This window comes from Prunus avium, chromosome 3 (assembly GCF_965620075.1).
Source record: "Prunus avium chromosome 3, drPruAviu1.hap1.1, whole genome shotgun sequence".
Classification (NCBI taxonomy): domain Eukaryota; kingdom Viridiplantae; phylum Streptophyta; class Magnoliopsida; order Rosales; family Rosaceae; genus Prunus; species Prunus avium.
The window spans coordinates 34,728,932-34,871,422 of NC_142286.1; the positions used below are offsets into that span (position 1 = coordinate 34,728,932).

General features: G+C 39.4%; 8 protein-coding genes, 1 non-coding gene and 6 pseudogenes across 15 annotated transcripts; all 15 read right to left on the reverse strand.

Moving 5' to 3' along the window:
* Positions 1–3,963: 3,963 nt before the first annotated feature.
* Positions 3,964–7,881, reverse strand: LOC148296015 (G-type lectin S-receptor-like serine/threonine-protein kinase At4g27290). The gene is made up of 7 exons (XM_088250876.1): positions 6,069–7,881; positions 5,850–5,967; positions 5,577–5,742; positions 5,213–5,423; positions 4,777–5,014; positions 4,526–4,676; positions 3,964–4,418 (listed from the first exon to the last, which is right to left on the reverse strand). Exons 1-7 carry the CDS (start codon positions 7,378–7,380, stop codon positions 4,107–4,109), a joined length of 2,508 nt encoding a protein of 835 aa, XP_088107002.1. The 5' UTR covers positions 7,381–7,881; the 3' UTR covers positions 3,964–4,106.
* Positions 7,882–9,884: 2,003 nt separating this feature from the next.
* On the reverse strand, positions 9,885–10,746 carry LOC148296016 (secreted RxLR effector protein 161 pseudogene; annotated as a pseudogene).
* Positions 10,747–12,235: 1,489 nt separating this feature from the next.
* LOC110754434 (G-type lectin S-receptor-like serine/threonine-protein kinase At1g11330) lies at positions 12,236–15,955 on the reverse strand (annotated as a pseudogene). Its single transcript, XR_015834616.1, has 10 exons — positions 15,761–15,955; positions 15,606–15,638; positions 14,433–14,951; positions 14,234–14,345; positions 14,084–14,131; positions 13,823–13,988; positions 13,495–13,705; positions 13,075–13,312; positions 12,832–12,982; positions 12,236–12,705 (listed from the first exon to the last, which is right to left on the reverse strand). The product of XR_015834616.1 is annotated as a G-type lectin S-receptor-like serine/threonine-protein kinase At1g11330 (transcript).
* Positions 15,956–21,294: 5,339 nt separating this feature from the next.
* On the reverse strand, positions 21,295–29,604 carry LOC110758112 (G-type lectin S-receptor-like serine/threonine-protein kinase B120). 2 transcript variants are annotated; one of them, XM_088250882.1, is made up of 6 exons: positions 28,431–29,604; positions 28,036–28,310; positions 27,731–27,941; positions 21,984–22,221; positions 21,727–21,877; positions 21,295–21,612 (listed from the first exon to the last, which is right to left on the reverse strand). In XM_088250882.1, the coding sequence occupies exons 1-6, from the start codon at positions 29,602–29,604 to the stop codon at positions 21,295–21,297; spliced, it is 2,367 nt and encodes a 788-aa protein (XP_088107008.1). The 2 variants fall into 2 exon arrangements, with proteins under 2 accessions (XP_088107008.1, XP_088107009.1); XM_088250883.1 differs by having other exon boundaries at positions 28,036–28,269; positions 28,402–29,604.
* Positions 29,605–30,521: 917 nt separating this feature from the next.
* On the reverse strand, positions 30,522–34,809 carry LOC110758109 (G-type lectin S-receptor-like serine/threonine-protein kinase RKS1). 4 transcript variants are annotated; one of them, XM_088249978.1, is made up of 8 exons: positions 34,590–34,809; positions 32,730–33,878; positions 32,532–32,648; positions 32,272–32,438; positions 31,955–32,204; positions 31,564–31,801; positions 31,309–31,459; positions 30,522–31,191 (listed from the first exon to the last, which is right to left on the reverse strand). In XM_088249978.1, the coding sequence occupies exons 1-8, from the start codon at positions 34,621–34,623 to the stop codon at positions 30,886–30,888; spliced, it is 2,412 nt and encodes an 803-aa protein (XP_088106104.1). In that variant the 5' UTR covers positions 34,624–34,809; the 3' UTR covers positions 30,522–30,885. The 4 variants fall into 4 exon arrangements, with proteins under 4 accessions (XP_088106104.1, XP_088106105.1, XP_088106103.1 ...); XM_088249979.1 differs by having other exon boundaries at positions 32,730–33,940; XM_088249977.1 differs by lacking the exon at positions 34,590–34,809 and having other exon boundaries at positions 32,730–34,197.
* Positions 34,810–42,512: 7,703 nt separating this feature from the next.
* LOC110758110 (G-type lectin S-receptor-like serine/threonine-protein kinase At4g27290) lies at positions 42,513–46,670 on the reverse strand. Its single transcript, XM_088249976.1, has 9 exons — positions 46,521–46,670; positions 46,235–46,320; positions 44,676–46,150; positions 44,420–44,539; positions 44,147–44,313; positions 43,794–44,004; positions 43,391–43,628; positions 43,123–43,273; positions 42,513–43,014 (listed from the first exon to the last, which is right to left on the reverse strand). The coding sequence occupies exons 3-9, from the start codon at positions 45,988–45,990 to the stop codon at positions 42,697–42,699; spliced, it is 2,520 nt and encodes an 839-aa protein (XP_088106102.1). The 5' UTR covers positions 45,991–46,150; positions 46,235–46,320; positions 46,521–46,670; the 3' UTR covers positions 42,513–42,696.
* A 2,341-nt stretch (positions 46,671–49,011) lies between these two features.
* On the reverse strand, positions 49,012–51,138 carry LOC110758111 (cysteine-rich receptor-like protein kinase 10; annotated as a pseudogene).
* Positions 51,139–59,926: 8,788 nt separating this feature from the next.
* On the reverse strand, positions 59,927–61,998 carry LOC110758119 (G-type lectin S-receptor-like serine/threonine-protein kinase At4g03230). The gene is made up of 6 exons (XM_088249980.1): positions 61,882–61,998; positions 61,595–61,760; positions 61,230–61,440; positions 60,868–61,105; positions 60,629–60,779; positions 59,927–60,510 (listed from the first exon to the last, which is right to left on the reverse strand). Exons 1-6 carry the CDS (start codon positions 61,926–61,928, stop codon positions 60,205–60,207), a joined length of 1,119 nt encoding a protein of 372 aa, XP_088106106.1. The 5' UTR covers positions 61,929–61,998; the 3' UTR covers positions 59,927–60,204.
* A 26-nt stretch (positions 61,999–62,024) lies between these two features.
* On the reverse strand, positions 62,025–62,741 carry LOC148296017 (G-type lectin S-receptor-like serine/threonine-protein kinase At2g19130 pseudogene; annotated as a pseudogene).
* Positions 62,742–63,492: 751 nt separating this feature from the next.
* LOC148296018 (G-type lectin S-receptor-like serine/threonine-protein kinase At2g19130 pseudogene) lies at positions 63,493–64,130 on the reverse strand (annotated as a pseudogene).
* A 2,076-nt stretch (positions 64,131–66,206) lies between these two features.
* LOC110770186 (G-type lectin S-receptor-like serine/threonine-protein kinase At4g27290) lies at positions 66,207–74,345 on the reverse strand (annotated as a pseudogene).
* A 327-nt stretch (positions 74,346–74,672) lies between these two features.
* LOC110770181 (G-type lectin S-receptor-like Serine/Threonine-kinase) lies at positions 74,673–79,298 on the reverse strand. The gene is made up of 8 exons (XM_021974267.2): positions 77,793–79,298; positions 76,995–77,489; positions 76,568–76,720; positions 76,261–76,472; positions 75,966–76,176; positions 75,615–75,852; positions 75,325–75,475; positions 74,673–75,247 (listed from the first exon to the last, which is right to left on the reverse strand). Exons 1-8 carry the CDS (start codon positions 79,129–79,131, stop codon positions 74,933–74,935), a joined length of 3,114 nt encoding a protein of 1,037 aa, XP_021829959.1. The 5' UTR covers positions 79,132–79,298; the 3' UTR covers positions 74,673–74,932.
* Positions 79,299–97,928: 18,630 nt separating this feature from the next.
* LOC110770182 (G-type lectin S-receptor-like serine/threonine-protein kinase At4g03230) lies at positions 97,929–102,302 on the reverse strand. 2 transcript variants are annotated; one of them, XM_021974269.2, is made up of 8 exons: positions 100,928–102,299; positions 100,182–100,688; positions 99,763–99,921; positions 99,473–99,663; positions 99,107–99,317; positions 98,764–99,001; positions 98,465–98,615; positions 97,929–98,372 (listed from the first exon to the last, which is right to left on the reverse strand). In XM_021974269.2, exons 1-8 carry the CDS (start codon positions 102,252–102,254, stop codon positions 98,070–98,072), a joined length of 3,087 nt encoding a protein of 1,028 aa, XP_021829961.1. In that variant the 5' UTR covers positions 102,255–102,299; the 3' UTR covers positions 97,929–98,069. The 2 variants fall into 2 exon arrangements, with proteins under 2 accessions (XP_021829961.1, XP_088106101.1); XM_088249975.1 differs by lacking the exon at positions 97,929–98,372 and having other exon boundaries at positions 98,488–98,598; positions 100,928–102,302.
* Positions 102,303–113,567: 11,265 nt separating this feature from the next.
* On the reverse strand, positions 113,568–113,674 carry LOC148296019 (small nucleolar RNA R71). The gene has a single exon (XR_015834876.1). It is a non-coding gene; the product is annotated as a small nucleolar RNA R71 (small nucleolar RNA).
* Positions 113,675–136,640: 22,966 nt separating this feature from the next.
* Positions 136,641–141,491, reverse strand: LOC110770183 (G-type lectin S-receptor-like serine/threonine-protein kinase At4g03230). The gene is made up of 8 exons (XM_021974270.2): positions 139,682–141,491; positions 139,038–139,535; positions 138,366–138,524; positions 138,086–138,270; positions 137,731–137,941; positions 137,372–137,609; positions 137,083–137,233; positions 136,641–137,005 (listed from the first exon to the last, which is right to left on the reverse strand). The coding sequence occupies exons 1-8, from the start codon at positions 141,144–141,146 to the stop codon at positions 136,895–136,897; spliced, it is 3,018 nt and encodes a 1,005-aa protein (XP_021829962.1). The 5' UTR covers positions 141,147–141,491; the 3' UTR covers positions 136,641–136,894.
* Positions 141,492–142,491: the final 1,000 nt, after the last annotated feature.

Consider the following 142,491-nt stretch of genomic DNA (forward strand, 5'->3'; position numbering starts at 1 on the left):
TGCCAAACTTCTTGAAAAACCAAGGGATAAGAGGAAGGTGCTGATACGATTAAACCATGCACGCGGAGCCTTGTTTGAGGCCATAAAGAGACTTGTGAAGTTTACAGACATGAGTGGGATGAGCAGGGTTCACAAAACTAGGAGGCTGAACCATATATACGTCTTCTTGAAGGAAACCATGAAGGAAGGCATTCTTGACATCAGGTTGCCATAAGGACCACCGGCGAGAAACCACAAGACTGAGAACAATGCGAATTGTTGTTGGTTTGACAACAGGACTGAAGGTCTCAAAGTAGTCAATGCCAGGTATAGGGTTGGTTTTACACAAATTATGACAAGTTTTTAACCCTTAGATTAATGGTTTAGATTAACCAAATTAGTGGATCAGTTTTAAATAATTATATTAGTTTTTCCTCCTTATTTCTCTCTCCTCAATAATGTTTTTTACATCTTCCTGTTTTCCAGTGTCGCTCACCTAAGGACTTAAAAATGAGGTCATGTTGGTCCTTTTTAATAAAGACCATTGAATTAATCCAACAACACATATAATTACTAGTTTAAACCCTCTCTCATGCTCCTTGTTTCACCCAAACAATTCTTTTAATTATTATAACCAGCAAAAACAAATAAAACTAAAAACAAAGAAAGTAGGGTTACACGTTGTCTTCATCCCAGCCACCATCTACCCCTCATCCCCAGAGCCGGCCTTGGCCCAAGGCTACCAGGGCTACAGCCCGGGTCCCAAAGCTGAGGAGGGGCCCAATTTTTTTTTTTAAGCCTATGTATATGTGTATATAAAAAACAAAATAATAATAAAAGAAATGAAAAGGAGAATCCAAACCGTACCTGTACCAAAGAGGAAGCCAAATCAATCTTCAATCACTTTTAATATTCTCAATCGCAAGAAACGTATTGCAGAGGAAGTAAAGTAAATTATTATTTATTAATTATATAATATAATATAAAACAAGGATCGAAAAAACATGGGGGAATCAAGTAATCAACAGACCTTCTTAGCCATAAAAAGAAGAAGAAAAAACCCAGCCAAGAAGTTCATAACGCAAGCAAATTTTTTTTTTTTTCTGGTGATTCTCGTCTTCTCTAATACAAAGTTAGAAAACAAATCATCCACAAGCTAGACCAAGTGCCTTTCTTTGAAGATAATTTTTTTTATTTATATAATATATAGAATCTAGATGTAAATTTTTTGTAAATTGTAATACATATTTTTATTAACTTTTTGTTTTAAATTATTTGATTCAACAGAAAACTTGGCTGGGATTCTTGTTCTTTATAATTGGAAGTTTCAAGTTGGAGAAAATATGCTCAAAATCCAGGTTTTATTGTTCTTCGTTAATTAGTTTTATTATTTTTTATTGTGTTGTGTTTATTATAAAAATTAAAAAATGTTTCCTAATAAACAATTTTCTGGAAATCTCAAGAGACAAAGAAAGAAAAAAGAAGAAGAATTGCTCAAAATTTAAGAGGATCTTTGAATAAATATTTTGTTAAACAATCCAATGCTTCACTTGAAATCTTTGAGTAAATTCTTATAATTTTAATAAAAATAATTAGTTGATAAATATATATATATTTTTTAATTTTAGGGTTTAATTTGTATAAAAGGGCACACTTTAGAAAATTTGCCTTGGGCCTTAGAAAACCCAGGACCGGCTCTGCTCATCCCCTTTCTCTCTTCCTCTTCCTCATTCTTCCCCCTCGGTCATCTTCATCCCCTCATCTTCTCCATAGTACTTGAAATCAAGGATGAGTGTTAAAATCATTCGCCTTTATAAATCAAGGAAAGTTTAATCTCATTGGGACATTACTGTTAGATTTACAATTATGTTAGTTTAATCTCACGAGTCACATTCTAATCCAGTTTTCGTTTTCAAACAACATCGATTAAACTCAACCCATACGTAAGATCGAATTACAAATATACTTAAATTTCTTTCACTTAATTTTTTTCTCCTCATCCTTTACTTCATATACTATGGAGAAGGTGAGAGTGGAGAAGATGAGGGGATGAAGACCGTTAGGTGCTTGTTTAGTTGTATTCATGTCATTGGCTCATTTGGCAAGAGAAGAGTGGTCCACGTGGCAGCCTTCTCACCTTTCAATTGTTATTCAGTTGTGGGGTTGTTAGATTAGTAGTTAATTCCGCGGTTTAGGCGCGAATTTTAGTTACAGTTGCTAACCCAGTTTATAAGCTGGTTTTGTAAGGCTTTTAGTTGTGAATTGTTTTGTAAATGTTTTGAGCCAATAAAGTTACTTATTTTGCTTACACGAGTCAAGGTTGAGACAATTGGGTTCCTATCAGAGGGGGAAGAATGAGGAAGAGGAAGAGAGAGAGGGGATGAGGGGGAGATGGTGGCTGGGATGAAGGAAAACATATTCAACGAGTAACCCTAATTTTTATTTTTATTTTAATTTTTTTGCTAGGTAGAATAATTAAAATAGTTGTTTGAGTAAAACAAGGCCATGAGTGAGGGTTTAAACTAGTAATTATATGTGCCATTAGATTAATCCAATGATTTTTATTAGGTCATTAGGTGAGCGGGACTGCCCTATTTTCTTGGTTTTCCTTTGCCTTCTTGGTCAATTAATCCCTCCTCCTTTCCCCCTCCTCCCTCCTCCCTCCTCCCTCCTCCCTCCTCATCCTCCTCTTACATCTCCATATTTGAAGGGGTTGATCAAGAAATCTATCCAATATTATGAAGGAAATTTGAAACAAATTGAAATCTATCCAAAAAATCACTTGAATCCGATATCATTTTATCATTCAATTAAATTATCACTACAAAAAATGAAAGCAATAGTCACATTTTTTTAAGTAACTAATTATTTTGGTGACAATTATGGTTGGTCAATGCTCTTAACCAAATTAGTCACCATTATTTGTATCTAATGATTTAAATATAATAAATTTTGTTGTAGCTGACACATGAATAGTAATAATGTAATAAAATATAAGAGGATAATCTTTCCCAGAATAAAATATTTACAATGGCAATTTAATAAAAATATGTAGATGGAATCTTTCTAACTAACCAAGGCTCTTTTCCCTTCCCTCTGTATAATTAGTACTCTAAATAATAAATATTATAAAATAAAAAAAGTGAGAGCATTGCATTTGCATTCAGATGCGCCCATATTTATGTATGGGCTGTCATTTTGTCTTTTTAGATTTTTCGTTTGTTAATTAAGTTATGGATTATACTTGTGTTTGATTTGGATTATGCTTTGGTTTTTCTGTTTTAGATGATGAAGATGATGAAGATGATGAGGACCGACAACACTCAAGATGCCATAAGACTAAATTGTAATTAATCAATTAGAGAATTGTAATGAATTTTTTTGGTTGAAAATTGTAATGGAATTGCAATCAAATGATATAATTATTGAATTGTTTCTTTGCTTTTTTTGGTCTGGGAATTGTTTCTTTGTGTATTGAATGGTAGTGATTGTACGTATATATATACTATTCAACTACTGTATATTTATTAGTCAATTATTGAAAAATGAAAAGGAAGAGATACACCAAATAAAAAAGAAAAAGAAATATATCAAATAGAAATTTAATACACAAAAAAATATTTAAGTAAAACTTTAGATATATTAAAATATAAGGCTAAAGTTGATTTGACGGGTTGTGGGCCCCATGCACTTCAGAGGCAGTTGACAGTAAACTAAAATTTGTCACGAAGCTGTTGAATTCGTGACAAAACACCTTTAGTTACGGCTTCACGAAGCAATTGGTAACTATTGCTGACTTTTTTTGTAGTGTATTGAAATTTAAACACTTTCTTGAAGCATCGTGTTCATTGATTTTGTTGGTCTCAATTAGATGCCTTAATGATTTTCAATTTGTCTGATTTTTTTGCAAGGATGATCTATGAATGAAGACTTGAAAAATAAATTATTTGGATCGTTGAAAAAAAAATTGTAGAGTACTTTGAAGGGTGTCCCTCAATGGAAGTGGACTATATATATATAAACAAAAATAGTATTGCTGAGTTCTAGCAATTGTCACAACGTTTTGCTTTTTAGTTTATATACCTAACATTAAATGTGTTGAGGGACGGAAACAAATATTGGAACCCCTATCGACCTGCTGGCAAACTGATGGTGACTCCATTGTTGGAAAAAACGGCAGGTAATTGAGAAGAACCAACAACAGGTACGGAATTCCTGTTAGTTGAAAAGGCAGGTTCCTTGGAGGGTGGAAGTGATGTGGCTTCATTGCTCTGCAACATACGAATTACAGAAGCCATTGTTGGTCGATCAGCTGGAGCTTCTTGAACACACAAAAACCCTACATGGATACACTTCAAAGCTTCATCAGGGGGGCACGTTTCCCTTACTGATGCATCAATCACCTCCATTCCTCTACCTTCTTTCCACAATTCCCATGCCTAATTAAGATTTAACATACTTAAACTTGTATTTTACAGTTAATCGCAAATTTACTGGGCATAAAAACAGAAAGGAGAGTATATAGTTCAGAATTATTAATACTTACCCATCCAGCAAGAGTTGGTGAATGTTCAAAGCGATAAAAAGCAGCATTCCTCTTTCCACTTACAATCTCCAACAACAACACTCCAAAACTAAACACATCTACTTTCTCAGAGAAATGGCCATATCTTGCATACTCTGGAGACATGTATCCGCTGCATGAATTGATGGTAAAGAAGTAAGCAATACCAGTGATTGCATAAGGTTTAGCAGAACTGAATGAAAAACATGCCCTATATATATATAAATACTTACTATGTGCCAACAACCCTGTTGGTATTTGCTTCAGTTTGATTTGTCTCAAAAATCTTAGCCATCCCAAAGTCTGATATTTTTGGGTGCATTGCTCCATCCAACAGAACATTACTTGCTTTCAGGTCCCTGTGTATGATTTTCAATCTAGAGTACTTGTGGATATAAAGTACTCCCTGAGCAATACCCTCTATAATTCGAAAGCGTTTTCCCCAATCTAATTCTGCATTTTCAGATGGATCTGATAGGATAAACCATGAAGAAAATTGAGCCAAGTGTTTTTCTTTTTATTTTAGATGAAATGCTGGACAAATGGAAAAAGATCTTGCATTACACAACTTTTGCGCATTGAAAAGGATCTTGCTAAAAGGTAATCAAATTTGAGGTCCCAGAAATCAACAATATCAAAGAATCAATCTTAGGAGGAATGAGGATATACCAAACAAAAGTTTGTCCAAACTTCGATTGGGCATGAACTCATAGATCAAGATCAGTTCCTCCTCCTCAATACAGCAACCTAAGAGCCTAACAAGATTGGTATGCTGGAGCTTGGCTATAAGATTTAACTCATTCATGAACTCCTCATGTCCTTGCCCTGACATTTTTGACAGTCTTTTTATGGCTACTTCTTGATTTTCAGGCAAAATCCCCTGCAGTGGAAGGAAAATCAAACACAAAGTGAACCACAATTCCACCAACCAAACTTAATTAGGAAAAAGGTTATTCAGAGAACCAAAAAGTATAAATATTTATGTAAGAACAACTAATATACTTTAATTACCAATACAAAGTGGAAGAGTCACCTTATAAACAGGGCCAAATCCTCCCTCTCCCAGTTTATTAGCTTCAGAGAAGTTGTTTGTTGCATCTAATATACTCTTTAAACCGAAGAGTGGTAGTTCTGTATCATTCTTTCCACCTCCGGCACCATAATTTATTTTAGTCACACCATACTTCCTCCCCTGCTTCCTGTTTCAGTCTTTGTTAGAGCATGGATCATTTGTTTAGAGAATCCGTGTGAATGCACGAGTGCATGTGTGTGTGAGAGAGAAAGAGAGACAGAGTGGTTGCAACACCTTTGCTTCCCCAATCTTTTCTTCCATAGGAAGTAGCAAAAAATTATCGTAAGCAACTCTGCTGCTGCTGAGACCATTGCAATTTTAAGGGAGAGCTTATCCGCATCACCCTTGCCATCTGCAAAAAATAAAATAAAATAAAATTAAATGTTCAGGTTGACCAATTAAAAGGATGGCTATGATCTTTCATAACAACACCAACAATCATTCCCTTATTACTTTTAAGATACATAAGCTCAGAAGCTGCAAGTCTGATGTATAAAGTTCTTCCACCAGCGTCATCTGCCGCAAGTTCTTGCACACCCAGGAGATCTCCAATCCAAATTGAACATGTGGTACTGCTTTCATAAGCATAAGCAGTGCAAGCGCAGTTATTTAAGCAGATTGATTCACATTTCTTAGCACTCCCAACCTTAATATGCAGTTCATTTTCAGGCATTGACATGCTATGCATTTCTAGAAACTGGTCTTTCGTCCCAATAACACTAGTTGAATTCCCACACTGCAAATTGGTTTTTCTTTGACACCCACCAGAGTAATCCTGCAAAACCCAATCCCGTGGCGACTTCTGCTCAAAACCCATCAAACAATTACACAAGACCCCGGATTTTTCATTGCAGCTCCCGAATGCCCCGCAAATCGCATGAACAGCACATTGCTGTCTTGGTCGAGACGTTAACAATTTCGGTGGCAGGGAAGGCGTAAACCAAATTAGTTGCTGAATCTGCCCCGATGCTGACATCATGAATGGAGATACTTTCTTTGGATCATAAAGCGAATAGGTGAAATAACTTCCGTTTTCAATTGAAACAAAGCTGTAGTTGTAGACGTAATTAAGCCTCATCTCAGGAAACAAGCTGAAAATATTTGAACTTGCATTCCATGATCCACTGGTCCAATACTGTTTAGACCTATTCCACTGTAAGATATATGAATTGCTTCCATTCGGGTCTAGCTTACAAGAGTAAAGACCTGGTGCAGGATCCCGTGAGTTCTTCCATGAAGTGAGAATTTGGGTTTGTTTGGTAATATTGTTGAATCCAATCTTGGCTCCTGGTAGCCATGCATGGGTTGGATGATCAAAGCTTTGCCATAAAAACTCAGATGAACTAGAATGAGCTCTTAAGACAAGATTTCCACTATCTAAAAGAACTGCTTGCACAGAAGCAGAGGTGGTGGAGGAGGTCAACTGTGTGGACCAAACTGGAGTTTTGGCCTCATTAAAGAGAACTAAATTGCCATCTGAGATATTCAACACTGATGAAAATCTATCAGAGATTGGTTTTTCCCTATTTGCCACCCAAACTATGGTACTCGCAGATACCACTCGGTAGGAACACCAGGTACCTATGTAGTGGCGGCCATCTAATTCGAAGAACCCCAGTTCAAAATCCCCGGAGACGATTGTCTGGTCACCGGAGAGAGATTGGTTTGCAGTGATGGTGTCAGCTGCAAAGGAGATACGGGACTCGCGAAATAGGCACAATAAAACAACTATAAACACCAACATTGGGTTGGTTTTGGTATCCATGGCTCCACTAAGAATTTGCACACAAGAAAGATAATGTCTTGCTACTTAATCCAAATCAACCATTGAAGGGTCAAGTCATGCGTGCTGCATATTTTATTGATAGCATTGCTTTCAAACTTTTTATAAATTTGTCACTATACTTTCGTGAATGCCAATTACTTTGAATTTCTTATCATTTATGTTTTTTGTGAATTTGTGGTGGGTGTCTCTGGAAGTAAAATAATTTATTTTTTTGTCATACATGTAACTTTTCAAAGAAAATCTTCTTCCATCTAGGGGATACTCAGTTCAAATACTTCACGTATTAGCTCTACTTGGAGGACGGTCTCAAAAACTCTATTTGAGGGGGTGGAAAGGTAAATCCAATTTAAGAATATTCAACTATTTGGTTCTATTTCAATGGGTGTAGGTCTCGTAACTTCTCTAATAAAGGTGGAGCCCATCAATAAAATGTAATGGAAACATGGGTTTTGACATACAAGCATAACAAAAGAACTGAAAGTAAAAGCACCAACCTTTGTTTGGTTCTGGTATCCATGGCTGCACAAAACATATTTGCAGACAAATTTACTAGAAGCACACTGCTCACTCAACGTCTTCATCGTTGTTTATCACTTTCCTTACTGAGTTCCAGTTGGAGGAGACGGTCCTCTTCGTTTTTCGTTTTCATCTCCCTCCTCCTCTGTCAATCCTGTGAGCTGAAATCTGAGCCAATTAAGAAAAATCATTGCTTTGGTTCTATTTAAATGGGTTTCATCAGTTGAAAGGATTTGCAGAAATGAGAAAATGTGAGAGGATACAACTTTGTATGAGAGGCTGATGAGATGAGATAATAGTTTTTGTTTTGTTTCTTTTACAAGTTTTAATAATTTATTAATATTTATAATTGAGCTAATAAAAATACTCTTGAAAATGCATTCATGTGTCCAATAATTTTGCCAATAATAATATTCTTGAAAAAGTGAGTTAAATTAAAATTCAGGACACAAGTAAAAATTAAAAGAGAAGAAGCGATATTTTTCTTAAATGAGAAGAAGCATTATTGGACCACATTTCTTTCTTTTTCTTCTTTTTCTTAGGATGTGACAACTGAACCAAAAGAACAACAAATCTCTATGAGTTTCCACAACAAACTCAAATGCTGGGATCTGGACGTCAAAAAATTATTGAAGCAGATTTGAGTTGTATCCATTTTGGCCTTAACTGAACATCCAGTTTTGCATGCAATGTAAATGTAATTGAAATATAAATTTAGATATTTATAAAAATACTCAATCCTAGACATGTATTTATAAAAATACTCAAGCACTATTTAAACATAGAAACATACCCAAAATGGGTTTTGGGTATGTGTGTAATGATTGGTTTTGGGTATGTTTATAAATGGGTTTTGAGTGTGTGTAATGATGAGTTTTGGGTATGTTTATAAAGTGTTTTGGGTGTTGAGTATTTTTATAATTTCAGCCCCCATTTTGGGTATTTTAGTGAAACTCCCATATAAATTTAGGAGAATATGTTAAATAAGTTTCATTTTTAGTTTGAAGAAAACGAGTTCGAAAATCCCACCTGCAGAGGCAAAGGCAATGGTCTGATCACCAAATAGAGACAATGGTTTGCAGTGAGGTCCAAGGCTGCACAAAAAATAAAATTAAGACAAAAAACAAAACAAAAATTTGCTCACTATAGCAAAGATAAAGTTCAATTTAAGAAACCCACCACATAAGTCAAGAACTAGATTTTGAGTTGATGGGATTTGAAGAAAATGATACGAGATCCCCAATTTCGGAGGAGTGAGTTTATTGCATTTTTTTTCTTTTCCAAGTTTTATTCATGAATTAATATTTGTGATTTCTAATAAATATACTCTTAAAAATGATAAGTATAGTAATATGATGGGACTATTCCATTCCCAATTTGTTTTTTTTAAAGCCACTTAAACTACAACTCGCCAATGCGTGCATGTGTGTGAGAAACCCCCCTCCTCCTTATAGTTTAGACTATCTGTAAGAGTTTGAATTCAAGTTGTATTCCTTTGTGTAAATATTACAATATTTATAATTGCACAATAAAGATATAAACGGTAAAAGCCTTGAATAGCAGTAAATACAAAATATTTGGAGAGCAAGTCAACTATTGTGATTAAGAAGAATCCGTTTCAGATTCTTCTTCCTTGATGAGTGCGTGTGGTTTAACACCCCCCCGCAAATTGAGCTGCCTTGGACGAACAAGTTTGGAACATAAGAGATGGTGTTGTAGCTTGTGAAGTGGCTTAGTGAGAAGATTCGCAGGTTGATCAACATAGGGGATGAAGCAGACTTGATGACTCCCAAGGGCCACCTTCTCGCGAATAAAGTGGTAGTTAAGTTCAATGTGACGAGTACGAGCATGGAATACCAAGTTTGCCGCCATATAATTGTGCTGAGATTGTCACAATGCATGAGAACCAGAAAAGGCAGACGAACGCCCAGTTCATGTAACAGAGAATAGAGCCAAGAAGATTCGGCTCAAGCATGAGCAAGAGAACAGTACTCAGATTCCGCATTGGAGAGCGAAACTGTTGGCTGCTTTTTGGAGCACCAGGAAATAAGATTGGAGCTCAAGTAGATGAGGTAGCCAGTCGTCGAACGGCGGGAGTCTGGGCACCTAGCCCAATCGGCATTTGAGTAAACGGTGAGATGAGTGGAAGGACCTTGGGGTGTAAAATGGAGGCCAAAGTCAATGGTGCCCTTAACATAGCGGAGAATCCTTTTGACGGCAACCATGTGAGGAGAACGAGGAGAGCTCATAAACTGGGCCACAGTGTTGACGGCAAAGGAAATATCTGGGCGGGTAAGGGTGAGGTATTGAAGACTCCCCACAAGTTCACGGTATTTTGTGGGAGAAGCGAGCAAGTCACCATCACTGGCAGTTAGAACAGACTTGGCTGCAAGATGAGTGGAAGCGGGCTTGGCATGTAGGACATTACCCTTGTGTAACAAATCATGAACATACTTAAGTTGATTGAGATGAAGGGCACCATCATGAGAGACAACCTATAAACCTAAGAAGTAACTAAGAGGACCAAGGTCCTTGATGTCAAATTGGTGGCTTAAAGGAGATATAAAAATCTGTAAAAGAGAGGAATCACTGCCAGTAATCACAATGTCGTCAACATACAGGAGGAGAAAGATGGTGTGGGATCCCTGCTGAAAGATAAAAAGTACGTGAAGAGTTTGCCAAACTTCTTGAAAAACCAAGGGATAAGAGGAAGGTGATGATACGATTAAACCATGCACGCGGAGCCTGTTTGAGGCCATAAAGAGACTTGTGAAGTTTATAGACATGAGTGGGATGAGCAGGGTTCACAAAACCAGGAGGCTGAACCATATATACATCCTCTTGAAGGAAGGCATTCTTGACATCAAGTTGCCGCAAGGACCACCAGCGAGAAACCACAAGACTAAGAACAGTGCGAATTATGGTTGGTTTGACAACAGGGCTGAAGGTCTCAAAGTAGTCAATGCCAGGTAGGGTTGGTTTTACACAAATTATGACAAGTTTTTAACCCTTAGATTAATGGTTTAGATTAACCAAATTAGTGGATCAGTTTTAAATAATAGATTATTATAAATAAACTCAATCCTAGACATGTATTTATAAAAAAACCCACGCACTATTTAAACATAGAAACACACCCAAAATCAACCCCAAAATCAACAATTGTATATTTTTTGGGTGTGTTTATAAATGGGTTTTGAGTGCGTGTAATGATGGATTTTGGGTGTGTTTATAAAGTGTTTTGGGTGTTGGGTATTTTTATAATTTCAGCCCCCATTTTGGGTGTTTTAGTGAAACTCCCTTTAAATAATTATATTAGTTTTTCCTCCTTATTTCTCTCTCCTCAATAATGTTTTTAACGTCTCCCTGTTTTCTAGTATCGCTCACCTAAGGACTTAAAAATGAGGTCATGTAAGGTCCTTTTTAAGAAAAACCATTGGATGAATCCAACAGCACATATAATTACTAGTTTAAACACCCTCTCATGCCCCTTGTTTCACCCAAACAATTCTTTTAATTATTATAACCAGCAAAAACAAATAAAACTAAAAACAAAGAAAGTAGGGTTACACGTTGTCTTCATACCAGCCACCATCTACCCCTTCATCCCCTTTCTCTCTTCCTCTTCCTCGTTCTTCCCCCTCAGTCATCTTCATCCCCTCATCTTCTCCGTAGTACATGAAATTAAAGGATGAGTTAAAATCATTCGCCTTTATAAAGCAAGGAAAGTTTAATCTCATTCGGACATTACCGTTAGATTTACAATTATGCTATAACATTCCCATACCTTCCTCACATTCTAATCCAGTTTTCGTTTTCAAACAACATTGATTGAAAAACTCAACCTTTTCACTCTATAATTTAATTTAATTTTTTTCTCCTCATCCTTTACTTCATATACTATGGAGAAGATGAGGGTGGAGAAGATGAGGGGATGAAGATGACCAAGGGTGATAGGTGCTGGTTTAGTTGTATTCATGTCATTGGCCCATTTGGCGGTTTAGGCGCGAATATTAGTTTATAAGGCTTTTAGTTGAATACCAGCTGAACATTCCAAGTCAACAAAGTCAACTATTGAAGGGTCTACGCTCCGTTTCTCTCTTTAGTTTGAGAGTCCTTGGCTCTGTAACTCTGCCCGTTTAACCTTGCATGCGGCATTGTTTTAAGCATTCATAGACCAAACTTGCCTTTCTAAATGTTATAACTTTTTAGGTATACAGTTCTGTTCATGTTCATTGCTCTGCAATGCGTAAAGATCTAGGAATATTTGTTCAGTGAGGCTTCTTTTTAAGTTTCTCACACCTGAACCAGACCAATATAAGTTGTGAAGCACTTTTGTTTACTTAAGTAATAAAAAAGAGTCTTGGACATTGCCAAAGTCTTGCACACTTGATTGTGAGTACTCTTGTCACAGTGTTTTCATTTTTCGTTTATATATCCAACAATAAATGTGTATAGGAAAGGTAACATTTTTGAGCTTCTATCGACCTTCTGGCAAACTAATGGTTACTGCATTATTGGAAATAATGGGAGTTGTTTGAGGAGAAGAACTAACAGCAACGGAATTCCTATGTGTTGAGAAAGCAGGTTCTTTGGAGGATGGAAGAGGTGTAGCTTCATTGGCCAGCATAAGAATTACAGAAGACATTGTTGGCCGATCAGCTGGATCTTCTTGAACACACAAAAATCCTATCTGTATACACTTCAAAGCTTCATCAGGCTGCATGTTTCCCTCACTGATGCATCGATAACCTCCATTCCTCTACCTTCTCTCCATAAGTCCCATGCCTAATTAAGATTCAACATGTAATCCCATTAGTCTTGCATGACTGTTCACATACTTATATTATTTCACGTTTATAGTTAATTATGAATATTTCAGGCTTAGGATACATTAGAATTTTTAATACTCACCCATCCAGCAAGAGTTAGTGAATGCTCAAAGCGATGAAAAGCAGCATTCTTCTTTCCACTAACAATCTCCAGCAGCAACACTCCAAAACTAAACACATCCAGTTTCTCAGAGAAATGGCCATATCTTGCATACTCAGGTGACATGTAGCCGCTGCATAAATTGACGGTAGAGAAGTAAGCAAAAGCAATGATTGCATAAGATTTCAATGATTGAAAACATGTGCCATATATATATATACTTACTATGTGCCAACAACTCTGTTAGTATTTGCTTCAGTTTGATTTATCTCAAAAATCTTTGCCATTCCAAAGTCTGAAATTTTGGGGTTCATTGCTCCATCCAACAGAACATTACTTGCTTTCAGGTCCCTGTGAATGATTTTCAATCTGGAATACTTGTGGATATAAAGTATTCCTTGAGCAATACCTTCTATAATTCGGAAACGTTTTCCCCAATCTAGCTCTAATTTTTCAGATGGATCTGATTGGACAAACCATGGAGAAAAATTAGCTTAATTAGTGATTTTGATTTACTTTAGAAAAAATGTTAAGACACATTGAAGAAGATCTTGCATTACATGGGTTTGCAAAAACGTAATCAAATTTGAAGTCCCAGAAATCAGCAATATGAAAGAAATAATCTTAGAAGTGCTGAGAACATACCAAACAAAAACTTGTCCAGGCTTCGATTGGGCATGAACTCGTAGATCAAAATCAGTTCCTCCTCTTCAGTACAGCAACCCAAGAGCCTAACAAGATTGGTGTGTTGGAGTTTGGCTATAAGCTTTAACTCATTCATGAACTCCTGATGTCCTTGCCCTGACTTCTTCAACAGCCTTTTTATGGCCACTTCTTGATTTCCAGGCAAAATCCCCTGTAGTGGAAGGAAAATCCCACACACATAAAGAGAAGTTAGAGAACCACCTCATTATAAGAAATGTATAAATGAAACTATGAGATTTATAGGTCGGTGGTACTATGAAAGTGTTACCTTATAAACAGGGCCAAACCCTCCTTCTCCCACCTTATTAGCTTCAGAGAAGTTGTTAGTAGCAGCTAATACACTCCTTAAACTGAAGAGTGGTAGCTCTGTATCATTCATTCCACCTCCATCACCAACATTACTTAAAATTTCATCATATCTCTTCCTATGCTTCCTATTTCAGTATTATTTAGTCAGATCATCATTTGTTAGGATTACAAGAATCAGTGTGCGAGCAAGCGAGAGAGAGAGAGAGAGTGGTAGCAGTACCTTTCCTTTTCCAATGTTTTAGTCTCACCATTCTTCCTCCTACGCTCCCTGTTTCATTCTTATTGTTAGAGTATCTTTTTTTGGATTACAAGAATCAGTGTGCCTGCAAATGAGTGCGTGTGTGTTTTCTTCCAAAAGAAATAGCCGTACCTTTCCTTTCCCCATGTTTTCTTCCATAAGAAATAGCCAAAAGTTATTGTAAGCAATCCTGCTGTTCCTGAGACTAGTGCAATCACAAGGGATCGTTTATTTGCATTAACACCTGCAAAGAAAACAAAAGAGAAAGATCAAATTTATTTTAATTAACACACTAACACAATGGCTCGCCAAGTAATCATTTCCTCATTACTTTCAAGCAGTGGAAGAGCAGATCCAAGTCTGATGTATAAAGTTGTTCCACTCCTGTCACCTGTTGCCAGTTGCTGCAAATCCAATAGGTCTCCAGTCAAAATTGAGCATCTAGTGCTGCTATCATAAGCATAAGCCGTGCAAGAGCAGTTGTTTAAGCAGATTGAACCACATTCAGAAATATTCCCAACCACCACAGACTGTTTATTTTGTGGCAATGACATGTTATGGATTTCTTGAAACCCGTCTGGCGCCCTATGTTTAGCACTAGTACTAACAGCAATCCCACAGTACTGCAGGTTGGTTATTCTTGAACACCCACCAGAATAAGCCTGCAAATCCCACTCACTCTGCGACTTTGGCTCAAAACCCATCAAACAATTGCATAGCTGCAAGGATTCCTCATTGCAAATTCCGAATTCCCCACATGAAGCATAAACTTGGCAATATTTTCTTGGTTTAGCCCAAAACAAATTCCACTGGCTGGAAATCTCCAACCATGAGAGTTGCTGAATCTGCCCTGAGGTATGGATCATGAATCGAGATATTATCTTGGTATCATAAAGAGAATAGGTGAAATAACTTTCATTTTTGTTTGTAACATAGCTGTAATTGTAGATATAGTTAAGATTCATCTCAGGAACCAAGTTGAATATACGTGAACTTTCATCCCATGATCCACTGGTCCAATATTGTCTAGACCTATTCCAAAGTAAGAAATATGCATTACTTCCATTGGGGTCAAGCTCAACAGAGAAAAGACCTGGTGCAGGATCCTCTGGACTCTTCCATGATGTGAGAATTTGGGTTCGATTAGTGACAGTGTTGAATCCAAGTCTACCTCCTGGTAGCCATGTATGAGCTGGATGATCAAAGCTTTGCCACAAAGGCTCTGATGTACTAGCATTAGACCCATCAGCTCTCAAGACAAGGTTTCCACTATCTAAAAGAACTGCTTGTGCAGAACCTGAGGTGGTGGTGGAGACTAAATTTGTGGACCAAACTAGAGTTTCCGACTCACTGAAGAGAACTAGATTACCATCTGAGATCCCCAAGACTGAAGAAAATCTATCAGAGACTGGTGTTTTCCTATTTGCCACCCAAACTATGGTCCTCACAGATACTAGTTTCTTAGAGTACCAGATGATGCCTATGTAGTATTTTGAAGAATTACCTGGTTTGAAGAAACCCAACTCAAAAACCCCACCTGCAGAGACAATGGTTTGATCACTAGAGAGAGATTGGTTTTCACTGATGGTGTCAGCTGCAAGGGAAACATGGGTTTTGACATACAGGCATAACAAAAGAACTGAAAGTGGATGCACCAACCTTTGCTTGGTTCTTGTGTCAGCTGCAAGGGATATATGGGACTTGAGAAATAGCCATAATAAAAGAATGTTGAACACGAATTTTGGGTTACTTTTGGTATCCATGGATGCACAAAATTTTTGCAGACAACCAAGATGCTGTATGGTACTAGAATTGAACATTTATGGAAAAATATAGCAATACTTGAAAAGCCAGCTGATCATTCCAAGTCAACTGTTGAAGGGTCAAGTAACACGTCTACAGTTGAGTCGTTTAGCTTCGGTTAGTCCTGCCCTGCATTTGTGGACGAAGGTCCTCCACTGTGCGTTATTTATTTAGTTTGCAGCCTGCCTTTTTCGGCGTTTAGTCATTGGACACCTACTTTTAAGCCTGGAATTAAAAATGTTTTTCATGAGAACTAGCAAGCACCTGCAATTTATAAAATTACACATCTTTGCCAAAATTAAATTTGCTTTGTTTGGGAGACGAACGAATCTAGTCAACAAGACTTGTGGACATGACCATATTCTATTCTCAATGCTAACATAACATTTTTTTTAAATCCAAGTCTAGAATTATTTTTTGTGACAACTAGTTGGCACTGGAATTTATAAAACCAAACCACCTACCAAAAATGAAATTTTATTTATTTATTTATATTAAGAAGGGCAATTTGAACATGAGAATGGCTATCTATAGCAGTATAAATGTCATAGCTTTTTGAACAACCTTAGGTATACAGTTCATGTTGCTCTGCAATGTAAAGATCTACAGAATATTTGTTCGGCCATTTCTTGATTTTCAGGCAAAATCCCCTGTAGTGGAAGAAAAATCCCACACACATAAAGAGAACAACCTCCTTAAATATAAAGAAATGTATAAAAGAATTTCTTAGATTTATAGCTCAGTAGTACTATGAAACTATTACCTTATAAACCGGGCCAAACCCTCCCTCTCCCACCTTAACCCTCCCTCTCCCACCTTAATAGCTTCAGAGAAGTTGTTAGTAGCAGCTAATATACTCCTTAAACTGAAGAGCGGTAGCTCTGTATCATTCTTTCCTAGTCATGGTCATCCACCACAACACCAAATAATCATTTCCTTATTACTTTTAAGCAGTGGAAGAGCAGATCCAAGTCTAATGTATAGAGCTGTTCCATTCCTGTCACCTGCTGCCAGTTGCTGCAAATCCAAGAGATCTCCAGTCAAAATTGAGCATCTAGTGCTGCTATCATAAGCATAAGCAGTGCATGAGCATTTGTTTTAGCAGATTGATCCACATTCAGAAATATTCCAAACCACTACAGACTGTTTATTTTCAGGCAATGACATGTTATGGATTTCTTGAAACCCGTCCCCCGCCCTATAATTAGCACTACTAACAGCAGTTCCACAGTACTGCAGACTGGTTATTCTTGAACACCCACCAGATATGCATTGCTTCCATTTGGATCTAGCTCAAGAGAGAAGAGACCTGGTGCAGGATCCTCTAAACTCTTCCATGAAGTGAGAATTTGGGTTAGTTTGGTAACATTGTTGAATCCAAGTCTACTTCCTGGTAGCCATGTATGTGTTAGATGATCAAAACTTTGCCATAAAGGCTCAGATGAAGTACTAGTACTAGAACCACCTCTTAATAGGACAAGGTTTCCATTAACCAAAAGAAGTGCTTGAACAGAACCAGAAGTGGTGGTGGAGTTCAAATTTGTTGACCAAATTGGAGCTTTGGACTCACTAAAGAAAACCAAATTACCATCTGAGATCCTCAGCTCTGAAGAAAATCTATCAGAGACTGGTTGTTCCCTATATGCCACCCACCCAAACTATGGTCTTAACAGATACTTTCTTGTACCACATGCCTATGTAGTAGTAGTTTGAGACATTACCTGGTTTGAAGAAACCCAGCTCAAAAACCCCACCTGCAGGGACAATGGTTTGATCACCAGAGAGATTGGTTTTTACCGATGGTGTCAGCTGCAAGGGAAACATGGGTTTTGACATATAGGCATAACAAAAGAACTGAAAGTGAAAGCACCAACCTTTGCTTGGTTCTGGTATCCATGGCTGCACAAAACAAATTTGCAGACAAATTTACAAGAAGCACATTGCTCACTCAACTTCTTCATCGTTGTTTATCACTTTCCTTACTGAGTTCCAGTTGGAGGAGACGGCCCTCTTCGTTTTTCGTTTTCATCTCCCTCCTCCTCTGTCAATCCTGTGAGCTGAAATCTCAGCCAATTAAGAAAAATAATTGTTTTGGTTCTATTTAAATGGGTTTCATCAGTTGAAAGGATTTGCAGAAATGAGAAAATGTGAGAGGATACAACTTTGTATGAGAGGCTGATGAGATGAGATAATAGTTTTTGTTTTGTTTCTTTTACAAGTTTTAATAATTTATTAATATTTATAATTGAGCTAATAAAAAGACTCTTGAAAATGCATTCATGTGTCCAATTATTTTGCCAATAATAATATTCTTGAAAAGTGAGTTAAATTAAAATTCAGGACACAAGTAAAAATTAAAAGAGAAGAAGCGATATTTTTCTTAAGAGTAATGCTATTTGGACACACAACATTGACACACTCAGTGACACCCGCTGATGTGTCAATGTATCATTTGGTCTTCTTTTCTCCTCATTTTCTATTCAGTGAATGATATATTGACACATCAGCAGGTGTCAACTAAGTGTGTCAATGTTGTATGTCCAAATAGCATTACTCATTTCTTAAATGGGAGGACCCAGGATCAAGTTGCCAACCATGCATTATTGGACCACATTTCTTTCTTTTTCTTCTTTTTCTTAAGATATGACAAAATAACCATGCCCCATGGTCCTATGAGAGCAAATTTAATGCAATATGTAGCTTTGTCTCCTGCAAAGGACCAGGTCTAATAAATTTATCTTGCTTTTTCTTCTTATCACGCATTTTGTCATAGCATTGGGCCAAGCCGAACCCAAAAAAACCCCAAAGCCGGCCAGTCCTACCCATTCACAAGAAAAAAAGCCGTTTCTTGACCCAGAAAACAGGGCTGGGCTAGGTCCCTTTAAGCTAAGAAAGACATGCATTGTTGATTAAAGGCAGCTTTGAGGTGGATTTGTTGTGCCCTAACCTGAACATCCAGTTTTTTTGCAAGTGCAAATTCCATTGTAAGTGAAATTTAAAATTAGGATCATAGATAGAATACGTGAAATAAGTTTCGTTTTTAGTTTGAACAATTAATGCTGGTTTGAAGAAAACTAGTTCGAAAACCAAAGAGATAGAGAATGGTTTGCAGTGAGGTCCATGTTTGGACAACAAGAAAAATAAAATAAAAAACCAAAAAAATTGCTCACTATAGCAAAGATAAACTTCAATTTAAGAAACCCACCACATAAGTCAAGAACTAGATTTTGAGTTGATGGGATTTGAAGAAAATGATAGGAGATCCCCAACTCCGGAAGGAGAGAGTTTATTGCTTTCCTTTTTCTTTTTCAAACACAAATAAAAAAGTAGCAATAATCACCATTATTTGGTGGCAACAGTCATCATCGTCTGGTGAAGTTTTATTCATGAGTTAATATTTATACTCTTAAAAATGAAAAGCATAATAATATGATGGGACTGTTCCGTTACCGAAAGAATTTCAAGTATTAAAACATCCTATACAACTCAAGAATTAAAAGCAAGACATGATTCAACAAAAACAAATATTACATTTTATGTTTTAACTAGACGGTACATGTATGTAGTTTGTCATGTGAAACATCTCAACTTCTATATTTAATACAGAGAGAGAGAGGGGAGGTTGGGTAAGACTTGGCGAGGGAGGAAGTAGACGTCCAGAGAGTCATCCTCATGTTCATTCATTAGCGACTAAAAGTAAAATGGAGACTTAAAATTCAAAGTTTCAGCCGATATTATGGAATGGGATTTGTCAATCGATAGCTAGAGAGACTTGGTCCCCTGAAGGGAGGGAGGCTGTACGTGTAAGTCGCCTAACTAACAACGTCTGAAACAAAATATTACAAACAAGAATTTTCTTTCTTGTATTTCATGCATTGGATTCATGGAAACATTTATGCTATTTTTCATTTTAAAGTTATCAGGTTCATTTTATCATTGCATACATTCAATGATGCACAGCTGGCAAATATAGAACTCAGTTAGTTCGACCAAAAAAAACTCAGTTGGAGTTGGGGGAACATAATATAGTACCCAGGATCTACTGCATCAGTTTAATGATGTACAGTTGGCACATATGACACTTTACACGTTGGTACTGCACGCCTCGCACTTTCAATTCAATTATAAGTTGGCACATTTATACGTTTCACACGTTGGCACAAAAATATTCTTGACAGTTGGCACAGCTATATATTTTACACGTTGGTGTATACGTGTGTAAGTCGCCGCGTATGACTGCCCTCATTTGCCACATAATACTTCACACATGGGCCAACAGTTGATGAGTACAGTTGATAGTTTTGTGCATACTTTCTCCCACGTTTGTATGCAGAAACACGTGCATTAATTGCTTTGCTGGAAATTGTTTTTGGGCCTAAACCCCCCAGCCCGAGCTGCTGGAACTGCTCTAAGGTATGAAATTCTTGCCCTATTGATATAGCACTTGCAAGCATTTTTTTCCTTTGGAAATTTGGAAAACCAGTCTCTATTTAATAGGGGCTAAAGACCAAATCTTAGCCTTATTTTAACACCGTAAAGGCTATTAACGGTTATGATTTAGAAATATATTGACTTCATCAGTGTTCTAATCAAAGAGAAATTTTTGCATGTTACGGATGGTTAAAACAAAAAGTTAAAAGTACTTAATATTTCAAAATTTAGCTATTTTTCATAATGTTATTTTCTTTATTTTTATAATTTTGTGGGGAAATAAACTACAACTATTCACATCCTCAAGCAAACAAGTTGAGTTGTTGAACAGGTTTCATATAAACACCACAGGTAAGAAAAATTAATCATGCTTTGAAGTATCTGCACCAATCTCTTTTCTTCTTTACAAAATAAGGTTGAGATTCCTAGAGAATAATTTTTAATTTTTTTTAAATAAAACCATGGAGTTAAATTAGATTTTGATTTTAATATCCTTCGGTTAGTACATTATCACGTTACGTAAGTAATACTTTACAATGTATCTACGAATAATATACTTACAATTATGTATATATTCATAATAATGCACCTAATATTTAAATGATCAAAAAAATGTAATCTAACACCAGGGTTTAATAACAGAAGTAATACTTTGTAAGGATGAAAATCGTAAACATGATTGTCAAATTCTTGAACATTTGATTCCCACTAGCCGTCAATGTGTTTCCTTTTCGTTTAAATATTAGATATGAGAAAAATCTATAATCGTTTAATCCCAAAGTATAATTGGATTTCACAAAAGATGAGAAAAATCTCAACTTCTAGAAGAAGCTCCAAAAATACTTAAACCAAACGAAATTCACTAAAACCTTAGAAGGCTATTTTCACCTAACATAATCCACTGCTAGAAGTAGCTCAAACATGTTTTTGTTGGCTTGCGCTTGTCAATCTGCTGAACTCTATCTGCCTGCTACTACCAAACTAATGGTTATTACATTGTTGGAAAAAATGGGAGATGTTTGAGGAGAAGAAGAAATAGCAATGGAATTCCTATGAGCTGATGAAAAAGCAGGTTCTTTGGAGGGTGGAAGTGATGCAGCTTCGTTGCCCTGCAGCATACTAATCACAGAAGACATTGTTGGCCTATCGGCTGGAGCTTCTTGAACACACAAAAACCCTACATGGATACACCTTAGAGCTTCATGAGGGTCACATGCTTCCCTTACTGATTCATCAATCACCTCCATTCCTCTGCCTTCTTTCCACAATTCCCATGCCTAATTAAGATTTCATTAGGACCATTCACTTCAATTGCAAACTTGAAAGGATTAAAAACAGAAGGACGACATATACATACTAGCTAGAATAATTTCTAGTTTATATATACTTACCCAACCAGCAAGCGTTAGCGTAGGATCAAAACGATGAAAAGAAGAATTCCTCTTTCCACTTATAATCTCCAAAATCAACACTCCAAAGCTGAACACATCCGATTTCTCAGAAAAATTGCCCAAGAGTGCATACTCAGGTGACATGTAGCCGCTGTGCATGAATTATAATGGTAGACAAAGCAACAACAATTAATGACTAATATTTTGCATCATCAGGTTAAATAATGCAAAAGCATGTGCTATATACTTCTACTTACTATGTCCCAACAACCCTGTCGGTATTTGCTTCAGTTTGGTTCATCCCAAAAATCCTTGCCATTCCAAAATCTGAAATTTTTGGGTTCATTTCTCCATCCAACAGTATATTACTTGCTTTTAGGTCCCTGTGAATGATCCTCAATCTGGAATACTTGTGGATATAAAGTACTCCTTGAGCAATGCCTTCTATGATTCGAAACCGTTTACCCCAATCCAATTTTATCTTTTCATATGGATCTGAATAAACAATTCATTTAAAGAGATGTTGCAAAAATTAGCTAATCACATTTGATATCCAGGAAATCAACAACAATGAAGAATATCTCAAAGGTGATGAACATGTATATACTGTCAAATATAGTGTAATTGAGAGAGTAAAGAGTGAGGAATAATAGATGTTTTGCAGAGAATTCTCCCTTATATCTTTGTATTGCTATCATGGAGATATTTATACACAATGTAGAAAGGGTAACTATTAGTTACAAACAAGTATACAAAACCATGGAGCATTTCCAGGATTTGTGTCTCCCTAAAACATGGAAAATGTAAACATACCTAACTAAGACTTGCCTAACTATGACTTGCCTAATTATGACTTGCCTAACTTACTTGCCTAACTTACTTGCCTAACTCTTATGACTTGACTAACACTCCCCCTCAAGTTGGTGCAAAGATATCACGCATGCCCAACTTGTCAAGTGAGGCATAGAAAACTTTACTTGATACGGCCTTTGTCAGAATGTCGGCAAGTTGGTTTTCCGAGTTTACAAACGGAAACTTAATTATACCACTTTCAAGCTTTTCTTTGATGAAGTGTCGGTCGACTTCCACATGTTTGGTACGGTCGTGTTGTACTGGGTTATGTGCTATCTCGATAGCAGCTTTATTGTCACAGTACAAGTTTGTAGCTTTTAAGGGTTTAACTCCAAGATCCTTCAGTAATCTCCGTAACCAGAGCAATTCACACACTCCTTGAGCCATTCCCCTGAATTCTGCTTCAGCACTTGATCTAGCCACAACTTTTTGTTTCTTACTTCTCCAAGTGACTAAGTTGCCACCCACAAATGTAAAGTATCCAGATGTAGACCGTCTATCTGTGATGGATCCTGCCCAATCAGCATCTGTGTATCCTTCCGGGTACATATGTGTATGTTTGGAGAACATTAATCCTTTTGCAGGGGCAGCCTTCAAGTACCTCAGAATCCGAGTTACTCCATTCATGTGTGTCTCACTCGGTTGATGCATAAACTGACTCACCATACTTACAGCATAAGCTATGTCGGGGCGTGTGTGTGACAGATAGATCAGTCGCCCAACTAACCTTTGATACCTTTCTTTGTCAGTGGGTACTTGATCTGGATACATCCCTAACTTGTGGTTCTGCTCAATAGGTGTGTCAGCTGGCTTGCAATCAAGCATTCCAGTTTCTGTTAGCAAATCTAACACATATTTTCGTTGGGATAGAAATATGCCATGTTTTGATCTAGCAACTTCTATGCCAAGGAAATATTGTAACTCACCCAAGTCCTTCATCTCAAATTCACTAGCAAGGAGCTTCTGCAGATTCTTCATTTCTTCATTGTTATTACCGGTAACCACCATATCATCAACATAGATGATGAGGGCCGTCAGTTTGTTACCACGACGCTTTAAGAATAAAGTGTGATCCGAGTGACTCTGAGAGTATCCAAAACGCTTCATGGAATCAGTGAATCTTCCAAACCAAGCTCGTGGCGACTGCTTGAGCCCATATAGTGATTTTTTCAGCTTGCAAACGGTGTTGGGACCGAATGTCGTAGAGATCCCTGGTGGTGGTTCCATATACACTTCTTCTTGCAAGTCCCCGTGAAGGAACGCATTCTTTACATCATACTGCAGTAGTGGCCAATCAAGATTTGCAGCCAATGACATTAGAACACGAACAGTGTTGATCTTGGCAACAGGTGCAAATGTCTCATGGTAGTCAATTCCATATGTTTGTGTATACCCTTTGGCTACTAATCGAGCTTTGTATCTGTCTATGGATCCATCAGCTTTGTATTTAACAGTGTATATCCACCGACATCCAACTGGTTTCATCCCTTGTGGTAACTGAACCATCTCCCATGTAGAATTCTTTTCCAGAGCTTCCATTTCAATTGCCATTGCTTCAGCCCATCTGGAATCTGTTATAGCATCCTGCCACTTATTTGGAACACATACAGTAGATAATTGATTGACAAATGATGCATATGACTTTGACAATCTATGAGTTGAAACATGGTTATTAATGGGATATTTAGACTTGGCAGCAAGGTCAGGACAATATTGAGGTTTGGGTTTTCCTCTAGTGGTCCTAGGTGGGAGAGTGTATGGTATAGGATTAGGTGGTTCGGGAATTACCTCGAGTGTTTCTTCATCACGAGACGATTGGTCCGATGGTTGAGAAGAAGGGGTTGTATTTTGTAGTTGATCACAGCAAACATTTGGATTGTCATCTCCGGGATCTTCACCAAATAAGAACGATAATGTTTCTGTACCTTCATTGCTGTCCAGATATCCAGTTTCAAGTCTCGGCGACCGGTCGCTGGCTTCTGGGCGACCGGTCGTTTCTGAATCTGTACAAAAGCGACCGGTCGTTTCTGGAAGGCGACCGGTCGTTTCCGGCATTTTTGACTCTGTGAAAAAGCGACCGGTCGTTTCTGGAAGGCGACCGGTCGTTTCCGGCATTTTTGACTCTGTGAAAAAGCGACCGGTCGTTTCTGGGAGGCGACCGGTCGTTTCAGGACGATTTTCAGTGTTGTTGGAGCACGACGACCGGTCGCTGAGGTCCGGGCGACCGGTCGCTTTTGAACAGACTTGATTTTCTTCTTGAGCCTTGTTTTCCTTCTCTTCATTCCTCCTCTCCCCCTGAAGAGAAGGGGGCGTAACAGTTTTAAAGTATGATAAATCTTCATGGAATGTGGCATCCATAGTGACAAAGAGCTTGCGAGTAGGAGGATGGTAACACTTGTATCCTTTTTGATTTGATCCATACCCAACGAACGCACAACGAATGGCACAAGGGTCCAGTTTACTTCTTTGATGAGATGGAACATGAGCATATACAACACAACCAAATATGCGAGGAGGCAACTTGAGGACTGTAGGAAGAGAGACGTGACGAGCCAAGGTGTTCAGTGGAGTTTCAAACTTCAAAACACTACTAGGCACTCGATTAATGACATAGACTGCAGAAAGGAGGGCATGTCCCCATAAGTAGTGAGGGACCGATTGATCCAGCATGTATGCACGAGCAACCTCAAGTAATTGTCGATTCTTTCGCTCTGCGACACCATTTTGTTGTGGAGTAAAAGGTGTGGAGGTTTGATGAATGATGCCGTGGTCTCGAAAAAATTGTTCCAAGACCTTGTTCACATATTCCCCACCATTATCAGACCGGAATACTTTGATGGAGGCTTGGAATTGTGTGGTAATCATAGCATGAAATTCACGGATTGCAGCGGAAACATCACTTTTATGAGCAAGTAAGTATACCCAAGTCATGCGAGTGCAATCGTCAATAAATGTAACAAACCATCTTTTGCCATTGGAAGAGACTTTAGCAGGACCCCAAACATCAGAGTGAACCAAATCAAAAGGAAATTCTGTCTTATTATCACTTAAGGGAAAAACAGTTCGATGGCTTTTGGCCAATACACAGGTTTCACACTGAAACTGGTGATTATCTAAGCCACGAAACAAAGACGGAAACAAACGTTGAAGATAGCCAAATGATGGATGCCCTAGACGACGATGCCAGAGCCAAATCTGGTGTTGATTTCGAGCTTGTGAGCTGGAACTATGAGTATGAGCTGCCCTTGGTGGTGGAGATACCGTCAAGGAATACAACCCCCCTCTTCGTTTACCATGCCCAATCGTCGCGTGAGTCGTGAGGTCCTGAAAAATACAATGGGAAGGATAGAATGTGGCATAACAATTATGTGAGTCAAGTAATTTTCCAACAGACAGCAAATTGCAATTGATGGAGGGAACAAGTAGTGTATGAGATAAAGATAAGGAAGGGGAAAGTGATATAGTTCCTTCACCAGCAACATTAGAAGGAACTCCATTGGCACTAGTAATGTATGGATGACAAGACTTAGAAGATAATGTGGAAAACATAGTAGAGTCAAAAGTCATATGATCAGTGGCACCTGTATCAATTATCCATGTAGTGGGTCGTGTACCTGATTCGGAGTCAGAAAGTAGAGTGGAAGATGGAGAAGCATCGGTAGTTATAACACATGCTGCCTTGGGAGTTTTGTTGCGGGACTTGAGAGCATCCCACCACTCAGGATAACCATGAAGCTTAAAGCACTTCTCAACAAGATGATTACCACCACAATGAGTGCACTTCTGAGTTCCCTTTGCATCGTCAGTTTTGGGACCCCGGGGGGGAAATCCGGAGGACGTACGGTGTGGTGGTCGATAGGGCTTGACGGCCATTGCACTTCCCCCGCCAAGCATGGAGGATTGTCGGTTATCTTCTTCTACCACAAGTGCATAAGCTTCAATGACTGCTGGAAGCGGGTTCATAGCAAGAATCCGACTACGAACGGAATCAAAGTTGGGATCGAGTCCTCCCAAAAAATCGTACACACGTTCAACTTCAAGTGCTTGTTGATGAAGAGCCACATCATCGGGATTGGTATGTTTGCAGGGACGGAGGCTGTCAATTTCCTGCCATATGATGTGTAACTTTTCATAGAAGACATTCACAGGCTCACCATTTTGAGAGGTGGTGACGGACTGGCGACGGAGTTGGTACAACTTGGAGCTATTCTGAGTAACAGTGTAAGTCTTCCGAGATGCATCCCACACCGCATAAGCCGTTGAGCAATGGTCAAATAAGGCACGTACATTTTTGGTCATGGAATTGAGGAGCCATGACTGCACCAAACAGTTGTCTTCATCCCAAGTTTCATAGCTAGGATCATCAATGGCAGGTGCAATTTTTTTACCATTAATGAAACCAGCCATACGACGAGCAGTGATGGCCAAGCGAACACTACGAGACCATGCAGGATAGTTGGACCCATCCAACTTATCAGGAGTAATTTGAGAGTAATCATGAGAGGACCGGAGTGGTGGAGTTGTGGAGTCGCTTTTGGTGGAGTCGATCTTAGAGGAGTCGGCAGTGGAGTTGGTGGTGTCTTCCATGAGGTAAATAGGTGAAGAGATTGATGCTGGGAAGAGGAAAAGTTGGTGCTGGAAAATTGGTACAGGAAAGAGGTAAAGAGATGCAGCGGAAGATAGCTTAGAACTTCAGCAAACAAGAGCACAATTTTCAGCAAAGTGTAGAGGCAAGGCAAGGGTAGAGGTAGGAGCAATACAGCAGCAAAGTATGAGCAAGGGTAAGTAGAGATTAGGCAAGGATAAGGTTATGCAGAGGCAACCAAAATCGATTGCTCTGATACCATGTCAAATATAGTGTAATTGAGAGAGTAAAGAGTGAGGAATAATAGATGTTTTGCAGAGAATTCTCCCTTATATCTTTGTATTGCTATCATGGAGATATTTATACACAATGTAGAAAGGGTAACTATTAGTTACAAACAAGTATACAAAACCATGGAGCATTTCCAGGATTTGTGTCTCCCTAAAACATGGAAAATGTAAACATACCTAACTAAGACTTGCCTAACTATGACTTGCCTAATTATGACTTGCCTAACTTACTTGCCTAACTTACTTGCCTAACTCTTATGACTTGACTAACATATACCAAACACAAGTTTGTCCAAACTTCGATTGGGCATGTATTCATAAATCAGTATCATTTCCTCCTCTTCATTACAGCAACCCAAGAGCCTAACAAGATTGGTATGTTGGAGCTTGGCTATAAGCTTCAACTCATTCATGAACTCCTCATGTCCTTGCCCTGACTTCTTCGACAACCTTTTTATGGCTACTTCTTCATTTTCAGGCAAAATCCCCTGCAGAGAAAGATATTAATGGAAATTTTTTAAAGAGAAGTAGACAAATTTAATATCATATTTATGAAGAACAATGTACTTAAGGAAGTTTCACCTTATAAACGGGGCCAAATCCTCCCTCTCCAAGTTTATTAGTTTCAGAGAAGTTGTTTGTTGCAGCTAGTATACTCTTTAAACCCGAAAGTGGTAGTTCTGTACCATCCTTTCCACCTCCAGCACTACCATTATCTTCATTTCTAGAAATTCTCTTCCATAAAATATATCCAAAAATTGCTGCAAGCAATCCTGTTGTTGCTGAGACAATTGCAATTGCAATTACAGCCCACCACTTCTTGAAGAAATTTTTAGCATGACCCTTACCACCTGCAAAAAAAAGAATGAAAAGGCTCCAAGTTAGTAATTATGGTAACTTTCTAGCCAAAAGAACTGCTTTTGCTTGTTTAATAATGAAAAAAGAAACAAAATTAATTGACATGCCTTGAAAATCATTGGAGCCATCCTCACAAACACGAAAAGGAAGTGTTTGACTCTGTACAGAATCCACCAAGTTACCATACCATGTTATGCACCTCATAGGACTTCCCTGTGCCACATTTGCACAAGCATAAGCTTTGCAAGAGCAGTTGTGAAGACATTCAGATTCACACTCACTCCTACTCTTTTTATTTTCTAACACAACAGCATGATCTGGTAGTTTTAAAAACTCAACCTTGGAAAACCCTTCTCTGTTTCTACCACATGTCAATGCCTTTTCCCTAACACATTCACCAGTCCAATCCCCCAGCTCACTCCATGTTTTACTGTCATCCTGCCACAGCAGCAGGACAAACAGCCCATTTGGGTTTAACACAGACCTCAATTTCACTGAGCTATCCGAGACGCCATAAGTAAAATAAACCTCATCAGTATGATCATCAAGCTCAACATTGAAAGAGAGGACCAAGAAGGTTGCACTGGGATTTTTAAAGGCTATTAATTTGGACTCATGGCCAGTCAAATTGTAGACAGCACTTCTCCAGTAGGGACCAGTGTTTTCCTTCCAGACAACAACCTGGGCAGGCACTTGAAGATCAATGCCAAGGGAGAACTTCCCGGGTTTCGGATCGTCAACTGCTGCCCAGGATGTAAGGCGCCTCTGCTGGTCAGTCCTCTTGTTAAGGCTAATCATCATGCCGGGCAACAATGTGTCTGAGGGATGATCAAAGCTCTGCCACAAAGGGTCTTTTGTTTGATCTTTTCCAAATCCTAGGACAAGGTTTCCAGTGTCCATTAGCAACCCAATTGTGTCATTCGTTGCAGAAGCAGGGAGGGATGCATTTGAAGACCAGATGAGTGCTTTTCTTGTCTTCCCATCCAACACCACCAGATTTCCATCACTGTCCAGCAGAAAAACACCTGGAGAATCAAGTGGGGTTTCTCTGTTGGCAACCCACACAATTGGTGGGTTTGGGATTGTATTGTACCAAATGCCAAGGAAGTATTTGGTACTATTTTCAGGACTGAAGAATCCCAGTGCGAAGTTTCCAGTGGAAGAAATCAAGGTCTGGTTTGCACTGATTGATTTGCCTGGGACTAATAAGTTGTGTTTGCTGGTACAAAAGGAAAATGGCAGCTTAGGAGAGAACACTAGTAATGTCAAAACACAAGCAATGAGCCTCCCCATTCTGAGAGACAAAGGAAGAAACAAGGAGACGACTGATAGAGGCTCAAAAAGCGCAGAATGACAAAGTTTGTACCTCAAGGCTCAAACTCAACAGTGGCTAAGACATAAAGTGTTCATTTATTTATACCCCATCAAGACAGACCACGTTTTCTTCGTCAAGTACATGCCACGCTGGTGCCTAAAATTGAAGATTATTTTTTATTTTTAATGAGTGTATCAATTTTAGATAGACCTGGCATTCGTGTCGTGTTATCAGTGTTCGTGTGTCAACCCGCTTTTCTTAACGGGTTGACATGACACGACACGATAAGAAAAATGGTTGAAAATGCTCAACACGAATACGACCCGTTACCATTCCGAATTATACGACATGACACGAATCACACGATAAGAAAAATAAACAGTTTTTAAATATATTTTAAAATTTTAAAATAAAATATCAATTACTAACAATACATTATATATCCGGAAAAAAATGGGGATTGTTAAAACTGGGGAAGCTGCTGACTAAGGAAGCAGCCATGGAAGAAAAGCTCCAAGCTTTGAGTTCAAAGCAAACAGCTTGGTAATGAAAGAAAAGAGAGTGGTTTGGCAAAGAAAAAAAAGAAAAAAAAAAAGAAAGAGAGTGGTTTGGCAAAAAAAAAAGGAAAGAAAGAGAGTGAACTGGGATGGGAAGGAGGCGGTAGAAGAAAATGAGGATAGATTTACAAAAATGCTGAAGAGAGAGAGAGAGAGAGAGAGAGAGAGAGAGAGAGATGGAGTACTGAGAGAATCAGGGGAAGAATATGAAGGAGGAAGAGACAAAAATTAAAAAATGATAATAAAAACCGGACCGATCTATTTGGCTCAGGCAGTTTTACAGTTTTGTCAATCTAAATGGCCAGCCCTACATAATATAAAAAGATATCACACGGTAATTTGTTCGGAAATTAGAGACCAGTGATTTATCAATCAAAATAAAGAGAATCAACGTTGGACTCACTTCTCAAGCAGGTTATTAAGCTCCTTGAGCAAGGGAGCTATTTTCGGGCCCAAGATTGTTCTTTTGTAGGCTGTGTTTATTCTTTAGGCCTACCCATACCCAACAATGACCCAAAAGAAGTAAAAAAAAAGAAGAAAAAGAGAACAATCGTTGCGTGCAAATAAGACATGTCGCTGTTGCAGCTTTAACAGTATCTGGGCATAAAAATTGTGAAGCCCAATTAACTCAATAGAATTCTTGAACTCTGTCTCTGTGTATTTCTTTGTTCGTTTATTTATCCGACTTTAACTGTGTTGAAGCTATCGACCTTCTGGCATACTAATGGTGACCACATTGTTGGAGAAACTTGCAGACGTTTGAGAAGAAGACCCAACGGCACTGGAATTCCTATGCCTTGAAAAAGCAGGTTCTTTTGTGGGTGGAAGCGATGAAGCTTCATTGCTCTGCAGCATATGAATCACAGAAGACATTGTTGGTCGATCAGCTTCTTGAACACACAGAAGCCCTACATGGATACACCTTAAAGCTTCATGAGGCTGGTATGTCTCCCTTACTGATGCATCTATCATCTCCAATCCTCTACCTTCTTTCCATAGCTCCCAAGCCTAAGATTTAAACATTTTTAATGAACCCATTAATCTTCTTGCATGATCATTAGCTTAGAGTTTAATTGCAAATTTGCTTCAGGCTTAAAAACAAAAACTAGAATTCTCTATACTTACCCAACCAGCAAGAGTTTGTGAATGTTCAACACTATAAAAAGCAGCATTCCTCTTTCCACTTACAATCTCTAAAAGTAACACCCCAAAGCTAAATACATCCAATTTCTCTGAAAAATGGCCAAAGAGGGCATACTCGGGTGACATATAGCCGCTGCATGAATTAATAATGGTAGAGAAGTTAGAAACAATAACAGTGATTAATTACATAAGGTTTGGAACATAAATGAGAACCAAATACTATATAGATATACTTACTATGTCCCAACAACCCTTTTAGTATTTGCTTCGATTTCGTTTATCTCGAAAATCCTTGCCATCCCAAAGTCTGAGATCTTGGGATTCATTGTTCCATCCAACAGAACATTACTTGCTTTTAGGTCCCTGTGAATGATTTTCAATCTAGAGTACTTGTGGATATAAAGTAGTCCCTGAGCAATACCTTCTATAATTCGAAAGCGTTTGCCCCAATCCAATTTTGTATTTTCAGACGGTTCTGATTGCCACAAACCATGAGGAAGAATGAGTTTAGTGTTTTTCCTTAAATTTTGGAACAATATTGTTTAACTGCAATGGAAAAAGGCAAAGAAATTTGATGTCCCAGAAATCAACAATATCAAAAAATCTTAAAAGTGATCAACATATATACCAAACAAAATTTTGTCCAAACTTCGATTGGGCATGTACTCATAGATCAAGATCATTTCCTCATCTTCAATACAGCAACCCAAGAGTCTAACCAGATTGGTATGTTGGAGCTTGGCTATAAGCTTCAACTCATTCATAAACTCCTGATGTCCTTGCCCTGACTTCTTTGACAGCCTTTTTATGGCTACGTCTTGATTTTCAAGCAGAGTCCCCTGTAGTGGAAGAAAAATCCAATACAAGGAGAACCACTCCTTACAAAAGAAATGATCATTCTAATGAAAGATACCTAACATTTAGAGCACACAGTGGAAATGTTACCTTATAAACAGGGCCAAATCCTCCCTCTCCCAGTTTATTAGCTTCAGAGAAATTGTCTGTAGCAGCTAATATACTCCGCAAGTCGAAAAGTGGTAGCTCTGTATCATTGTTTCCACCTCCAGCACTAATATTACTCAATGTCTGGCTCTTTCTTCCTCCTATCCTCCCTGTTTCAGTATCATTGTTAGAGCATCATTTGTTTGGATTTCCAGAATCTTAGAGAGAGTAATAGTTACTAGTAGTAGTAGTAGTAGTGGTACCATCTTCTCTCAGAGTTTTCTTCCATAAGAAATAGCCAAAAATTATTGTAAACAATCCTGCTGTTGCTGAGACTATAGCAATTACAAGGGTCCTCTTATCACCATGACCCTTACCATCTGCAAAGAAGTAAAAGATCATTTTCTGGCTAACTACTATTTACTTTAAAGGATTTTAGTCGACACATCAATTTAACATACCTTGATTGGAGCGATGAACACAAATATAAATAGTTTGCCCCAGACCATGATTCTCTACAAGATCCATCAGGTCACCGAACCATGCCAAACAACTTGTAGTACTTCCTTCGGTGACATTTGAATAAGCATAAGCTGTGCAAGAGCATTTCTTAAGACATTCAGATTCACACTCTCTCGTACTCTTATTTCCTAACAGAACAGAATGATCTGGTAGTTTCATCCTTTCAAATTTTGAGAACCCTTCTCCTTTATCACATGTCAATGCCTTTTCCCGAACACAGCCTCCGGGCCAATCCCTCATAGCCCATTGTTTGTGAAATTTGATCCTGAAACTTTTCAAACACTTGCACTGTGATGAGAGGGGATTGCTATTTTTATCACAAGCACCGTCTGGACCGCATCGAGCATAAAAATCACATTTATTCTCAGGCTCCCCCCACACTTGACGCCATGTACTAATGTCATCCTTCCACTGCCACAAAAGCAGTACAAGCATCCCATTTGGATTCAAAACAGACCTCAATATCACTGAGTTATCTGAGACACCATAACTAAAATAAATCTCGTCAATATCAATGTTGTGAGCAATGAAAAAGAAGGTTCCACTTGGATTTCTGAAGTATGTTTTTGCGTCCTTGCCAAAGTAGACAGCACTTTTCCAATATGTAGCATTTTCCTTCCAGGTAATTATCTGTCTGGGAACTTTAGGATCAATGCCTGCAGTGAACTTTCCTGGTCGTGGATCACCAAGTGCTGACCATGATGTAAGCAGCCCTTGTTTGCTTGTTCTTTTGTTCACGCTAAGCTTCATGCCAGGCAACATCGTGTCGAATGGATGATCAAAGCTCTGCCACAAAATGTTTCCTTTATACCTCAGCTCAAGGTTTCCACTATCCATTAGTAAACCAGTTGTGGCTTTCATTGCAGAAGCAGGTACTGACGCATTAGATGACCAGATAAGTTTTCTAGTCATCCCATCTAACACCACCAGATTTCCATCACCGCCGAGCATGAAAACACCCGGAGAATCAAGTGGGGATTCTCTGTTGGCAACCCATACTACTGGTGTATCTGGGATTGTGTTGTACCATATACCAAAGAAGTATTTGGTGGAATTTTCAGGTCTGAAGAAGCCTAATGCAAATGTTCCTGTGATACAAGTCAAGGTCTGGTTCTCAGTGACAGATTTTCCTGGTACTAAATTGTCTTGGCTGGTACAAAGAGATAAGAGTAATGTAACAAGACAGAGAAACAACCACTCCATTCAGAGACACAGAGACAGAGGAAGAGGAAGAACTTTCATGCCGCAAACTAATAAACTAATTAAGGTGGCTACTACTAGCTGATAATAATTTGCTTGAAATCATAATTTCATCTTCTCCATTTTAAATGAGCATGATCATGTGGTCTAAGAACCTAAAATTCATCAATTATAAAGTTTAAATGAGTTGAGGCGGCCACTATTTACTACTAGTATGATCACCTTGCACTATAGGAGCACAACAAGCACCAAACAAACCTAACACTCAGCGGGCCACCGACGTATCATAATTCAAATGTGAAATGATAGAGGCAAATTAGTCCTGATTATATATGTTGCGTGAATCTTTGGTAACAGAAACAACATGTTCCATTTCAATGTAAAAGCTAGGAGTTGCTGGCTCATGCTGGCATACTTATTAGATACTTCAACGTAAAGAGGCAGACATCTTCTGTCTTGTGTTGAAATGATTTTGTAGAGAACGTTGCTAGAAAAGGGATATTTAGGAGACTAGGAAAATAACCAAGATAGTTGAAGAACTTTCTGGACAAAGGCCACATCCAACAAAAGAAATAATCTTAGAAGTGCTGAGAACATACCAAACAAAATTTTGTCCAAACTTCGATTGGGCATGAACTCATAGATCAAGATCAGTTCCTCCCCGTAAACTTCAATACAGCAACCCAAGAGCCTAACAAGATTGGTTTGTTGGAGTTTGGCTATGAGCTTTCACTCATTCATGAACTCTTGATGTCCTTTCCCTGACTTCTTTGACAGCCTTTTTATGGTCACTTCTTGATTTTCAGGCAAAATCCCCTGTAGTGGAAGAAAAATCCCACACACATAAAGAGAAGAGTTTTTCTATTTAAACCCCACATTTCTCTTCGTTCACCCCCAATACTTAAATCATTAAGCTATTAAGTTTTATTATTGTGTAAAAAGACAGAAAAAGGTCATCCAACTTAATACTTAACCCTAGTACATCTATACACACACCCCACACACCCCACCACTCTTCATATTAAGTTTTAGAAAAAAAACGAACTCCTCTACATCCTATTGCCAGATTACTTTCTCTTTTAAAGACGTAAAACGTTGAGGAGCCTACCTTTTTAAAAGATGCGATGGGAGCTAATGGAAAGGCTTGTTGATTGCTTGGCTGTAATGATCTTATTCTCTTCCCTCTGTTTCATATGTCCAACTCTTCAGTTCATATGTCGGCCCTAATAATGACATTTAAGAGTTTAATGATTTAAGTATTGGAGTGAACAAAGAAAAGTGTGGGGTTTAAATAGATTTTTTTTTCCTTCTGCTAGGTGTGTATTTAAGGGTAGTTTGGGAAGAGAGTGGGGTTTTCTTAGAAATTGTGAAAATTTGAATTATAAGTTGGGGTGAACAAAGACAAGTGCAGAGTTTATGTTTTTCAATTAATCTTTTGGGTTTGATTTGGGGCATCATTTGTAGGTATTTGATTAATTTTTTTATTTATAAATTTCTTCTTTTAATCCAAGAAATATTTAGTTAGGTCATGAATATGTAGATTAACACTACATTTTTTTTTTTTTTGCAATTAAGAAATCTTGTATGCCAATTTAAAGTGTGTTTAAAAAGTGCTGCTATTTCCAACCCTAATTCTATTTTCTCATCCACTTTATCTTCAAAAATTTTAAAACAAATTTAGTCCTTTGTAAAATGACTTATAAAGACTTAGAGGAAAAATATTTAATATTTAATATAAAGTTAAAAATTATTAACATGAATGTAAAATGTAATGTTTAAATATTTTTAAAAAAAACTTTAAGGAAGGGAAGAAACATCAAGCTCGACGGATTTGGAAACATCAAGCTCGACGGATTTGGAAACATCCACCAGATTCAAATTTTTTACACTGAAAAAATATAAATAAAACAAATAAAATTGGAAGAAACCCCAAAGAAACAAGAGCAGCTACCAAAGTCCCAACTCACCCAGTGTTGACAACAACTCTCTCTACCACATCAAAATTCTCATTCAAATTTCCACCAAAACCAACTCCAGCCCCAGCCCCACCCAACCCATGCCCGACCCCTTCTCTCTCTATCTCTCTCTCTCATCCCAAAACTTAACAAGACACCCATGAAAAGTTTGGGGGAAAAAGTGGTTTGGGAGATGATGGTGGTTGTGTTGTTTGGGTATTGTGTTTATGAGGGAAGATTATGGTAGGGCTGGGTGGTTAGGTTAGCCGGTGGGGATTTGTGGGTATGGATTTGGGTTATTTTTAATTATTATTATTATTATTATTATTATTATTCAAGGGTGCGTTGGGAATAATGGTGGGTGGAAAAATAGGATTGTGTTTTTTCAAATTTACATGGCTAGTAGGAAGATAAGGCGGATGAAAAAATAAGATAGGAGGTGGAAATAACATCACTCATGTTTAAATATCATTACTCATCAAAACATGATTCACTTGAAAAACTATCCACATTCGTCATCCAGTAATAAAAAAATCATAATTCTCCCCTAAAATGGAAATGAATTAACTAACCAACCAAATAGATATTTACCTTATAAAAAAAACCAAATAGGTATTTACCTTATAAATAAATAAACAAACCAAATAAATATTTATATGCATCCGTTCTCTTGCTCTAAGAACCACTACCAAAAAAAAAAAAAAAAAAAAAAAAAAACGGCAGTAGTAACTATTTATAAGCCTCTTGCTCTAACACCAATCAGAATATTTTTTTATTTTATTTGATTTGACTTGCCTGCTATTAAGCCTCCTATTTATAATTGTATTTATATTTGTACAATCCTTGTATTTGTATTTATGTTGACTTTCGTAGGATTGCTTGCTTATTTACGGAAAATGCCCATCAGAATCAGACTATCTTATTTTATTTTAAAAAAAATAATTCAAAGTTGAAATTCCTTTTCATATTCCAATAAACCATTAATAAATACACATTATACAACCAATTCTACGTATTGCTACAATATCTGTAATGCACTCAACATGATATGACAGTATACTATCAATTAAAAGCAATATTTTATTGAAAACTTAAATGTATATTGAAAATTAAGATTAGTATTGGAAGTCAAATATTTATATTAAATATTTTATTAGAAAGTTACCCGAACCACAATAAATTTCCTTGATATTTATTATATTTAAATAGTATGTCACCAATAATGGTAAGGAGCAATTAAAGTCATTGACCAATCCTCTAATGTAACGAAAATCAATTTCGTAACTTAAAAAACGTAACTACTGCTTGTTTTTTTTTTTTTTTTTTGGTAGTGAACAGATGTACATAAATAGCTAGAGTGTATAATGCGATCAAATCACATCGAGGATAAGCAAAATGAAAGTACAAACATTACAGGTGTTGTGCTATTTTCTGCTCTTGGCTTCATTAGCCTTCAAGCCAAGTTCCTGCTCCACTGGGAAAACGTTCTATGTGAATTTTGTCAACAATATGGAGAACAAACCACTTGACATCTCTTGTTATCAATCGCAGTCTTCCTACCGCTGGATTGGAAATTGAAGTTGATTTCGAGGTTACAAAGCAGTTCAATTGTGACCTGCGGTACTCAACTTACCATGCTACGATTATTGCATTTAGAGACGAATACACTTTTGCTGATGATTGTGGTGGAGTGTATTGCATGTGGAATGCGAAGGAGTATGGAATATTGTTATTTAGGCCAAAACACAATGATTTTATAAAGATGTATGACTGGGAAAAGTAAACTATAACATAAAATTTGTCGGGCTTTTAGCTCTGATATATTTGTACTCCAAATAAATATAATAAAGGGAATTGTTTTTGTTTAGTTTCCTCTTACTTTTTTTTTATAAAATTTATATATCTTGGTTTTGTTTTGGAGCCTGATCCTGGAGTCTAGTTAGGGCAGTGAGTCCGCCCCTCACGGCCCGTTTGACACCTATTGGCGGACCTACAGAGGCACAAGGAGGTGCATATGCACCTCCCCTCGCCGGAAAGAGCTTTGGAGGTTGTGGAATTTGCCCCTCAGCTCTGCCATGGAAGTGCCCACAATCTGCTCGAGGAAATGCCTCTGCGAAACTGCTTTTTGTTTGCTGTGATGCTGTGTTGTTGGGCTGTTGCGCGCAGCACAGCACGCATGCTTTTTTTTTTTTAAAAAAGTCCCTGGCCAAAACGACGTCGTTTTGGACCAGGGCAGTGAAAAAAAATAGGGATAAAGCCTTATATTCTACGGATAGGAACCCACTGACAAAGTACAATTAATATTATTAATAATTTAATATAAAGAGAGTCCACATTCACTCCATTTAAATTGAATTGAAGAAGCCAACAGACCCAAATTGCAATCGCAAGGTCTGTTTTTTTTTTTTTTTTTCCTTTTGGTCTTTTTTTTCTTCTGGTTTTTTATTTCTAATTTTTTTTATAATATGTTTTTTTTATAATAATTTTTTTTTGATGTGGCTCTCTCTGTAATTTTTTAATTATAAAGTTATGAAACAGTACTAGTAATCTTCAATCAAATATTGCGCCTTCTCTAAAAAATTATTGGATCCGCCATTGACCCTTTTGGCTTATTCTCTGCTATTGCAGTCGGTTCCAAAAATTAAAAAAAAATCATGTTTCTTTATTATCGATATGGACTAACTGGAGATTGCCTCAAATTTAATCATGTTTCTTCAGTTGTAGATGAGGTGTGTGTCCATTCCAGCAAGTATTTTTATTATTATTATTGTAAAAGCAATGAGCGTAGTTCAAGTCTAACCAAACTATTGAACTTTTTGTGCAGGCCGGATAGAAGTCAATAAAGAAGAAACGGGACGGAGTAACTAGTTACCATGAATGAATGTAAATACTATTTTTCTTCTTCTCATGTTTCTGGATCTTCCGTGGTTTCAAATTGACTCAGAGTTGTAGAAATTCTAGTATTGAGGTGTATATATGATGTTTGCTTAAGATAAAGCCACAAGTCGTTCTTTGAGAAGTCAGATTTATTTTTAGGGGAGCATTGACGCAAAAGGTAGTAGGGAGTTGAGAAATCTGGTATTAATTATGAGAAGAGCAGGACAAGGATAAAATAGTGGGGTGTCGTCTCTTTGGTTGTGTTGGTGGGGTGTGCAGCTCCTGTTGTGTAGTCCTGGGGTTTGTCTAGGGCTCCTTTTTTTTTCCTCTTGGGGGGCTTGTTTCTGTTGTTGTTTGTTGGGTTTCTCGTGATCTGCTGAGAACTTATTGTCCTATTGTGTGTTCTTCTTTTTTGTCTTAATAAAATTGTTTCTTTTTTAAAAAAAAGTCAGAATTATTTTTTGTGTGCAGGATGCAACCCATCTCTTTTGACATCCAGAAGGAGGAACAAGCTTACAGAAGCAGCCGAGGTAATTTTTAGTTAAGGAGGGAGTCACCTTAAGATATGGATAAAGAGCTAACTCTTTATTCTATCTTACACTTTATTGCTCTTTCTTGTTACTACAGTTGGGGCTTTAAAACTAAACTAGACTTTAGAATTTTGTACAACTCTTTCATCCATATGTTAATATTTTGGCAGATATTGGTATGATTGGGGAGGCTCCAGCCAAAGCTCTTCAATGGTGGTGTAGCTGCTTAGTACTTTATGGCTTGTTTGTGAGTGATTCTGGATAGGCTAATAATCACTTCTATGGAGAATCATTTCTCCATATAATCACTTTAAGTGGTTTTAAGTGATTTTATGGAGAAGCACATGAAAGGTGCTTCTTCCCAGAATCAGTTAAAATTACTTAAAGTGATTATATAGAGAAGCACGTCCCCAGAAGTGATTCTGGCCTATCTAGAATCACTCCCAAACGAGCCCTTATTCACTTTCTTTTCAAGCTTTTAATGTCAGATTGAAATATTTATACCATGTAGTTATTAACAATTTGATGTTTGGAAACTATCAAGTACGAAGAAAACTGGAAATATTCATTAGCGAAGTGGTTCTTGTTAAAAGGCAGGGTATAGCTATGAAGAAAACGATGCTCATAACAGTCAGACACTACAATATATGAAAATAACCGATGCTAAATACCTTAATGACATTGGAAAATATATCATAAGTGAAGTCATTTTTATGAAAAGGCATCAGTGGTATACGAAGAACCGTTGTTGTAGTCAAAGACATCGGAGGTCAAAGTAATTTGGATGAAAGTCAACAAATCAAGCTCATTAAGGCATCACTTTGGTTGAAGAAACCGATTTTGTTTTTGTAAAAGGCATCGGTTTTTCCCTGATGCCTTTTAAACCCTCCTTTAGCATCACCTTACGAGGCATCGGTATGTGATAGTAAAAGGTATCGATTTTTCCCCGATGCCTATTAGTCTTTTTTTGGTAGTGTATGTTTTAACTAGACATTGCATGTGACGTAGTTTGTCACGTGAAATGTCTCAACCTCTATTTAAAACACACACACACACACACACAGAGAGAGAGAGAGAGAGAGAGAGAAGTCTAGAGTCATCCTCATGTTCATTTATTCACCTGAAGAGCAACATGGTGCTACAAAAAGGTTAATAGGCATCAGGGAAAAACCACTACTGCAAATTTCCTAATAGACTATCAAGAAAATATAAAAAAAAACGATGCCTTTATGGTATTAAGCATCAGACCCAAAAAAAAAAAAGGTATTAGGTACCTAAAGACTTTGCCATCAGGAGCGGAGCCACATGCAGACCTGCGATGGCCATGGCCTCCCAAACTCCATGAAAACCCCATTATTTCTTAAGCAACTGCAATATTAGTTAAAATATAACTCTATAATCTTGATTTTATAGTACATGCCCCCGCACAACTTCTAGCTCCGCCACTGTTCTCCATCTAACACCCGGTGAATCAAGTGGTGATTCTATGTTGACAACCCATACTACAGGTGTATTTGGGATTGTGTTGTACCATATACCAAGGAAGTGTTTTAAAATAGATCCTACTATAACTATGAGCCGAGCCCACCAGAGGACACCACGTGGCCTTCAGGGACCAGGTCGCTTATTTACCGACTCGATCACATATGAAACCCTCGGCATCAACAATAAACTCCTCAAGCAGAATATGATGAAGTAGGGGTTGGAGTAGTGGTCGGGTGTTTAGTCACCGACCTGACCACTGTGTCTCCATGTCCCAAACCAGAGGATCATTAATGGGACAGCCTGGCAGGAAGGAAAGGTCGGTCAATGCACATCCCATCCTTAACCAGATGTCGCCTTACTCTTCGATCTCCGGACGGACAGGCTGGTGATGGAGAGGGATAATTTAATACACCTTCCATCCTTGCTCGCCTATCACTTCACCACCTGATCTCTGTCAAGGAAGTAGGTTGATTAGAAGCAGAACATTAAATGTAACTCAATCTAGGGGGATGGAGATTAGGATCTCTTCCATCAAATATCTTGGTCACTCTCTCTCCCCTATAAATACCCCTCACCAATCTCTGGATAAAGGTAATAAATATTCTCATTGTGAAAACCCTACATCCATTCTCCCTAGCTTAAATCAGTTTCTGACTTAACCATCGGAGGGGGCTCAATTGGGATCAACCCCAGTTTGCTCTTGTTCTGATACAGCTTTAAGTGTGCAGATCTTCCCTCGAAGATAGATCAACCACGAGGTCGGATACGAGCCCAGGCCCCTGCCTAAGTTCGAGTCTCCTATACGAGAAGGATACGCGGTTTACATATTTGGTGGAATGTTCAGGTTTGAAGAAGCCTAATGCGAAGGCTCCTGTGGTACAAGTGAAGGTCTGGTTCTCAGTGACAGATTTTCCTGGTACTTAATTGTCTTGGCTGGTACAAAGAGATATGAGTAATGTAACAAGACAGAGAAACAACCGCTCCATTCAGAGACACAGAGACACAGGAAGAAGAAGAAAGTGCATGTGCCTCAAACTAATTAACTAAGGTGGCTACTAGCTGATAATAATTTGCTTTAAACCATAATTTCATCTTCTCCATTTAAAATGAGCATGCTCATGTGGTCTAAGAACCTGAAATTCATCAATTATTAAGTCCACATGAGTTGAGGCGGCCACCATTTACTACTATCTCCTTTGCTACTACTAGTATGATCACCTTGCACTATAGGAGCACAAGAAGCACCAAACAAACCTAACACTCAGCCGGACACCGACGTATCATAATTCAAATGTGAAAAGATATACGCAAATTAATCCTGATTATATATGTTGCGTGAATCTTTGGTAACAGAAACAACATGTTCCATTTCAATGTAAAAGCTAGGAGTTGCTGGCTCATGCAGGCATACTTATTAGACACTTCAACGTAAAGAGACAGACATCTTCTGTCTTGTGTTGAAATGGTTTTGTAGAGAACGTTGTTAGAAAAGGGAAATTTAGGAGACCTGGAAAATCAGTACAGCTCACTCTTGTCTTCTTAAATCTCAAATTCAGTGTCATAATCATGTAGCTTCGTTTTCGATGGTCCAAAGAAAAACCCAAAAATTGGACCAAGGCAAGACTCCAATGTGAGGGAGACTAATTATTTGTATAAAAAAATATATAACAAAAGATAAAAAATGTAACCTTGGGTTTTATAAATAGGTGAAATGGTATTTTAAAGAGGCTTACACCAGCAATTAGACTAAATCCAACGGATGTAACAAGTTTGGACCTCACAGGTCCTCAAAAATATGGTCCTCAGGAGAGCAGCATTCTTGTCTCTAATATGCAAATATTTTATTAAAATAGGAACATCTATCGACCTTCTGCCAAACTAATGGTGACTGTATTGTTGGAACAACTGGCAGGTGTTTGACCAGAAGAACCAACAGAAGCAGGTATGGAATTCTTGTGAGTTGAAAAGGCAGGTTCCTTGGACGGTGGAAGTGATGTGGCTTCATTGGCCTGCAGCATACGAATTACAGAAGACATTGTTGGTCGATCAGCTGGAGCTTCTTGAACACACAAAAACCCTACATGGATACACTTCAAAGCTTCATCAGGGGGGCATGTTTCCCTTACTGATGCATCAATCACCTCCATTCCTCTACCTTCTTTCCACAATTCCCATGCCTAATTAAGATTTAAAATATTCAAACTTCAATTTTACGGTTAATCACAAATTTACAAGGCATACAAACAGAAAGGAACATATAATAGTTTAGAATTATTTGTACTTACCCATCCAGCAAGAGTTGGTGAATGTTCAAAGCGATAAAAAGCAGCATTCTTCTTTCCACTTACAATTTCCAACAACAATACTCCAAAACTAAACACATCTAGTTTCTCAGAGAAATGGCCATATCTTGCATACTCTGGCGACATGTATCCACTGCATGAGTTGATGGTAGAGAGGTATTGTGAGTTGATGGTAGAGAGGTAAGCAATAGTAATGATTGCATAAGGTTTAGCAAATGAACGAAAACATGCCCTACATATAAATACTTACTATGTGCCAACAACCCTATTGGTATTTGCTTCAGTCTGATTTATTTCGAAAATCTTAGCCATTCCGAAGTCTGAAATTTTGGGGTTCATTGCTCCATCCAACAGCACATTACTTGCTTTCAAGTCCCTGTGAATGATTTTCAATCTAGAGTACTTGTGGATATAAAGTAGTCCCTGAGCAATACCTTCTATAATTCGAAATCGTCTTCCCCAATCTAATTCTGTATTGTTAGATGGAGCTGATAGGACAAACCACGAAGAAAAAATGAGCTAAGTGTTTTTCTTTTTTCTTTTTTTAGATGAAATGCTGGACAAATGGAAAAAGATCTTGCATTACACGACTTTTGACGTCTGAGAAATCAACAATATCAAACAATCAAATCTTAGAAGGAACGAGGATATACCAAACAAAAGTTTGTCCAAACTTCGATTGGGCATGAACTCATAGATCAAGATGAGTTCCTCCTCTTCAATACAGCAACCCAAGAGCCTAACAAGATTGGTATGCTGGAGCTTGGCTATAAGCTTTAACTCATTCATGAACTCCTGATGTCCTTGCGCTGACTTCTTTGACAGCCTTTTTATGGCTACTTCTTGATTTTCAAGCAACACCCCCTGTAGTGGAAAGAAAATTCCACACAAAGTGAGCCACCATTTTACCAATTCTACTTATTAGGAAAAAGGTTATTAGGGGAACAAGAAAAGAAATTATAATATTTATGAAAGAACAACTTTAATTAGCATTACAAAGTGTCACCTTATAAACAGGGCCAAATCCTCCCTCTCCCAGTTTATTCACTACATTGAAGTTGTTTGTTGCAGCTAAAACTCTCTTTAAACTGAAGAGTGGTAGTTCTGCATCATTCTTCGCAGCTTCAGCTCTGGCTTTACTTATAGTCTCACTCATACTGCCTTCCGTGCTCCCTGTTTCATTCTTATTATTAGAGCATCGGTTGTTTGGAACACTAGAATATATGTGTTTGTGTGAGTGAGAAAGAGAAAGAGAAAGAGAAGGGTGGTAGCACTATACCTTCCATTCCCAAGTATTTCTTCCACGAGAAATAGCCAAAAACTAATGTAATCAATACCCCTGTTGCCGACGCTATTCCAATTACAAGGGACTTTTTCAATACATTATGACTCTTACTACCTGCGAAGAAAAGAAAAGGAATGGCCTATAAAATGATGGCTGTAAGCAAGTGTCATTTCTGGCCAACTACTATCTGCTACGGATTCCAATTGGCAAATCCATGCACAAAAAAGCAAAAGAAATTCACAAAACTTACCTAGTTGGGAGCCATGAACACGAATATAAACATCATGCCCATAATTTTGTAAACTCGGGGAATCAACAGGTTGATCATCTAGAATATCCATCAACTCACCAAACCATGTCAGACATTTCCTAATGCTTCCTGCTGTCACATTTGGATAAGCATAAGCTGTGCAAGAGCAGTTATGGAGGCATTTAGATTCACACGCACTCATACTCATATTTTCTAACAGAACAGCATGATCTGGCAGTTTCAACTTCGAAAATTTTGAAAACCCATCTTCGTTACACATCAATGCTTTCTCTCGAACACAGCCAGCAACCCAATTCCCCTTATCCCATTGTTCTTTGAATTTTGGCCGAAAACCTGTCAAACACTTGCATGGTGATGAGAGGGTTTCATTTTTATCATTGCAGGCACCATATGGACCGCAACGATTATAGAAATCACATGTATCAACAGGCTTCTTCCACCATGAAAACCATTGTTTACTGAGATCTAGCCACAGAAGCAGCTCAATCTGCCCATTTGGATTCAATATGACCCTCAGTTTGACTGAATTCTCTGAGACACCATAAGTAACGTAAACCTCCTCAGCATCCAAGTTGTAGGTAAGGAAGTAAGCGGTTCCATTTAACGATGGAGCATGATCACCATCAACACCAAAGTCTGTGTTTGTCTCCTTGCCAACGTACAAATCACTTCTCCAATATGTAGCATTTTCCTTCCAGATAACAAGCTGGCCTGGCACTTTAGGATCAATCCCTGAGGTAAACTTTCCGGGTTGTGGATCATCAAGTGCTGCCCAGGATGTAAGGGCCCTTCGTTGGCCTGTCCTTTTATTAAAGCTAAGCTTCATGTTAGCCAAAAGTGTATCAGAGGGATTATCGAAGCTCTGCCACAGAGTATCTTCTCCAAATCTAAGTTGAAGATCTCCATTATCTAGTAGTACACCAGTTGTCCCATTCATAGCAGAAGCAGGTACTGATATATGAGAAGACCAGACTTTTCTAGTCCCATCCACAGCGTCCAACACCACTAGATTCCCATCACCGCTGAGCGTAAACACACCCGGAGAATCAAGTGGGAAATCTCTGTTAGCTACCCATATTATTGGTGTCTTTGGGATTTTGTTGTACCATATACCAACGAAGTATTTGGTAGAATTTTCTGGACTGAAGAAGCCTAATGCAAAGGTCCCAAGGGAAGAAATCAAGGTCTGCTTTCCAATGATAGATTTTCCTGGTCCTAAATTGTCTTGGCTGATACAAATTGGCAAGACAAGAGATAGAAGTAGCAAAGCAAGACGAAGATTGAGCCACTCCATTCAGCGACGGAGAGACAAAGAAAGAAGAAGAAAAAATTTGTTCTTGCCTCAAAACTAAAAAAGTAGCTAACTATAATCTGTGCTTACTAAAACTAATGGAAGTTCACACCATAATTGCGTTTCTTCCGTTCAAAATAGGCACCATGTTTCTCTAAAGCACCTGAATTGCATCAATTATTATGCCAAAATTAATGTATCAAATTTACTAGAAATTTGTTGGGACAACAGGAGCTGAGGCGATTACCATTATCTCCAGATCTACTATTTCCCAAGCCACTCAGGTCCAAAGTATGAGTGAGACCACCCGTTGTGCTTTATCACCGTGCTAAGCTGAGATTCAGAAATAATAACACCACAAAGCCAACCACAATTGAACAACGTAAAATAAACAAGGAACAAAGATAGTAGTACACAAAAGATTAATGAGGTTCGGCAAAATCATGCCTACGTCCCCGAATAGAGTACTTCTCTATATAAGAATAATAACAATACAAGATACATTTGAATTAAATCAACGTAAGCCCACTCACAGTATTTCCTAAGACCTCATCTCTCACAAGAGTTAAGTACTCTCTTGCTTTCCTCTGGGTCTTTCTCTCAAGTCAAGCCCGTCTTTCACTCTTGCATGCTCCACACATTAAATGGACCAGCGGCTGCTACATATTATTGGCTGCTTATTCAACTAACCTTCGTACACCTATGTCGGTAGCAACAAAATAAAGACCAAAATGTCTTCAACTTCAACCACTCATTTAATGCTACGTCACTTTTCCTAAAACCCCAATCTGTCAAAATTACAGCACAACGCACGCATCAAAATTATATCAGTAAACCATAATACAAAATTCATCGCAAAAAGAGTGATTCTATTTCCACCCACCTGTACTATTTTCTCTCTTATATTTAAATTTTTAAAGACAAATTTACTCATTTGTAAAATGACTTCTAAGGACAAATTTACACCTTTCTCCTTGCTTTTCTTGTTTCTTTGCGGATAGAAGCTCAAGAGGAAAAAAAATCCCGGTTGACTCTTCTTTGCCATATCACTCACTCAAGTCAAAGTGTAATTCCTCGCATCTTACTTTTCTATGTTTCTTTGCGTTTACTCTTTGTCTTGTGAACCATTCGAAATTTTTTGTAGGTGTGGGTTTTCTTATTTATCCAAAAGAAAAGAAAAGAAAACTAAAATTTGTAGGTGGGTTTTGGCGTTTCTGAAACTAGGGATTTTTTTTCGTGGGATGCTTGTGGTTCAATTTTAGTAAGATTTTTGGTCTGTTTGCTTGAATTGTTTTTTTTTTTTTTTTTTTTTTGTGTTTTGGGGTTAAGGCTACAGGGAGATTTAATATTTGTGGTTTTAGTATTATAGGAATCTGAGCTTGGAACTTTTGCTGGTTTCTGAAGCTAATTGGAACAAAACTGGGGTTGTTTTGAGCTTGGTTTTGGAGTTTTTGGGTATCCCTCGAAGCTTTGGAACGGTTTGACTTTGTGGGTATTTAGAAGAAGTACGTATATGTTGTTTGGTGAAGTTGTATTTGAGATTCAAGGAGTTGGAAAGTTGTATTTGAGCTTTGTTTTGAAATTTTGTGAAATTGTTTTGAAGCTTATGCGAATGGCTTGACTTTGTGGGACATTGGCAAAAGTTTATTGGTAGGTTGTGTTTGTTTGTTTGTGTTTTCCTCAAAATGGATTAAAAGGGTATTTCAGGAATAATGGGGGTGGAAAGATAGGATTGTGTTTTTTCAAATTCATATGATGGGTAGGAAAATAGAACAAGGGGTGGAAATAGCAGCACTCAGCAAAAAATTGCCATATTTCTCAAATTTCATAATGTACCCTCTAAAATTTATGCCTCTCTTTCTTATGTCTATCTCTCAAAATTTCTCCCCACTTTCTTATGTCTATCTCTCAAAATTTCTCCCCACTTTCTTATGCCTATCTCTAAATTTTGTGCCCCTCTTTTTCATTGCTATCCCTCTCAAAATTTCTCCCCACTTTCTTCTGCCCTATCCCTCAACATTTCTCGCAATAACTTTCTTCTGTCCCATCCCATCCCATCCATCTCAAAAATTTCTCCCAACTTTCTTCTGCCCTATATGTCCCTCTCAAAGTTTCGCCCCTCTTTCTTATGCCCCATATCCGTCTAAAACTCTGACTCTAATTGAATGGCGATACAGTACCAGATGAGCTAGCTACTTTTCTTCTCTGTAGATTCTCGCTCTCTCCATTCTTATTTTGTTTGGTTTATTATCAAAGAAACTGGGTAAGTTTTTTATTTTGTTTGATTTAGGGCGTGTATTAAAGATGCAGGTAAGGTAAGTTGATTTAGGAATCAGGACTTGGGTGCTATGAAATCCACAACATCAACTGTTTAGGGATTTTATCTTACATATTCCATTAGTATCACCATTCCAATTGTTTTTTTTATTTTGCGTAACCCAATTGTTTCTGGTTTGGGAATTGAGAGAGCCATGTTGTAAATGTGAAAGTCATATTCTTTTTGTTTTTTTTTTCTTTTATACAAATGATATTTTACTTTCATTTAATCTAAACTATGGGAGGAGGATTCAAACTCGAGTGCAGAGTGAGGAGCATATATGCTCTAGCCAACTTGACTAAGTCATGTCTACATTCTTTTTGTCTTTTGTCTATATACACTGTACAGGGCCAACTTTGGATTATAGGATTGAGTTGTGACTGCTATTGGTCAAGTGGAATGAGCATGAGATAAAATGTTCTTTCTTTTCTCTTATGTTTCCTTGCTTATCGTCAAAGTGTCAAATAATTGGCGCAAACTTGGTTGTGAAAAATAAAATGCTTTCACACTGAAACACAATCCACAAACTTGGTTTAAATTCTGAAGACCGATTAAGCTGAGTCGAGCTTCTGGCATGCTGATGGTGACTGCATTGATGGAAAAGCCAACAGCACTGCAATTGATTGTCATACTTGTCACAGTGTTTTTATTCTTCGTTTATATATCTAATTTTTAATGCGTTCAGAAAAGGAAACATTATTGAACCTCTATCGAGCTTCTGGCATAGTAATGGTGACTACATTGTTGGAAAAAAATGGTAGATGTTTGAGAAGAAGCCGCAACAGCTCTAGAATTCCTATTTGTTGAAAAGGCAGGTTCTTTGGTGGGTGGAAGTGATGTAGCTTCATTGGCCAGCATAAGAATTATGCAAAACATTGTTCGGCGATCAGCTGGAGCTCCTTGAACACACAAAAGCCCTACTTGGATGCACCTCAGGGCTTCATGAAGGGAGCAGGTTTCCGTTACTGATTCATCAATCACCTCCATTCTTCTGCCTTCTTTCCACAATTCCCACGCCTATGATTTAAGATATAAAACACATCAATCTTGCATGCGCATTACTGATGTTTGAAGCTTGCAGTTAAACAAAAAAGAAATTTAAACTAGATTTTCTAATACTTAACCATCCAGCAAGAGTCAGTGAATTTTGAAAACGATAAAAAGCAGCATTCTTCTTTCCACTTACAATCTCTAAGAGCAACACTCCAAAGCTAAACACATCCAATTTCTCTGAAAAATGGCCATGTAGTGCATACTCAGGTAAGATGTAGCCGCTGCATGAATTAATTAATGGTAGAGAAGTGAGCAAGACCAGTGATTGCGTATCGTTTAATACATGAATGAAAACATGTGCTATACATATACTTACTATGTCCCAACAACCCTGTTGGTATTTGCTTCAATTTGATTTATCCCAAAAATCCTTGCCATCCTAAAGTCAGAAATTTTGGGGTTCATTGTTCCATCCAACAGAACATTACTTGCTTTTAGGTCCCTGTGAATGACTTTCAATCTAGAGTACTTGTGGATATAAAGTAGCCCCTGAGCGATTCCTTCTATAATTCGAAAGCGGTTACCCCAATCCAATTTTGCATTTTCAGATGGATCTGATTGCCACAAAGCATGAGGAACAATGAGTTTAGTATAGTAATTGTTTTTTAATGGTGGAACAATGTTGTTGTCCCAGAAAGGCAATTCAATGTGATGTCTCAGAAATCAACAATATCACAGATTTAATCTCAGAAATGGTGACCACATACAAAACAGATGTTTGTCCAAACTTCGATGGGGCATGTTGTTGGAAAATTGGCTTGCATAAAGGATACAAAATTTCGGACTAGCGACCGGTCGCCTGCTATTAGCGACCGGTCGTTTGAGGCAGAGTCGAAGTCTGAAGCTATGTCGACTAGCGACCGGTCGCCAGCTATTTGCGACCGGTCGTTTTCTGGCAGAGTCGAAGTCTGGAGGTTCTGTGAAAAGCGACCGGTCGCTCAGTATATGCGACCGGTCGCCCAGCACGTGCTGTTTCTGATTTCTCGAGTTTTGGACTCCATTTTCAAGGGCTATCGCCTCCTACCTACTTGCAAGGACTCTAGGGGTCACTTCTAAGTCAGAAGAACGTTGGAAATCAGTTGGGAGGTTGCAGGTAGCATTGAAGGACATTGGAAGACTTGTTTCAAGGTGTAGCTACCCTATGGTTCTATATAGGGTGGCTACACAAGTAACCATCAATACATAGCTTGTGGCTGGCCTAACCTGTGGTCTATGTCAGGTTTCAAGGGCAGAACGTGGGAGACAAAGCAAGAGTCTCCTCTCAAGTCTAATGGCTCATGTATTAAAGGAAAGAGTGAGCAAGTCTGAAAGAGAATAAGAGAGTTAGAGAGAGTTGGAAGAAAAGTAGCTGGGAACTAGTGAGTCAAGAAGTGAAGAGAATTCTCAAGTGTATCAAGGTGTTGAGCAAGGGTGTGAGAGAAACAGATTGAGAGGGTAGTGTTCTAAGGGGGTTTCAATTTGTAAACCAAAGTTGTAACCTATCTTCACTAGTGAAATTTCTCAAGGGGATCACCAAAGAGGATGTAGGCAAATTGCTGAACCTCTATAAACACTTGTGTCTTTTGTGCTTGATTATTTTCTGAGTGTGTGTGTAAGATTCATCCATCATTGAGTCTTGTCCAAAGTCCATCAACAACAAGGTCTAAAGGGGAGTGAGTTGGTTTTAATTCACAACACATGTACTCATAGATCAATATCATCTCCTCCTCTTCAATACAGCAACCCAAGAGCCTAACAAGATTGGTATGTTAGAGCTTGGCTATAAGCTTCAACTCATTCATCAACTCCTGATACGCTTGCCCGGACTTCTTTGACAATCTTTTTATGGACACTTCTTCATTTTCAGGCAAAATCCCCTGTAGAGGAAGAAAAATCCTTACCAATCAGGATTAATTAGCAAAATTTTTATCAACAGAAAGTACAAAAGAAAGAGCATATTTTCAAATAGAGCACACAGTGGAAGTTTCACCTTATAAACAGGGCCAAATCCTCCGTCTCCCAGTTTATTAGCTTCGGAGAAGTTGTTAGTAGCAGCTAATATACTCCCTAAATAGAGCACTAATATTACTTATACTCCCACTCATATTTCCTCCTATGGACCCTGTTTCAGTCTCATCCATGTCCTGGCATATGTGTGTGTGTGTGTGTGAGAGAGAGAGAGAGAGAGAGAGTGTGTGTGTGTGTGTGTGTGTGTGTGTGAGCACTACCTTCATTTCCTAAAGTTTTCTTCCATAAGAAAAATAGCCAAAGGTTATTGTAAGCAATCCTGCTGTTCCTGAGACTCTTGCAATTACATTGGACCGCTGCTTCAAGAAATTATCAGCATGACTCTTACCACCTGAGAAAAATAGAAAACCATCTTATGGGATCCAAATAATGGCACTTTCTAGCAAAATAACTAACTCCGTTTATTTATTTTTTCTTTTGACTAATCAATATAATCTTGTGAAATTAGTGAGTGGTTGAGTCTAAGAATCCTAATTTGACACATCCATGTAGAGAAAACTGCAAAAGAAACCAAATTAACGTACCTTGATTAGAGCGATGAACACAAATATAAATAGTTTGCCCCAGACCATGATTCTCTACAAGATCCATCAGGTCACCGAACCATGCCAAACAACTCGTAGTACTTCCTTCTCTCACATTTGAATAAGCATAAGCTGTGCAAGAGCAGTTCTTAAGACCTTCAGATTTGTTGGCGAGTAGAATATATCCTATTCTATTTGGGTTTTATTTATTTTTTCCTTTTGTATAGATATTATGTAATTAGGATTCCACTTATTTCCTAATTAAACCCTACTAGGGTTTGTAACCTGTATTATAAATACCTCCTTTCGGAGAATGAAATATATCTGAAAATATTCTACCCATATTGTTTGACTTGGTATCAGAGCTAGGTTTCTGGTGACCTGTGTGTGTTGTGCCCACCCGTGTTCTACTGTGTGCCCTAATTTCTTTTAGGGTTCTTGTGTCTGTGCCTTTGCCGTGTTCCGCTGTGTGCTCTGTCGTGTTTGTGCCTCTACTGTGTTCGTGCATCTGCCTCTACTGTGTTTGTGCCTCTGTTGTCTTTGTGCATCTGCCATATTTGTGTCTGTGCTGTGATCTGTTGTATACCCTGCGTGATTTGTTGAGTTTCTGCTACAATCATGGGTGATAATTCTATTGTTGGTTCTGCTGCTGCTTCTGCAAATTTGCGTGTTTCTGACTCTATTCCAGGTACTGGCTCTAATACTTGGATAATTGACACTGGTGCTTCTGATCATATGACTTATAATGCTAATTTTTTTGATGAGTTGTCTAGTAACACCCGTGACCCATATATAACTAGTGCTAATGGTTTGCCCTCTCCAATTACTGGCGAGGGCACCATTTCTCTCACCCCAACTCTGTCCTTGTCTCGTGCGTTATTAGTTCCCAATATCCATTGTAACTTGTTATCTGTTGGTCGCTTACTTGATACACTTAATGCTTCTGCTACTTTCTATCCTACCCATTGCTCTTTTCAGGATCTCAAGACTCACGAGGTGATTGGGCATGGTAAACGGATAGGGGGGTTGTATTATTTGACATTACTGATCGGTTCATAATTGTATATTATTTCTTACCCTTCTAGCTTATGATTTGGTTATGTTTTTGAGTTAAACTTGTGCTTTTAATCCTTTTTGTGTTTATCTTTCAGTTAATTGAGCTTTAGGTAACAATGATGGCTTTGGAGAACATAATTCATGCAATTCAAGCATGTTAAGGCCTAATTTGGATGAATTGATGAAGAGCTTAAAGACAAATTCATTATGGCTACAGCCCCCTGCCAGTCCAGTTCCGTAGGTCATATTGCAAGCTTTGTTTCAGCAATCTACATAGCTCGGATGAGGCCACATTCTTCATGAAAGTTGCTCCAATTGGTGTGTACTATAACATATCCAAATTTCAGCCCCATTGGATAAATCTGGAGTCCGTTACCTAGCAAACACAGAACCATGCTCAGGATGGATCTTATCAGCGCGGAAAATGAGTTAGCAATTTGTTTCGGCCTTAACTTCTTCCTCCGACCTTGGTTTGGCCCAAATAACATATGGCTGGAAAGAAGACATTCTGAACTTCAATTTAGAGTGCTTAAAGTCCTAATTTGATTAAGAGAAGCCCAAGTTGTAAGCCCTTGAAGTTTCTGGTCATGCTGACCTCAGCATGTGCTGGTTGGATGCTTGGTCATGGTGAGCTAGGTATGAGCTATCATTTCTGGTTGGAAGCTTGGTCATGGTGACATGAAGATGAGCTAGGGCTGCTGGTGGGATTTAGTGGTGAAGTGCATCAACCAATTCAAGATTTTCTAATACAAGTGCATCACCCATTTCAGATTTTATAATTCAAGTGTTGTATGCATTAGTCTTATTGAATTCTGATTTTCACTTCCCCTAGGCCTATAAATAGGGAAGTTCTCTAAGCTTGTAATAACACCCCAAGGGGGGGGAGCTCTCAAACACTTCTCTAGAGCTCCCTTCCCTTCTCTCCCTCAAATTCTCTTAGTTTCCCTTTGTAGTTCTCAATTGTTGTAATAAGATCATTCTATTAAATTTTCTTTGTACTAAATATCAAACACTTTTCCTTTCTCTTCTTCTAATTCTCTAAAGCTTTCAAACACATGTTCTTCCAAAATCCTCAAAGTTCTCAAACATCTCTCTACTTCCCTTCTCTTCCAAAAGTCTCCATGTCTCAAACACTTCACAAACACATTTCTCTTCCTTCCCTAAGTTCTCAAATTCTCCAAGTTCACAAACATCCTCCAAGTTCTCAACCACTCTCTTCCAAATTCTCAAAGTTCCTAAACACTCTCTTCCAAAATCCACAAAGCTCTCAAAACACCTCTCTACTTTCTTCTCCAAATCCTCCAAGTTCTCAAACACTCTCTTCCAAATTCCCCATGTCTTAAACACATTCCCTTCCAAAATCCTCAAAGCTCTCAAACACATATTCTTCCAAAATTCTCTAAAGTTCCCAAACACTTTCTTCTCCCTCCTCAAAGTTCTCAAACACTTCCTTTCTTCCTCAAAGTTCTCTTAGTTTCCTTAATGTTTTCTTAGTTGTAATTTATTTTTCTTTGTTATGTAAATTCTTTTCTTAAGTTTTCAAGTTGAATTAGTTTCCAAGTTTCAATTATGGTTTTTGTTCTTATTCATTATGCTTATAAGTTAATATGCTAGTTTGAATGATTGATCACCATTTAGGCTTGCATGTTAGCTATCTTGGTTTGAATTAAGAGTATACACCATGCTTTAATTCGAATTGAACTATGAATAGGAAGAGTATGTATGGACATTCGACAACAGGGATTAGATACATGCTTGGTTGTTTAAATTGTTCTTCTATGCTTAATGGGTTCCTAATGCTTAATTTTAGGTTAGACAACAAATGATCAAATTAGGGAATTAGGAACACAAGGTTATGACCACACACCATGGCTTAATCATACTTTAGCTAGAATCAATCCATTAATCTAAATTGAACTTGGGAACTTATTTGCTTGAGTTACTTATTTCTTTCTTCCTTGTTTTATTTATTTCCTTTCTTTTTCATTTCTGTTTTGTGTAGGGAAAATGAATTGAATCATTCAATCACCAATCCTCGTGGGATCGACCTCGCACTTACATACGCTATACTACCGAACGGCTCGTGCACTTGCGAGTATCACAAGTTGAGGATGTAGCTTAATCCATTTTGGTGGAGCTAAATCTACACAACAATTACCTTCTGCACCAGTTCGTGATCGTGTCGTTAATACTGTTCAACGTTGCAGTGTCAAAGACAAACATCAAATTTGGTTATGGCATCGTCGCTTGGGACACCCGTCATTTGGCTACCTTAAGCGTCTGTTTCCATCTTTATTCCGCTCCTGTGATGAGTCTAGCTTCAAATGTGAGACTTGTGTAATGGCCAAGAGTCACCGTGCTGTTTTTCCCTTAAGTAATAATAAAGCTGCCTTGCCTTTTGAGTTAGTCCATTATGATGTATGGGGTCCTGCTCGTGTGACTTCAAATGGTTTCCGTTGGTTTGTTACGTTTATTGATGACTGCACTCGCTTAACATGGGTGTATTTGATGAAGAATAAACATGATGTTGCCTCTATTCTCCCTGATTTTTGTGCCATGGTGTCTACTCAGTTTCATGCTCATGTTAAAGTTTTTCGGACCGATAATGGCGGTGAATATGTGAATCATACATTGAATCAGTTCTTTCGTGATCACGGTATCATTCACCAAACTACCACTCCATTCACTCCTCAACAGAATGGCGTGTCTGAAAGGAAGAATCGTCAGTTACTTGAAGTTGCCCGCTCTCTTATGTTGGATATGTCTGTTCCTCATCATCTTTGGGGACATGGTGTCTTGGCCGCGGCCTACTTGATTAACCGTACTCCTAGTCGGGTTCTTGATTTCAAGACTCCACTTGATGTGTTGTGTGCTCTTACTCCTCCGGTTTCGGTCTCTAAGTTACCTCCGAAGGTGTTTGGGTGTGTTGCGTATGTTCATGTCTACTCCCATCAACGGAGTAAACTTGATCCTTGTGCTCTCCGCTGCGTCTTCATTGGTTATTCTACTACTCAGAAGGGTTATAAGTGTTATCACCCGCCTACTCAGAAGGTACATGTCACTTTGGATGTTACTTTTCATGAAGAAGTACCCTACTATGTCTCTCCCTCCTCTTCAATTCAGGGGGAGAGGGGGAGTGAATTGAAGAGTTTTGGAGTGGAAAATTTGGAAGTTTTTGGACCTGAAGAAGGAATTTCTGGCGAACAGGAAGCGACCGGTCGCAGGGAAGACGCGACCGGTCGCCAACGACTCTGTGATGAAAACGACAGGTCGCACATAGGAAGCGACCGGTCGCTCGCGTCGACGAGCGACAACAGTACCGATACGGGTGACGCGACCGGTCGCGAGGAAAGCCACGACCGGTCGCCAGACGAAATTGTTGGTGCTTTCGAGCCTCTCTCAGAAGGACATAACAGTGATATTGGTGACTCTCGTACAGATGAAGAGCCTCTCTCAGAAGGACATAACAGTGATATTGGCGACTCTCGTACAGATGAAATTAATAATAGACCCCCCTCTGCCCTGCCATTGCCTCAATCAAGTTGTGATAATAAGGTACTTTCTAGTGTATGTGTGCCAACTAAGTTGCAGGATGCTCTTTCTGATCAAAACTGGGTAGATGCAATGCATGTTGAGATGGAAGCCTTGAACAAGAATGCTACTTGGGAGTTAGTTCCTTTACCAAAAGGAAAAAAGGCAGTTGGGTGCAGATGGGTGTTTACTTTGAAGTACAAGGCTGATGGTTCCATTGACCGTTACAAGGTAAAATTGGTAGCAAAAGGGTATACTCAGACATATGGAGTGGATTACACAGAGACTTTTGCTCCAGTAGCTAAGCTCAACACTGTACGCGTACTCTTATCCTTAGCTGCTAACCGTGACTGGCCGCTGCTACAATTTGATGTCAAAAATGCATTCCTCCATGGTGACCTCAAGGAAGAAATATATATGGATCCTCCGCCGGGTATCCCTGTAACTTCTAAGGAGGGTGTGGTGTGCAAGCTACGGAAATCCTTGTATGGATTAAAGCAATCTCCAAGAGCGTGGTTTGGAAGATTTGCTGCATCCATGAAGAAGTTTGGGTATGTGCAAAGTAACTCTGATCATACTTTGTTTCTGAAGCGTCATAAAGGTAAATTGACGGCTTTAATTATTTATGTTGATGATATGATTGTGACTGGAGATGATCATGTGGAGATACAGAGTCTTCAGAAGTATCTGGCTTCTGAGTTCTAGATGAAATCATTAGGTGATTTAAAGTATTTTCTTGGGATTGAAGTTGCCAGATCTAAACATGGTATTTTTCTATCCCAAAGAAAGTATGTTTTGGATTTACTTGCAGAAACTGGAATGTTAGATTGTAAACCAATTGATACCCCTAGTGAGCAGAATCATAAGTTGGGGATATATCCCGATCAAGTTCCGACTGATAAAGAACTTTCTCAACTCGCTTGACAAGTTGGGCATGCGTGACGTCTTTGCTCCAACTTGAGGGGGAGTGTTGGCGAGTAGAATATATCCTATTCTATTTGGGTTTTATTTATTTTTTCCTTTTGTATAGATATTATGTAATTAGGATTTCACTTATTTTCTAATTAAACCCTACTAGGGTTTGTAACCTGTATTATAAATACCTCCTTTCGGAGAATGAAATATATCTGAAAATATTCTACCCATATTGTTTGACTTTCACATAACTTATATATATCTCTCTTTTGGCTTTTGAACGCGACGTTGGTTAGGGTTTTTGGGGAGCTTCTACTTCCAGGTGTTTTTATTCTTATTCATTCGAATGATATTTTCTTGGATTTTAGTTATGAGTATGCGTAACTAATTCCTATTGCTAGGGCGAGGCCATAAGCCTTAGCATGAATATGTAATTTTATTAATTTGCTTATGAATGGATGCATTTTTGCTTTGAATTATTAATCACTGTGTTTAAACTATCTATCTATTTTAATGACTGATCACCATTAGGATATTTAGACAAGTAATTTGATGCAATTTCTGTTGGAACATCACCCTGAAATTGAGGAGGGCTTCTTGTGATTAGTAATTGTAAGTTCACTTAAGGCGAACATCACGCTCTTAAGGGTTGCATGGTTTTTCAAAGGGTTTTCACAAAGCTTAATGAGTCTTGCATGTTTATATTTGATCTGAACATCACAGACGGATTGCATGTTAGATATACGTTTTCGCTTGAACATCACAAGGAGAATATACATTAGGAAAACCTAACCTTCAAAGCAAATATGTGGAAATTCATAAGTAATTGATAGAGTTGCATAGGATTGTGACGGCGACGGCTAAACCCTAGTTTCTCTCTATATTGTTACTCTCGTACTCTTATTTCCTAACAGAACAGAATGATCAGGTAGTTTCATCCTTTCAAACTTTGAGAACCCTTCTGCTTTATCACATGTCAATGCCTTTTCCCGAACACAGCCTCCGGGCCAATCCCCCGTAGCCCATTGTTTGTGAAATTTGGTCCTAAAACCTATCAAACACTTGCATGGTGATGATGATGAGAAGGGTTCACTTTTATCACAGGCACCATATGAACCACAATGCGCATAAAAATCACATTTATGAACGGGCTCTGTCCACAATGCCAACCATGTTCTATTGTAATCTAGCCACTGCTGCAGCACAATCTGCCCAGTTGGGTTCAACTTGGCTCTCAATTTTACTGACCTGACCAACACCGACACACCATAAGTAAGAAAAACCTCGTCAATGTCAAAGTTGTAAGCAAAGAAATATGAGTTTCCACTTAAATTGCCGAAACTTGCTTGTGTTTCCTTGCCAATTAGGTTCGTACTTCTCCAATATGGAGCATTTTCCTTCCAGATAAAAGCCTGGCCAGGCACTACTTTAGGATCAAAGCCTAAGGTGAACTTTCCGGGCTGTGGATCATTAAGTGCTGCCCAGGTGTAAGACGCCTTTGATAGACTGTTTTTTTGTTCACGCTAAGCCTCATGTCAGGCAACAATGTATCAGCAGGATGATCAAAGTTCTGCCACAAAGTAACTTCTCCATCTCTCAGTTGAAGGTTTCCACAGTCCAGTAGCTCAGCACTTGTGGCTTTCATTGCAGAAGCCGGTACTGACGCACTAGATGACCATATATAACTACTTTTCTTGTCATCCCATCCACCAGATTCCCATCACCACTGAGCGTGAAAACGCCCGGAGAATCAGGTGGGGATTCTTTGTCAGCAACCCATACAATTGATTCTGTGTTTGGGATTGTGTTGTACCATATACCAAGAAAGTATCTGGTAGAATTTGGAGGACTGAAGTAGCCCAATGCAAAGGTTCCAGTAGAAGAAGTCTAGGTCTGGTTTGCAGTTATAGGTTTTTCTGGTACTAAAGTGTTGTGGGTAGCACGAAATGGCAAGACAAGAGATGATAGTAACAAAACAAGACAGAGAAAGAGCAACCCGATCTCTGTTTTCATAGAAACAAAGAAACAAGAGAGGAAGTGGAATAAGAAGAAAATATTTCCTGCCCGTGGAAAACGTTATGTACACGATGAAATTAGTAACAGAAATGTAGATGGACAAATTCTACAAAGCCATTTTACTCATTTAGCCATTTAGGTCCAAAGCATGACTCATATGACCTTCCATAACTCAGCGGAGAGTGTAGGACCACCGACATTATAATAACATATGAGAAGACAGACAGAGGAATGTCCACCTGATTGTATATGTTGGGTACGTGATTATTTCTTAACAGAAGAAACATGTCCTCCACCTTTGTGTCAATGTAGAAGCTAGGCTGTCTCTTAGGTTAGATGAAACAGTTCATGCGAACCCAAAGAAGTCATAAGGCCACGGCTCTCACCAAAGACTCATCATTTTACAAACTTTCACATTATAAAGATACCATTCCAATGAACCAAGAGTTGTGTTGAAAATGGGGCTCTAGATAATGTTGCTAGAGTAAATAAACATAAATCACGTGTGACTTTCTCAAAAACTTTTAGCAGCAGAATTGTTTGTATTAGCAATGGAGAGGGAGATTCGAACTTGGACCTCTCCCGATATTGAGCCGCTATCGACCTTCTGGTATTAACATCTATACCTACTGATGTCTCTTATGGCCCCCAAAAAAGCATCAAACATGTGGTATTGGGACTTCTAGACATTGTTAAATTCTTGCACTGCTGATTGTCAGTAATTGTTACAGTGCTGTTACATTGTTATTCTTTTCTTTTTCAATTTGGACTTGCCAAATTTTTTGTTTTTAATAACCTCTATCGTGCTTCTGGAATAGTAATGGTCACAGAATTGTTGGAGTAATTAGATGTTTGAGAAGAAGAACCAGCAGCACTGGAGTTCCTGTGTGTTGAAAAAGCAGGTTCTTTGGTGGGTGGAAGAGATGTAGCTTCACTCGCCAGCATAAGAATTACTGAAGACATTGTTGGTCGATCAGCCGGAGCTTCTTGCACACACAAAAGACCTACATGGATACACCTTAAAGCTTCATGGGGAGGACATGTTTCTCTTACCACTTCATCAATCACCTCCATTCCTCTACTGTCTTTCCACAATTCCCACGCCTACGATTTAACATACATATAAACCCATCACTCTTGCATGACCATTCACTTATTTTAATTACAAATTCGCTTGAGGCTTAAAAAGAAAAGGACACATACTAGAATTTTTAGTACTTACCCAACCAGAAATTGTTACTGAGTGTTCAAAATGATGAAAAGAAGCATTCTTCTTTCCACTTACAATCTCCAACAACAACACTCCAAAGCTGAATACATCCAATTTCTCTGAGAAATGGCCATAGAGTGCATACTCTGGTGACATGTAGCCGCTTCATGAATTAAAGGCAGAGGAGTAAGCAGAGTAGTGATTGCATAAGGTTTATTACATGAATGAAAAGATGTGCTATGCATACTTACTATGTCCCAACAACCCTCTTAGTATCTGCTTCAGTTTGATTTGTCCCGAAAATCCTTGCCATTCCAAAGTCTGCAATTTTTGGGCTCATTGATCCATCCAACAGAACATTACTTGCTTTTAGGTCCCTGTGAATGATTTTCAATCTAGAGTACTTGTGGATATAAAGTACTCCTTGAGCAATACCTTCTATAATTTTAAAGCGTCTACCCCAATCCAATTTTTTCTTTTCAGATGGATCTGATAAGACAACCCAGGAAGAATAATGAGCTGAGTGAGCAACACATTGAAAAAGATCTTAAGAAAAGGTGATCAAATTTGATGTCCCAGAAATCAACAATATCAAAGAATCATAGATCAATACCAAACAAAAACTTGTCTAAACTTCGATTGGGCATGAACTCATAGATCAATATCATTTCCTCTTCTTCAATACAGCAACCCAAGAGTCTAACCAGATTGGTATGTTGGAGCTTGGCTATAAGCTTTAACTCATTCATGAACTCCTGATGTCCTTGCCCTGACTTCTTTGACAGCCTTTTTATGGCTACTTCTTGATTCTCAGGCAAAATGCCCTGTAAAGGAAAGAAAATCCCACATAAAGAGAACCACCACCTTATCAATCAAACATGGTTTGGGAAAAAGGTATTAAGAGAAGTACTAAAGAAGGTGTCATGTTTATGAAGAACAATTAATGTACTATATTGCATTACATAGTGGAAGTGTCACCTTATAAACAGGGCCAAATCCTCCCTCTCCCAGTTTATTAGCTTCGGAGAAGTTGTTTGTTGCAGCTAATATACTCCTTAAACTGAATAGTGGTACTTCTGTATCATCCTTTCCACCTCCAGCACCATAATTTACTTTAGTATCACCATACTTCCACCAATGCTCCCTGATGTTTCAGTCTTAGTGTTAGAGCATCGTTTGTTTGAAACTTTGAATTACTAGAATCCGTGTGCTTGCACATGTGACAGAGAGAGAGAAAGAGAGATGAGGCAGAGTGGTAGCAGTACCTTCCCTTTCCCAATGTTTTCTTCCATACGAAATTGCCAAATTTCATTATAAGCAATCCTGCCGTTGCTGAGACAATTGCAATTATAAGGGAGCGTTTATCGGTATGACTGTTAACACCTGCAAACAAAACAAAAATATGCAATTAACCAATTACAATGATGGCTCTCGTGTAATAATCACTTACAACAACACCAACAATCATTTGCACAGGACTTTTAAGATACATAAACTCCGAAGCTGCAAGTCTAATGTATAAAGCTCTTCCATCACTGTCATCTGCTGCATGTTCTTGCACACCCAAGAGATCTCCAGTCCAAATTGAACATCCGGTAGTGCTGTCATAAGCATAAGCAGTGCAAGAGCAGTTACTTAAGCAGATTGATCCACATTTCTCAATACTCCCAACCTCCACAGACTGGTTATTTTCAGGCATTGACATGGTTTGCACTCCTAGAAACCAGTCTTCAGTTCCATTAACACTAATAGAATTCCCACACTGCAAACTGGTTTTTCTTGAACACCCATCAGAGTAATCCTGCAAAACCCAATCCGTTGGCGAAGTTGGCTCAAAACCCATCAAACAATTACAGAAGAGCCCAGATTTATCATTGCAACTCCCAAATGCCCCGCAAAATGCATGAACAGCACATTGTTTTCTTGGTTGAGACCAAAACAAATTCCATTGCCTGGAAGTCTCCAACCATGTTAGTTTCTGAATCTTCCCCGAGGTATGCATCATGAATCTAGATATTCTCTTAGGATCATAAAGAGAGTAGGTGAAATAACTTTCGTTTTCGTTTGTTACATAGCTGTAATTGTAGGTGTAATTAACCCTCATCTCAGGAACCAAGCTGAACATATGTGAACTTTCATTCCATGATCCGCTGGTCCAGTACTGTCTGGACCTATTCCACAGTATGATATATGAGTTGCTTCCATTTGGGTCTAGCTCAATGTGGGAACCGAATTAATCCTGAACCCTAGGTCAAATAATTCCTTCCATTTGGGGATTATTTGACCTAATTGGGAATTATTCAATTTAATTAGGGATTACCTAATTAAATGTTACCTAATTGGGTTGATGATTGATTTGATTCCTAGGACGATTCTCAATTAAAGGAGGAGTTACCTAATTAAATTAGGTATTGATTTGATTGCTACCCTGATTAGGGATTTGATTTAAATCAAATAAATCAAATCCCTAATTAGTCAAATCTCGCCAAATTGGGGAGGAATAATTCCCTTCCATCTACGGAATTATTCCTCTGAAACCCTAGCTCCCGAGACCTCTATAAAAAGATGGTCACACACAATGGTTAAGGTACGTCTAAACTCCTACTGAAACTCTGCAGAAATTATCTCTCAGAAACCCTAGCCGCCACTCTCTCTCTCCCTTTTACACAAGGCTCCGGCCACCACTCACGGCTCCGGTCACCCGGTTTTTACCACACATACATATTCTCGTACCCTATTTTAGCTATCATTTCTCTTCAGATCGATTGAACTGACTTAGGCATTGGAGGGCCTTTGGCCAACACCCCCCGGGTGTGGTCCTCTTATTGTTATTCATTTTGCAGGGAGAAAGAGAGGTGGAGAATACGAAGGAATCTTTTAGGCGAATATTCCTGTGTGAGGAAATTTGCTCCCACACTCAAGAGAGAAAAGACCTGGTGCGGGATCCTCTGAATTCTTCCATGAAGTGAGAATTTGGCTTTGTTTGGTAATTTTGTTGAACCCAATTCTACCTCCTGGTAGCCATGTATGGGTTGGATGATCAAAGCTTTGCCATAAAGGCTCTGATGTAGTACTAGTACTACACCCACCACCAGCTCTTAATAAGACAAGGTTTCCACTATCTAAAAGAACTGCTTCTATACAACCTGTGGTGGTGGTGGTGGTCAAATTTGTTGACCAAACTGGACTTTTCGACTCGTTGAAGAGAACCAAATTACCATCTGAGATCCTCAAGACCGAAGAAAAACTATCAGAGACTGGTTGCTCCCTATTTGCTACCCACACTATGGTCTGCTCATCAGATACTACTTGTTTGGAGTACCACATGCCTATGTGGTAGTTTGAAAAAACCCAGCTCCAAAACCCCACCTGCAGAGACAATGGTTTGATCACCGGAGAGAGATTGGTTTCCACTGATGGTGTAAGCTGCAAGGGAAATATGGACTTTGAGATACAGGCATGACAAAACAACCGAAAGCACCAGCCTTGGCTTGGTTTTAGATATTTGCAGACAATTTTAGATACTGTATTGCAATACTTAACCAGATCAGCGCATTCAGCTCGGTCAGCTATTGAAGAAGCCAAACGTCTACAGTTCAGTTACTAGAAAAGCTTAAAATGTCATACAACCTTCACATTAAAAAAAGCCTGTAATAATCCTGACACCCAAAAAAAAAAACGAAATAGAAGAAAAGAATTCAAGAGGCAAAGCGATATTTTTCCTTGGATCGCGACATCCTAACTTCATGACATGGACAAATTAGTGTCTTTTTCATTTAAGAAAAAATAAATATCTGATTCCGGTCCGATTCTTCCACCAGCCTCTGTGTGTATCGATTTTTTTTTATACAAGCAATATTAGGGATAGGGATTCAAACACATGACATCGGATGCATAAATAACTGTTCTTAACCACTTGAGTTACGAATCTCTTACTCCCTTGATGACATGTGGTATGTAGACGAATAAGTACTTAACAAATTGCAATGGGTTTAGGTCCCAAGTATGAATGAATGAAATGACCTTGCTTTATAACTAAAACACAAAACAGCAGTGCTAAACTAGTGAAATGCCCTCTGAATTTGTAGAATACTTTCAATTTGCCCCTTAATCTTTTTTCTAGAAAATTAAAGACATGAACTATTTTTTTAGCCGATTTCCCCTTACCGTTAATTTTGTTCACATTCCCCGTCCAATTTGCCATTAAAAAGTTTCATGTGCCAAGCATGTGAGACTATTTAAGGAGAAATTGGTCATTTGCACTTTAAAATAATTAAAACTAAAAAAAATTCAAGCAACTAATAATAATAATACTAGGCTTAAATATAGAAATGGTCATTGTGTTTTATCCATCTGGCCAATTTAATTCCTGTGTTTTTTAATTGGTTGATTTAGTCCTTGTGTTTTACTCCGTTAGCCAATCTTGTCCATTCCATTAAATTACCGTTAAAAAAATTCATTAAAGTTTTTAAAATTAATTAAAAAACTGTAATGGTTTAAAAAAATATAAGTTTAGTTTACAAAATAAAACAAAATGAATAAAATTAAGAAATTTTAAATAAATAAAACCCAACACCCACTACGCCCTCTTCTTCTCTCAAGCCGCAACCACCACGCAAGTTCCCACCATGAGCAATCCCAGCCACCACCCCACTCTCTCTCTCTCTCTCTCTCTCTGATCCATCCCACCCAACCCCGCAACTCCTCTATGCATCTCCCTTTCTCCTCTCTCGCATCAATCCCTCCTTCCCACTGTACCTCTTCTATTGCCCCACCTCATAGCTGGGTTGTTTTTTTGCATTTTTTTAACATTTTCTTTTTAATCAGTCAACTTTTTTGTTGTTAAAAATGGGGTTTGATTTTTAAATTATAATTTTATGTTTTTCTATAACTAATTTGAGATTTTTATTAATTCAAATAATATTTATGAATTTTTTTAACGGTAATTTAATGGAATGGACAAAATTGGTATACTTAGTAGAACATAAGGACTAAATTGAAAACACTGGTATCAAATTGTGCAAGTGAGTAAAACACAAGGACGATTTAACATTTAAGCCTAATAATTAAACCCCAACCTCCAGCCCCACCCCCATTGACCTCCCCCTCTACGCCCCTCTCTGTCCATCTCCCTTTGCCCCTCTCTCCGACTGCGCTGGAACAAAAAGCTGAAGCATCTATCTTTGTCGCTATTTCTCTCCCTCTTCCCTATCTGATCATGTACCCGCTATGGGTGCTGGGGTTATGCTGGGGTTTGAAAAAATAAAATAAATAACAGAAGGAAAAAAAAATGCTGTTTGGATGGTGGTGGATTGACTTCTTTGGATACTTATTACTCAACGGAAAGTGTCAGACCCACCGACGTTTTGTAATATGTTAGGCAACAGAAGAAGCATGTTTCACTTTCACCTTTCTTCTGCCAATGTAAAAGCTACGGCTGGCTCTTAGATAAAACATCTTCACGTGTCACTTTCTTAAAAATGGATAGAAACACAATAGTTTGTATTAGCAAGGTAGAATGATCATGTTCTTTTTAAGCACCGCACGGACAGGGAGATTCGAACTTGGACTGCTCCCTGACATTGAACCGCTATCGACCTTCTGGTATACTAATGGTGGTTGCATTGGTGGAATAGCTAACATCAATGGCATTCCTAAGAGTTGAAAAAGCAGGTTCTTTGGAGGGTGGAGGTAACGTGGCTTCAATGCCCTGCAGCATTAGAATGTCTAAAGGCATTGCTGGTCGATCATCTGGATCTTCTTGTACACACAAAAGCCCCACATGGATACACCTCAAAGCTTCATGAGGGCAGCAATGTTTCCCTCACTGATGCATCAAGCACCTCCATCCCTCTACCTTCTTTCCATAGTTCCCATGCCTATGATTTAAAAACATAAACCCATCAATCTTGCATGACTATTGACTAACTTGCACTTGAACCTTGCAGAGTTAATTGCAAATTTGACAAGCTTGAAAAGAAGAATATAAAATTAAAAAATTTAGTACTTACCCATCCAGCAAGAGTTGGTGAACGTTCAAAACGGTAAAAATCAGCATTCTTCTTCCCACTTACAATCTCCAACAACAACACACCAAAGCTAAATATATCCAATTTCTCAAAAAAATTTGGCCATAGAGTGCATACTCAGGTGACATGTAGCTGCTGCACGAACGATAGAGAAGTGAGCAACAGTAAAGATTGCATAAGGTTTAGGTGAATGAGAAACATGTGCTCTGTATACTTACTTTGTCCCATCCCAACAACCCTCTTGGTATCTGCTTCAGTTTGATTCATCCCGAAAATCCTTGCCATTCTGAAGTCTGAAATTTTGGGCTTCATTGCTCCATCCAACAGTATATTACTTGCTTTTAGGTCCCTGTGAATGATTTCCAGTCCAGGAAATTTGTGGATATAAAGTACTCCTTGAGCAATAACCTCTATAATTTGAAAGCGTTTACCCCAATCTAGTTTTGCCTTTGCAGATGCATCTAATTGGACAAACCATGAGGAAAAATGAATTTAGTGTTTTTCTTCTATAAAGCTTTTTGTACACATGAAAAAAGATCTTGCAGAAAGCAATCAAATGTGATATCCCAGAAATCAAAAAAATCAAAGAATTAATCTTAGAAGTTGTGGTGATCATATACCAAAAAAAATGTTTGTCCAAACTTCGATTGGGCATGTACTCATAGATCAAGATCATTTCTTTCTCTTCAACGCAGCAACCCAAGAGCCTAACAAGATTGGTGTGTTGGAGCTTGGCTATAAGCTTCAACTCATTCATGAACTCTTCATGTCCTTGCCCTGACTTCTTGGACAGCCTTTTTATGGCTGCTTCTTGATTTTCTGAAAAAATCCCCTGTAGTGGAAGAAAAATCCAACAAAAAGAGAACCAACTCCTTATAAGTGCTGAGATCAATTGGTATATTTCAATAATAATGTTTACAGGTACAGGTCTATGATTATATACAGTTTGAATACAATCCTAATAAGGTAAATACAATCAGACTTGAGTGACTGAATCAATCCTAATCAAATAGAATAGGAAAGACAGCTTAGCATATATATCACATTTGACTTTCATACGGAGGAGCCGATTGTGTTGTTGATGGAGCAGATTGAGTTGTTGATGAACTGATCTCCTTTGATATAGGAGATTCCCTAATACGCCCCCGCAAGACGGTGGCACCATCGGAGACACCGATCTTGGAGCGAAGGAGATGGAAACGGGGACGCGGCAAGGGTTTGGTGAGAGCGTCAGCAAGCTGATCAGTAGTAGATACATGAGACACTTGAAGAAGACCACGAGTGACACGATCCCGTACAAACTGAAAATCAATTTCGATATGTTTCATACGGGAATGTAGGACAGGATTAGCGCAATAGAACATGGCTCCAATGTTATCACAGGAGACAACTGGTGTTGTGGGGAGAGGAATGCCAAGTTCAAGCAATAAGGACTGAATCCATGTGAGTTCAGAAGTGGTGGCAGCAATGGCGCGGTATTCGGCTTCGGTGGAGGAGCGAGAGACAGACCGCTGTTTGCGGGAGCTCCAAGAGATCAGATTTCCACCGAGGTAGACAACATAGCCAGTCGTAGACTTGCGATCATCATGATCACCAGCCCAGTCAGCATCGGAAAAGGCATAGAGACGATGAGAGGGGCGGCGACAAAGATGAAGGCCAAAGGAGATGGTACCCTTCAAGTAGCGAAGAAGACGCTTGAGTGCCTGCCAGTGAGTCTCGGAAGGAGAATGCATGAATTGGGAGAGCTTATTGACTGCGAAGGAGATGTCAGGGCGTGTAAGGCTTAGGTATTGAAGACCACCAACAAGACGACGGTAGGGAGTTGCATCCGTTGGGGGGGAGCCATCATGGAGCATAAGTGAGTCAGTTGTGGAGAGGGGCGTACTGACAGCCTTTGCACCATCCATCTTGGCATTGACAAGAAGATCATGAATGTACTTTTGCTGAGAGAGGAATAAACCAGTGGCTGTGGGAAGAACCTCAACACCAAGAAAGTAATGTAATGAGCCCAAGTCCTTGACAGAGAACCGAGTGGCTAAGAGTTGAATGAACTTCGCCACAAGTGAGGAATTATTACCTGTAATAAGAAGATCATCAACATAAACCAAAAAATAAATTACAGTAGTCCCATTTTTGAAGAGAAAGAGTGAGGCATCAGAGATGGCATTGACAAAGCCATGGGAGAGCAAAAATGAGTGTAATTCCTTGTACCACGCCCGTGGAGCCTGTTTGAGGCCATAGAGGGCTTTCCTCAATTTACACACATGAGATGGATTATTAGCGTCAACAAAACCAGGCGGTTGGACCATATAGACATTTTCACGGATTGTGCCATGAAGAAAAGCATTGTTAACGTCCAACTGACGTATTGGCCAACCATGAGTCACGGCAAGATGCAAAACAATTCGTATGGTAGTAGGTTTGACCACCGGACTGAAAGTGTCTGAAAAATCAACACCAGGACGTTGGTGAAACCCCTTGGCAACTAAGCGTGCCTTGTACCTGTCAATAGTGCCATCAGGATGCCGTTTGATACGAAACACCCACTTACAACCAATAAGATTTTGAGAGGGGAGTGAAGGAATGAGCTCCCATGTACCATTGCGAATTAACGCATTAAACTCATTGGACATTGCTTGTCGCCAAAGGGGATCCTTAACGGCCTGGGAAACACATGTCGGTTCAATGGAGGAGAGAATGGGGTGTTTAGTAGCAGTCATAGCATATCGGGGATTAGGTTTGTGGATACCTGCTTTGGCACGGGTGACCATGGAATGATCGGGGAGCACAGGGGGTACGGGGGGGTTGGAAGGGTGCGGGTCAGAGGATGGAAAGGTGACAACAGTCCTATGAGGGTTTCTAGTGTATGTACGAATTGGGCTGAGGTGGGTAGGTGGCTGGGCTGGGTCAATTTGGGCTGGAGAATGTGAGGTAGGTGCTGAGGCTTGGGGGTTGGGGGATGGTAAGAGAGGAGCAGCAGCAGCAGCAATGGGGGCCAGGGCTACTGATGGTGACGGCTCCGAGACGGGGGCAGATGCTGATGATGAGGCTGATGTGACATGTGGTGGCATCGAAGAAGAAACAACCGGTGCAACAGGCATGGTGGGTGAGTGTATAGGAACATAAGTAACTGGAGGAAGAGAGGAGACCCAAGTGTGAGAGTTATCAACAGTGACATGGGGAATGGAGGAAGGGAGGTTGGCAAGAGGAAAAGTGGACTCATCAAATTGAACATGCCGAGAGATAAAAATTTTGTTGGAGGAAAGATCAAGACACTGAAAGGCACTTTGATTAGGTGAGTAACCAAGGAAGAGACATGGGCGGGAACGAGGAAGTAATTTATTTGAATTGTAAGGACGTAACCAAGGAAAACACAAGCACCCAAAGGTACGAAGACGGGAGTAATTGGGCTGTTCATCAAATAGTTGAGTGAATGGGGAGAGATTGTGGAGAAGCGGAGTGGGCATGCGGTTGATAAGATAGGCAGCTGTTTTAAAGGCATAAGACCAATAGGTGAGAGGTAAAGAAGCTTGATGAAGAAGGGTGAGACCGGTTTCAACAATATGACGGTGTCGCCGTTCGGCGACCCCATTGTGTTGCGGAGTGTGAGGTGGTGTAAGAAGATGGGTGATGCCATTGGATGAGAGAAAATGTTGGAGTTTGATGAATTCTCCCCCACCATCAGTGTATAATCTAGTGATTTTTCTTTTGAAGTAATTTTCGACAAGTGCTTTGAAGGTGACAAAAGTGGAAAACACATCAGATTTCTTTTTGAGAGGGTAGAGCCATATGTATTTTGTGAAATGGTCAACAAATATAACATAGTAGGAAAAACCATCAATAGAAGAGTATGGAGCAGGGCCCCAAACATCACTGTAAAGGAGGTCTAATGGACCATGACTAGTGAGAGACGAAGTACCAAACGGGAGCCGATGGCTTTTATTACACAGACACGAATGACAAACAGACTCGGACAATTTGGAAGACACATTAATGGAAGATAAACGAAGGACTTGTTGGAGAGTTTTGTGACTGGGGTGACCAAGACGACGATGCCAGAGGTTGGGAGAGACCACCACACCCACTAGAGCTTGCGGTTGACAAAAGGATTTGGGAGACCACTCGTACACATCATCCTTATTCGGGCCTCGAAGAAGAACCGCCCCCGTGCTCAGATCCTTGACATGAAAGAAATCAGGAAAAAGTTCAATAGATGTATTATTTTGTTTATTAAATTTAGAAATAGAAATAATGTCTTTTTGCATAGAAGGAACACAGAGAACATTGGATAAGGTGAAAGATTGAGAGGATGAGGAGGGTAAAGTGGTTGAACCGACATGAGTGATACCCAAACCTGAACCATTACCAATAATTATTTCATCAGGACCATCATATGTAGAGGCACCAGAGAGAGTGTTGACGTTGGAGGTAACATGGTGAGAGGCACCAGAATCAAGCAACCATGTTGGAGAAGAGGTGGGCCTACCATGGGTGGTAGGATTGGCCACTGGCTGACTGTGAGGGCCAGATTGGAGTTGGGGGCAGCGTTTGGCACTATGACCTTGAGTGCCACACCATTGACAGAAACCACGATAACCTGTGCTGTTCATGTGGGTAGGGCGACGACTATTGTCAGTGAAAGCTGGTTGGGTGGGCCCATAGGAACCACGAGAAGGATTGCGAGAGGCAAAGGACCCACGGTTGGAGTTGTTAGAGCGATAGCCACGGTTTGAGGTGTGGGAGCGAGATGTCTGAGTGACATTGGCAGTGATCACTGGGGCAGCAACAGCGGTATCATCACGCTTGAGAGCGGCTTCATGTTCAACCAGCTTGTCATGGAGGTTTTCAAAAGAAATTGAGGTGTCGCGGGAACGAACCACCGCAGCAATTTCCTTGAAGTCAGATCCAACACCATTAAGAATGTAGAGGAGGAGATCGTCATCGGAGAGGGGAACATCAATGATGGCGAGCTCATCTGCAATAACACGGACTTCTTGCAGATACTCAGAGACAGGCTTGTTCTCACGGCGCAGGAGAGTGAGGCGTTCTTTGAGACCAAGAACGCGGGCACGAGCTTTGCTAGCAAAGAGATGGAGAAGCTTGTCCCAAGCCTCCTTGGATGTCTTGGCAGAGGCGATAAGGGAGATGACCTGTGGTGAGACGGAAGCAAGAATCGCATGGAGGAGGAGTTGATCTTGCCGAATCCAAAAGGTGCGAAGCACGGTTTGAGTGGTTGATGGGCAGAGACTAGAACCGTCCACATAACCCATGAGGTCGTAGCCGTAAAGGAGGGCGTTGAATTGAGCACGCCATGATGGGTAATTGGTGGGTGTGAGTTTTACGGGTAGTTGGGCTGTAGCGTTGATTGTGATCAAGGTGGGAGTGGAGGAGTTGATCTCTGGTACAGGGATGGTTGCAGAGGCGTCAGTGGCCATGGATGAAGACAGAGAAGAGAGGAATCAGGAAAAAAAAAATTTGCTCGTTGGAGTTTTTGGGCTCTGATACCATATAAGTGCTGAGATCAATTGGTATATTTCAATAATAATGTTTACAGGTACAGGTCTATGATTATATACAGTTTGAATACAATCCTAATAAGGTAAATACAATCAGACTTGAGTGACTGAATCAATCCTAATCAAATAGAATAGGAAAGACAGCTTAGCATATATATCACATTTGACTTTCATACGGAGGAGCCGATTGTGTTGTTGATGGAGCAGATTGAGTTGTTGATGAACTGATCTCCTTTGATATAGGAGATTCCCTAATACTCCTTACCTATCAGAATTATGGGGAAACTTAATTAAGAGAAGTCCAAGAGAAATTATCATGCTTATGGAGAACAATGTACTTGTATTAAAAGCTAAACACTAAAGTGTCACCTTATAAACAGGGCCAAATCCTCCCTCTCCCAGTTTATTAGCTTCAGTGAAGTTGTTTGTTCCAGCTAAAATTCTCCTTAAAGTGTAGAGTGGTAGTTCTGTATCATTCTTTGCAGCTTCAGCACTCATACTGCCTTCCGTGCTCTCCATTTCGTTCTTATTGTTAGAGCATCGTTTGTTTGGAACACAAGAATCTGTGCACCTGCACATATGTGTGTATGTGTTTGTGTGAGTGAGAAAGAGAAAGAGAAGCACTACCTTTCATTCCCAAGTACTTCTTCCACAAGAAATAGCCAAAAACTATTGTAATCAATCCCGCTGTTGCTGAGGCTATTCCAATTACAAGGGACTTTTTCGATACACTATGAGAATGACTCTTACTACCTGCCAAGAAAAGAAAAGGAATGATCTATAAAAATGATGGCTCTAAGTAAGTGTCATTTCTGGCCAACTATTGTTGTCTGCTATGATTTATATTTGTCATTTCTTACCTAGTTGGGAGCCATGAATACGAATATAAACATCTTGCCCAAAAGTTTGATTCTCTACAAGATCCATCAAGTCACCAAACCATGTCAGACATCTTATATTGTTTCCTTGTGTCACATTTGCATAAGCATAAGCTGTGCAAGAGCAGTTCTGAAGGCATTTAGATTCACACTCACTCATACTCTTATTTTCTAAAAGAACAGCCTGATCTGGTAGTTTCAACTTCGAAATCTTTGAAAACCCATCAATGCTTTCTCTCGAACACAGCCACCGAGCCAATCCCCCATGTCCCATTGTTTTTGGAATTTTGGCCTAAAACCTGTCAAACACTTGCATGGTGAGAGAGGGTTTCATTTTTACCACTGCAGGCACCATATGGACCACAACGAGCATAAAAATCAAATTGATCAAAAGGCTTCCTCCACCATACAAACCATGTTTCACTGTGTTCCAGCCACAGAAGCAACTCAATATGCCCAGTTGGATTCAATATGACCCTCAATTTGGTTGAACTATCTGAGACACCATAAGTAAGATAAACCTCATCAGCATCAAAGTTGTAAGTAAGGAAATAAGTGGTTCCATTTGAAGATGGAGCATTTTCACCATCAACATCAAAGGCTGTGTTTGTCTGTTTGCCAATGTACAGATCACTTCTCCAATATGGAGCATTTTCCTTCCAGATAAAAGTCTGGCCAGGCACTTTAGGATCATGCCTAAGGTAAACTTTCTGGGTTGCGGATCATGTAGAGCTGCCCAAGATGTAAGACCCCTTTGTTGGCCAGTCCTTGTATTCAAGCTAAGCTTCATGCCAGGCAAAAATGTATCAAAGGGATGATCGAAGCTCTGCCACAGAGTATCTTCTCCAAGTCTAAGTTCAAGATTTCCATGATCCATTAGTACACCAGTTGTCGCCTTCATAGCTGAAGCAGGTACTGATATATTAGAAGACCAGATAACTTTTCTAGTCCTATCCATGATGTCCAACACCACTACATTCCCATCACCGCTGAGTGTAAAGACACCCGGAGAATCAAGTGGGGATTCTCCGTTAGCAACCCATACTATTGGTGTCTTTGGGATTTTGTTGTACCATATACCAAGGAAGTATTTGGTAGAATTTTCAGGACTGAAGATGCCTAATGCAAAGGTCCCAAGGGAAGAAATCAAGGTCAGGTTTCCGGTGATAGATTTTCCTGGTTCTAAACTGTCTTGGCTGGTACAAATTGGCAAGACGAGATAAAAGTAGCAAAGCAAGAGAAAGAAAGAGCCACTCCATTCAGAGCCAGAGAGACAGAGAAAGAAGAAGACTAGTGAAAGTTCACACCATAATTGTATTTCTTCCATTCAAAATAGGCATCATGTTTCTCTAAAGCACCTCAATTGCATCAATTGTTAAGTCCAAATTAATGTATCAATAGTAATATAAATTTGTTGGGACAACAGGAGCTGAGGCGGTTACCATTTATCATGTCCAGATGTACTATTTCCCAAGGCACTCAGGTCCAAAGTATGAATGAGATCACCTTCCATTATAGGACAAAAAAAGTCTGACTTCTAGAATGATGCCTCCCTTCTACCACCTAATTTTGGCTAGCTTCTTTGTTCTGGTTGATTTGTACTGGCTGGTTGTTTAGTTTGAAACAGAGAAAATAAAACTTTTGGAACCCAATTGACTTGTGCGTTCACATAAGTTACATTAGATTGCTGCAATTTGGAACAGGGTAAATCAGATGAGCCTTGCTTCTTGAACATCAGTGCTTGTACCCAAAAGTTCCAAATATTACAGCACCGACAAAAATTACACTTACAGATTATAAGCAAAGAAACACAAAAAATGCATCATAAAATTTCATGCTGATGCACTAACTTGACAACAATGATGAAGATAAGAGGAATAAGAACTGCTTTGGCTACCGACCATCTTCTAATGTGACGGTTAACTCATTGTTAGAGAATGTTTCAGGTTTGCTTGAAGAAGAAGCCCTGCTACTTCTAGAAGGGCATCGCCTAACAATAAAGGCGGGTTGTTTAGGTGCTGGAATAGTTGCAGTTTCACTGCCTAGCATGAAAACTACTTGTGACATGGTTGGGCGATCACCGGGATCTTCTTGTACACATAAGAGCCCAACATTGACACATTTTAAGTACTCATCCTTGTTGCAGCTTTGACAAAGTGTCTGGTCCAGCAAATCCAGTGCCTTCGCTTCTTTCCACAAATGCCATGCCTGGTATGAATTTACAAAATGTAAGGTGTAAGGATGAAAAAGATATTAGTTGGGGATGAAACATTTCAAGCACTCACATAGCCTAGAAGACTCAACGATCTTTCAGTCTGAAAAAATCCTGTGTTCCTTTTCCCACTGATGATCTCAATTACAACTACGCCAAAGCTAAAGACATCAGATTTAACTGAAAATAACCCATCTAATGCATACTCTGGAGACATATAGCCACTGCAATACAAGAATTGTAACTTGAGTCAGTGAATTCATATCTGATTGTTCACCGTTGTCTGAAGGTTATTTATTGAAAATTGAGCTACAAATGATGCTGATGAAAAGGTTAAATACCATATGCTTCAAAAAAACTTACTATGTTCCGACTACTCTACTAGTGTTTGCTGAAGTTTCGTTGCCTCCGAAGATCCTAGCCAAACCAAAGTCAGAGATTTTGGGGTTCATGTCCTCACCTAGAAGAATATTGCTGGTTTTGAGATCTCTATGAATAATCCTTAACCTAGAATCTTGGTGAAGATAAAGAAGCCCCCGAGCAATTCCCAGAATGATATTGAAGCGCATATCCCAGTTCAATAGCATGCATAGTCTTCGGTCTTGCAAGGTATTATTTTCCATCCAAGAGCATTACATGTAAGTTAGTTTCTTTCAATGAATATAGATAGGGTCATATGAATGAAAAACTCTAGAAATATAATTAGAGGCTAACCAAATATGAATGAGTCCAAGCTTTTGTTGGCCATATATTCATAGACTAACATCTTTTCATCTCCCTCAACACAATAGCCCAAAAGTCGAACCAGGTTTCGATGTTGGAGTTTGGCAATCAACAGAACCTCATTTTTGAATTCCTCTAATCCTTGTCCTGAACAGCTTGAGAGCCTCTTGACAGCGATTTCTTGTCCTCCTGGAAGCTTACCCTGACAGTACAATCCGAATAAAGTTACATTATTTACCGGTAACAAGTTAATGTTGAACCATGATGTCTACTAAAGGTACATTACCTTGTAAACAGGGCCAAAACCCCCTTGTCCAAGTTTATTTGAATTGGAGAAGTAATCTGTAGCAACCAGTATGCTTTCCAACTCAAAAAAAGGTACATCAAAGCCTTCTGTATCATCACCTTTAAATCGGCCTGATTCAATCAAATTTTTAACTTTTCTCTCACTGTCATATAAGTAAAGCGCTGAATTCTTATGAAGGATTTCCCTGCTTCCTGAATTCAAAGACTTAATACTATTAGACCCCAACGATTCATACTAATGAAGCCGCAAATAACTTAATTCATGTGGTGGATATATGACTAGTTACCTTGTCCCTTGACCCTCCTCCTTCTCCATAAATAAGTATAAATGAAGGTACTTGAGAGAAGAGCTAGAACAGCTACACTTATAAAAGTTACTGCAATGATTAGAGCCAAGGTCATCTTTCCTCGCGCACCAGTTTGCCTACTGTAAGCAACTTCTGCAAAAATTAGAGAAGAAAAGGCAATCACTATCTTCTGCAATTAAAAATAATAATTTTATCTAGTTTATGGTATATTTTTGGAAGACACGTAAGTAGTAGACCTGCAAACTTGACTCTAGATTTATTAGAGTTGCATTCGTTCTCATTTGAACAAATTTCATTCAATATCACTGCTCTTAGCAACAGAGTACTAATCCATTCTTTATCCATAGCCATAAAAGGGAGCATCATTCATGGCACAGTTTTGCATGCATAGTATAAGTATGGTTACCCTGAGTACAATTCAAAGTCAGGCTATCCCATTTAGAATTTGTTGGGCAGAGGCACCTCTTCTTCCCCTCTTGAGTAGCATTACAAGTAGAATGGGGCCAGTCCTTGCAGTCTGTGGATGAAGAACAAGGTGGTTCCAATGGTGGTTCCCATGAAATTTCAACTTCATCTCCTGCTTTAAATGAAAAATCAGAACTAAAGTTGGCCGGATCAGCATTGCACCTGTTGATCAAATGAAAGGGAGATGATTGGTTGAGCTGCAGGAAATTTTTGTTTCTACAGTTATCTGCATTTTTGGCATGGATGACAAACTTTCGTTTATCCGGATCGATGCTTGTGACTTGGTAGGTGCCACCGGGTGCCTCAAAGCTAACCTGGCCCGTGGAGATGTTGCACTGAAAACTATAGTATGTAAGATCACCACAATTTGGTCCAGTGCTTAAGGGATAAGGGATCATGTTTGTGCCACAAGTTTCACAATTCCTCGATGTTGATTCTGCAAAAATATAATTACTTGAAATTTAAAAACAGCATTTGGCCAAGGTGATTATCTAACAAAGGATGTCGGGTTTTCAACTTGCCAACTCCTCATGAATAAGACGAAAACCAAAATGGGATCCAAGACAGGAAAAGGGTAAACCACATTGCATTGAATAATCATGTTAGTAACTCTCACAGTAGTGGTCATTGTTGTAAATAAAATAGCTTACATGCTCGGAACCAATTATAACTATTGTGGTTTTTCATAGTTCTTTTGCTTAAGAACCAAATGATGTTTAAATAAGTAAGAGAATCATACCTATATCTGAAACTGCTACACGAACATGTAGGTTCCGGCCACTGTCATACTCCTCTTGAAGATTGCTGACATCCTGTGACCAAATCCAACATGTAGAACTACTACTTCCACCCCTTTGTGTGATTTCAACCTCCTCGTATAAATAAGCTTGGCACTGGCAGTTGTTGAGGCACTCTATTTTGCATTCCATTTCACTTTTGGCATTAAACTGAGAATCCGGGTTTCCCACCTTCATCATCTTTAAACTCAAGAATATGTCACTCACAGCACCATTGCCACATATTCCTGACTTTCTACTGCATCCAGCTGAATAATCTCCTCCATTCCAATTTTCTGGTGAACTAGGCTTGAAACCGGGCAAACACTTGCAAACCAAACCATTTTCGCTCTTGCAACTACCAAAATTACCACATGCATTATACACACTGCAGCTATCTCTAGGATCTGCCCAGATTAAAGACCAAACCTTCTCAGTATCCCACATCAGATACTGAATTTGGCCCCAAAAACTCATAACCAGTCTTGTATCATTGTATAATGATGAGGTGAGATATGGCACAGAGTCATTGTGGATTGTGGTAGAGGTGAAATTTGATAGCAAGTAAAGAAATGAAGAGGGCATCTCATCAGAACGAATGAACTTTCCAGCAATTCCGCTTTTCCAGTACCTCATCGATCTTTTCCAGATAACAAAGTGGTTCATTCCCTCTTCATCCTGCTGAAATGTGAAGTTCCCTGTTGCTGGATCGTCATAACTTTTCCATGAAGCCAATACTAAATTTTCATTCATTTTCATGCCTGGAAGAAATGTATCAGTTGGATTTTCAAAACTCTGCCACAGAATTCTCACTGAATGGTTTCCTTGCTCTTGATTGCTCACAATAAGATTGCCAGTGTCCATGAGCTTTGCTGTCCTGTACATTGATGATGATCTCTCAAGACTTGTGGACCAGTAAGTTTTCCCACTACCATCCAATACCTTGAGGTTGCCATCTTCTGACATAGCAAAAACTCCATGAGTATCTGAAAGTGGGTTGTCTCTATTGGCAACCCACACAACAGTTTTCGGATTCGATCCGTAGTACCATATTCCAACATATCTTCTGCTGTCAGAGCTTCCATTAGGGGTAAAGAAACCAAGTTCAAATCTCTCTCCTGATGAAACAATAGTATCACCTTGAGTATCACTAATCAAACTGCTAACTGTCATGGTATCTTTAGCAATGCAACACAGAAGAGAAGTGCATAACAAGAATAAGTACAGAAAGTACATACAGAACATGCGATTTACAGACCAACTAATGATGATTATTTTCCTGATCTTTCTTTTGCTTACCATAATGATAGAAGTATCTAGCTAGAACATTTGTCTTAATCTAGGAGGCATACAGTGGAAACTAATCATCAAGTTAATTACAGAGCCTTTCGGCCAAAATGCCCTGCTGCTGTTTTCCATTCTCAAAAGTACCCCTAGATGGCTACATTTTACCTTTGCAAGCTGTTAGCAATGTGCCAAGAAATAATTGGTTGGTTTGAGTGAAATCTGTTGCTACATTAGTTATTTGAAGGTGACATCTTGTTCAATAGTTGAAAGCAGATATTCTCATTAAAATTGAAATGGAGAAAATGAGTCAGGCAAATCTGTTGTTGAGAGATATATGATTGCAAAAGAAAAATGAGTCAGGCAACACTATCTAAATTCATATGAGTACAAACAGAAAATGACACAAAAGAAGAAAACACCAAAAAAAAATTGGTAGACTATTTTTTATGAACACAATAATTTTCAACTTAGGTGGCTCCCCTACTCACATAGTCTTAGTTAAAACCCCACATTAAATGCTCTTGGATTCTTTTGTAGATTAATGTACGCCATTGGATGAAAATAGGCAGCAGCTTCCATGTTAAAGTAATTATCAAAACACAATGTTTCTGCTATAATTGAAAGGGCACTGGTACAGTAAGGGCCCATTTGGTTCAAGGTTTAGGAGTTTGGGAATGAGTTTAAAATTGCATTCACATATCTGGTAAGTGCACTTTTGGGAATGCAATTATGGACTCATGGGTAAGAACTTTCCTGGGCTGACCTTGGGAAATTTTTTCCCCGACTTGGGAAAGCATCTAAAGCAGTTTTTTTAAACTAACTTACGCATGTTATTATTTTTAAATACCACTTTTTATCCTTTAAAAAACTTGTCATATATTAACCTTTAATAATTAAAAAATTCAAGGGAATTATTGGAAACTTGATAACTTTTCATTCCTAATACTGCACTAACCAAACATGAGAATGGGAGATAGTTTCTCGAGAAGTTCAATCTGTAGTTTCTCGAGAAGTTCAATCTGCGAACCAAACCAGCCTAATATGCAATTTGAGTGGTGTTTAATCAGATCAGATTGAATTATTGGGAAAGCAAGCAGGACAGTCGGGTCAAGGAAGGAGGGTAAGATATTGTTAATCTTGTGTCATCTTTTTTTCTTGTGGCCCCCTGGCCATACTTTTCTTCCTCTTTTTGTGAGGAAGAATTTAAGACACGGGCTACGCGGGTTTCTATATATGAAATAGGAAACAAACATGTGCCCCTTTTTTGTTCTCTCTTGATTATAATATAATATGATGATGGAGACCAGAAGACCAAAAGTCGACCCGCATGAGTTTTTTAATGGGTATATGACACACACAAAAAGGCGCAATAGCTTGTGCTTCGGAATCCATCCAAAACCTTAATTTGGGGAAAAGATGGAGAAACTTACCAGAGGGCATGTATTTCCTAATTTGAGGATTCTAATGAAAAACCGAAGTTCGGAATTTGTCAATGACAGCACACAGCACAACCCGTCAGCCACACATAAACACAACAACCAAAACCTAACCTCAAATATGTGGGAAGCCTTCAAACCATCTGCGCGGGTAGGGAAAACGAACACTAAGACTTTGGATGAAAAAATTAATATTCTAACTATTTGAGTTGCAAACTCTTTGCTCGAATAACTATTAATTGTCTCGTGTTTTCCTTATATCAAACCTATCATTGACCACAACAAAACCCGAAAAAATAATAATAAAAAAAAAAGTTTCCAAGTTGATTTCATGATCTTTTTTTAGTCTGCAGAAGAAAATGTACACAATGAGTCCAAGTTGCATTACAAAGAGGTCAAATATTTGTGTTGGAAATCAAAAAGTTTATTTATTTCCTTTTATGTATTGATTGTAATTGATTTAAGAGTAGCCACCAAGTAACCTAATATTCCTTGTAGGGTTTGTAAATCTTTGTATAAATACTTATCCTTTTGGCTTTATCAATACAATGGAGAAATATTTTTCACAAACACAATACCAATTTGACATGGTATCAGAGCACCGATTCTATGTGTCTCTTTGTTTCTCCATTACAAACCCTAGCTATCTAACCCATCATGGGCGATGCTAGCAACACAAAATCCTCTCAAACAGAAACCATGGATCACTTTGATCCCTACTTCTTGCAATCCTTGGATCATCTGGGGCTTGTTATTGTCTCTCAACTTCTCAATGGAGATAACTACAGCACGTGGCATCATACCATCACCATTAGCCGTAGTGCCAAAAACAAATTAGGTTTGTTGAGGCATCATTAAACCTCTCTCTAAGAAAGATTCCAAATACCCCTTATGGTGTCATTGCAATGATATGGTGATGGCTTGGTTGTTGAATGCTCTCACACCAGCCCTTGCTAACAGTGTCATCTATGCCGACACGCCTGCTGAAGTTTGGAGTGATCTGCAAGCATCGATTCTCTCTTGGCAACCTTATTTGTGATTTTCAGATTCGAAGGACTATCGCCGAACACAAACAAAGGCAGCAAATCGTCTGTCAATATACTACACCAAATTGAAATCCTTATGGGACGAATTGGGTTCTTATCAATCCGTGCCACACTACACTTGTGGAGCCTTGAAGGTGTTGTGAGCACAAGATGATGCAGAACAAGTCATACAATTTTTTATGGGTCTCAATGACTCATACACAGCTATTCGAGGCCAAATTCTATTGATGCAATCTGTCCTTTCTATTAAGAAGACTTAGTCCATGATTATGTAGGAAGAACAACAACGTGAGGTGGGAGACCACAACCCATCTGACATCGCTCATGCCATGAACGTGAGCAACAAGCCATACAAGCCTCAAGGCTCCTCCTTATCTAGCAACTCCAAACCACAAGACACCACATCTTACACCACATCTTCAAAGAATACCGCTCCACTGAGCAACTCACGCAAACCTCTCTTTTGCACCTACTGTGAGGATTCCACTCATCTTGTTGACATGTGTTTCTACATACATGGCTTTCCACCTAGCCACAAATTGCATGGCAAAGATGTCAAGCCAACTAATTGCTCAAAAAGACCATTTACGGCAAATCAGACATAAGCCACTACACAACCTGCCAAAGAAGGTCTCAATTTCACTACTGAGGAGTTTGCTCAACTCAAGTCTCTGCTTTGTGATGGTAAACCTCATGCTAATTTCATAGGTAAAATACCTTATTTTTGCGTCATCACTACCTCATCTACCAAGCCTTGGATACTTGATAGCCACCGATCACATTGCACCTCCTTCCAGGCTTTCTATTACCACTCCTCTAAACTCCACTGTTGATCTTCATGATGGTTCTCATGCCAAAATTAGTGGCCTTGGTTCTTCCTCTCTTGGTCCTAATTTATATGTTAATGGAGTTCTTTGTGTGCCTTCCTTTTGTGTTAATTTACTTTATGTTAGCAAACTTACATCTCACCTCAACTGTTCCATTCACTTCTTCCCTACCTTTTGTGTTTTACAGGACTTGACTTCGAAAAGGATGATTGGTCTGGGGGAACAAGTTAATGGACTCTATTACTTGATAACGAAATAGAACGTCACCGCTCCATCATCCACATCCAACACAACCACATGTCACCTCAACCACACCCCCGCTACTTTCTAGCATCAACACTTAGGTCACCCCTCCAAGGAGCCTTCCAAAATTTTGTCTCAAACAATTTCTGAAATTTTATTTGATTTGCACTATCATTGTGATGTATATCCCTTAGCTAAGCAAACTCATTTGCCATTTTCTTCCAGTTCATTAAAAACTACTCATCCTTTTTTATTTGATTTATTGTGATATTTGGAGTCCTCACCATATGAAATGTTTCACCAAAAACCTCCCACATATGCTCATCTTCACGTCTTTGGGTGCTTTTTTTATGCTACCAACACCAACTCACCTTCCAAATTTGCACCTAGGGCTCGTTGTTGTGTCTTTGTGGGATATCCATTAGGACAAAAGGCTTATAGAGTTTATGAACTTTCCACACATAAGCTTTTCTCTAGCTATGACGTCATTTTTCATGAACATGTCTTCCCTTACCACACCTCATCTTCAAACACACCTTTCATCGCTTCCGCACCTTTTCCGAACCCGTTTCCAGTTAAATTTCCCTCTGAAACATGATCATAACCTCAAAAAAGGTCCAAACCCACAAACTAGCCAGAAACAATCGATCACTCATCCCATTGTGATCAACCGTTTTCTACCCAAGACCACCCAGTGCCTTCCATCACTTAACCGATCAATCGTTCCCTCCAAAACAATCGATCGCTTTTTGACAGAGAGCCACACGCCTCTCTCATCTTTGAACTGATCGATCACACCTCCCACGATGATCAATGGCTCACCGACACCGAGCTTGTCCCTGATCCTCCTCCACCAGAGAACGTCCCTTCCTCTCCAGCACTTTGTCATAGCCAACGTGTTTCTCAACCATCCATTATCTTACGTGATTTTCATTGCAATCAATCTACAAATGGGTCATGATCTTCCAAGAAGTCAGGTACATGTTTTCCCTTGTCCAATTATATTTCTTATACCTCTTTATCTCCTTCACACAAAGCTTTTGTTAAGAATATTTCAAGTGATGTTGAGCCCACTTCTTATGCTCAGGCTGCACTTGACCCTCATTGGCGTACCACTATGGATGCTGAACTACAGGCTCTTGCCCAACAAAACACTTGTTCATTGGTTCTTCTCCAATCTGGCAAGCGTGATATTGGCAATCGATGGATGTATCTAATCAAGTACTATTCGGATAGTTCTATTGAGCATTACAAAGCTCGTCTTGTTGCTAAAGGCTTTACTCAATGAGAAGGCCTTGATTATATAGAACTTTTGCTCCCATTGTGAAATTGGTCATCGTTCGTTGTTTGTTAGCCCTTGCTTATGTCCATAGTGGCCCCTTTATTAGATAGATATTAACAATGTCTTTCTCCATGGTGATCTCCATGAAGAAGTCTACATGACTCCTCCTCTGGGCCTTCGTCGACAGGGGGAGAGTAATTTGGTTTGTTGACTACACAAGTCCCTTTATGGTCTCAAACAAGACCCTCGTAATTAGTTTCACAAGTTTTCTATTGCCATTCAGAAAGCTGGGTTTACACAATCTCTTTCAAATTATTCTCTCTTCCCTCGTACTTGTGGTACATCATTTACTGTTGTTTTAATCTATATTGATGGCATGGTGATCACATGCAATGACAAGAGTGCTATACAAAATTTGAAGTCTTTTCTTCATAATCAGTTTCATATTAAAGATTTGGGTCATTTGAAGTATTTTCTTAGGCTTGGGATTGCAAGATCAAAGGCGGGAATTGCAATCTCCCAACGAAAGTACACACTTGATATCCTTGATTATGCAGCTATTCTAGGTGCTGAACCAGTAGATGTCTGCCGCGCAAATCTCAAGGCCTGGAGTTCCAGGCCGAGGGAATATGCGTTGCCACGCGGTTTCCTGCTTTTGGGTACGGTACGATTGTGCGCGGGCGTGCCAGCACGGTCTACCGTGCGTCGAGTTTGGTTGATGGGGATAGAATGGTTAAGTGGTGCGCCTGTTTGAACTCGTCTTCTAATCAAACGATTGTAGCCGAGAGAGGAACTAGTCTCGGCTGTTTAGGTTCACGGCCTAAACTACAAGGCCGTTGAGTGGTGGTGTTGGTGGGTTTTGGGCGGTGCTCCGGCTCGCTGCTCAGGGAGCGACGGTCATATGATATATGGGGTGAGTGAGCGAATAACAAGGATGGTGCTCCGGCGCCTTGAAAATCAAGGGTCGTATGATATATTGATGAATGAATCTTCCTTACAAACTATCACTACTCCTAGGAAAGCAAGTAAAATATTGAAAGTGCATTACAAGAAAATATAAGTTGCTCCGTGGGAGGCTTTTGTTTGGTGTTTGAACCCTTAGAATGTAGCTTGAACTTTGTATTTATAGGAAGAGTTCTTGGAGGAGTAATCGAGGCTGAAAATCTGCATGGTGGAGCCTGATTAGAGCAAGTGGGCAATCTAATCGACATTTGGGATCGTGAAGTATGGTGTTGTGACCCCCTGAAATCCTAGTGAATCTCAGCCGCCGCTCTTGATCGTGGGTTCTGAGCTTCTGGCCGTGGAGACGCATTTATTGCTCTGATAGCTGGTGACCTAATCTCTCAAGCTGCAAGAATTCTTGTGAGAATGTCTACGTCTAATCACTCTGCCCTCTGTCGCCAAAACCTGACTTCAGTCACTTCCCACCTTCCCTCATGCATTAAATGCTTATTTATAGCCAGTGGGTTTGCTGCATTAAACATGCACTACTTCATTAAATGAAGCAAGGGGCCCTGCTATCACGTGATGATTCGCATTTAATGCCTTTGGTCGTGATTTTGCTCGGCCTCGGCCTCGGCCTGCACTCGAGGCCGAGATGATCATGCCTTAGCATTTCTCTTTTGTCTTTGAGGAAAGCGAAGCACCCTGTTGAAACACTGCGTTTCATTTTTACGAGCAAGTGCCAGGGCCGAGAAAAGGGGCTCCTTCGGCCAACTTATGGCCGTGATTTATTAGGCACAAACATTGCCTCCACATCCCTGGATTCTTCGGCCTCGGCGTGGGTAGGGGTCGAATGGATTCCAAGGGATGGACCCGTAGCATTCCTCCTGAAGTGATTGATAACTAGGGCATTAAATGCACAGGCCAGTCGGCGCATTTAATGCCTCAAGCACGTCGTGTAGGCCATCATTGCTCAGGGCGTCGCTTCGTCTCGTCAAGTGAAACGACGGTCTCTGGATTCTTGACACGCCATCGTGCCCTTAATTCGCACGAGCCATCATTTTGCCTCGCTATTCGAAACGTCGGCCGCCAGGTCTCTGTCATAATTTCGCATGCTCTGAATGTGCTGTCAGGCCGTTTCGTTTCACGAGGGTTTATACTTCTGTGTTTTGAACTCCAGCGCCAGTATAAAACCCAAACTCTTTCGTATTTTCTTCACACTCCCAAAATTCCTGAGTTCATGCTCTTCGAAAGTTAACAACTTCCCCAGCTCTTTCAGTCCTCTCTCCCCAAGTTTTGAACACTCTGGAGCCTCCCTTTGATCCCTGTGCTTCATCTTTCTTCACTTCAAACCACCCTAATGGTTCCTACTGCAGCTCTTCCAAAACCAAGGAGCCACATCTGCTGAGTCACATGACTTGGCAACTTGGCCTAGTGCAGATGACTTGGCAGTTTGATGAAGATGGGAAGGCCTGGCATGATGACTCCAGCGTGGCCGTGTCTATGCGGCTGAATGCTCCGGTCATATCTATGGCCAGAGTGACGGCCTTTACCCTGGCTCGAAAGTCGGGACTTACCGTAGCCGGAATGACTACCGCTTACCATGTCCTGAGTGACAATTGCTGCCACGGCCTGAAAGATGGCCGCTGCTATGGCCGGAACGGCGACCGCTTACCATGTCCGGAGTGGCGGTCGCTTTCCATGGCCGGAGTGACGGCCCTCGCCGTGGCCGAAGTGACGGCCCTTGCGCTTTCCATGGCCGGAGTGAAGCCCTGGTTTTAGGCTGGCCGTGGCTGTGGACGAGATAGGCGGCGGAGGTACTGCCTCGGGGGAAAACGTCCGACTGCCTAGCAAGAAGACCATGGAGCCATCGTGCGTAGATTTAGGATGTAATTTCTCGTGTGTTTGTACTCGGCCATGACCTGGCCGTTTCTTTGTAAACGTGTCCCCTTTTCTAAACTAAATGAATAAAATGAAGTATGATTTCCTTTAATTTGTCTTTGTAGTGCTGCATACTCCACTTTTATCATTTGAAATCTTACAACTCTTTTATGGCCGTCTCCCATAATGACGGGGCATATCTCTTTAGATACTGGCCGTTGATCGGCAAATTGTGCCACTCTTCATCCCTATCTTTCAACTGAAATGCACCTCGGCTAAGAATTCGTTCGATAATGAACGGCCCTTCCCAATTGGGCGAAAATTTGCCGAACCGAGGTTCCTTTGTCCCGACAGGAAGCACGGCTCGCCATACTAGGTCGCCTTCGGCGAAAGCTTTTTGCCTAACCTTTTTGTTGTAAGCCCTCGCCGCGATCTGCTTCTGTGCCTGCATTAGGTTATAAGCATCAAGTCTGGATTGTTCCAAATCTTTCAATTCCTGAGTCATGGCCTGCGCATAATCCTTCCCTTCTTGTCCAGGCTGCTCGGCCACACGGAGTGACCGAACCTTTAATTCCATAGGAACGATGGCGTCGTGGCCGTAGGTTAAGGCGTAAGGAGATGTGCCCGTGGCCGACCGTTTTGAGATTCGGTACACCCAAAGAGCTTTGGGGAGTAAGTCGTGCCACGCCCTAGGTTTTTCCTCGATCATTTTCTCAAGGATGCCCTTGATTACCTTGTTACTTGCTTCGGCCTGCCCGTTAGACTGAGGGTAGTAAGGTGTCGAGTGGACCAATTTGATCCCCATTTTCTCGGTGTACTCCCGCATTTCGGCCGATGCGAATACTGGGCCGTTATCGGCCGTGATAGTTTCTGGAATACCGAACCGGTGGACGATGTGGTTCTCAAAGAATTTGACCACCTCTGTGCTGGAAATTGACTGATAAGACTCGGCCTCGACCCATTTAGTGAAATAATCGGTTGCCACCAAAATCCATGCATGTTGGTTGGATGCGGCCGGATGGATTTTGCCGATGATATCCACGGCCCACCCTCTGAACGGCCATGGTTTGGTAACCGGGTGGAAGGCTTCGGCCGGTACCCTTTGTATGGGGCCGTAGATTTGACATTTGATACATCCCCTCGCATATTCTATGCAATCTTTCAGAATGGTCGGCCAGTAATAGCCGTGCCTCCGAACCAACCACCTCATCTTGACGCCAGACTGGTGAGCACCACAAATCCCCTCGTGGGTTTCAGTCATGATGACTTTGATGTCCTCGGCGCTGGGACATAAGAGTAGTAGGCCATCTGATCCCTTCAGATACAGCTCATTCTGATAAATCAAATAACACCGAGCCCGGAAACGTGTAGTCCTCTCATGGCTGCCGGAAGGCTCACGCAAATATTTCACTATGGGGTAGCGCCAATCGGCTTCGGCTGTGATAAGTCCATAAATATACTCATTTATGTACTCTCTTTACTTAGGCTTTGTAGAAGAATTAGATTTAAAAAGGGCTTATTACTTCACTTTTCTGATTTTCAGCTTTTCTGCGCTCTTAGAAGGTTTTTAAGGGAAATCAACTTTTCGGAGGAATTTTAGTGCACGGTCAATTGGAGATGAAAGCTAACACCTTGAAGTTCAATCTGTGATTTTTCCAGAATTTTCTACCGAGCCAATTGGTACAGTATTACAAGTAAAGTTAGCCCACGTGCAGACAGGACAGTTTCGTACATGTTACGTGAATATGAAGAAACGGAAGCCTTCCCGAATTTTCCAAGTTACGTGCTATATATGGTTGGAAAGATAAGACATTTATCTTTCTAAAATATATTTTTCCTGATTTTTCTAGAAGGCCGAAGATCCCCAAATCGTGTGACAATTGGGCTGAGCTGTATTTCCCTGTGGAGTTAGGAATTGTGATCTTTACTTTCCTATTTGGATTCCTTGTTTACCAAGACTTCTTGGACGACTTTTCAGTAAATTTTAGGGTTTAGGACTTTGATTTAAGTCATATAAAAGGCCAGCCAAGGCCCCATACAGAGGATTCAGGTCCGAAGGAGATCAACCGCGCAAGAGGAAAAAGCTGCCAGCGAGTTCTTTCTTTTCCTTTCTTCTTTTAATTTTCAGTTCTTATGTATTTATTTTTGAGTTCATCCCAGAACATGAGTAACTAATTTCTTGTTAGTTAGGGCTTAATCTTGAAGCCCTAAACATGATTTCAATTCTATAAACAAGTTTGAATGGATTTTTCAGTTTCTACAAGCGGGATGATTTCGGTTTCTCGATGTTATGTGAATCATGATATTTTGTTTCTTTGAGTAGCTAACCTTGAAGCATGTATCGGAATTAAATTGTTGTAGAACATAGGTCAACTGCCATATTGAATGTGTTCTTGTTTGCAACGAATAATTGGGTTAAGAACTAGTTATGAGAAATCGATTCTTGAATTCCTAATAACAAATGCCATGTTTTAGGGTTTTTGTGACACTCATATTCTCTTTGATCTTAATGGATTCTTGATTGTTAATTTGAGTAAATGCCATACTGGATTTCAATTAAGAATACACGTATTTATGTAAATGCCATACACTTTACATACACTTAAGAGAGAATCATACAACTCGAGTCAAATGCCATGATCTTGTTGTGAGTGTTGTCATCATATGCTTTCTAGAAATTGATTATCTATTGTTGTTTATGGATTGATTGATTGTTTGGAGGTGGATAGTGAGTCCTAGCTAGTGTTCTTGATTGATTTTAAACTAATTTCTCTTAAACTCTAATTTAAATTCTGTTTTGTTTTCTTTTATTTACAAAATCAAATCAAAACCCCCTTGGTGTTGGCGTGTGTGTGGAAGTCCTTGTGATTTCAATCTTTATTTTGTTTTCGTGTTTAATTGTGTTCTAGTTTTCTTTGTGTGACATTGATAAACATCTCTTTAGATTACAATCTCTATGGGAATGACCCTTGCTTGCTTACTATATTATCATTTGATTTGTGCACTTGCAAGGTTTTAATATTGTTGTTAAAAATTACCAACAGGCTGCGTTGATTTCGTCGGTAATATCGGCCGAAGATACTTGCTTTGCCATTCCACGTTCGGCCAAGGCTGGCAAGGTGCGCCTCTCGATCCTTATTACGCGATCGTGGTCGATGTTTGGGATGTTCACGCCTAACGCTACCTTTAACCGATTTCTGAGCCACATATTGAAAGGTAAATTCAGACAATGCCATTGTCCACTTCCCAATTCGGCCGCGTATGATCGGCCGAGTAAGCATATATTTGATGAGATCGGTCTTGGAGATGATCTGAACGACCGAAGGAAGCATGTAGTGTCGCAACTTGGTGGCCGCGAAATAAAGCGCTAGGCACAATTTCTCGATCGGTGAATAGTTTAGTTCGGCCATGTTGAGGGTGCGGCTTAGATAATGCACCGCCTGTTCTCGCCCAGCCTCATTATTTTGAGCCAACAGACAGCCGATAGAGCCCTCTGAGGCCAAAATGTAAAGCCTCAAGGGTTTTCCTCTTTTGGGCGGCATAAGGACTGGCGGTTGGGATAAATACTTCTTGATGTCGTCGAGGGCCGCTTGATGCTCTGTCCCCCATACGAAACGTTCTGTGTCTTTTAGTTTGAGCAAGGGAGACAACAGCCGGATTTTTCCTGCCAGATTGGATATAAACCGTCTTAAAAAGTTGACCTTGCCGAGAAAGGACTGAAGCTCCTTCTTGGTCCTCGGCGGAGGGGCCGCCATAATGGCCATAGCTTTATTTTTATCTACCTCGATTCCTCGTTGGTGAACCAAGAAACCGAGGAAATTCCCGGCGGTAACGCCGAAAGCACATTTCTTTGGGTTCATCTTCAGGCCATGTGCTCGCATTCGGTCAAAAGCTTGCCGGAGATGTTCCACGTGGTCAGCTTTGGATGGGGACTTTACAACCACGTCGTCAATGTAGACTTCGACGGTACGGCCTATAAGGTCGTGGAAAATCAGGTTCATAGCTCGCTGGTATGTCGCGCCGGCATTCTTTAGGCCGAACGGCATGACTACCCATTCATAGGTTCCGATTGCTCCTGGACACCTAAACGCCGTTTTGTGGACATCCTCCTCGGCCACGAAAATTTGGTTATAACCTGCATGGCCGTCCATGAAAGATAAAAGTTCGTGCTTTGCGGCTCCGTCTACCAGGAGGTCTGACATAGGCATGAGATACTCGTCTTTGGGGGTTGCGAGGTTCAGGTTTCGGTAGTCGGTGCAAACCCTCAAAGCTCCAGTCCTCTTCAAAACCGATACAATGTTGGCCAGCCACTCAACGTACCGGGCCATTCGGATGAAGCCGGCTTTAAGGAGCCGTTCAATTTCCTCCTTGACCCTGAGCTGTACCTCGGTCGAGAAACGTCTTGGCGGCTGCTGGAAAGGCTTGAACCCCTCCTTGATTCTTAATTTGTGCTCGACCAAACTTCTCGGCAAACCAGACATCTCATGATAGTCCCAAGCAAAACAATCCTTATATTCATGGAGCAAGCCGATAACCTCGGCCGCTAACTTAGGATCCAACAGATGGCTTACAAAAAGAGGTCGTGGTTCGGCCTCCGACCCTACATTTATCTCTAATAAAGGGTCCTGGACTTCAGGGTAGTCATCCTCCATCTCGGCAGGCGCCGTTTCCAGATCGTCCAAAGTCAGAACATCTGTCTCGTCTGATTCGTGGAGGAATTCAATCAAGTTGATTGGTGAATTTGGCCGTAAGGATTCCTCCGCCCAATGTTCCAGCAGTCTTTCCACCAAATCCCTCACGGCCGCTATTCCCTCTTCTTTAGTGGCCTTGTCTGTCATCTAAAGGCTGGTGAGGTCGATCAATACTTCGCATGCCGAATCCTATCGGATATCCGCGGCGCCTAACTCCAGTACTTTTTGGGCCGTCGTTTTGGTTGGTCGGCCGTTTGCATCGTGGCCGGTGAGGACAACCCACCCAACGTCGTCTTCGTAAATCCGAGCTTGTACGGCGTTGGCCTCAAAAGGTTTTTCGTCGGCCGGGTGTATAGACACCTTCTGGCCGTCCCAAAAGAATAACAGTTGGAAGAGGGAAGATGGTATGCATCCTGACTGGTGCATCCAATCACGGCCGAGCAATATGTTGTAGTCAACGCTAGATTCGACCACGTAGAAGGCCGCGACTCTTGTCTGGTCGGCCACGGTAATTTTTAAGGGCAATACGCCAATGGTTTTAGACTTATCGCCGATAAAGCTGCTCATGACCACGTCGCTGGGGATGAGGTCCTCCTTTGACTTGTCTAGCTTCCTCATCAAGGAATAAGGAAGAATGTTGACCGTTGCCCCACAGTCAACGAAAACTTTGGATATGGGCACACCCTCTACATGAGCCGAGATGTACAACGGCTTCAAGTGCCGGTATTTGTTCGGCTCGTCTCTTGGTATCACCTCGTTAAATGCTATGGCCAACAATTCTTCCTTTGTCTTTGGCCTCTGATTGAGCTGTTCCTCGGCTACGTCATCATTCAGGCCGTTGGTTTGCCCTCCTGGGGCTGAAAACTCAAATGGTAGAACCAAGACCATGTTGATGCCGACCTCCTCTGGTTCCCGCGGGTTTCCCCTACCAGCTTCCTCTTCGGCCTCACGACCGTTTTTGGCGAGGAGGTTTTCCTCGACCATCCCGAGGATTCCCTCATATTCCTCATCGGAGATTCCTAAAGCGGGGTCATCTTCGGCCTCGTGCCCGAAAAAAGGATCACCGAAACCTTCGATCATAGGTCTTGCGGTCCCCGGGCTATCGGTTGTGGATGGTCTGATCTCAGGGGGGCTTGAGGCTTCGACCTCCTCCTCGAGGGCCCGTTTAGCCTTTGCCAATGTGTCCCTGGTCGTTAAATAATCGTCTAAACGGCCTACCCGGGCTTTTTCCTCGGCCGTCAGGCCGAAAACTGTGTCCGTCGGAGTCACAGAAAAATACTGGCGGAGATACTCCAAATCGCCCCTGCTGAAGGGGACTTTAGCCTCTGATCCGCCGAGGTCGGGCTGGTAACTTGACAGACCTCTCGCTCTAGCTTCCCTGTTCGCCTGGTACACGGCCTTAATGGCCGAATCAGAACTGCTGGTGATGAGGAGCGCCTCTGCCTTTGTATTTTTGAGAGCCAACTCCACGATTTCACGGCTCTCAGGGGTCATGCCCTATAGGTCCGTGGCCGAAAGGTCTTTGTGAAATTCCTTGAGAAAGGACAAACCGTTGGCCGAAAAAGGGGGGTCCCTTCCGCGGTAGATGTCGACGACACCTTCATCTGCTCTCTCCACGACCGCGGCCTTTGGCTGTACTGAAATGGCCGATGATCCACGGGGGCTCTTGTCCTCCCTAGCGCGCCATGTTCTCAAAGGCTTGGTGCTTGCCGTTTTCGCTGTTGAGGGAAAAATCGGTTCGGATGATGACCCATTTGTAGCCGCCATTTTTCTTTGGCGCTTGAAGCCTTCGGCCTTGGTTGTCTGAATTCTGGCCTGCTAAGCCTGCCTCTGCATTCTTCTCAGCTGGGTTTTCGTCAGTGGTTCGGCCCTGCCCCCAGGCCGTGCATGATACCAACGGTCATCTTGCATGACCGGTGATTTGAAAGTTTTTAATGGCCTAGGGGCGGCCTCGTCTTTGTAGCCCGCCGAGGTACTAGGGGTCTGTGGCCCCAGTCGGCTGAAAATAGCTTTAGTGGCCGACTGTCGGTCGTACTGACCACCGACCCTTTTTGTTTGAAATGGCTCGGCGGCCTTCCTCTTGTTCTCCTGCGGCCTGGGCCGACCGACCTCATGCTTACATTGCTCGCAAAGCAATGGCTCCACCTCGGCCAATGGCCCCTTCTCTTTCGCCGTCCATCGAGCTTCCCTATATCCGGCTGGGATTTGGGCGTCGACCATGTTGACGACAGGTGGGGGGAACGGCTTGGAATCAATTTGCATGGCCGCCTACTCCGAGAACTGAAGCTTCTTTTCATCTATCAATTTCTGGATGACGTCTCGCAAGACGACGCAATTGTTGGTGTTGTGAGACCAAGAACTGTGGTACTTGCAAAACGTCTTCCCTTTGAGCTCATCGGGCTTCGGAATTTTATAGCCGAAGGACAACTTGACCATTTTCTCGGCTAATAGCAGGTCGAAGATAGCCTCGGCCCTTGTTAAGTCAAAAGTGTAGGCCTTCGTCTCCCGCGCTGCGAACTTGGCGTCGCGGATTTTTGTGCGGCTGTTGTCAGTTTTAACAAGCACTTTGCAGACGAAGGGTTTGTCTATGCTGACTTCGGCCGAACTTATCTCTGCCTCATCGCCCCCGGCCTCCGCGGAGCCGTCTGCTTCGGCGTAGCTGATGATAGGATTCCTGTAGTAGGTCCCTTTTGAGGCCGTCTTCTTCTGCATCTCCTCCTTCAACAAGGATGCATACCTGTCCACCTTGTTGGTCAAGTCATGCATGTCCCGGAACTCGATTCCCTGGAATTTCTTCCGGTACTCGAATTCCAAACCTTCATCGGCCATCTTGACGAACTCCCTCTCTGGTAGGTTCGTGCGGCACCAATTCCTACATGTTTTGAATCGTTGTAGGTAATCGCGAGGCGATTCGTCCGGCGCCTGGCTCATCCTTGCCAGCTCGGCGACCATTATCTCTCAGTTGGTCTGATAGAAATTTTCGTGGAATACCCTTTCCATATCAGACCAATCCCTTATTGAGTTCGGCAGAAGGTTTATGAACCATGAGAATGCTGCGCCGGTCAAAGAATGAACAAATAGGCGGAGCTTCTGAGCGTCCGAATCGGCCTCTCCACACTGGGCCGTGAAACGGCCTATGTGTTCAATGGAGGAGGTCTGCCCATCCCCAGAGAATAGCATGAATTCTGGTAATCGATAGTTCCGGGGAAGAGGGATTCGGTCGATTTCTGGCGGGTACGGCCTCGTATATCTCGGCGCGTCTGGCTGCCTCTGGGCTAGGCCGTCTTCGATCATCCGCCGGACGTCTTCGAATCGAACCCCTTGAGGTGGCGCCTCCGGCTGGGCCGCAAACGGCCGCGTGACGTGTTGAACCTCGTTCTGTGGCCGTACCTGCTGGACCACTTGAACAATTGGCTCGGCCGGGATGACCGAGCTAGCTGACGCCAGGTGAACGTCGTGGGTCTGGCCAGGGTGCGTATGCGTCGCCGGTGGATTGGCCGAACCGCAATGAAGGTGAGAGCCCAGCGGAAACAACGACGCCTGCAATGGTGGTGAAACGGTCGGATTGCTCTGACCGTACTGCTGTGATGATACAGCTGTCGCGTTGCTTGGGCCAGGATGGGTGTGGACGGCCGCAGTATGAACTGGGCCGAGTGGATGGATCGCAGGATGCGCAAGGCTGCCGTGCCCTAGTGATACGGCCAAGGCATGGAGTGGTCCGCGCGCCGTCTCAGCCGAGTAGGTTGGTCCCGAATTCGCCCATGTGGGCTGGGACTGCCCCCAGCTGTTTTTCGGTGGCAAAGAATGCTGGCCGTAGCCTGATGCTTGGGTATGGGTCGAGACGCCAAGGCTGCTGCTTTCGCCGTAAGGCTCGATTCTCTCGCACTATTGGCTCCTCGGTCCGGCTCTAGGAGGTGTCGCGGGTGAGGTTACCGGCATCCGTTCCTGAAAAAGCGTTCGCAGCTCTGAGGAGAACCTGTCCATTGCGGCCATGAAGGATGTTTCTATCCTGTAGGCCTGCTTGGACATTAGTTCTTCCACTACTGCCTGTTCCTACATGGACTCGGCCGTACGATCCGTCGTTACTGGAACGCTGGCCGAGATCCCGACCGTATGTTCGGTCTCGGTGATTGGTGAAGTGGACTCAGGAGTCTCAGAAGTCATTTCAACTGCTTTGTTTTTTAACTTTGCCTGTGCCCTAGTTTCCACCATAAGTTTTTGACAAGTGTCCCACCGGGCGTGCCAAAAGTGTCTGCCACGCAAATCTCACGGCTTGGAGTTCCGGGCCGAGGGGATATGCGTTGACACGCGGTTTCCTGCTTTTGGGTGCGGTGCGATTGTGCGCGGGCGTGCCAGTACGGTCTACCGTGTGTCGAGTTTGGTTGATGGGGATAGAATGGTTAAGTGGTGCGCCTGTTTGAACTCGTCTTCTAATCAAACGATTGTAGCCGAGAGAGGAACTAGTCTCGGCTGTTTAGGTTCACGGCCTAAACTACAAGGCCGTTGAGTGGTGGTGTTGGTGGGTTTTAGGCGGTGCTCCGGCTCGCTGCTCATGGAGCGACGGTCGTATGATATATGGGGTGAGTGAGCGATAACAAGGATGGTGCTCCGGCGCCTTGAAAATCAAGGGTCGTATGATATATTAATGAATGAATCTTTCTTACAAACTATCACTACTCCTAGGAAAGCAAGTAAAATATTGAAAGTGCATTACAAGAAAATATAAGTTGCTCCGTGGGAGGCTTTTGTTTGGTGTTCGAACCCTTAGAATGTAGCTTGAACTTTGTATTTATAGGAAGAGTTCTTGGAGGAGTAATCGAGGCTGAAAATCTGCATGGTGGAGCCTGATTAGAGCAAGTGGGCAATCTAATCGACATTTGGGATCGTGAAGTATGGTGTTTTGACCCCCTGAAATCCTGGTGAATCTCGGCCGCTGCTCTTGATGGTGGGTTCTGAGCTTCTGGCCGTGGAGACGCATTTATTGCTCTGATAGCTGGTGACCTAATCTCTCAAGCTGCAAAAATTCTTGTGAGAATGTCTACGTCTAATCACTCTGCCCTCTGTCACCAAAACCTGACTTCAGTCACTTCCCACCTTCCCTCATGCATTAAATGCTTATTTATAGCCAGTGGGTTTGCTACATTAAACAGGCACTACTTCATTAAATGAAGCAAGGGGCCCTGCTATCACGTGATGATTCGCATTTAATGCCTTTGGTCGTGATTTTGCTCGGCCTCGGCCTCGGCCTGCACTCGAGGCCGAGATGATCATGCCTTAGCATTTCTCTTTTGTCTTTTAGGAAGGCGAAGCACCCTGTTGAAACACTGCGTTTCATTTTTATTGTGATTCTAATAGCAAGTTGCATTTGATAGGTTATTAAATGCGAATCATCATTGCTGAGAAAAGGGGCTCCTTCGGCCAACTTATGGCCGTGATTTATTAGGCACAAACAGTAGACTTTCCTATGGAGCAAAACTTGAAGCTCACAGAAGTGCTCAATAATCCTTCGTGATTTAGACGATTGGTGGGGCAATTAATCTACCTTAATTATAATCACAATACCAGAGATTACTTATGCAGTCAATAGTCTGAACCAATTTATGCATCAATCGAGGAAACCACATTTGGATGCCGCTTTATGTGTTCTTCTTTATCTGAAAGGTAGTCCACGTCAAGGATTACTTTTCTGTTCAAATAGTAAGTTGCATTTGATAGGTTATTGTGATTCTAATTAGGCAAACTGACCTATGACGAGATTATCTACTTCAGGCTACTGTGTTTTTCTTGGGAATTCACTCATATCCTGGAAGACAAAGAAACAGAAAACGGTATCTCGTTCATCCATTGAAGTTGAATATCGTTCCATGGCAGCCGCTACTTGTGAACTGACTTGGTTGCGATCTGTTTTGAAAGATCTACGAGTTAGCAATCAAGGTCCTGCAAAGTTGTTTTGTGACAACCAAGCAGCCTTTCATATTGCCGCCAATCCCGTTCACCACGAACAAAAGAAACACATTGAGATTGATTGTCATGTGGTTCGGCAGAAGATTCAAGCTAGACAAATTGCTGCCTCATTTGTTCCATCTACATCATAGGTAGCAGATTTGTTCACAAAAGCCCTTGGAAGTAATGCTTTTCACAATCTTGTACGCAAGTTGGGCATTCTTGATATCCATGCTCCAACTTGAGGGGGAGTGTTGGAAATCAAAAGGTTTATTTATTTCCTTTTATGTATTGATTGTAATTGATTTAGGAGTAGCCTCCAAGTAACCTAGTATTCCTTGTAGGGTTTGTAAATCTTTGTATAAATACTTACCCTTTTGGCTCTATCAATACAACAGAGAAATATTCTTCACAAACACAACGCCAATTTGACAATTTGTGACCAACATAAGCACAAAAAGTTACCGCGTAGAATCATCAAGCAAAAGATAAATCAATTGATCATCATTACGAAGAAAAAGTTACACTATAAATATAAAAAAAGTAACCTAAGATACATGAAAAGTCAAAAGTTTACTTTTTTTTTTTTTTTTTTTGGTCAAGTCAAAAGTTTACTTTAAAAAGGATAAAAATACTAACTACAGCCTCTAACCATTCTTTCATTATCTACCTTCATCTAGAGTTGTAGTTATTTCAGCAAATGTTTCTGGCTTAGTAGAAGTAGAAGCTGTGCTAGAGTTGCCTCTCCTTAGGAGAAAGGCTGGTTGTTTAGGAGTTGGAGAGACTGCAATTTCACTGTCAAGCATGGTAAGAACATTTGACATGGTGGGACGATCAACAGGGTCTTCTTGTACGCATAAGAGCCCAACATTGACACACTTGATGAATTGACTTTTGTTGCAACTTTCATCCAAAGTCTTGTCCATTAGTTCCAAGGCCTTGTTTTCTGTCCACAGTCTCCATGCCTGGGAAAATGTTTAAATTTCAATATGGTGTAAAGTATAAAATGGGGATGAAGCAAATAAATGGGCATGAAAGATTCATTCAACAGACTTACATAATTTATGAGGCTGAAAGTTTGTTTGGATTGATAAAATCCTGTGTTCTTTTTTCCACTGATTATCTCAAGAAGAACCACACCAAAGCTATACACATCTGATTTCATTGAGAAAGTTCCATCTAATGCATACTCTGGAGACATGTAACCACTGCATCAAAAATTATAATAACAGTTTGTAAAATATGCAGGCACCAAAGTACTTCCCTCTAAAAGGGTCAACAAATTGAAATTAAAAATTTGTGCTACAATGTATGAAATATCCACCCTGAAATTTAAACCGTCCACACAAAACTTACTAAGTTCCAACTACTGTGTTTGTGTTCGACTCAGTTTCTTTGCCTCCAACAATCCTCGCCAAGCCAAAGTCAGATATTTTGGGGTTCATCTCCTCATCTAAGAGAATGTTGCTGGTTTTCAAATCTCTGTGAATGATCCTCAATCTGGAATCTTGATGAAGATAAAGAAGTCCTCGAACGATTCCCAAAATGATGTTAAAGCGCATCTCCCAATTGAGAACCATGCTTTTTGTATGATCTGGCAAAGTTTGCATTTTCCGTTAGAGAAACTTGGGAGATCTGGTGATCAAGAAACCATATATGATGTAGTACAAAAAAACTGAAATGAGGACTAGGAACAAACCAAATATAAAGATGTCTAAGCTTTTGTTAGGCATATACTCATAGAGTAAAATTTTTTCTTCTCCTTTAATGCAATATCCTTTTAGCCTAACAAGGTTTCGGTGTTGCAGTTTGGCAATCAGCACCACCTCATTTTTAAATTCCTGTAAGCCTTGTCCTGAAGCCCTTGATAACCTCTTTACTGCGATTTCTTGATGACCAAGAAACTTGCCCTGGAAAAAAAAAAATCCCCTTTCATCAATTTACAACTAACCAGAATACATGATCATTAATGATAAACAATTTTCTAGGGACAATAACACAACAAATAAGTGTTGCTAAGGTGGTTCAATTGCAATGAAATGGAAAACAAGTATTCCTCCATTACCTTGTAAACAGGGCCATAGCCCCCTTGTCCAAGCTTGTTTGCATATGAGAAATTATCTGTAGCGTCTAGTATGCTTTGCAAATCGAAAAAGGGTACATCTATACCTTTCTCATCTTCATCCTTGAACTCACCTGCATCTATCAACTCTTGGACTCGCCTTTCACTATTAAGTTGTGCTCGATTTATTTTATCTAAGACATGAAATTGAAGAATATTATTCTCATGCTGTCATTTAATAGGACCAATCCTGCAGATGTTCATGCATAGAGTGCATATAGTAAAGTCGTCACCTTGTCCCTTGGTTATCTTTCTTCTCCATATATAAACAGAAATGAGACATGCAAGAAAAATTCCGCTTGTAACAACTGCCACAACTATTAGTATCAAAGACACTGGCACTTTGCTTCTTGGTTGTTCTTCTAGTTTTGGAGTCTGTTGAAGATTACCTTCTATAAGAAAGCAAGAGGAAATTCTACATGTGAATTATCATCATGTAATTAGATTATTGAAGTGAACAATCTAAAACGATATGATGCAGTTATAATGAGCCAATTAAATGATTGGATTTATCAGTCAAATTCTACTTAGTTTCAGTTATTTCTATGATTTCTACTCAAACGGACAAGCATTGGTCTCAACATAAATTGATTTGCAGTAACAGGTTCATGCATCAGCCAATTTTATGCCTAGCCTAACATGGCATTCTCACCTTGAGTACAATGTAAGTTAAAGCCACTCCATTGATAATTGGCATTGCAGAGGCATCTTTTCTTTCTATCTGTTGCTGGACTGCAAGTTGAATGTGGCCAACCCCTGCAGTCTGCAGATGTTGTACAGGTTGGTTCCAGCGGCAGCTCCCAACCTAACTCTACTGCATTAGTACCTCTGGATGAAACTTGAGAGCTAAAATTTCCCAGGTGAACATTGCACCAACTGGTCACATTGAATGGAAATGGAGGGTTCAGCGGTTGACTTTTGCCTCTGTTTATTGGATTACAATTATCCACATTTTTGGCTTGGATGACGAATCTTTGTGCACTTGCGTTGATACTAATAACTCTAAAGAAGGTGCCTTTTGGTCCCATGAAGCTAACCTGGCCTGTGGTAGTGATGCAATTGAAACGGGAGTACATGGGGTCACCGCAATCCGGTCCAGTGCTCAGGGGATAAGGAATGATGGTTGTGCCACAAGGCTTGCAGTCTTTTACAGTTGATTCTGCACAAGATGTATTTTCTTGACTGTCATAACGAACTAAAAAATTAGCACTCACTCCTTTATATGTTCACTTTAATAATCTTACCCTTTTGTGATTAAGTTTAATTTATTTCTACATAAGGTGCTTTAAATTCTCACTCTCTTATATCTTTTTTTCACAAAAAAAAAAGTTTGGTTCAACAAACCAACAACTGCATATACTCCATCATAATCCAAAATAAAAAAGAGAAGTGCAATACTTGAATCAGACAAGGCAATTCGAACGGAGATATTATGGCCATCATCTCCATACTCTTCTTCAAGATTATTTAGCTCTAACCATGTCCAGCACAAGGAAGAAGTAGAGGCATCCCGTCTAGTGTTGTTTGTAGCTTCGGCATATGAGTAAGCTTGGCACAGGCAATTGCTTAGGCACTCGTTCTTGCATACTGTTTCATTGTCAACTTTGATAGGTGGGTTTGGTTTTTCCACTTTCATCATCTTCAAGCTCAAGAACGTGTCGTTCTTTTCACATATTTTCGACTGTCTTGCACATCCACCATTAAAGACTCCTGAATTCCATTGCTCTACAAACTGGGGACTGAAACCTGGCAAGCATTTGCACTCCCACGGTCTATTGTTGCTGTTACAGCTGCCAAAGTTGCCACAAGCATTCAACTCATTGCATCGATCTTTTGGCTGCCTCCAAAGCAAATGCCACTGCTTTGTGTAGGTAAGAAATTGCAGCTGCCCATTAAAATTCATCACCAATCTTGTATAATTGTAGTCCCATCTTGGCGTAGTGTTTTTCTGCCCCTTAGTTGTCATGCTGAAATTTGATAACATATAAGTTATAAGAGGAGGCATTTCAGCTGAGGTGGAAAACTCACCTGGCTCTCCACTTTTCCAATAAGGAATTGATTTTCTTGAGATAACAGATTGATTGTTTCCTTCTTGATTTAGCTTGAAGGTGAAGTTTCCAATTCCTGGGTCATATTGGTCTTTCCATGAAGTCAATTCTAAGTTTTTATCCATCAGCATCCCAGGAATGAATGTATCAGTTGGAATTTGAAAGCTCTGCCACAAATTGTTTTGCACTGCCAGCTGATCATCTTCACCATCATCACTGAACAACACCAGGTTCCCAGAATCCATAAGCTTCACCACCAAATTTAAAGACTTGTGTGTTTGAAGCCCTGTTGACCAATAAGACTCATCAGTAAAACTATCCAACACTTGGAGGTTACCTTCTTTGATCGCAAAAACTCCAGTGCTAGCTGAATTGACAACAACTGGCTTCTCTCTGTTAGCAACCCAAACAAATGTCCTTGGACGCAGATTGTGATACCAAATGCCAACATAGCTTTCTGCAGATGAATTTAAAGGAGTAAAGAATCCGAGTTCAAATTTTCCTCCAGCCGAAACAAGAGTTTCTGATTTGACGTCTCCTCGAATTGGAGTGTCATGTGTAAGTGTATCTCTAGCACAGCAAAGAGGGTGCCCAGAGCACAACAAGAGTAACAATGCAAACCATGTAATGCTGCAATTTGTTCTTGCAATCCTTCTTCTTCTTCTGCAAACCATCATGAAAGTTGAGTGTTAGAAAATGGCCTGGTGATCTTCACCACCAGCCCTAAGCTACAAGCAAGGTCTTAAATATCGGAGGTATCAGAAATATCGGAAGTCAAAAAACACGGAAATATCGCAGGAAATATCATGATATTATCGGTATCGGAAAAAATTGAATAAAAACCACGGAAATTGTAAGAAAAACTTGGAAATTTTTATTGAAACTTTGCAGGATGTTTATTTAGTCAATTATCTATTAGTTTATCACAAAAAAATTGGAAGGAAATGCATTGCATGATGGATTTAACTGATTTAAGTTGATTATATAGCGAGCTGGCAAACACCGTAAGTGAGTGACTTAGTACCACACAGAGTTCCTATGAAGTTCAAAATTTTCACTATCTTCATCATCTCTATGTGTAGAGTAAGTATATTTTGAAGAGTAGTCATCAAATGATAAATCCCCAAAATAGTTTTGCATGTAATTGTTAACATGCCACCCATATGGATCCGAGATTGGTTGACGTTGTCCATAAGCAAAATCATTTGAAGATTGAGTCTCGGATTCTTTCCATGAGTCGCTTGATTCCATCCCAACAGGAATGGGGTATGAAGGGTAGGGAAATGGTTGGTTATGAGTATAACCATAGTTACTACTCATCTCATGTGAAAATTTGTTTCTTGCAAAAAGAATTCAAAACAAAACCATGTATATATATATAAATATTTTAGTATTTTCACAAAAACATAAGTGATATGGTGGTTAAGGTGTTGAAGGAGTAAAATGGTTTTCACAAATATCATGTATATAAATATTTTTGGGTTTCGTATCGGGATATTATCGGGATATTATCTATAATATCTCGATATATTGCCCAAATCATTCATAAAAATGTTGAAAATATCTTCCTGATATTATCGGGATAATATCGGGATAATATCGATATATTGACGATAACACTATGGTTAGTTGTTAAAATATCGGACCCCCAAAAATCAGATATTATCGGGGATATTATTGATATTTAATACCTTGGCTACAAGTACATTATCTCCTCCTAAAAAATAGACCTCTTTTTCAGACTGCAAATTCTGTCCCACAAGCCATTTTCGTGGTTCAATTTATCAACATGCAATTTAACGAATTACATCAATACACAAGGTACTCTACACTATGTAGTGGCTGCGTTTAGGTCTAGGTCGTCTGCTTATCTCTTCTTTTCTCATGTGGCCACTACTTTTATTGTTTCTTTGCCTCTTGTTTTGTTATGTGGAAAATTTCTTGTCGAACATTTCTATCTTCTTCTTTAATTCCTGGTCACTTATTTTCTTACGTTACTTTCTTCTTCTTCTTCTTTAGAGTGCAACCAATTAAAAGAGGGGTCAAGTTAAAGCCGCTATCACTTTTGTTTTTTTGGTATGGAATTATTGTGGGACGGGCATCACCTATGCATGAGCAAACGCTGCATTTAGCCCATTCCATAGAGGTACTTATCAAAGATGAAGAATGCACATTGATACAGCAAATTCTATTGCCTTCTCTTTTCTCTCTATAATTTCCCACTAGTTTTATAACATGTTATTATCACGATGTTGCTCTTGGTATTATTTCTTTATTTGAATTTTCTTTTCTTTCTAAGCTATAGAGTCATCATATGGTATAGAGTTCTCTTTGTACTCACCATCAGACTTCACCATGCTCCTTTTTTGTTTTGTTTTTTTTTTTTAAGTTTCTTAATCTTAGGTATGAATGCCATGTTTGATATTTTTCTTTTGGTTGCATGTTTGCTTTATATTTTCATCTCTCATCTTATTGAGCTCTGGTGCTTTAATCATTCTGAGATGATATGCTTTACTCAATGGCATATGCCTTATTTCTTCGTTAATATTTATGGCATTTTGTAGGTTACATGACTTTCATTGCTATTTCATATTTTCATACAATTCTAACCTTATCATGGTTTAGTTTATTTCTTTCTTTCTTCAAGCATGATTTTAATTAATTATTATATCTTAAGATGAGTTTGTATTACACAAGAGATTAGGGCCTGAAGTTCCTCGATCCTCATAAAATCCTGTGTTCTTTTTTCCACTGATTATTTCTAGAAGAACTACACCGAAGCTAAACACATCTTATTTCACTGAGAAAGTTCCATCTAATGCATACTCCAGAGACATGTAACTAGAGGTGTCAAATGGGTCTTGCCATGCCAGCCGAGCCCGTTTAAATTTGTGCCACTAAGTTATTCGTGTCGGGCCTTGCCGTGCTATTTAATTAACTGGGTCATGCCATGCTGGCCCATTTATTAAAACCATTTTTCTCAGCCCGGCCCAAAGTTCAAGTCCACATTGGGCCTTGCCATGCTCGTAATTAGGTCATGCCCATGCTCGGGCCCAAGTACCCATTTAACTTAATTTTTTGCTAAGAATGGTAGACTATTTTTTCTATGAACACAATAATTCAGTGTCTTATTTAAAACCCCACATTATATGCTCTTGGATTCTTTTGTAGATTAATGTACACCATTGCATGAAAGTAAGCAGTAGTTGCCATGTTATTTTTTTTAGTACAAGTCATAGTCTAAACTATTCAGGAGAGGGGTTTCTCACACACAGACAACCAAGATGCCAAGTGATTTCAAACGTAATATCTCTAGTCTGCAAGTCAAGGCCCTTTTCTACTTGGCTAGTCTCCATTGGCAGCAGCTGCCATGTTAAAAGTAATTACCAAAATACAATGTTTCTGCTATAATTGAAAGGCCACTGCTACAATAATATGCAATTTGAGTGGTGTTTAATCAGACCAGATTGAATAATTGGGAAAGCAAGCAGGACATCCAGGTCAAGGAAGGAGGGTAAGATATTGTTAATCTTGTGTCATCTTTTTCTCTTGTGGCCCCTTGGCCTTACTTTTCTTCCTCTTTTTGTGAGGAAGAATTTGAGAGATGGGCTACGGATTTCTATATATGAAATAGGAAACAAACATGTGCCACTTTTTTGTTCTCTCTTTATTCTAATATAATAGGATTATAGAGAGACCAAAAGTCGACCTGCATGAGTTTTTTAATGGGCTTATGACATAAAAAAATAAAAAAATGAAAAAAGGTGCAATAGCTTGAGTTTCTGATCCATCCAAAACCTTAATTTGGGGAAAAGAGGGAGAAACTTACTAGAGGGCGCATGTGTTTTTGCTTATTTGGAGGTTTCTAATGACAAACCAAAGCTCTGAATTTGTCAAAGCAGCACAACCCGTCAGCCACAAATAAACACAACAACCAAACCTAACCTGACATCTGTGGGGAAAGCCTTCAAACCATATTCTGCGCGGATAGGGAAAAAGAACACAACACTTTTGAGGAAGAGATAAATATTCTTAACTACTTGAACTACAAATTCTTTGCTTGAATAATTATTAATTATCTCAGGTTTGAGTTGACGAACAGTTGAATCTCCTTGCATCAAACCTATCATTTACCACAACAAAACTCCCACACAAAAAAGAGTTCCAAGTTGATTTCATGTAATGTTTTTTTTTTTTTTGTGCGTCTGCAGAATAAAATATACACAATGAGTCCAAGTTGCATTACAAAAAGGTCAAATATTTGTGACCGACAGAAGCACAAAAGGTTACCGCGTAGAATCATCAAGCAGAAGAAACATAAATTGATCATCATTACGAAGAAAAAGTTACACTTAAATATAAACAAAGAAACCTATGATACATGAAAAGTCAAAAGTTCACTTAAAAGGATAAAAAGACCATCTAGTAACTACAGCCTCAAACCATTCTTTAATTATCTACCTTCTTCTAGACTTGTAGTTATTTCGGCGAATGTTTCTGGCTTAGTAGAAGAAGAAGTTGTGCTGAAGTTGTTGCCTCTTCTTAAGAAAAAGGCTGGTTGTTTAGGAGTTGGAGAGATTGCAATTTCACAGTCAAGCATGGTAAGAACATTTGACATCGTGGGACGATCAACGGGATCTTCTTGTACGCATAAGAGCCCAACATTAACACACTTGATAAATTGATTTTTGTTGCAACTTTCATCCAGAGTCCTGTCCATTAGTTTCAAGGCCTTGTTTTCTGTCCGCAGTCTCAATGCCTGAGAAAACGTTTAAATTTCAATATGGTGTAATCCAAACAGTATAAAAATGGGGTTATAAAATGAAGGGGTAATTATAATTTGGGAGTTTCACTAAAATACCCAAAATGGGGGCTGAAATTATAAAAATACCCAACACCTAAAACATTTTATAAACATACCCAAAACTCATCATTACACACACTCAAAACCCATTTATAAACATACCCAAAACCCATCATTACACACATACCCAAAACCCATTTTGGGTATGTTTCTATGTTTAAATAGTGCTTGGGTATTTTTATAAATACATGTCTAGGATTGGGTATTTTTATACTAAAGTTAGGGTCAAGTTTAATTTTAGTCACCGTATTTACAGCTGTTAGCAAATCAGATCATATGCTTTAATTTCGTCAGTTACATTAATTAAAAAATATTTTTATTAATATTGAATTATAAAAAAAATCATTTTTAATTTTTCTTTTTTATGAAGAAATTTTAATTATTTTAATTAGGACAAATTTGTCATTCTACAAGGCAAATTCCTTAGAAAAATTAAAATAATAAAGAAAATTTAAAAATATTAAAAAAAGAATGGAGGGTTGGTCGTGATAAAGAGAAAGAAGGTGGCCTTGCTTTCGGTACAGAACATGGTTCTCTCTCATGATGATGAACATAACATAGAGAAATTGAATGGCTCATGCAAGTCTCAACACAAAAATAATACATTGATGGGCTGGCGTTTGGTGATACACTTGGGAGACTTAGGCAGTTGATTGGTTTGAATAAGAGCCCTAGATTAAGAAATCGGAGATGAGAGATAATGCCCAAAAAGTAGAGATTTTTGGCATGCCCAATTGACCCAAACGCTCCTTTGCTGGGTAACAAGGCCTTTGATTTTGGGAGCTCTCTCTCCCTGCTACCAAAAAAACCACCATTGTTACTCTGTTTCGCCGGTCCCCCCCAAACAAAACATGACTGCCCCGTCCACAACCCACCAACCTAGCCACTCTAGCCACCCAAACCACCACACCTCGACCACCAAGACCACCACCAGCCACTCTAGGAACGCGCGGCACGTGAAGGGGAACATTAGGGTTTTGCGGAATATGGGCGACGAAGAGAGGTTAGCGAAGAGAGTCGTGGGGCCGTACGATCTCGTGATGGGTTCCAAATCTGGATTTCCAAACATAGAGGCAGATCGGGGTTGATTGGGGATGGAGGTGCGTCGGGGGTGGGAGGGAGAGACAGAGACAAAGACAGAGAGGGGCGGGGTGGTGCTGCTGATGTTCGGCAGGGGCTTGTGGCAAGGAGTGGGGTTGTGGGTCTGCAATGTTCACTTTTGAGATTGAGGTGGGTGGTTATGGCTGTCACTGCCAGGTGGGGGTTGGGTAAAGAGATCTAATAATTAAAACAAAATTATTTTTATTTATTTATAAGTTGATATTAAAATATTTTTTAAATAATGAAACTGACAAAATTGAAGCATATGACCTGATTTGCAAACAGCTACAAATACGGTGATCAAAATCGAAAAATTGAAATTTCGATGACGAAAATTAAATTTGACATAACCCCTATGATCAAAAATGTAATTACTCCTAAAATAAATGGATTTGAAAGATTCAACAGCACACTTACATAACTTATGAGGCTGAAAGTTTATTGGGATTGTTAAAATCCTGTGTTCTTTTTTCCACTAATTATTTCTAGAAGAACCACACCGAGGCTAAACACATCTGATTTCACTGAGCAAGTTCCATCTAATGCATACTCCGAAAACATGTAACCACTGCATCACAAATTAGGATAACAGTCAATAAATTTGTGCTACAATGTATGAAGCATCCACCCTAAAAATTCAGGGAAATAGCGCTTAATGCCACCATTTTTTTAATTTTAACTGGAAATACCACATTTCCCCATAAATTTTGCAAATATCACCTATAAATATATACTTATTGCCCACTTATCGGCCAGATAACACTTTTGGTCAGTTTTTGGTTCTTAGCTCTCTCTTCACTCTCTCTCTCTCTCAACTCTCTCTCTCAACTCTCTCTCTCAACTCTATCTCATAGTTCTCTCTCTCTCTCTCTCTCTCTCTAGCTAACTACACCTCTTCTCACGAAGAAGAAGATCAAGAACAACCTACAAAACCCACAGCTTGCCCTCAAAACCCAATGCTTCCTCTTCCTCTATGTTTTCATCTCTACCCAAATCCAAACCCCAACTTCGTCTCTCTTCGAATCCCTTCTACAACCAAACCAAACCCAAACAAAACCATCTTTTCTGAATATGACAGCATGTCTTGGCATTAGGTGGCATTGTTTGAGCATTTTGGTCCAATTTTGTGGGGTTTTGAAGTCAGGGTTTACATGCTCTCTTCAAGAACAGCTTCTCCAGAAAATGAATTGTTGGGAATATGTAAGTTTTGATGTTAAATTGAATTTGATTACTGAAATTGGAATTGTGATTGATTTCGTCTGTATTTTGTGTAGAAAGTGAAGTATTGGGATTGATTTTGTTTGTCTGAAACAACAAATGTGTTTGTTCTTTGTCGATTGATTCTTGCATTTGGTATTGGGATTTTCTATGAACTTGTTATGATTATATCATAGTGAGGTAGCACTGTTGATTTGCTATTGTAATTTTCTTGTGGTTTTATTGCGGTTGAATTGTAGTGGTATTGCTTTTGTATTGCTATGGTATTGTTGTTATATTGAATTTTTTTGGTGTTTTATTGATATGTTACTGTAATTTAATAGGAATATATGTTGATATCATTTTTCTTTATCTGCTTGTGATTTGTGTAGGAGTTGAGATTATTCTTGGATGTATTTTTCTCAATATTTATGTGTTAATTTAATGCCTGGTATTGTTTTGGAACCATAATCATTGTCAAACTCATTGTTTCTTTAAAAGATTGATGTGAAATTGTTACTCCATTTTCTTCTTTGCTTTGTTTTAAGATATTTTTGTTTGGAGAAAAAGAGCTATGTTTTTGTAATCTAAAAGACTAGGTGTGAGTGTTTTCTGATCTACAAGATCCAGACTTTATGTATGTCAATTTACTACTTTTGCACTTGAACTTTGGATGTCTAAAATTTGAAAAGTCTTGTATGCCAGTAGTGTATCTATGTCACACATCTTGGGTAAGAGGTATTCTTCAATTGTGATAGTTTGCTCTGTTGTACGTATTCAAACTGCCTCAAAATATTTTCATTCATGTCTTGAGTTCAATACCAGCAAATGTTTTTAAATGATAAGAAATTATGAAAAGCTTATACATAACAGACATATAGTTGAACATAGCTAGAGTGTATATCTAGAAAGATATCATTGTGCTTCAAATTAGCAAATTAGTGGGGTGAAAGGACAATGGTTGACATGCCATTCTGCATTTGATGAAAATAATTGATGACTTTGTATGGAAGTATACTCATTAAATATCTTAGATTCTATCAATGAGTGAAATATTTGCCTTCGAGAGCTTTATGTTTGTTTGTACCATATCTGACCCTCCACTCATATGGTGACACGTGGAATTGTAAGCTCCCCTCGATCGCCTAAGATGAGCGAATAGTCGGCATTAACTACCGATGACGCCTAGCAAAGTCTACAATCGGTACTCGTGGACGATTCTGCAGAACAAACCTCGAAGGCCCCGCCCTAAATATCCAAAGACTCGTGTCAACCTTGTAGGACCTTCCAATGAGTCCCACATCGAAATTAAGTACTAAGAGCATACCAAATGCCCTCTATAAATAGGCCTTTTTACTACAATACGAAGGGTAAGACTTTTCAGCTTGACTTTTATGCTAAATACATTGTCAGTGGCAAAAGCTCTTAGAAAGAAACTTACTTCGGCATCGGAGGGTCTTAGGTTGGTTCCACACCGGTACCATAGATCTCACGAGCCTCGGCTTCCCTTGATTCAGGATCGGCATCCCAGGATGGAAGGAACCTGCGTCGAACACTCAATCGATCCTTGATCGTCCACATCACCTGTAAGTTGCACCTATCTCTATCTGTTCAGTTTTAGTGCAAACAGATTGGCGCCATCTGTGGGAATCATTTATCGATCAACCCATATCTCAAACTTCACTTCCAAAAATGAATCCATTTTCGTCCCTCCCTACCGACGGTCCCATCCTCGGCATCGGTAGCGGAGCGAGCCCCGCTCCCCTGCCCAACACGCCATGAATAGAAACACCTGTTCGGCAAAACACTCTAGAAGCTCGCATGGAAACTCTACAACGAGAAATGGCAAAAATGCAGGAGCAAAACAATATCCTCTCTTCTAAACTTGATGACACCCAGAGATAGCTTCATGACCAGCAAACACACTCAGTCCAACTGCAGGATTATCCGAGGCATACTAGACAGCTTCGACAGGAGCAGTAATTCAAAAGTGTACCGAAGCCCAGCGGTCGCGACAGAGGGAAACGACCGGTAGCAGGGAAGCCGTCCGCTTCTCGAAAACTATTCGTGCCTACCCCAAAGGAACGCCACCCAGAATGCCAAGTCTACTCTGACTGTCAAGATAGGATCAACGATCGGCGCAAGGAACGACAGTCGTCGCTGTTAAGCTCATAATTTCATACATATACATGCCCAATTTACTTACTTCTTTTGCTTAGTTCCTATAATTCTAAGTTATTTCCCTCCCTTTGTGTGTTTTGTAGGCCAATAGAGCAAGAGAGCATAATTCATGCAATTCAAGCATGTTAAGGCCTAATTTGGATGAATGGAAGAAGAGCTTAAAAGACAAACTCATTTTGGCTACAGCCCCCTGCCAGTCCAGTTCCGTAGGTCATATTGCAAGCTTTGTTTCAGCAACCTACACAGCTCGGATGAGGCAGCATTCTTCATGAAAGTTGTTCCAATGGGTGTGTACTATAACATATCCAAAATGCAGCCCCATTGGATAAATATGGAGTCTGTTACCTAGCAAACACAGAGTCATGCTCAGGATGGATTTTATCAGCGCGCAAAATGAGTTAGCAATTTGTTTTGGCCTTAACTTCCTCCTCCGACCTTGGATTGGCCCAAATGACATATGGCTGGAAAGAAGACATTCTGAACTTCAATTTCGAGTGCTTAAAGTCCTAATTTGATTAAGAGAAGCCCAAGTTGTAAGCCCTTGAAGTTGCTGGTTATGCTGACCTCAGCATGTGCTGGTTGGATGCTTGGTCATGGTGAGCTAGGTATGAGCTATCATTTCTGGTTGGAAGCTTGGTCATGGTGACATGAAGATGAGCTAGGGCTGCTAGTGGGATCTATTGGTGAAGTGCATCAACCAATTCAGATTTTATAATGCAAGTGTTGTATGCATTAGCCATATTGAATTCAGATTTGTCACTCCCCTCTCCCTATAAATACCACATCCATTCCACATTCAAGACACAACAAATCCTGAGATTCACAACCCCCACAATTCACTCCAACCATCCTCAAACACTCTCAAAATCCCAAACACTCCAACAATCACCAAAACAACTCCAGCAAACCTCTCTTCCATTTCCCTACGAATTTCATCTTCCTTAGCCATCACCACTCACTCAAACTCATCCCAAATCACCTCCATATCCTTCATACATCTTTCTAGAAGTGGGGAAGCTCTTGGAGAAGCATTAGAAGTGGAGAAGCACTTGGAGAAGCCTTGGACACCACAAGAACTTCAGAAAAAGGGTTTTTCTACTCTTATTGTATTCATTATGTTTTCTCATTTCTGTTCAAGTCTCTTTTCCATTATGAGTAGCTAAATCCATAACTAGGGCTTCGATGTAACCTAACATGAATATTCTGGGTTTATAAGTTTGGAGTTTCAAGTTTGATTCATGATTCATGTTCTTATTCATTATGCTTATAAGTTAACATGCTTGTTTGAATGATTGATCACCATTAGAACTTGTTTGTTAACTATCTTGGTTTGAATTAAGAGTATACACCATGCTTTAATTCGAATTGAACTATGAATAGGAAGAGTATGTATGGACATTCGACAACAGGGATTAGATACATACTTGGTTGTTTAAAATGTTCTTCTATGCTTAATGGGTTCCTAATGCTTAATTTTAGGTTAGACAACAAATGATCAAATTAGGGAATTAGGAACACAAGGTTAGGACCAAACACCATGGCCTAATCATACTTTAGCTAGAATCAATCTTTGAATCTGAATTAGACTTGTTACTTGAATCTTTATAACCCAGAATTGAATTGTTATGGTGATTCGAATGCCCTAGTCTCAAAATCTGTTTTCCAACTCTTAAAACCACTCTTTGTTACATTTGTTTACTTGTTTTTGTTTGCAATTTCATTTTGCTTCTTTTGTTCAACAATCACAACCACTCTTGTTTTAAATTCTGTTTTAGACATAACCTCCTACTTTCTTGAATTTGGTAATCTAAGTACATAACTAGTTTTAACTTCTCAGTCTTCGTGGGTACGACCTCGTACTTGTCTTGCTATACTACTAATTGCCCCGTACAATTGCGAGTTAACATAATATTAACAACAAATTTTGGCGCCGTTGCCGGGGACTGAACGAAAGTTCTTCCCTGGTTATGTGCCCAAGGTTACCCTATTCTTTTTAGTGTTTCTAATTAATCTAATTTTCTGTTTCAGGTAGTTTATGTCTAAAAATCCATTACTTGAACAAGTGAGGTCTTCGTTCCAACGTTCTAGATCTTTGAACGCAGGACCATCATTGCAACCCAGACGAGTGACCTCTGAAATTCAGAATCGTCTAGAAAGGGAGTTGTCAACTGCAAAAGAGCAAGCTCTTGCTACATTTACAAGTCTTGCTCTCCACACTGAACTTCCCGGTTCTTCACTTTCAAATTCGGAAGCAAGTTCAGACCAAGAAGAAGAAGAAATGATGGCTGCCATTGAGTTCATGGGAGAACTTGATATCCCAACAATTCCAGCATCTCCTTCAAGCATTTTGCTGCCCACTGTAGCTCGAAATTATGAGCTTAAATCTTCTCATCTTAATATGCTGCCTTCCTTTTATGGTTTACCTAATGAAGATCCATTGACTCATATAAAGGATATTTTTAATGTTGTGAGTTCTTTTCCCTTGACAGGTGTGACAGAAGATCAACTTCGAATGAGAGTGTTTCCATACACTTTAAAGGATAAGGCGAAGTATTGGTTGAATTCTTTGAAGCCTGGTTCACTCACTACATGGTCTGCCATTCAAAAGAAGTTCCTGGAAAAATACTTCTCCACGCAAAAGACCGACATGCTTAGGGACAAGATCTTGTTATTTGCACAGCAAGATGATGATTCGTTTTGTGAAGCATGGGAGAAATTCAATGGGTTGCTCAACCAATGTCCTCATCATGGGATTCCATTGAAGCTTCAAATGCGTATGTTTTATAAAGGACTAACCCCTTCTAGTCATAATATAGTCACCAATTTTGCAGGTGGTTCTTTTAAAACCAAAACTCCAGAAGAAACGTACGAACTCTTTGAGGAGATAGCAATGGAGACCCAACATACGGATACAAGAGGTAAACGTGTTATTAGTGGTTCTAATGATGCTTCTAGTGTGCAGATTTCAAAACTGGAACAAAAGCTAGATGCTCTTCTTGCATTAAACTCAAGAAGCCCTCCGAAGGAAGTGTGTAGCATTTGTGAATCTCATGACCATGCTACCACAGCTTGTCCACTTGGGGCTGGATATCCAGAATTTGTGCAAGAGCAAGCTAAGTTGGTAAATTCCTACAACCAAGGTCCAAGAAATGATCCATACTCTCAAAGTTATAATCCAGGTTGGAGGAATCATCCAAACTTTTCATGGAGAAATACCCAGAATCAAGCAAATCCCCCTTCATTCCAAAGGCCACAACAATCATCATCATCATTGGAAGATATAGTGAAGCATATGGCAATCAACCAATCCAATTTTCAGCAAACTACACAGGCTGCCATCTCCAAATTGGAAGTCCAATTAGGCCAAATAGCTGCTGAAATAACTCAAAGAGTGCCTGGGAAATGGCCAAGCCAAACTGAGATCAATCCAAAGAACCCAGAAGCCAAGGCCATTCATGTGCTCAGATCAGGTAAGATCATTGATAATAAAGATGATTCTAATCTTTCAAATGATGTTGTGATTGTAGAAAATGAAGAGGAGGAGACCATGGCCACGGAAGGAGAACAACTCAAAACTTCTCAATCTGCTCCTAAGGCCAAATCAGATTCTCAGAAATCCGATCAATTCCAATTGCATAAAAGGGATGACAAATTTGTGCCACCACATCTTCAAGAAGATAGATACGTGCCACCCGCTCCATATGTTCCACAGATTCCATTTCCAGGCCGTCTTAAGAAAGCAAAGCAAGATAAGGCTTTTAAAGAGATTTATGATATTTTGAGTAAAGTTAATATCAATTTGCCTTTGCTTGATCTTATTGAACAGATTCCTGCATATGGAAAATTCATCAAGGACTTGAAAACTCACAAGCTCAATTTCGCTCCAAATGAAGGAGTAAAGCTCGACCAGAATGTAAGTGCTGTATTGCAAAGGAAGCTTCCACCAAAACTAGATGATCCTGGCAGCTTTGACATTCCCATTAACATTGGAGGCAAGAAGGTTGGAAGAGCCATGTTGGACTTGGGAGCAAGCATCAATGTTTTGCCATATTCAGTTTATCAAGAGCTTGGCTTAGAAGGGATGAAGAAGACTTCAATGCGACTTGAACTAGCTGATCATTCTATAAAATATCCAAAAGGTATTGTAGAAGATATTCTAGTTCAAGTTAATACACTAATTCTCCCTGCTGATTTTGTAGTGATGGACATGGAAGACAATCCAAATGGAGATCGTGTTGATCCCATTCTCCTAGGCAGGCCATTCATGGCCACTGCAGACACAATCATCAAAGTGAAAGATAGCACTCTCTCCATGACTGTTTTGGGTGAAACTGTTGAATTTAAAATGCTTAATGCTCTATCTCAACCTTCTATCTCTCTTGATTCTTGCTTTTCAATTGATGTTGTGGATCATGAGGTTTCTTCCAAAATTTTGCAGAGAAAGTCTAATGATGCTCTAGAAGCTGTCTTAACACAAGAAGAGGAAGATCTTTGTGAACCGGAGTTCCAAGAAGTGGTGGCTGCCTTAGAAGTGTTTCCGCCATACCCACCATCCTTTAGGCCACCAATCGAGCCTCTTGGACCATCATCCACGAAATTGGAGCCATCCATTGTCATCCCACCAAAGCTAGAACTTAAACCTCTTCCCAATAATCTTAAATATACATATTTGGGTGCTAACGAAACTCTCCCTGTTATAATTGCTGCAGGTCTCTCCTCACATGAAGAAGAGAGCTTAATTAAAGTTCTAAAAGAGCATAAAACAGCCATTGGGTGGACCATAGCAGACATCAAAGGAATTAGTCCAAGCATGTGCATGCACCGGATTTTAATGGAAGAAGACAGCAAACCATCTCGTGATGCCCAAAGGAGGCTAAATCCCAACATGAAAGAGGTGGTTAGAGCTGAAGTTTTAAAGCTACTCGATGTAGGAATCATCTACCCAATTTCAGATTCTAAGTGGGTGAGCCCTGTGCAAGTTGTTCCAAAGAAGTCCGGAATCACCGTTGTGAAGAATGAGAAGAATGAGCTAGTTCCTACACGAACTGTCACTGGTTGGAGAGTTTGCATTGATTACAGGAAGTTGAACACATCCACTAGAAAAGATCATTTCCCCTTACCTTTTATTGATCAAATGCTTGAACGTTTATCTGGCCATGCTTACTATTGTTTTCTTGATGGTTTTTCAGGTTATAATCAAATTCCCATTGCTCCGGAAGACCAAGAGAAAACCACATTCACATGCCCATTTGGTACGTTTGCTTATAGAAGGATGCCATTCGGTTTATGCAATGCCCCAGCAACTTTCCAAAGATGCATGATGTCAATCTTTTCAGATATGGTGGAACGATTCATTGAGGTATTTATGGATGATTTTTCAGTTTTTGGTTCCTCTTTTGATAATTGTCTTCACCACTTGTCTCTAGTGCTTAAAAGATGCCAGGAAACAAATCTGATTTTGAATTGGGAGAAGTGTCACTTCATGGTGAGACAAGGCATTGTACTAGGCCATGTGATTTCAAGCAAGGGAATCGAAGTGGATAAAGCCAAGATCGACCTCATCTCAAATCTTCCACCCCCTACCTCTGTTAAAGGAATTAGAAGCTTTCTAGGTCATGCTGGATTCTATAGAAGGTTCATCAAAAATTTCTCAAGCATTACAAGGCCATTGTGTAATCTCCTTGCTAAGGATGCTGTTTTTGAGTTTAATGAAGCTTGCATGGAAGCTTTTTCTACCTTGAAGAGGGAGCTAACTTCAGCCCCTATTATCATAGCTCCGGATTGGTCTTTACCATTTGAAATAATGTGTGATGCCTCTGACTTTGCTATTGGTGCAGTTTTAGGTCAAAAGAAGAACAAGCTGCCCCATGTGATTCATTATGCTAGCCGGACCTTGAATGATGCTCAAATCAACTACTCCACAATAGAGAAGGAGTTGCTTGCTGTGGTTTTTGCTTTAGAAAAATTTCGTTCTTACCTTGTTGGTTCTAAAGTAATTGTTTATTCTGACCATGCAGCCCTTAGATACTTGCTCACTAAGAAGGATGCCAAACCACGCTTGATTAGATGGATTCTCTTGCTGCAAGAATTCGATTTGGAGATTCGAGATAAGAAGGGATGTGAGAATGTGGTAGCTGATCATTTGAGCAGAATTGTGGTTGAAGAAAAATGAGGAGCTGTGCTACCCTTGAATGAGACTTTCCCTGATGAACAACTATATGCTGCCCAAGTCAAAGAGCCATGGTATGCTGATTTTGTTAATTATCTTGCTTGTGGTGTTCTTAGAAATGATCTAACTTCTCAGGATAAGAAGAAGTTCTTTTCCATGGTGAAACATTATGTATGGGATGAACCTTTCTTATTCAAGCATTGCCCGGATCAACTCATCAGAAGATGTGTTCCAGAAGAAGAGCAAGAAAGCATACTTAGGCATAGCCACGAATTGGCCTGTGGAGGTCACTTTGGAGCTAAGAAAACAGCACTTAAAATTCTGCAATCTGGTTTCTTTTGGCCCACTCTATTTAAAGATGCATTTAATTTTTGTGTTAAGTGTGATAGGTGCCAAAGGATGGGGAACATAAGTCGCAGGAATGAAATGCCATTGAATAACATACTTGTTGTGGAGCTCTTCGATGTGTGGGGTATTGATTTCATGGGACCATTCCCATCTTCCTTTGGTTATACTTACATACTTGTTGCTGTTGATTATGTGTCTAAATGGGTGGAAGCCATAGCCACCAAAACCAATGATTATAAGGTGGTGCTGAAGTTCTTGAAGGATAATATTTTCACAAGGTTTGGTACTCCAAGGGCTGTCATTAGTGATGGAGGCAGCCACTTCTGTAACAAGACATTCGAAGCACTCATGAAGAAGTACAACATCACCCATCGAGTCTCTACACCATATCATCCGCAAACTTCTGGTCAAGTGGAAATAAGCAATAGAGAAATTAAGCACATCCTGGAGAAGGTGGTGAACAATACAAGGAAAGATTGGGCAGCCAAGCTCAATGATGCATTATGGGCTTATAGGACAGCATATAAGACTCCCATTGGAATGAGCCCTTATCGTCTTGTGTTTGGGAAAGCTTGTCACCTGCCAATGGAGCTTGAACACAATGCTTTTTGGGCCATCAAGAAGTTAAATTTTGATCTAGACAAGGCAGGCCATGCAAGAAAGTTTCAGCTGAATGAATTGGAAGAAATTAGACATGAGTCTTATGAGAATGCAAAGCTTTACAAAGAACGAACCAAGAGTTACCATGACAGAAACATTCAACGGAAAGAGTTCTCCAAAGGTATGTCAGTTCTTTTGTTTAACTCACGTTTGCGTCTCTTTCCAGGAAAATTGAAGTCTAGATGGCAAGGCCCATTCACCGTGGTCAATGTTTCTCCCTATGGAGCTGTGGAGATTCAAAACCCTAAAGATGGCTCGACTTTCAAAGTAAATGGACAACGTTTAAAGCCATTCTATGAGGGAGTTTCAGCTGGCATCCAAACTGGCCATGTGGTAGATCAACTTCCCTTCGTACCATCAACTTAGCTGATTGCACAATGTCTTGCCAAGACAGTAACTAAGGCGCTTCTTGGGAGGCAACCCATGTGTTCAAGAAGAAGGTGCTTGGTAGCAATCGACCTAATCGCATCAAGGGGGAGCATTTCAATCCTTTCTCTTTACTTGTTATTATTTTAAATTTCTGTTTTTTTTTTATAAAAATTTAAAAAAAATAAAAAAATTTAAAAATTTAAAAAGATTTTTCATATGAGCTAACTTATGGTAACTCCAGTGAGCACTTCCGTCAATACAGTGTCTAGGAGTTCTTTAGGCGACACCTTCGGTGTCTAAGAAGTTTGGGTTTTAAGCGGGACCATTGTGACCCCTCCAACCTTCCCGGATCCCCTGGCTGTGTTTTCTGAGGCCCTTAACTGGTCATCCATGAGTTGCTTATATATTCATTTTTTTTTTTTTTTTTTTTCCTAAACCTTCTTCTAAACTTTTCCCTTTATCATTTGTTTGTTCTCAATCATCTTTTGTATGCTTTCACATTGAGGACAATGTTCAATTCAGGTCTGGGGGGAAGGTTTTCAATTTCAATTTTCTTATCCATTTGTGTTTTCAATTTTCGTTCTCTTGTCACAATTTTTTTTTTTTTTATTTATTTATTTATTTATTTTTATTTTTTTTTAAAGAATGTCATACAATCAATGCTATGGAGCTGCTATTTGAGGTTTTCATATCAGAATTTTGCACTTCACAAAGCTTTTGCTCTTAGAATTCTGGTGGCTAAAGTACCACGCTCAAATTCTTGAAGGAAAATAGTGGAGACTACCCTAGTGAGCTATATCGAGCCTAATTGCTTTCTTGAGAGGGTTTAAAGTGTTCTATTTCTCATCCATACTTATTTTCTTCAATTCACTCTAATTGATCTCATTATTCCATTTTGATTGAATACTAAAGATGATTCTCTTTTGCAGATATCATGTGCTTGCTCTCATTCATGAATGAACTCATTGAAGTGATGCTAGGCTATGTGTGCATAACCATTCTATGTGCTTTCTTTTCACCCTACCTATATGTGTGTTCCATCAACCCTCTTGAAGCCAAACACTTAAAGCCTTTTCTTCTATCACCCTCATCATTTCCCTACCTTTGTATCTCAATCTGAGATACTTGACCTATTGTAGCCATACCCTATAGCTTAGAAATATACCAAGGTGTGCCAAGATAAAGTTTGAAGCAAGGAAGTTGCAGCCATGTACCTAAATAAAGATGATGTGAATCTGTGCAATGAAGTTAATGAAGATGCAGATCAAATCAACGAAGATGAAAGTGTTTCGATTTGATCTAAGTGTGAAAAATAAAGTCTATGCCAGGAGATACCATGAAGTTTCCTGCCATGCCAATCTAAATCAATGATGCCTTGCAGATTAATGAAGCATGCAACCTTGGTATGTTCTTAAGTTATTTGTTTTTCCTTCCAATTCTTCCATTTCCCCTAAACCTTAGCCTTTCATTACAACATTGTGAAAGACCTAGCTGATCTTTGAGGATGTATTCATGGGTGCTGGTAAGTATGTGTGTATCTCTATTCTTAGTATTTAATTCCTTTCATGAGATCTAACCAAATTTGTGCTTCTATTTCATACACTCACTTATGCTTTCTTGAGAGAATTAAAACATAGGTTCTGAGTGATTGAGTGTTATCTGTGAGAATTAGAGTCGAAGCATGTTCTCTATTCAAGGTTTGAGTGTGCTTGCTTTGAAACTGTGTGCCTTTGAGCTATAGCTTCCACTTGTACACACTGATTGATGACCTATCTTGGCAACTCTATGGTGTTGGAGGTATGACTAAAACTTTCTTTCATTTTCATTAGTTGATTTCAAAGTTGTTTTTCTAACCATTTTGTTTTGTAGAGTTAGAAAAACGTTTGTGGGTATCGTATCTGTTAAACCCTCAGGAGACACAACTCCTCCTACTAGGGATGCCTAGAGGTTTAAAGGCTTGTTGCATACGCTCAATGCAATCGAGTTACCTACGAAAGTGGTCTAGTTAACTTCTTGTTTTGTTTTTATCTTTGTTTCTCTTTTGTTTTGCTCGAGGACTAGCAAAATCTAAGTTTGGGGGTGTGTTAAGCTCATAATTTCATACATATACATGCCCAATTTACTTACTTCTTTTGCTTAGTTCCTATAATTCTAAGTTATTTCCCTCCCTTTGTGTGTTTTGTAGGCCAATAGAGCAAGAGAGCATAATTCATGCAATTCAAGCATGTTAAGGCCTAATTTGGATGAATGGAAGAAGAGCTTAAAAGACAAACTCATTTTGGCTACAGCCCCCTGCCAGTCCAGTTCCGTAGGTCATATTGCAAGCTTTGTTTCAGCAACCTACACAGCTCGGATGAGGCAGCATTCTTCATGAAAGTTGTTCCAATGGGTGTGTACTATAACATATCCAAAATGCAGCCCCATTGGATAAATATGGAGTCTGTTACCTAGCAAACACAGAGTCATGCTCAGGATGGATTTTATCAGCGCGCAAAATGAGTTAGCAATTTGTTTTGGCCTTAACTTCCTCCTCCGACCTTGGATTGGCCCAAATGACATATGGCTGGAAAGAAGACATTCTGAACTTCAATTTCGAGTGCTTAAAGTCCTAATTTGATTAAGAGAAGCCCAAGTTGTAAGCCCTTGAAGTTGCTGGTTATGCTGACCTCAGCATGTGCTGGTTGGATGCTTGGTCATGGTGAGCTAGGTATGAGCTATCATTTCTGGTTGGAAGCTTGGTCATGGTGACATGAAGATGAGCTAGGGCTGCTGGTGGGATCTATTGGTGAAGTGCATCAACCAATTCAGATTTTATAATGCAAGTGTTGTATGCATTAGCCATATTGAATTCAGATTTGTCACTCCCCTCTCCTTATAAATACCACATCCATTCCACATTCAAGACACAACAAATCCTGAGATTCACAACCCCCACAATTCACTCCAACCATCCTCAAACACTCTCAAAATCCCAAACACTCCAACAATCACCAAAACAACTCCAGCAAACCTCTCTTCCATTTCCCTACGAATTTCATCTTCCTTAGCCATCACCACTCACTCAAACTCATCCCAAATCACCTCCATATCCTTCATACATCTTTCTAGAAGTGGGGAAGCTCTTGGAGAAGCATTAGAAGTGGAGAAGCACTTGGAGAAGCCTTGGACACCACAAGAACTTCAGAAAAAGGGTTTTTCTACTCTTATTGTATTCATTATGTTTTCTCATTTCTGTTCAAGTCTCTTTTCCATTATGAGTAGCTAAATCCATAACTAGGGCTTCGATGTAACCTAACATGAATATTCTGGGTTTATAAGTTTGGAGTTTCAAGTTTGATTCATGATTCATGTTCTTATTCATTATGCTTATAAGTTAACATGCTTGTTTGAATGATTGATCACCATTAGAACTTGTTTGTTAACTATCTTGGTTTGAATTAAGAGTATACACCATGCTTTAATTCGAATTGAACTATGAATAGGAAGAGTATGTATGGACATTCGACAACAGGGATTAGATACATACTTGGTTGTTTAAAATGTTCTTCTATGCTTAATGGGTTCCTAATGCTTAATTTTAGGTTAGACAACAAATGATCAAATTAGGGAATTAGGAACACAAGGTTAGGACCAAACACCATGGCCTAATCATACTTTAGCTAGAATCAATCTTTGAATCTGAATTAGACTTGTTACTTGAATCTTTATAACCCAGAATTGAATTGTTATGGTGATTCGAATGCCCTAGTCTCAAAATCTGTTTTCCAACTCTTAAAACCACTCTTTGTTACATTTGTTTACTTGTTTTTGTTTGCAATTTCATTTTGCTTCTTTTGTTCAACAATCACAACCACTCTTGTTTTAAATTCTGTTTTAGACATAACCTCCTACTTTCTTGAATTTGGTAATCTAAGTACATAACTAGTTTTAACTTCTCAGTCTTCGTGGGTACGACCTCGTACTTGTCTTGCTATACTACTAATTGCCCCGTACAATTGCGAGTTAACATAATATTAACAACAGTCGCCCATCCCGATCCAAGCAAAACTCGATGATCGGTGTCTGGAGGTACTCGGACCGAAGTTCCCCTTACACTGAAGGTACGAAGCAGTCGGCCTGGAGGAAACAGATGAATCAGATTACGTTCCAACTTCACCAGGAACAACCAACTCCTACCGATCGGCAGGACCATGACCGTCAAGAAAAGGGCACTATAGTCACCGATCAAACGAGGAGAACGATCGGCACAAGGAAGGCTATGGGAGGAACTCTAACCGAACAGCAGACCAAGAGACACAGGGCCACAACGCTGGCCGATGGACAGAGAACTGAGCAGCGGAAACCTTCTGTGACGACCTCCCTCCTGCCGACCCAACCATCCGCCTTCTCCTCCAGAAGATGAACCAGATCGAGGAAGAGCAGAACCAAGCTCGGACACCAACATGGGGAAAGGTACAACCGAGACCATTCACCAATTGCATTCGAACGTTCAGACACGAAAAAGAGGTCCAAGCACTCCGAATATCGTTCTACACAGGGGTGGAAGATCCCATGACTCACATCCATACCTTTCAATCGGCCTTGGGTTGCAAGGGGCTCACTGACGAAGGCCAATGCTTACTGTTAACCTCCACCCTGGCCGGAGCCGCCTTGAATTGGTTCTACCGATTGGAGCCAGGTACGGTTGACTCATTCGATCAGTTGAAACAAACCTTCCTCAACCATTTTATGATTTAGACCGATCGCCTGTATTCCGCCGATGACCTTTGTACCGTTCGGCAACAAGACGATGAGCCCCTGAGGGAATATACGGCTAGGTTCAGCCACGAATATTCTCGATGTCCTGAAACCGACGATAGGGCGGCCTTCGGCGCTTTCAAGAGTGGTCTTCGGTCATCTCAATTTCGCTATCTGGTCCACAGCATCAACTGGACCACCTACGCCGAACTAATGAAACAGGCAGCTATCCACGCCAAAGCCGAACATTTCAACTCCAAAGGGTCGACTTCGGCACCACCGTACAAAACAACAACAACACCGAACGGCCGGTTTATTAAATGGGCAGACTCTAAACGGACCGGGCCTGTCTGATTTGACACCTCTAGTTATGTGAGTTTTCCACCTCAGCTGAAATGCCTCATTTTTTAGCTGATTTGTTATCAAATTTTAGCAAGAGTACTGCCAGACCTACAAGTCCAATTAAGTTTTATAATTTTTCAATAATTATGACAAGATTGGAATACAATTATACAAGAATGGTGATGAGTTTTACTGGGGCGGTACTATTTTTGACCTAGCTTGAACATGCAAAGCAGTGGAAGCCATTATGGTCGGAGCCAACATATCGATATAGTGTGTTTAATGCTTGTGGGAACTTTGGCACCTGTAACAGTAAGAATTGGCCGTTGGTATACAAAGTTTGCCAAGTTTTAAGCCTAGTTTGCAGAGAAATGGGAAGGTGGAGATTTTTCAGGTGGATGTACAAGAGAGTCGAAATATGTAGCAATGACAGTTTCTAAGAGAATGTTGCTAGTTTTCAAATCTCTGTGAATGATCCTCAATCTGGAATCTTGATGAAGATAAAGAAGTCCTCGAGTGATTCCCAAAATGATGTTAAAGCGCTCCCAATTGAGAAAGATGCTTTTTGTATGATCCGGCAAACTTTGCATTATCCATTAGAGAAACTTGGGAGCTCTGGTAATCAAGAAACCATATATCATGCAGTATAAAAATACTAAAATGAGGACTAGGAACAAACCAAATATAAAGAAGTCTAAGCTTTTGTTAGTCATGTACTCATAGAGTAAAAAATTTTCTTCTCCCTTGATGCAATATCCTTTAAGCCTACCTAGGTTTTGGTGTTGAAGTTTGGCAATCAGCACCACCTCATTCTTAAATTCCTGTAAGCCTTGTCCTGAAGCTCTTGATAACCTCTTTACCGCGATCTCTTGATCTCCAAAAAACTTTCCCTGGACCAAAATAAATATACCTCTCACATGAATTTACAACTAACCAAAATACGTGAACATTAATAATAAACAATTTTTGAGGGACAATAACACAACTCATAAGTGTTGCTAAGGTGGCTAAATTGCAATGAAATGGAAAACAAGTATTCCTCCATTACCTTGTAAACAGGGCTATATAGCCCCCTTGTCCAAGCTTATTTGCATATGAGAAATTATCTGTAGCGTCTAGTATGCTTTGCAAATCGAAAAAGGGTACATCTATACCTTTCTCATCTTCTTCCTTGAACTCACCTGCATCTATCAACTCTTGGACTTGCCTTTCACTATCAAGTTGTGCTCGATTTATTTTATCTAAGACATGAATTGAAGAATCTCATGATGTCATTCAATAGGACCAATCTTGCAGATGTTCATGCATAGAGTGCATATAATAAAGTAGTTACCTTGTCTCTTGGTTATCTTTCTTCTTCATATATAAACATAAACGATGCATGCAAGAAAAATTCTGCTTGTAACAACTGCCACAACTATCAGTATCAAAGACACTGGCATTTTGCTTGTTGGTTGTTCTTCTATTTGCGGTTTTGGTGTCTGTTGAAGATTACCTTCTATAAGAAAGGAAGAGGAAATTCTACATGTGAATTATCATCATGTAATTAGCATACTCTAAAATATCGATAATATCGACGAAATATCGAGGATATTATCGTTTTTTCGAGTCACTGATATTTCGGAATGTATCCATACACATATCGTATAAATATCAATAACATCGACTATAATATCGCAAAATATCAATGTCGAATATTTCACTCACACTTCAGCAATATTTTGTCAAAATGTTGCTATAATATTGAAAATATTGTTTTGTTTTGAACAATTACATGCAAAACTATTTTGGGGATATCATTTGATGACTTACTCTACACATAGTCATAGAGATGATGAAGATAGTGAAATTTTTTTGAACCTCATAAGAACTATATGTGGTACTAAGTCACTTATGTATCTTACCATGCAATGTATAAAGTGTAAAATATTGTAGTAAATTATTATATATAAATGATTATGGTGTGTTTAATCTTCTTTCATTAATTACTACATATTTTCTACACTCACAATGTTTGTTAGCTCGTTTTATAATCAACTTAAATCAATTAACCCATCATGCAATGCATTTCCTTCCAATTTTTTTGTGATAAACTAATAGGTAATTGACTGAATAAACATCCTCGAAAGTTTCAATAAAAAATTTCAAATTTTTCTTACAATTTCCGTAGTTTTTATTGAATTTTTATCAATATCGATAATATCCCGATATTTCCATCGAAATTTCCGTGTTTTTGGACTACCGATATTTCCGATACCATCGATATTTTAGACCTTGGGCCGACCCTCTATAAATCTTTGTGTTCTTGTGTGTGTTTGCTTTCTCTCTTCGATATGTGTGTATTATTCTCAATGGATTTGTGTGTGTGCCATGGCGTAGTCCATTATCTAATTCATGGAATTGAAGAATTTTATTTTCATGCTGTCATTCATTACGACCAACTCTGCAAATGTCCAGTACAAAGTGCATATAGCAAAGTAGTTACCTTGTCTCTTGGTTATCTTTCTTGTCCACGTATAAAAGCTAGAAAAATCACACTTGGAAGGACTTCCACAACTATCAGAATCAGAGACAATGACATTTTTCTTCTTAATTGCTCTTCTGACTATGGAAAATTACCTTCTACAAGAAAGCAAGGGCAATGTTCTACATGTGAGTTATCATCATACAATAAGCTTATTGAGGTAACAATCTAAAATGGCATGTGATAGTAAGTCAAATAACTAATTGGATCCATCAGTCCAATTATACTTGGTTTCTATATGAATCCGTAATATAGTATATCACAACGATATTCCAAAGAGAATTTTGGAAATTATAGGAAAGACCTTATGAATTTATTGGATTTTACTTCTTTCCCTTGTAAGCAAGCAAGATTCATATTCAGCCAAGTTTTGTCTCAGTAGAGTAATGAATCCAACGATCCACTTAGAACATGCTAACAGGGTTGAACATCACAGTTTATTACAATAAGGAGAAATACTGAATATCAAATTTCAACAAGAGTATTGCCAGACCTACAAGTCCAATTAAGTTTAATAATTTTGTAATAATTATGACAAGATTGGAATACAATTATACAAGAATGGTGATGAGTTTTACTGGGGAGGTATTGTTTCTGACTTGGCTTGAACATGCAAAGGAGTGGAAGCCGTTATGGTCGGAGCCAAGAGACCGATGTAGTGTGTCGGCCCGAAACCAAACGGGCCTGCCTCTTTAAAGTCCATTTATTATGGGAGCTAATTTCCCCACTCCCATTTTCTCCACTTACACTCCCATTTTCTTTTTAATACTTTTTAATCAATTTTGTTCTTTTTCTTTCTTATTCTATCCTTACCCTACATTAATTTCTTTTTTACTTCACTTTTATATTATTTCTTTTTCTTTATACTTAATTTTCCAACTTACACTCCATTTTCAGTATTAAAGGGAAAAAAAAACTCAATTTCTTACTCGATTAAAGGAAAAAAAAACTGAAAATGGAGTGCAAGTTGGAAAATTAAGTATAAAGAAAAATAACTAATATAAAAGTGAAGTAAAAAGAAATTAATGTATGATAAGGGTAGAATAGGAAAGAGAAGGAACAAAATTGATTAAAAAGTAAAAGGGAGTGTAAGTGTGGAAAAGGGGAGTAGGGAAATCATATCCCTTTATTATTACATATATATCTTAAATTCAAGACTATTTATTTTCTCTAATAATATGCATTAACATTTAATGACCGATGTAGTGTGTCGGCCCGAAACCAAACGGGCCTGCCTCTTTAAAGTCCATTTATTATGGGAGCTAATTTCCCCACTCCCATTTTCTCCACTTACACTCCCATTTTCTTTTTAATACTTTTTAATCAATTTTGTTCTTTTTCTTTCTTATTCTATCCTTACCCTACATTAATTTCTTTTTTACTTCACTTTTATATTATTTCTTTTTTCTTTATGCTTAATTTTCCAACTTACACTCCCTTTTCAGTATTAAAGGGAAAAAAAACTCAATTCCTTACTCGATTAAAGGAAAAAAAATTGAAAATGGAGTGCAAGTTGGAAAATTAAGTATAAAGAAAAAGAACTTATATAAAAGTGAAGTAAAAAGAAATTAATGTAGGATAAGGGTAGAATAGGAAAGAGAAGGAACAAAATTGATTAAAAAGTAAAAGGGAGTGTAAGTTTGGAAAAGGGGAGTGGGGAAATCATATCCCTTTATTATTACATATATATCTTAAATTCAAGACTATTTATTTTCTCTAATAATATGCATTAATTAACATTTAATGACCGATGTAGTGTGTTGGCCCGAAACCAAACGGGCCTGCCTCTTTAAAGTCCATTTATTATGGAAGCTAAGTTTCCCACTCCCATTTTCTCCACTTACACTCCCATTTTCTTTTTAATACTTTTTAATCAATTTTGTTCTTTTTCTTTCTTATTCTATCCTTACCCTACATTAATTTCTTTTTTACTTCACTTTTATATTATTTCTTTTTCTTTATACTTAATTTTCCAACTTACACTCCATTTTTAGTATTAAAGGGAAAAAAAACTCAATTTCTTAATTGATTAAAGGGAAAAAAAACTGAAAATGGAGTGCAAGTTGGAAAATTAAGTATAAAGAAAAAGAACTAATATAAAAGTGAAGTAAAAAGAAATTAATGTATGATAAGGGTAGAATAGGAAAGAGAAGGAACAAAATTGATTAAAAAGTAAAAGGGAGTGTAAGTGTGGAAAAGGGGAGTGGGGAAATCATATCCCATTATTATTACATATTTATCTTAAATTCAAGACTATTTATTTTCTCTAATAATATGCATTAACATTTAATGTTTTCTTTGTATATAAAATAATGATTTTGTTTTTCAAGTTTTAATTTTTAAAATCCAACAATAATCTAGTCATTTTCTATTTAAATGTATTTTAAAGGAAGTTAATGACCATTTTTTTCAACATATAATAAATCTTGTTAGTATAATTGTAAAAAAAATATTTAAACGAAGTTGTAAAAAAAATTACAAAAAAAAAGAAGAAAAAAGTAGTACATTAGTCAAATTTAGCTTGGGCCCATCCGGTCTATTTAGTAGCCCGACACGAGCAGGACCCAAGCTCATATGGGGTTGGGTCATGGGCTTATGACGGGATTGATGATTTTCACAAATGAACGGGCCCGACACGGCCCGTGTATTAAATGGGTAGACTCTAGACGGACCGGGGCTGTCTGATTTGACACCTCTAGTTATGTGAGTTTGGCACCTGTAACAGTAACAATTGGCCGTTGGTATACAAAGTTTGCCAGGTTTTAAGCCTAGTTTGCAAAGAAATGGGAAGGTGGAGATTTTTCAAGTGGATGTACAAGAGAGTCGAAATATGTAGCAATGACAATTTCTAAGAGAATGTTGCTAGTTTTCAAATCTCTGTGAATGATCCTCAATCTGGAATCTTGATGAAGATAAAGAAGTCCTCGAGCGATTCCCAAAATAATGTTAAAGCACTCCCAATTGAGAAAGATGCTTTTTGTATGATCCGGCAAACTTTGCATTATCCATTAGAGAAACTTGGGAGCTCTGGTAATCAAGAAACCATATATCATGCAATATAAAAATACTAAAATGAGGACTAGGAACAAACCAAATATAAAGAAGTCTAAGCTTTTGTTAGTCATGTACTCATTGAGTAAAAATTTTTCTTCTCCCTTGATGCAATATCCTTTAAGCCTAACTAGGTTTTGGTGTGGAAGTTTGGCAATCAGCACCACCTCATTCTTAAATTCCTGTAAGCCTTGTCCTGAAGCACTTGATGATAACCTCTTTACCGCGATCTCTTGATCTCCAAAAAACTTTCCCTGGACCAAAAAATATATATACCTCTCACATGAATTTACAACTAACCAAAATACGTGAACATTAATAATAAACAATTTTTGAGGGACAATAACACAACTCATAAGTGTTGCTAAGGTGGCTCAATTGCAATGAAATGGAAAACAAGTATTCCTCCATTACCTTGTAAACAGGGCTATATAGCCCCCTTGTCCAAGCTTATTTGCATATGAGAAATTATCTGTAGCGTCTAGTATGCTTTGCAAATCGAAAAAGGGTACATCTATACCTTTCTCATCTTCTTCCTTGAACTCACCTGCGTCTATCAACTCTTGGACTCGCCTTTCACTATCAAGTTGTGCTCGATTTATTTTATCTAAGACATGAATTGAAGAATCTCATGATGTCATTAAATAGGACCAATCCTGCAGATGTTCATGCATAGAGTGCATATAATAAAGTAGTTACATCTTGTGCATAATAAACTGTAAGAGACTGCAAGCCTTGTGGCTAAAGGTGTCAAAAGTACCAAACTGACCCGGCACGACACGCTTAAGTAAGGCCCAACACGACATAACCCGTATATTTGGGCCGTGCCGGGACAAGGTAATTAGGGCCAAGGGGCCGGCTCATAGCCCGTTGAGAGCTGTGCCAGCTTGAAACCTAATGGGCCAGTCCGTTTAAAGCTCATTTATTAAATTACATTTGTTTTAGAGAAAAATAATACATAATATTATTACATTTATATCTTAAATTCAAGTCTATTTATTTTCTCTAATAATATGTATTAAAATTTCATGTTTTCTTTATACAAAAAATAATGATTTTGTTTTTCAAGTTTTATTTTTAAAATCCATGCAGTAATCTAGTCATTTTCTATTTAAATGTACTTTAAAGAAAGTTAATGGCCACTTTTTTCAACTAATAGTAAATATTGTTAGTATAATTGTAAAAAGGATATAAATGAAGTTGTAAAATAATTACAGAAAAAAAAAATGCAATACATAAAGTCAAATTTGGTGTGGGCCCATCTCAGTCTGTTTAGTGGCCCGACACTAGCACATCCCGTTTATTAAAGGAGCCGACTCTAAACGGGCCGGCACAACCCGTTTGACATCTCTAGTTATGTGGGAAGTTTATTGTCAAAGATTTCTATCTTCTTCTTTAAATTCCTGGTTACTGATTTTCTTACCTTTCTTCGTATAGAACTCCCACATGGGTTAGGTTAAATACTTCCTTTGTATGCGTATTATCTTGTGTAGTTTCTAGGGGTGTCAAACGGGCCATGCTAGGCCGGCCTGGCCCATTTGGAGTTGGCCCATTTAATTAATGGGACGTGCAGGGCCTGTCCATAAACTAACAAGATTTATTATTTGTTGAAAAAGTGGCCATTAACTTTCTTTAAAGTACATTTAAATAGAAAATTACTAGATTATTGTATGGATTTTAAAAATAAAAACTTGAAAACAAAATCATTATTTTATATATAAAGAAAAAATTAAATTTTAATGCATATTATTAGAGAAAAGAAATAGACTTGAATTTAAGATATAAATGTAATAATATTATGTATTATTTTTCTCTAAAACAAATGTAATAAATGGGCTTTAAACGGACAGGCTCGGCCCATTGGGCCTAGTTACCTTGTCCACGGCCTAAATATACGGGCCGTGCTGTGCCGAGCCTTATTAAGCGAACCATGCTTGTGCCGCGCCGAGCCAGGCCAATCCGTTTAACTCCTCTAGTTCAATGATGGTGAAGATGTCTTATTGTGGTGTTTTAGACAACCTGCAAAACAAAGATTATTTCAAACATGCATTATACTCGCAAGAGCACGAACTGTTGGTAATAAAGCTTATGTAAGTTCGAGGTCGATCCCACAGGGATTGGATCGCCCAATTCCATTTGATTTCCTAGTGAAGATAAGAAAATAAAAAGAACGTAGGCATGAGGCCTCTATAAATCTTTGTGCTCTTTTGTGTGTTTGCTTTCTCTCTTTGGTATGTGTGCTTTATTCTCAAAGTGGTTTGTGTGTGTCATCACATAGTCCATCAACGACAAGGTCTTGGAGTGTTTTTGCACAACACAACCATGATACCTTATCCCCTGAGCACTAGACTGGATTGTGGTGACCCCATGCACTTACGTTTCAACTACAACACATTCAGATGACAGGTTGGCTTCGTGGGACCGAATCAAACCTTGTTTAGAGTTATTAGCATCAACCCAAGTACACGAAGATTTGTCATCCAAGCAAAAGATGCGGATAATTATGATCCTTGAAACACATCCAAAAGTCAGCAGCTCAACCTGTCACTGCCATTTAAGGTGATCAGTTGGTGCAATATAAACCCCAGGAAATTTTAGTTCTGAAGTTTCATTTGGAGCTACTAAGTGCAGTAATAGAGTTGGTTGGGAGCCGCTAACGGAACCAACATGTACAACATCTGCAAACTGTAAGGATTGTCCACATTCAACTTGCACTACAACTAGAGATGGAAAGAAAAAATGCCTTTGCAATTCCAATTTTAAGTGGAATGGCTTAAATTGTACTCAAGGTGAGAACGTCATGTTAGACATAAAATTTTGCTGGAAATCAATATTTTTTGAGAGTCAAGACTAGTCCTGCTGCAATGTTGAGATAATAGTATTGCTAAGAAGGATTATTTCATTGAGATTATTTTTAGCTGAATACAGATCAGCTATAGAATGAGGCATTTTAGTAGGTGGAAAACTCACCTGGCTTTCCACTTTTCCAATAAGGAATTGATTTTCTTGAAATAACAGACTGATTGTCTCCTTCGTGATCTAGCTTAAAGGTGAATTTCTCAATTCCTGGGTCATCCTGGTCTCTCCATGAAGTCAATTCTAAGCTATTATCCATTACCATCCCAAGAATGTATGTATCAGGTCGATGTTGAAAGCTCAGCCACAAAATATTTTGTACTGAAAACTTATCATCTTCACCATCACTGAACTAGAGGTTTCAAACGGACCAAGCAGGCCCGATATGGCACGAGCACAGCCTGCTTAAGTAAGGCTTGACACTGCACGGCCAATACATTTGGACCATGCCCGGACAAGGTAATTAAGACCAATGGGCCAGGCCAGCCCCTTTAAAGCCCATTTATTAAATTACATTTGTGTTAGAGAAAAATAATACATAATATTATTACATTTATATCTTCAATTCAAGTCTATTTCTTTTCTATAATAATATGATTAAAATTTAATGTTTTCTTTATATATAAAATAATGATTTTATTTTTCAAGTTTTAATTTTTAAAATCCATACAATAATCTACTCATTTTTTATTTATATGTACTTTAAAGAAATTTAATGGCCACTTTTTTTAACAACTAATAAATCTTGTTTGTATAATTGTAAAAAATATTTAAATGAAGTTGTAAAAAAAATTACAAAAAAAAAAAATGCAATACATATGTCAAATTTGGCATAGGCCCATCTCAGCCCGTTTAGTGGCTCGACACGATCACAGTCGAGCCCATATTGGCTTAGGCCGGGATTGATGATTTTCATAAGGGCCAACTCTAAATGGATCGGTCAGACCCGACACGGCCATTTGACACCTCTAGAAACTACACATGATAATATGCATATAAAGGAAGTATTTAGCCTAACCCATGTGGGTATATGAAGAAAGGTTAGAAAATCAGTGACCAAGAATTTAAAGAAGAGGAAGATAGAAATCTTTGACAAGAAAATTCCCACTTAACTAGAGGTGTCAAATCAGACCAGCCCGGTTCGCTTAGAGTCTGCCCATTTAATAAACGGGTTGTGTCGGGCCCGTTCATTTATGAAAATCATCAATCCTGTCCTAAGTCCATGACCCAACCCCATATGAGCTTGGGTCCTACTTGTGTCGGGCTACTAAATAGACCGAGATGGGCCCAAGCTAAATTTGATTAATGCATATTATTAGAGAAAATAAATAATCTTGAATTTAAGATATAAATGTAATAATAAAAGGATATGATTTCCCCACTCCCCTTTTCTCCACTTACACTCTCTTTTACTTTTTAATAGTTTTTAATCAATTTTGTTCCTTCTCTTTCCTGTTTTACCCTTACCCTACATTAATTTCTTTTTACTTCACTTTTATATTATTTCTTTTTCTTTATACTTAATTTTCCAACTTGCACTCCATTTTTAGTATTATTTTTTTCCTTTAATCAAGTAAGAAATTAAGTTTTTTTTTTCCCTTTAATACTAAAAATGGAGTGTAAGTTGGAAAATTAAGTATAAAGAAAAAGAAATAATATAAAAGTGAAGTAAAAAAGAAATTAATGTAGGGTAAGGATAGAATAAGAAAGAGAAATAACAAAATTGATTAAAAAGTATTAAAAAGAAAAAGGGAGTGTAAGTGTAGAAAATGAGAGTGGGGAAATCAGCTCCCATAATAAATGGACTTTAAACAGGCAGGCTCATTTGGTTTCGGGCTGACACACTACATCGGTCTCTTGGCTCCGGCCATAACAGCTTCCACTCCTTTGCATGTTCAAGCCAAGTCAGAAACAATACCTCCACAGTAAAACTCATCACCATTCTTGTATAATTGTATTCCAATCTTGTCATAATTATTACAAAATTATTAAACTTAATTGGACTTGTAGGTCTGGCAATACTCTTGTTGAAATTTGATAACAGATCAGCTATAGAATGAGGCATTTCAGTTGGTGGAAAACTCACCTGGCTCTCCACTTTTCCAATAAGCAATTGATTTTCTTGAAATAACAGACTGATTGTCTCCTTCGTGATCTAGCTTAAAGGTGAATTTCCCAATTCCTTTGTCATCTTGGTCTCTCCATGAAGTCAATTCTAAACTTTTATCCATTACCATCCCAGGAATGTATGTATCAGTTGGATGTTGAAAGCTCAGCCACAAAATATTTTGCACTAAAAACTTATCATCTTCACCAGCACTAAACTAGAGGTTTCAAACGGACCGGGTAGGCCCGATATGGCACGAGCACGACCTGCTTAAGTAAGGCCTGACACGACACGACCAATACATTTGGGCCATGCCCGGACAAGGTAATTATGACCAATGGGCTAGGCCAACCCCTTTAAAGCCCATTTATTAAATTACATTTGTGTTAGAGAAAAATAATACATAATATTATTACATTTATATCTTAAATTCAAGTCTATTTCTTTTCTCTAATAATATGCCATATATAAGTCAAATTTGGCATGGGTCCTTCTCGGCCCATTTAGTGGCTCAGCATGAGCACCGTGGGTGAGGTTGAGATACCCGAGGTAGCGCCAGTTACCGGGCAGAAGGAAGACCGGGTTGCGAACTGTAACAATTGACTTGCGCCATGTCAAGATTTTTGCGGGTTTCTAAAGCACTGGAAGAACTGGATTTTGCGACTGCGGTGATGTTGTCTAGGGTATCTTCGAAAGCCATGGAGGAGATATAACAAGTTTGGATGAGTTGGTGTTGTAGGAGTCTTTTGCCACACTAGGTTTGTGACGACAAGGGCTTAGCCGCTGTTTTGCAGCAACTGGGTTTTTTTTTCTTTTATTCGGTGCTAGAGGATGCCGATGGGTAGGGTTTGTATTTTTGTTTGAGAGACCGGGGTTAACCAGCTCTGATACCAACTCAAACTAAATACATGATTGAATAATTGTGATTGATATTATATTTATCCCATATGAGGATATATATACAAGTACAAGTTGACTTTTCCTTGTAGGAAAAGTAATTAGCTAATTACAAAGAATCCTAACTAGGTAATTATTCTAATTAGGTAACGTGAATTACACCATGAAGTCAAGGATCATGGGATCCCTGAATTATGGCTCATGCCAACACCAACTTTCATGATGGTTTGCAGAAGAAGAAGAAGAAGAAGAAGGATTGCAAGATCAAATTGCAGCATTACATGGTCAGCATGGTTGCTCTTGTTGTGCTATGACAACCTATGTTGCACCGATACGGATATGGGTACTGCGATACGATACGATATGCCGATACGGCAAATCTCCAAAAAGTAGGATACAAGTACGGCACCGATACGGTGATTAAAATAATATAAATATATAAACATATATATTTTAAATTATATATTTTATATATATGTATGTATGTGTGAGTAAAATTAGCATTTTGGGCCATTTTTTCTGGTTACTTGTGTTTTTCTAGGCCATGTATGACTTGTTTCAGTTTTTGGGCTGGGCCCAAATGAATGCATCAGACTTAAAAAGGTAAAAGACAAACAAAGGCCACCTAACATGCAACTAAAACGCTGCGTATTGTAATTAGGGCACCCAACATCATCTTCTTCACTAGTTAGCCGCCTCAGCAACTGTCTGCAACTGCAAATTCGCAGCAGCTGCAATCTGCAGGCGCAATTAAGTTCTTTTCTTCTTCCTCCTTTTTCTTCTTCTTCTCTTTTGGTTGTCGTCAAAGTTACCCCTTGACGTATCGGGACAGTATCGCCAGCGTATCGTGACCGTATCAATGGAGTATCGGAGCCGTATCGTAAAGTCAACATCCCAGAAAAGTCTACAATACGCCACGTGGCGTATCGGATACGTGTCGATGCTGTATCGTATCGGGGCCGTATCGGATACGAGCATACCCCCAAAATCTGGCGTATCGGTGCTAGAGATACACTGACATATGACACTCCAATTCGAGACGACGTCGAATCAGAAACTCTTGTTTCGGCTGGAGGAAAATTTGATCTGGGATTCTTTAGTACCCCTTTAATTTCATCTGCATAAAGCTCTGGCCTTGACAGAACATATGTTGGCATTTGGTATCACAATCTGAGTCCAAGGACGGTTGTTTCGGTTGGTAACAGAGAAAAGCTAGTTGTTATAAATTCAACTAGAACTTGAGTTTTTGCAATCAAACAAGGTAACCTCCAAGCGTCAGACCAACCCAAAAAAAAAAAAAAAAAGGTAACCTCCAAGTGTTGGATGATTTTACTGATGAGTCTTATTGGTCAACAGGGCTTCAAACACCCAAGTCTTTAAATTTGACAGTGAGGCTTATGGATTCTGGTGTTGTTCAGTCTCTTGATCTCCACCTCTTAGTGCACTTGAACTGACTCAGTCAACTGATGAATCCGCGAAGAAAAAAAAAACACACAATGAATCCAATCCAAGTCACATTACAAAGAAGTCAAATTTTAATGACCAACATAATAGTAGAGAGGGCTTTTACAATTAAAGTGTTTGGCGTAGTCTCATCCACCGAAGTATTTAATCACTTAAAGATCACAAAGGAAAAATTAAAGTTGAATATAAAGAAAAATACGAGATAAAAAAGTTTACTTATAAAAGGACAAATTACAGCCTCTTACCTTGCTATAATTATCTACCTTCTACTAGTGTAGTAGTTATCTCAGAAAATGTTTCTGGCTTAGTAGAAGAAGAAGCTGTGCTAGAGCTGTTGCCTCTCCTCATGACAAAAGCTGGTTGCTTGGGAGTTGGAGGGATTGCAATTTCACTGTCAAGCATGGTAAGAACATTTGACATGGTGGGACGGTCAACAGGGTCCTCTTGTACTCATAAGAGCCCAACATTTACACACTTGATGAATTGACTTTTGTTGCAACTTTCATCCAAATTATTGTCCATTAAATCCAACACCTTGTTCTCTTTCCATAACCTCCATGCCTGAGAAAATTTTAACATTCAAAAATAGTGGACTATAAAATGGGGTTAAACGGATATGAAAGATTCAACGCACTTACTTGATTTATGAGGCTGAAAGTTTCTTTGGATTGGTAGAATCCTGTGTTCTTTTTTCCACTGATTATCTCAAGAACAACCACACCAAAGCTAAACACATCCGATTTCACTGAGAAAGTTCCATCTAATGCATACTCTGGAGACATGTAACCACTGCATCACGGATGCTTATAACACTCAGGTATTATGCAAGAACCAAAGAACTTTATTCTAAAGGGTCAGGGAATTGTAATTTGTGCTACAACGAGTGAAACATCCACTCTGAAAATAAATCGTCCACACAAAACTTACTAAGTTCCAACTACTGTGTTTGTATTAGACTCAATTTCTTTACTTCCAACAATCCTTGCCAAGCCGAAGTCAGATATTTTGGGATTCATCTCCTCATCTAAGAGAATATTGCTAGTTTTCAAATCTCTGTGAATGATCCTCAATCTGGAATCTTGATGAAGATAAAGAAGTCCTCGAGTGATTCCCAGAATGATGTTAAAGCGCATCTCCCAATTGAGAAACATTTTTTGAGTACGATCTGCAAAGTTAAATTTTCCATTTAGAGAAAAACGTAGTGGCTTTGATAGATCACCAATTAGTCAACCAAACAAACAATATTTTGTGCCTTAAACATATTGAAATGAGTACCAGGAACGAACCAAATATAAAGAAGTCTAAGCTTTTGTTAGGCATATACTCATAGAGTAAAATCTTTTCTTCTCCTTTCATGCAATATCCCTTAAGTCTAACAAGGTTTCGATGTTGAAGTTTGGCAATCAGCACCACCTCATTCTTAAATTCCTGTAAGCCCTGTCCTGAAACCCTTGATAGCCTCTTTACTGCAATTTCTCGACCTCCAAGGAACTTGCCCTGGCAACAGAATCCCTTAGACAAATTTACACTAACAAGAATATATGAACATTAATGACAAATTCTTTTTTACGGGTTAAAAAAATAATTATTGCTAAAGTGATTCAGTTGCTAAGAAATGGCAAACAAGTCTTCCTAAATTACCTTATAAACAGGCCCATAGCCCCCTTGTCCAAGCTTGTTTGCATCTGAGAAATTATCCGTAGCATCTAGTATGATTTGCAAATCAAAGAGGGGGACATCTATACTTTCTTCTTCCTTGAACTCACTTGTGTCTATCAACTCTTTGAGTCGTCTTTCACTATCAAACTGTCCTCGACTTATTTGATCTAATACATGGAATTGAAGAGTTTTATTCTCATTCAATAGAAACAATTCTGCAGATGTTTGTTTGTGCAGGTTGTGCATATAGCAAAGTGGTTACCTCGTTCACTGGTCATCTTTCTTCTCCATATATAAATAGAAATGATGCATGCCACAAAAATGATGATAACAAGCACGGCCAAAACTATAAGAGACAATGGTATTTGTCTTCTTGAATGCTCTTCTAGTGGCGGTTTAAATGGCTCTACTTGAGGACCACCTTCAACAAGAAAGCAATGACAATGTACGTGTTATTTACTATCATTTAAAACGGCATAATTCAGTGATAATAAGCCAATAAATATTTGGATTCAGTCAAACTCTACTTGGTTTCAGTTCCTTTCTCAATTATGATTTTTAAATTAATCTAAAATAGATTATCACAATATGTGATACGTTTATTTAATGAAGATTTTGTTAAAACAGGATTTTGAAAAGTATAGGAAACACCTAAGAACTTATGGGATTTACTTCTTTTGTTCTCCCTTGGAACACAAGCAGAATTCATCCACAGTTCAAAAGTGCTGGAGGGTTTGACCATCACAGTTTATTAGCAAAATCTGAATAAAATGGTTCAGCTAATGGGAAAAAAATTAAATCACAATCAAAACACTCCTTACTTAGCGATGCTAATACATCATCTTTGGCAGCACTGTTGGAACTCAATAGGAAATATGAATTTGCAAGAGGCACATGCATCATTGCAATTATATGCCTAACATGATATTCTCACCTTGAGTACAATTCAAGTTAAAGCCATTCCATCGAAAGTTTGCATTGCAATGGCATCTTTTCTTTCCATCTTTTGCTGGATTGCAAGTTGAATATGGCCAACCCCTGCAGTCTGCAAATGTATTACAGGTTGGTTCAAGGGGTGGATCCCAACCCATCTCTGTTACCGGAGAACTGCTGGATGAATCTTCAGAACTAAAGTTTCCCACGTTTGCACGGCACCACTTGATTACCCTAAATGGCAGCTGGTTCAGCTCCTGGTTTTCGCCTCGGTTTCTAGAATCGCAGTTATCTACAGTTACGAGAAATTTTTTTGTCCTTGGATTTATGCTAATGACTCTATAGGTCCCATAGCCACTTGGTCCCATGAAGCTAACCTGGCCTGTGGAGGCGTTGCATTTGAAACGAAAATACAGGGGATCACCGCAACCCGGTTGGATGCTCAGGGGATAAGGAATCATGGTTGTGCCACAAGGTTCGCAGTCTCTTACGGTTGATTCTGCACAAGGTGTCATTAGTTCTCTCCGTACATTAATTTGATAAATTTTGGATATGTAGCTAGCTAGCTTAAGCAGATAATAATAGCCAATATGATTGTGTACACGAACATAGGAAGAAGTGAAAGACAATAGAGAAGTAGAATACCTAAATCAGCCAAGGCAACGCGAACAGAGAGGTCTCGGCCGTCAGCATACTCTTCTTGAAGACTATCTAGATTCTGCGAGTTCCATATCCAGCACATGGAAGTAGAAACATCCCTTCTCTTTGTTTTACCAGCTTCAGCATATGAGTAAGCAGTACACCCGCAGTTGGGGAGGCAGGTGTTCTTGCATTCTGTTTCATTGCTAGCATCATTTTGTATGTCTGGATTTCCAACTTTCATCATCTTTAAAGTGAAGAATGTTTCCTCTTTGAGACATAATGGGGACTCTCTTGTGCATCCACCAGAAAAGTCCCCAGAATTCCATTTATCTAGAGACTGGGGTTTGAAGCCTGGCAAGCATTTGCACACTGACGGCCCATTATTCTTATTACAACTGCCAAAGTTCCCACAAGCATTAAACACACTGCATTGATCTTTTGGCTCTGACCATATCCTAGTCCACTTATTCTCAAGCCACCTCCAAAATTGTATAGTCCCCGTAAAATCTATCACCAATCTTGTATAATTGTATTCTGTCCGTGGCAGAATTGCTATGTGCTTATAAGAAGAGTTCCGACTTGTAGATGTGAAAACGCTGCTGGAGCTTTTTTTTTTTAAATAACTCTGGCTGAAATTTAATAATAAGTAAGCAACTGCTGGAGGCATTTCATCTGAGATGACAGATGTACCAATTACTGGCTCTTGACTTTTCCAGTAAATAATCGATTTCAATTTTGTGATCATATACTGATTCTGGTTGTCTAGTTTGAAGGTAAAGTTCCCAATTCCTGGGTCGTCTTCACCTCTCCATGAAGTCAATTCCAAGTTTTTATCCATTATCATCCCAGGAATGAATGTATCAGTTGGACTATTAAAGCTCTGCCACAAAATATTATTCACTGCCAACCGATCGTTACCATCACTTAACACCAGGTTCCCAGAATCCATGAGCTTCACCATCGGGTTGAGAGCAGAAGAGGAGGCTCCAATCTTTGCTGACCAATAATACTCTTTAGTAGTTGCATCCAACACATGGAGGTTACCTTCTTTGATTGCAAAAACCCCAGTGGAATTGGCAGGAACTGGCTTATCTCTGTTGGAAACCCATACAACTGTCCTTGGATTCAGTTGATGATACCATATACCAACATATCTTCCATTGCCAGACCTTCCTGCTCCTGTAGATGGTGGTGTAAAGAATCCCAGTTCAAATCTTCCTCCAGCTGAAACAAGACCTTCTGATCTGTCGTTCCTAATTGGATCGTCGTGTGACGTTAGAGTATCTCTAGCAGTAGCAGAGCAAAACAGGTGGTGAGAAAAGCACAACAAGAGTAACGCATAGGAGGAGAAGATGGAAGATAGCATGCGATTTGCAAACCATGAAAGGTTTGAAATAAACATAATACTGGGAGCCAAACACATGTGCTTGGCTCGAGGGAGTCTACTGGTAGTCGTATCAACCTTCATTTGTTTCCCTCCTACCAAAATAAGCCATTTTCCTTGTTTACTATCAGAAAATGTGAGATTTACGCCATTAGTGCTCTGCAATTTGCACCTAGAACAAACACTTGATATACCAGCCAAAGCAGAAAATGTTATTCCTATAACAATCACTCAACGTATTCATATGACTATAGAGGAAGCTGCATGATTGAAGCGTACTAGTAGCTGGCTCAATCTAAAGTCAAGGTCGTCTGAGTTTGGTAGCCAAAGCAGAAAATGTTATTCCTGTAGCAATCACTCAATGTTTTCACATGACTACAGGAAGCTGCATGATTGAAGAGACTAGTAACTAGCTCAATGTCAAGTTAAGGTCGTCTGAGTAAAGGTCCACTGATTTACTTTCATTTATCTCCCTCCCTCTCATTTTGTTATTTGTAAATTTCTGTCTCAAATTCCTTTGTCCTACCTACTTCATATATTTCGAAATTTCCCATTTTACCCATGGCAGCAGTGAGCAAGAAATTAAAAAATATATATTAAGAATTGATTTTTTTTTTCTCTTGACAATTATGCAAATCAAAATTAAATGACAAGTAACAATTTCCAAAGCAGTTTAATTTTTGTTTTCACAGAGCAAGAAAATAAGCGGATTAAGTAAGCAGGAGCATACCAATGGTAAATCGAGAACGTTGCGGCGACGGGCGAGCGAGTATCTCGTCGTCCATGGCTGCTCCGTGCACACCACCTCACTCCGATGCCGTCGAGAAGGAAACCGTGACCACGAGGATGATGACGAACCAAGCTGCTGGAGCCCCATTATCGCTGGCTTTTCTTCCCTCTGAAAATCAAATTTTGCTTTCAATTTTTGAGATTTTGAGAAATTTTTTGGAGGCAACCGCATTTCAGTTGGGCTGGGCTTACCCTACTGTTGACGAAGTTCTTCTTTCCTTCTTCCTTTTACGTTTCTTTGTTGGTGGCCCAGCATTGTTAGTGAAGTAACGTTTAGCCCACTCCATATTTGTAAGCTGTTAAAAAACATATGGATTGGATTAGCGTTATCATTTCGTTATTATGAAAAGATTTAAAATGAATATGATAATAATCTGATTTGATGCAAATTTGATTTTTACTAGATATAGAGTGATAAGTTGAATTTGACCGTTTAAATACCATTCGGATATGATAACCGATTAAAAATAGATGCATTTGTAGATTAGGCTCAACCTTACCCGCCATGAAATACAACCTTGTATGACATACATTGTAGATCCAACGGTGATTATCGTTTTGAAATAGCTAACTGTGCGGCTCCCGCGAAGTGAATGAAGGGAAGCTCGAAGAGCTTATGGGTGAGCTTATGCTTACTCTC

Coding starts and splice junctions, on each gene's coding strand:
- LOC148296015 (XM_088250876.1), bottom strand. CDS start 7,380: ATGGATACCAAAACCAACCCAATGTTGGTGTTTATAGTTGTTTTATTG. Junction 4,677..4,776: donor AACAGGGTTGTTGGCACATA/GTAAGTATTTAT, acceptor CAATTCATGCAG/CGGATACATGTCTCCAGAGT. Junction 4,419..4,525: donor CACCAACTCTTGCTGGATGG/GTAAGTATTAAT, acceptor AATCTTAATTAG/GCATGGGAATTGTGGAAAGA.
- LOC110758112 (XM_088250882.1), bottom strand. CDS start 29,604: ATGGGGAGGCTCATTGCTTGTGTTTTGACATTACTAGTGTTCTCTCCT. Junction 27,942..28,035: donor GATTTGGCCCCGTTTATAAG/GTGAAACTTCCT, acceptor CTTTCTCTGCAG/GGGATTTTGCCTGAAAATGA. Junction 21,878..21,983: donor GACAGGGTTGTTGGGACATA/GTAAGTAGAAGT, acceptor ATTCATGCACAG/CGGCTACATGTCACCTGAGT.
- LOC110758109 (XM_088249977.1), bottom strand. CDS start 33,993: ATGGAGTGGTTGTTTCTCTGTCTTGTTACATTACTCTTATCTCTTTGT. Junction 32,439..32,531: donor GAAAACTCTGAGAGAAGATG/GTACCACTACTA, acceptor ATACTGAAACAG/GGAGGATAGGAGGAAGAAAG. Junction 32,205..32,271: donor GATTTGGCCCTGTTTATAAG/GTAACATTTCCA, acceptor TTCTTTTGTAAG/GAGTGGTTCTCCTTGTATTG.
- LOC110758110 (XM_088249976.1), bottom strand. CDS start 45,990: ATGGAGTGGCTCAATCTTCGTCTTGCTTTGCTACTTCTATCTCTTGTC. Junction 44,540..44,675: donor TGTTCATGGCTCCCAACTAG/GTAAGTTTTGTG, acceptor TTTTCTTCGCAG/GTAGTAAGAGTCATAATGTA. Junction 44,314..44,419: donor GAAATACTTGGGAATGGAAG/GTATAGTGCTAC, acceptor AGAATGAAACAG/GGAGCACGGAAGGCAGTATG.
- LOC110758119 (XM_088249980.1), bottom strand. CDS start 61,928: ATGAAATTTGGCAATTTCGTATGGAAGAAAACATTGGGAAAGGGAAG. Junction 61,106..61,229: donor TTTAGACAAGTTTTTGTTTG/GTATTGATCTAT, acceptor TTGTCTTATCAG/ATCCATCTGAAAAGAAAAAA. Junction 60,511..60,628: donor CAGTAACAATTTCTGGTTGG/GTAAGTACTAAA, acceptor GTTAAATCGTAG/GCGTGGGAATTGTGGAAAGA.
- LOC110770181 (XM_021974267.2), bottom strand. CDS start 79,131: ATGGTAAGCAAAAGAAAGATCAGGAAAATAATCATCATTAGTTGGTCT. Junction 76,721..76,994: donor GACTTTGAATTGTACTCAGG/GTAACCATACTT, acceptor TAATTTTTGCAG/AAGTTGCTTACAGTAGGCAA. Junction 76,177..76,260: donor GTTTTGGCCCTGTTTACAAG/GTAATGTACCTT, acceptor TTGTACTGTCAG/GGTAAGCTTCCAGGAGGACA.
- LOC110770182 (XM_021974269.2), bottom strand. CDS start 102,254: ATGATGGTTTGCAGAAGAAGAAGAAGGATTGCAAGAACAAATTGCAGC. Junction 99,002..99,106: donor CTTAGACATCTTTATATTTG/GTTTGTTCCTAG, acceptor AAACTTTGCCAG/ATCATACAAAAAGCATGGTT. Junction 98,373..98,464: donor CTTTCAGCCTCATAAATTAT/GTAAGTCTGTTG, acceptor ACATTTTCCCAG/GCATGGAGACTGTGGACAGA.
- LOC110770183 (XM_021974270.2), bottom strand. CDS start 141,146: ATGAAGGTTGATACGACTACCAGTAGACTCCCTCGAGCCAAGCACATG. Junction 137,610..137,730: donor CTTAGACTTCTTTATATTTG/GTTCGTTCCTGG, acceptor TTAACTTTGCAG/ATCGTACTCAAAAAATGTTT. Junction 137,234..137,371: donor AACACAGTAGTTGGAACTTA/GTAAGTTTTGTG, acceptor TCCGTGATGCAG/TGGTTACATGTCTCCAGAGT.